Source organism: Jaculus jaculus, chromosome 6 (genome assembly GCF_020740685.1).
Source record: "Jaculus jaculus isolate mJacJac1 chromosome 6, mJacJac1.mat.Y.cur, whole genome shotgun sequence".
Lineage (NCBI taxonomy): Eukaryota > Metazoa > Chordata > Mammalia > Rodentia > Dipodidae > Jaculus > Jaculus jaculus.
Genome location: NC_059107.1, coordinates 112039612 through 112161947, shown reverse-complemented (window position 1 = coordinate 112161947; position 122336 = coordinate 112039612). Strand labels below are relative to the sequence as shown.

Genomic DNA, 122336 nt, shown 5'->3' with positions numbered 1-122336 from the left:
CAGCCCAGCTTTGCTCCTTCTAATCAAGGACTCTTTGCAGTGACTGCACAGCTAGCTACCTGGTGCCTTCTCTGCCCTTGTCTTTGTAGTAACATTTCTTTGTAATCTAATCATTTCCATCCCAAGTTCACTTCACTGTTTGCTGCTGTGTATGACAGACTAACTGGCCAAGATTCTCATTCTCTCTCTCTGCTTCGGGGTGGGGTGGGGGGGGAGGTACCAGTAGCTGGCAAATACTATGAAAATGTTTAAATTTCACAGAAAAACTCAATTATAGTATATGTAAGACAAAGACAGACCTGTTCACTAATAACAAAACTACTTGAGCTCCTATCAAAGATGTTCATAACCATAATACTGTATGTATAACTTCAACCTACATTAAAAAAATACACGTGAAACATCCAGTGTTCTTAATCCTTCCTTCTTCACCCCAATCCAACCACACCCCACCCCAAAAAGCTACAATATTACTGAAAGCATTTGTTCCTAAGTAATGATGCTTAACTTACAAAATTCTTTCACAAGTGGGAGAAGGGTGGTTTAATGTAGATATTCAAACAATACTAGAGAAAAATCCATCTTTCATTAATTCTTGCAATTACTTCATGAGTCTGGTTTATGTAGGTTAAATTATGAAACCACATTGTGTAAAATAACACCTATTACAAAACCCATATTTATTTACTAGCACTGTTAAAACATTACACAAAACACATTCAAGTGGCAAGTAATTATAATGCAAGCCCTTGCATGGCAATCCAAATTTATTGAACTATGGATGCTAAGTTATACAAAATTGCACCACTTTAATTAAGGCTTTTAGTTTACATTTGGCCACCTCAAAGTAGTTGTAACATCAGGTTGGTCAATTTAGATACTGTGGCTCCCTGTTGGATAGACACACAATCTTTACATCCAAACATTAATGCATACGAAGCAACAAGGCATTGTTAAATAAAACAGCAATAATTACTGCAAATTAGGCCTTGTGACCAATTACACACATGATTAAAATTACTTCCCACATTCACATCCACAGTACTCGTCCACCATTTAACATCTCAACCAAAACGTTACACATGTGAAACAATCACTAACAGGCAAAAATACTAAACCTGTATATTTGGTATTGCAATACACTTATGCATGAGCAAGCAATGGATTCACAGTGAGAATCTACAGCTGCAGAAGCCTGAAAATGATTTACAAAAATTGTTAAATCATTAAAAAATTGTTTGAAAATATACACTTCTTGTTGTAGACCCCCACTGTACACACAACTATAAACATTGTTCCCTATTGTAAACAAAAAAGGAAACATATAATAAGGAGATTTGAAAAGTCTGGACATTTCCTTCCCAACAGATATTAAAGGCAATGTCTTTAATCTAAGACATTTTACTGAAAGGACTATCGTATTTTAAAGACAAAATCACTGTCTCCACAGGTTTTTGAAAAATTAAAAAAACTATATAGCTGTGTTAATCAAAGCGCTTATTTTGTACAATACAATGATAATGACCTTGAATTTTTTTTTTAAAAAAAACTTACAATAAGCTACAAGTATCAAAGAAGCGAAGTTATCTGGAGTAGTCTATATAGGAGCTCTTTGGACTTTCTTTTATTATGCTAAAATAGTGGTGCTTTTAGGATTTACATATTGTACTCTCCAATACAAAGTATGGGGTGTGTTAAAGTATACAGTACACCATTTTCATACATGTACAACATTGGTGGATGAAGAATGTCTCTTAGCAGTAATACTGGATGTAGCCTCTGGTTTTACCAGCTGCATACTCTAGGGCTATTATATAAGTAAAAATCTCTCTTGTGATACTGGAAAGTGATTAGAATGTGCAAACTGATATAGTAGCTTTCATCCGCCTCTTAAAGGTACCACCACAGGAAAGTCCATTTAAGATGTTGGTAGGTTAACAAAGTTGGAATGCTGGCACTGTTGAATTGGGCAACAGTTCTTCAGACCTGCCAGATGGAGAAAAAAAATAAATTAACTCAAACCTAAAGAAAGATCAAAAGGAAACAGGATGACAGCAAAGTGCTAATCCTTTTGTTTGCAATCCTGGAATTACATAAGTACAGAATGCATGTCAAACCAAGGCTTCTGGTATCTACCAGAAAATTAAGACTCTGGGGCTGGGGAGATGGTTCAGTGGTTAAAAGTACTGGCTGGGCTACTGGGAGTTTTTGGATCCCCAGCACCTACTTAAGCTGGACACACAGTGGCGCATGAGTCTATGATCCCAACATGACTATGGCAATAGGAGGAGTCGAGAGAATCCCAAAGCAAACAGGCCAGCTAGTCTGGCCTTTACAAGGGCAAAAACCAAGAGAGATTGTCTCAAACGAGGAGGAAGGAGAGGACTGACAACCTGAGTTTGTCCCCTGACCTCCAACTCCACGTGTGCTATGATGCGAGTGCATGCACACACACAAACTTAAAAATTAAAACATGGCTTCCTCATTCTTGTGAGGGAATGAAGAGCTGATACAGTGATTTATTTCAAGAGAATTCTTGAATGGAATTTCAAAGGGGAAAGTGTGGGGGGAGGAGGGAGGGAATTAACATGGAACATATTTTTATAATCATGGAAAATGCTAATAAAAATTTTAAAAAATGTAATAGTTGTACAGTCAAAAAAGATAATTCTTTAATAGCATTATAGTCATGTTAATATATTTCTTTTTAAAAATATATTTTTCAAGCAGAGAAAGATAGGAAAGGGGGAGAAGGATGGAGGGAAACAGGGAGAGAGAAAATGGGCACACCAGGGTCTCCAGCCACTGGTAACAAACTCCAGATGCATGTGCCACTGGCTTTATGTGTGTACTAGGGAACTGAACCCTGGTCATTAGGCTGTGCAAGCAAGTGCCTTAACCACTGAGGTATATCTCCAACCCCTCATATTATTTCTTCATTCCATATTTATAAAAATTCCATCAACTTTTAGCTGTTAAAGTGGGTGGGGCCTAATTATATTTTTTAATCTTAAAAAAAACACCATTTATAAGCTAGGCATGGTGATGCACGCCTTTAATCCCAACACTCAGGAGGCAGAAGTAGGAGGATCACTGTGAGTTTGAGGCCACCCTGGGACTAACTAGTGAATTCCAGGTCAGTCTGGGCTAGAGTGAGACTCTACCTTCAAAACCAAAACACACGTATTTTTAAAATTAAAAAAATGTATACTTAGCCAGACATGATGGCACATGCCTTTAATCCCAGCACTCGGGAGGCAGAGGTAGGTGGATCGCCATAAGTTCAAGGGCACCCTGAGCATACACAGTGAATTCCAGGTCAGCCTCAGCTAGAGAGAGACCCTACCTTATAAAACAACACCAACAACAAAAGGGATAAAAATAAAAAAAGAAAGTACAGTTGTCATGACAGGGTACCCTTTAATGAAGTTGAGAGATTGAAAGTTAGAAGCAACATACCTGGCTCAGAGCTACAATGAATTTCTATATTAAAGCAGCTGACATGATGACTTTTTGCGAGCCTTCCCAGGCACTGGAGTTTTTCTGTTAATTTGCCGCACTAGGTCATAAAAGATCTGCAAACATATTAGTTTTTTTTTTTTTTTTTAGTATACAGGAGGCAACCCCCCCCCCCTCACCAACCCACCCCTGAAATGGAATAAAGAAGCAAAAGGAAATTTCCATGGACAGAAATGAACTACCACAAAGCAAATATTCTACTAAAGAATGAATCTAGAAGCAGGAGTTTTTACAAGTGCCCAGTTGTTTTTTGTTTTCTTTGAGAGGGCTAAGATTGTTCTTCTCAAGTAAGTACTTCGTTGAAGGAGCTGCAGAATTTTTTAGTTCAGTTAGAACTTACTATCATATGAAGAAACTTTTACTTTCTCCTAAATTTCTTATTATGCCTTCACTCAAGTCTAACATGATCTTAAGCCCCTTCCAAATTCATTATATATAAAATCCTTCATATACTTTGTAAGTTAATCTGTCTTCCCCATAATGACCTTTTATTTTTCCTTTTTCATGATACATTCCACTATACCAGCATTTAAGAAACTTAAAGGAATTTAAGAAACTGAAATAGCACTGTTACTTATATGCATATTTAACAAGGTGTTTTTCTGTGCCTGTAAGACCATCATATCACCCTGAATACAAATTAACCTGGAGTCATATTGACACATTATTTTCCCATTAATGTAAAGTGCTATATTCTGGGCTGGAGAGATGGCTTAGTGGCTCAGGTACTTGCCTACAAAGACAAAGAACCCAGGTTTGATTCCCCAGGACCCATGTAAACCAGATCCACAAGGTGGTGCATGTGTCTGGAGGCCCTGGCATGCTCAATTTCTCTCTCTCAAATAAATAAATAAAAAATTTTAAAATGCTATATTCCATAGAAAGAGCTATTGTAAGTATATGTGATCTTACCTCATTAACATTTATTTTTGATTTTGCAGAAGATTCTAAGAATGCACAGTTGTTCCACTGTCTTGCTAGATTCTGACCTTGTTCCTTTCCTACAACTCTTTCATCTTCCAAGTCACATTTATTACCAACCAGAATCATTGGAACCTAAAAAGACATTTGTGAGGGTAAAAGTAAATGTAAGTACACTATACAATTTCAAGCATGATTTCTTTTTTTAAAATTTTTTAAAATTTTTATTTATTTGTTTGAGAGCGACAGACAGACAGACAGACACAGAGAAAGAATGGGCATGCCAGTGCCTCCAGCCATTGCAAACAAACTCTAGACACATACGCCCTCTTGTGCATCTGGCTAATGTGGGTCCTGGGGAATCGAGCCTCGAACCAGGGTCCTTAAGCTTCACAGGCACTTAACCACTAAGCCATTTCTTTCTTTTCTTTTTTTTTAAATTTATTTATTTGCAAGGAGGGGGAGGACACGTTAGGGCTTCTACCCACCACAAACGAACTTCAGACATATGTGCCACCTTATGCAGCTGGCTTATGTGAATCAAGCCTAAGTCTTTAGGCTTAGCAGGCAAGTGCCTTCACTGCTAAGCCATCTCTCCAGCCCTAAAATAACATTTCTAAGAGTCAATCAAAACATTACTTTTCCTTTGATATCAGAGAAATATACAAATAATGCATATTAAAATTTTCTAGGGAGCTGGAGAGATTATTCAGCGGTTAAGGCATTTGCCTGCAAATTTTAATAACCTGGGTTCGATTCCCCAGTACCCACATAAAGCCAGATTGGTGCATGCATCTGGAGTTTTTTTGCAGTGACTAGAGGGCCCTGGCACACCCATACATACTTACTCTCTTCCTGTATCCCTGCTTGCAAATAAATAAAAAATTTGAAAAAATTTTCCAATAAAATTTGAAAGCCTTTACAATGTTAATTTGGAATGCTTAATAGTACATACTTTCAGATCTATTAGCTCTATTACCTTACACTCTCATGGAGATGCCAAGTGATGCCTCCAAAGGGAAGTAAAGAGAAAGGTTAAAAATTATATGTTGCATGTAATGGGCACAACCTGGTCAAATCTAAATACAAATAGGAAACTTTTAGCAGGATGTGGTGGCTCACACCTGTAACCCCAGCAATTAGGATAGAATTCCAGGCCAGCTGGGTTTGCATATTCACCATCTTACAACAAAACATGACCTTTGGGGCTGGAGAGATGGTTCAGTGGGTAAGGCCTGTTATACTTAATGGCCTGGATTAGATTCTCCAGTTCCCACGTAAAGCCAGATGCACAGAGTGGTGCATGCATCTGGAGTTCATTTGTAGCAGCTGGAGGGCATGGCACACCCATTATCTGTGTGTGTGTGTCTCTCTCTGCTTGCAAATAATAAAATGACCTTTAAAAAAGGAACTAAAAAAAGTTACCATGAAAAGCCAGTATTACAACATTTAAAAATTATTAAGGATACAAATCAACTTCATGTTTCTTTTTGGTTCCTGATATGCACTTATCAAAAAGGGAACTCCAGGGCTGGAGAAATGGTTCAGTGGTTAAGGTGCTTGCCTGCAAAGCCTAAGGACCCAGGTGTGATTCCCTAGTATCCACGTAAAGCTAGATACACAAAATGGCACATGCATCTGAAGTTCATTTGCAGTAGCTACAGGCCCTGGTGGCACCCACTATCTCTGTATGCAAATAAATAAACCTCTCGGTCTTGTATTGCTACTTTCTCACACTTCATATGCTATGATAAATTAACTAATAAGCAAGGATGCTTTTTAACAACACCATGTTTTTGGATGAGATGCTTGTAATAAAAAACACTAGGGGGTTGGAGAGATGGCTTAGTGGTTAAGCACTTGCCTGTGAAGCCTAAGGACCCCAGTTTGAGTCTTGATTCCCCAGGACCCACGTTAGCCAGATGTACAAGAGGGTGCACACATCTGGAGTTCGTTTGCAGTGGCTGGAGACCCGGGCGTGCCCATTCTCTCTCTCTCTCTCTCTATGCCTCTTTCTCTCTCTCTGTTGCTCTCAAATAAGTGAATTAAAAAAAAAAACAAAAACAAAACACTAGGGAAAAGTGGCTATTCTACCAAACCATCAGTGACCATTCAGAAATCAGTTTTAAGTAGTTTTTGAAAAGAAAGTATAAAAAGGAAAACAGTTCATTATTAAAAATAAATACTTCCTCAATGCAACTGACAGAAAAGATATAGATTGTAGATCTCCCCCAATTTCCTGTTTCAGAGTGTGGAAAATACCAAAGGTCTCTCAGTAGTTGCTGTAATTAAGCTGTACTGCAGTAGTTTTTCAAGGGTGGTGCTTAGAGCAGCTGTGTATCAACAACACCTAGAAACTTGTTAGACATACAAATTCCTTTATGGTTTTCCGAGGCAGGGTCTCACTCTAGCTCAGGCTGACCTGGAATACCCTCTGTAGTCTCAGCGTGGCCTCAAACTCACAGCACTCTTCCTACCTCTGCCTCCTGAATGCTGGCATTAAAGGCGTGCACTTGGGAGGCAGAGATAGAAGAGTTCGAGGCCACCCTACCTCGAAAAACAAAACAAACACACACACACACAAATCCTTTCTCTATCACAATTGCTGGATATTTGTTCATGTATGTGTCTAATTCTTTCTTTAATATTTTATTTTTCTTTATTTATTTGACAGAAAAAGTGGGATAGAGAGAATGGGTGCTCCAGGGTCTCTAGCCATTGCACACCAACTCCAGATGTGTGTGCCCTCTTGTGCATCTGGCTAATGTGGGTGCTGGGGAATCAAACTTGGGTCCTTTGGCTTTGCAGGCAAACTCCTCCTACCTCTGCCTCCAAAGTGCTAGGATTAAAGGCGTACGCCACCATGCCCGGCTTGTGTATAATTCTTAAGACTTGCTGGACACAGTGGATCACACCTATAATCTCAATACTTGAGAGGCTAAGGCAGGAGAGTCAACCCAAGTTCTATACTGTGAACTGGAGGACAGCCTGCATTACATGAGATTGTCTTAAAAAAAAAAAAAGAAGAAAGAAAAAATGGAAAGGGCGGAACATTTAATTTCCCTAAGAGGAAAGGAAGTAACTTCTCACTTTCCATATGACATACACTTGAAAACAAATATTAAAGGTATTCTTCTGGCTTTCAAAAAAGCTTCTGGGGTTGGAGAGATGGCTTAGCAGTTAAGGTGCTTGCCTGCAAAGCCTAAGGGCCCACATTTGATTCCCCAATACCCAAGTAAGCCAGATACACAAGGTGGCACATGCATCTAGTTTGTTTATAGTGGCTAGAGGCCCTAGGGCACCCTCTCTCTCCCACCCTCTTGATCTGCCTCTTTCTCAAATAAATAAAACATTTTTAAAAAGCTTCTGAAAAAGAAAGCAACCCCCTTCCCACTATGCCAACCTTGGGTAAGTCTCTATCTCAAAAACAAACAAACAAAAACAAAAACAAAAACCCCAAAACAAAACAAAACAACCAAACATGAATACTATCATAATTAGGGGCTTAAAATAACATGTACATTTATTATAAAGTCAGCTTACATCATCGGTGTCTTTAACTCGAAGTATCTGTTCTCTCAGATCTTGTAAGTCATTAAATGTGGACTGTGCTGTGATGGAGTAGACTAAAGCAAAGCCTTGTCCATTTTTCATGTACAAATCTCTCATCGCTGTGAACTGCTCCTAGAGTAGGAAGATTAAAAAACAAGTGTTTTGACATGGTTTGACAATTTTCAAAGTCTTTAATTATAGCCTAATGACGAAAACTACAGTATTATGAGCATTTCTTAGAAGTCATGTCAAGATTTTACTTGGAAAAACTGGCCATTTCAAGAAATAGCTTTCTTTACTTAAAACTAATATATTTAACAAATATTCAAGTAACACAGAAATACTCCAAAAGTTACTTAAAAGCAACATAGTTATATATCCTAGGGGTGGAAGATGTCTCAGTGGATCCAGTGGACAAGTAGTGCAGTTTGTATCCCTAGTACCTACAGATGCTGGGTAAGTGTGGTGGCCTGCACTTAATCCCAGCAATTAGGCAGCAGAGACAAAATTCCTGGGACAAACTGACTAGCTAGATTAGACAAGTGGGTGAGTCCCCGGTTCAAGCCATAAGATACTCTGCCTCAGTAAAATAAAGAGAATAATCAAGAAAGACACCTGACATCAATCCTCTGACCTCTACATGCACACCCATGTACACACATCCATACATGTGCACCCCATGTGACTATAAACAAACAAAACAAAATAACCACAAAGTGCTGAATACCCTAGTCTTAGTCCCAAGTTAGAAGAGCTCACAATACTATCATTCTTTGGGGTCCATCAGCATGCTAACCCATCTTACCATTTTCCCACACTTCTTCTGTGTACAGCATCTGTGAGAAAGAACAGTGTCTGGCACACAGCAGGCACTAAAATATTAACTGATGTAAACCATACAACCAGAATCTTCCCTTTACTTTTGGATACCTACAAATCTAATTGGCTGCTATGGTTTGGATATATATATCTTTAGTATTCCTCAAGGTTTTATGTGTCAAAATTCCCATTGTGAAGCATCTACAGAATAGAAATTTAATTCTATGATGTTAGGAGGTGAGGCCTTTGTAGTGATTCAAGTCACTAGGGTGGAAGTCCAGGCTTGAATCTTGATGGCTTTATGAAGCCGAGGGAGACACATAGATACGCATGCAGCTGTCTCTTGCTATGTGATGCTTTGTGAGCCCCACCTGTGAGGAAGAAGTCATCACCAGATTTGGTTTCTTGCACCTACAGAATTGTGAGCCATATCAGTTTTTTAATTTTAGCCCAATTTAGGTATTTCATTACCATAACAAAAGAGCTAACAGACTGATTTCAAAGTATTTTCAAGGAGGAAAGATACTAATCATATCATTCACACAATGGTGGATATGATCAAAATACATGATATAAATGTACAAAATTGTCATGAAAACCTATTTTACAATCACTGAGGTACAAATGTATGTCCAAGTACTCTCATTATTATTATTATTTTCCTTTGAGGTAGGGTCTCATTCTATCCCAGGCTGACCTGGAATTCACTATGTAGTCTCAGGGTAGCCTCAAACTCATGGTGATCCTCCTAACCTCTGCCTCCCAAGTGCTGGGATTAAAGGCACATGTGCCACCATGCCCAGCTTCAATATTATCTGATATACATACGATGGTAGTTTGATTCAGGTGTCCCCCATAAACATAGGTGTTCTAAATGCTAGGTTCCCAGCTGATGGAGATTTGGGAATTAACACCTGCTGGAGGCAATGTATTGTTGGGGGTGAGTTTATGAGCATTATAGTTTTCCCATGACAGTGTTTAGCACATTCTCCTGTTCCTGTTGTCTACCTGATGTTGGCCAGGAGTTGATGTCCACCCTCTGCTCCTGCCATTGTTTCCCCTGCCATCATGGAGCTTCTACATGAGTCTGTAAGCCAAAATAAACTTTTTCCCCCACAAGCTGCTCTTGGTCAGGTGATTTATGCCAGCAATGCAAACATGACTGCAACAGTAATGTCAGTATTGAGGAGGGGTGTCATTTGCTGCTAGACACCTGACTGTGTGGCTCTGGCCTTTTGAAGCTGATTTTCAAGAGGAATGTGGAAGGATTTGAAACCTTGGCCTAAGAGACACCTTGCAGTGCTGTAAGTAAAGCTTGATGGATTATTCTGGTCAGAGTCGCAAGACCTGAATGTGTTAAGAACTATGGGCTGTGGGGTTTGGCTTATAAAGATGAAAAGGAGGTTTGTCTGGACTGGGCTAGAAGCAGTTTGTGTGAGAAGCTAGCTGTTAGTCTCATGTCCTGAGAACTTATGCAGGGTTGCAGTGTATAGAAACAGACTGGTGTGTGCGGAGGGATATGGCATAGAAAGACATCTTTGTGTTGAATCTGCTGCCCATTCAGCTGCAATTGTATGCGAGGTTACAACTAGTGAGGCTGGGTCAGATGACCTGCATAGGGAAAATAGAAAAAATGCAGTCTTTGAAGGGGTGTGAATGCTGAAGGCGTGTCCCATTCTTCAAAGTCTGTTTTATTCCCCCCTCTGAATTAACAAACTGGCATTAATCTGGTATTATGGAGTATAAGAAATGCAGGTAAGAGAGGGCCACTGAGTTTGCAACATGGGTCTTGTGTTTTGGAAATGGCCACAGGCAGTGTGAAGCAGGTTTGCGTGGAGACCCAATGGAGCTGTGAGGCTGGACCGTGGGTTGAAGTGGGGACCCAATGGATGTACATGCATCTGGAGTTAGTTTGCAGCAGTTAGAGGCCATGCTTATTATCTCTGTCTCCCTATTTGCAAATAAAAAAAAAAACACAAGTAATATTTTTAAATAAACTTGGTTAGTATTTCCTGCAATAGCATTTATAAAATTGGCACTATACATACCGTTCCTGCAGTATCCAAGATTTCAAGCATACATTGTTGTGCATCTACTTCAACTTGCTGAGGAGAAAGTTAAAATATATTTTTATCTTTCATGCAAACCAACTCAAATATGTACAGAAGCAAACATTAGAAAGAGATTATGACAACTTTATAGGACAATATTAGATAAAACTTTAATAAAACAAGAGGAAAAACAACTCAGTTATCAAGCCCTCACCATACCAACCAAGCAAGCTGTTTCTTCATTCTTGACACTGAAAACATGTAAGTAGCACATGAACAGACAGTGACTACTGATAACCCCCACAGACCTGCAAGGTTGTGAACCCATTAACATTTTGACACAAAGGCCACACCTCTATCCCAAACTCTAGTAGATGCAAAATGATATGCTGTCAAGTTAACCAGATGCAGTCATAATACAATTCTCTTAGCACTTAGTTCTGGAACATAAATGACTTCAAAATAGTTTAAATATAAAACCAGCAACGGTTCCAACAGGATCAGGAATGACTTTTGTCTATCACCTTTCCTATACTTTAGATGTGCATTCTTTTCTCTAGATGACCATTTTCTCACTATACCAGGACACAATTTCTAGTGGCAATGAAGCAGTGCTATGGTTATACAAGAAATTATGTATTCATCTAAGGGGCATTTCCTAGGACGGTTATTTCTAGTTAGATGTGGAAGAAAAAAAAATCTGCCTCATAGCTGGGACGCAGGGAGGTGTTTCCCATTTGTGGTAGCCTGTGGACACAGGTAGAAGCATGAACAGTGGGGGCCAGGTTGGCTATACATAAAGCTAGGGAGATTAACTACCAAATGAGAAATGTCCACACACTGATACTTCCTGTGGGTATTAAGCAGGAAGGTTAACATATGTTCTGTATGCCTATATCTGGGTTAAAAAAAAAAAGCAGGGAGCTACAGAGCAATGAGTCATTCTAATGGGCAAAGGGTGGGAACATGATGGGGCTGCTACTTGAAGTGGTTTTTTTTAACTTGTTTGTCACATTACAACTCTGAGATCAAGACAAACTTAAATTTCTATGGTATGAGTGCAGAAGTGTTTATGGTTCTTAAACTGGAAGACATCCAAGGCCAGGAAATAAAGTTTGAATTTTTTTCTACTTCATTGACTAAATTAATTATCTTTTCAGTCTACTCTTAAAACATCCAATTATAAAAGTAAACTTCAATGTTCACATTTGTATTAACATCAAAATGCCTTTTAAAAGTAATGTATACCTTTCTGTAAGAATCTTCTATTGTAGGATCATATTTTTCAACAAAAATTCCTTGAACAAACTGTACAGTCTGGAAAAAAATTAGAAAGAGAAAACTAAATCTGTAAGTTTAAAGTTACAGTTGACTCTCTGTACTGTGGGTTCCATATTATCAGGTTCAACCAACTAAAGATGAAGACCAGACTGCATTTGCTCTGTGCATGTACAGACTTCCTTGTCATTAACTGAACTATATACAGTGTACCCTGAACTATATAGTAACCCTGAACTGATCTTGTCCCTACCTTCCAAGTGTTGGGATTATAGGCATGCATCACCAAGCCCTGGTTTATGCAGTTCTGGAGATCAAATCCAAGGCATTCTGTATGCCAGGCAAGCATTTTACCCACTGGGCTTTATGAGCATCTATATATTGTATTAGGTACTGTTAACTTTAATACAAACATATACACATCTCCTCATTACTGTAGACAAAGAAACAGAGACTCATGCCTTCTTATATACACTTCTCAGCTTGAATTAAGTATGGTCAAGTTTTGTGCTAGGTGGCTACTCCAAGTGACCAAGTAACATGGTTTTTATATCTTTAGAAAGAAAGCGAAATCTATGCTTATTTTGTTTCGAGATAGGGTTTCATTTAGGCAAGACTGGCCTTGAATTTACTATATAAGCTCAACTTGCCTCCTGCCTGCGGTGCCTTGGGTATTAGAATTATAGACATATGCCACCATGCCCCTACTTAATTGATGCTCTTTGGGGGCCTTATTGAATTCCAAAATATTTAAAGTGATTTCTGCCTAAGTCTTTTAGCATTCCCCAGCCTACACCATACCAACCAAGCTATTTCTTCATTCTTGATCTACCAATTCTTGATACTGAAAATGTCTATTAAAATGAAGGGGCTGGAAGGTTGGCTTAGCAGTTAAGGTTCATGCCTGCAAAGCCTAAGGACCCAGGTTTGATTCACCAGGTCCCATGTAAGCCAGATGCAAATGGAGGCACATGTGTGTGGAGTTTGTTTGCTGTGGCAAGAGGTCCTGGTGTGCCCTTTCTCCCTCTCTGTCTCTAATAACTAATTAAAAAAAAAAAGTTAAAATAGCTGGGCATGGTGGCTCACGCCTTTAATCGCAGCACTTGGGAGGCAGAGGTGGGAGAATCACTGTGAGTTCGAGGCCACCTTCAGACTACATAGTGAGTTCCAGGTCAGCCTGGGCTAGAATGAGACCCAACCTCAGAAAAAACAAACAAACAAACAAACAAACAAAAAAAGTTAAAATGAAGAAAGTACATGAACACACAGTGGCTACCAGTACCTCCTTCAAGACCTGCACTGTTCTGAACCCATCAACATTTTGACATGGAGAAAGGAGGAAGACAAAAGGAAAGGAACAAAACAATAGAGGAAGGACTGTAGAGAAAGAGGAGGGTTCTCGGTGGAAGGGGGTTGGAGTAGGCAGTAAGTTCATATATTAAAGTTCTCAAAAAATTAAATTGTAAGCCAGGTGTGGTGGCACATGCCTTTAAACCCAGCACTTGGAAGGCAGAGGTAGGAGGATCACCATGAGTTCAAGGCCACCTTGAGAATAAAGAGTGAATTCCAGGTCAGCCTGGGCTAGAGTGAGACCCTACCTTGAAAAACAAAAACAAACAAACAAATAAATCAATAAATCAGGCAGGGCATAGTTTGCATATGCCTTCAATCCCAGCAGTAGGGAGACAGAGATAGAAGGATCACGCTAAGTTTGAGGCCATCCTGAGACTACATAGTGAATTCAAGGTCAGCCAGGGCTAGAGCAAGATCCTGCCTTGACAAATCAAAATAAATAAAACAAAAGAATTTAAATTGAATCAAAAACTAAAATAAAGGTTGTAAAGAAGTTTGATAGTCAAAGATAACATATGAAAAAGAAGCTTATTTATTTATTTATTAGTGACAGACAGAAGGAGGCAGAAAGAGAAAGAGAGAGAATGGATGCTCCAGGGCTTCCAGCCATTGCAAACGAACTCCATACGCATGCACCCCCTTGTACATCTGGCTAATGTGGGTCCTGGGGGGAATCGAGCATTGAACCGGGGTCCTTAGGCTTCACAGGCAAGCACTTAACCACTAAGCCATCTCTCCAGCCCACTTTTTTTTTCTTTTGAAACAGGGTCTCATGTATCTCAAACAGGCTTCAAATTCCTTATGTAGCTGAGGACTGGAAGAATTTCTGATCCTCCTGCCTCCACTTCCCAAGCTACAATTACAGGTATGTGCCACAGTGCCCAGCTTATGTGGTGCTGGAAACTGAATTCAATGCTTTGGTATGCTAGGCAAGTGCTCTACTAAATGGAGCTGTATCTGTACCTTCAAGTTTTACATTTTCTAACACAACAGACACAGTGTAAATCTAGTCACAAGAAAACAAACAAAATTCATTCTTGTCTGGCCCTAAGATGCAAATATGCATATATTTATGTATCTTTTCACTCTGCAAAGTCTAAACTATATTCTGTTAACCTTAAACATGATCCATCCAGATACTTATTAAAAAGTGATAATGATATATTTCTAGAGGTATTATGGGATATTTCACCTTAATAAGCAGAGACAAAACTTACTAGACCTGGGTATGGTAGAAGATCCCTATAGTATTAGTACTTGGGAGGTAGTGGCAGGAGGATTGCCACAGTTTGAGGCCAGCCTGGTTACATAGTGAGAACCTATTTTAAAACAAAACAGAGACCCTCTCCTTAAAACAGCAGCAGCAGCAACATGGGGATGTAGCTCTGTTGGTATAGTCCAATTCCCAGCACTGCATAAAATCCAGCATAGTGGTACATGCCTGTAATCCCAGCACTTGGGAGGTGAAAGCAGGAGGATCACAAGCTCATAATCATCCTTGGCTACATAATGAATTTGAAGTCAACCTGGACTACATGAGAGTGAGCCAGTCTCTATCTTTCTTCCTCTCTTCTAATCCCTCCTCCCTCCCACTAACTAACTAACCACTTTAATAACAAAAGAACACCTTAGGGTAAACAAAAAGTTAAGAATAAGTGAGACTGACTTACCAGTGCTGACTTCCCAACACCTCCTGAGCCAAGGACGACTAGCTTATATTCACGCATGATGCAAACTGGTTACAAAGTAGTACCTTGTTAAAGAAAGACAAAATATGTAAGTAAACCCTCAGTATTTATGCTTCTTCTAATCAGATTTATTAAAAGTCATCACTAGAGTACTGGGCGGTTAAGGTGCTTGCTGAGAAGCCTAGGACCGAGGTTTGTTTCCCCAATATCCATGTAAAGCCAGATGCACAGGGTGCCCCATGTGCCTGGAATTTGTTTGCAGTAGTTAGAGGCTCTTGGGTGCCCAGTCTCTCTCCCCAAATAAGTAAATACAATATAGAGTGCTCCTGTTCCTGTTGTCCACCTGATGTTGAGCAGGAAATGATGTCAACCCTCTGCTCATACCATTGTTTTCCTCTGCCATCTGGAGCTTCCCAGATGGCAGAGCCTGTAAGCCAAAATAAACCTCTTTATTTTCCCAACAAGCTGCTCTTCATTGGGTGATTTCTATAACCAATGTGAACCTGACTGCAACAGTAAAGTGGTACTAAGAGTGGGATTGCTGCTAGGCACCTGACTGTTTGGCTTTGGCTTTCTGGAGCTAATTTTCAAGAGGGATGTGGAAGAATTTGAAACCTTGGCCTAAGAGACATCTTGCAGTGCTGTAAGTACAGCTTGATGGACTATTCTGGTCAGAGTTGCAAGACCTGAATACAGTAAGAAATATGTACTGTGAGGTTTGGGCTTATGATGGTGAAAAGCAGCTTTGTCTGGACTAGGCTAGAAGCAGTTTGCATGAGAGGCTTGCTGTTATGGCCATGTCCTGAGAATCTGTGCAGGGTTGCATTGTGTAGAAACAGACTGGTATGAGCAGAGGGTTACAGCACAGAAATGAAATCTCTGGGCTGAAACTTCTGCCTGTTCAGCTGCAATTATATGAGAGATTACAACTTTTGAGACTGGGTCAGCTGACCTGCATTGGGGCAACAAGAAGGCAGACTGTTTTGAAGGGGCTTGAATGTTCAAGGAGTGTCCTGTTCTTTAAAGTCTGCTTTATTCTTCCTTGGATTAACAAATGGGCACCCCTAGTATTATGGAGTATAAGAAATGCAAGCAAGAGAGGGTCATTGAGTTTGCAACGCGGTCTTGTGATTTGGAAGTGGCCATGGGCAGTGTGAAGCAGGTTTGCTGGATGCCTGCATGGAGACCCGATGGAGCTGAGAAGATCAACTGTGGCTTGCAGTGGAGACCCAGTGGAGATGCCAGGGCCATGAGATGGCTGCTAAGGAAAGCTGCTGGCTCCAATGAAGTTTTCTAGGACTGTGAGTAGCCTAGGACTTACTGCTGGTCAAAATTATCGAACTTGGAGATTTGTTACTGGCTAGAGTTGTTGGACTTGAAGCTACAGAGTTTAATGTTTGCCCTGGTTGTTTTAAATCTTGTATTCATTATTTCTTTGCTATGCCCAAATGTCATCTTTTGCAGTACACATGTTTATTCTGTGCCACTATGGGTTTTGGGGAGAATTTTTGTATTATGGTTCAGTTAAAAGACCTTGGATTATGGGGATGTTTGAACATCATTAGTACTGATAAAAAATGTGGGGACTTTGAAAGATGGACTGAATGTATTGCATTTTACATCATGGATGGTTAAGAGTTTATGGGGGCCAGGGGTGGAATGTGGTGGTTTGATTCTGTTGTCTCCCTCAAAAACTTACGTGTTTGGAAGGCTAGGCTCCCAGCTGATGGTGATTTGAGAATTAATGCCTCCTGGAGGTGGTGTATTGTTGGGGCCAGGCTTATGGCATGGCCAGTTTCCCCATGTCAGTGTTAGGCACTCTCTCCTGTTCCTGTTATCCACCTGATGTTGGCCAGGAGGTGGTGTTCACCATCTGCTTATGCTATTGTTTTTCCCTGCCATCATGGAGCTTCCCCCTTGAGCCTGTAAGTCAAAATAAACCTTCCCCCCCATCCACAAGCTGTTCTTGGTTGGGTGATTTCTACCAGCAATGTGAACCTGACTGCATTTGTTTCTTTCATGCTGTTTAACAGCAGAGTTAAGTAGTTACAACAGGCAATCTAGTCTCCAAAGTCTAAAATATTTATTATCTGGCTATCTATCCATGAAGAGTTGGCAGAGAGGCATGAGATCATCTTTGTACATTCCTGAGGTGGGTGCAGGGGTGTGGATAAAGAACCTGAAAATGGTTTGGGATTCTGGAACCAGAGGTACAACTGAAGGCTTTGAGGTTCTAGACTGAAAACGAGGGTATCAAGAGAAAATAAACCCAGAAACAACTCAGAGTCAGAGTTATTATATGAAAGTTCAGTATACTAAGAAAAAAACCCATATTCTAACATTTTCCAGGATGGGAGATTATAGAAGAATAGAAAGCTCTTACATTCTTAGAAAAAACTAAATAGTCAGTAGCCATACCATCACAGTGGCCACCACTATTTAACAGCCAAGAAATGATAGTTCTTTCATGATAACACTTCCAAAATTTAAACAAATTTAGCCAAACAAAAATAATCTACTTCAGGGCTGGAGAGATGGCTTAGCGGTTAAGCACTTGCCTGTGAAGCCTAAGGACCCCGGTTCGAGGCTCGGTTCCCCAGGTCCCACGTTAGCCAGATGCACAAGGGGGCGCACACATCTGGAGTTCGTTTGCAGAGGCTGGAAGCCCTGGCGCGCCCATTCTCTCTCTCCCTCTATCTGTCTTTCTCTCTGTGTCTGTCGCTCTCAAATAAATAAATAAATAATTGAAAAAAAAATAATCTACTTCAGTAAAACTGTTTCTGCAAGCTAACCAATTAATGATAACTCCTTATTTCTGAAAAATCAGCCAACCAAGAACAGCCACTTCATAAAAACAGGACCTGTATGCCAACCACTCAACAGCTGTCTCACCTGAGTGCTTCTTCAGTTGATGTTAACTCACTGTTGCCTCTAATTCCTCCAAACTATAAGAATGGCTGTCTGCTCTGCCCGGGGGAGGCAGTTATCTAACCAGGACAGCTTTTTGCTTAGTAACTTTGTGTTTTCTGTTGCATATATTTAATATTACTCCTCATACTTTCAGGTGCATTTGATACTATTTCAAAAAGGTGAACTCAACAGCTCCTCAGGCCCAACTTTGTTTTTCAAATTGCAGCAAATTTTGATGGCAACTCCAATCTAACCCCCTGAGCTCACATTGTTCAATTATTATCATAGAATTTGCAACCAAGTAGGTGTTTGTAGAATGCAACTGGCCTTTTGGATTTTGACTTGGAGCTGTACCATTTGATAGGTATTTTGCCATTAATTTGATTCTTTAGCAATTTGACTTCTGTTTATCAAAGTGCAAAGTTTGTCTCAGTGTTTGGTTTTGACTGGGTCTATCTTTCCGTAACAGGTGATGCTCCAGAAGGAATGGCTAGAGCACAGACCCCTTAAAATCCAATCAACTCACATGGCCCACTAAAGGCTGGTGAGCAACAAAATCTGAACCAACGCAGGCAAAGATGAATGTTGAAACCACCTGGGGTCAACTATGAACCTTTGATGATAGTAATCATTGATTAATTATAGATCGTAATCACTGATCAATTATAATCATTTCATTTGGTCCAGAATTTAGGACCTTTGGGAATTTAAGATACTTGTTGCAGTCAGGTTCACAATGGTGGCAGACAACACCTGACCAAGAATAGCTTGTGGTAAAGAAAGGTTTACTTTGGCTTACAGACTTGAGGGGAAGCTCTATGATGGCAGGGGAAAACCTGGACATCATCTCCTGGCCAACATCAGATGGACAACTGTAACAGGACTTCATGCCAAACACTAGCAAGGGGAAGATGGCTGTAATACCTGTAAATCGCCCCCAACAATACACTGCCTCTAGGAGGCTTTAATTCCCAAGTTGCTATCAGCTGGGGGGTCTAGCATTCAGAACACCTAAGTTTATGGAGGACACCTGAATCTAACCACCACAATACCTATATTCTGAAACACCGTAACACAGCTATGCCAACTTAATTATGTACCTCTTTTTTTTTTAATTTTTATTTATTTATTTGAGAGCGACAAACAGAGAGAGAAAGACAGATAGAGGGAGAGAGAGAGAATGGGCGCGCCAGGGCTTCCAGCCTCTGCAAACGAACTCCAGACGCGTGCGCCCCCTTGTGCATCTGGCTAATGTGGGACCTGGGGAACCGAGCCTCGAACCAGGGTCCTTAGGCTTCACAGGCAAGCGCTTAACCGCTACGCCATCTCTCCAGCCCATTAATTATGTACCTCTTAATATATGGAAAGTAGTTAAAAGCAGCAGGATAGGAGATCAGGAGCTGTAAATAATACAGAATATCTTAAAAGCTGACCTTTAGAAAACAAGAACCTACTCAGAAAATACTCTATTTCAGAAATCTTTCTTAGTGGTAGACTGGTGACAAAAGAGACTGCTATGTTGGCCAGACTGGCCTTGAACTCATGATCCTACCATCTCAAGCTAAGTGGTGAGGAATGGGCTCCCACCCTTTGCTAGTACTATATACACATATATTTAAATTTTATTTATTTGCAAGGGAAGAGAGAAGGGGGAATATGAATGAGAATCAATGGGCACTACAGCATCTCCAGCTGTTGTAAATGAACTCTAGATGCACGTGTCACTTTGTGCATTTGGCTTTACATGGGTACTAGGCAATCAAACCTAGGTTATTAGGCTTTGCAGGCAAGTGTCTTAACTGCCGAGCCATCTCTTCAGCTCCTATATTTCTGTTTATAAAAAATACTTCTTGTGTATCTGGCCTTACATGGGCTCTGCGGAATCAAACCTGGGTCCTTAGGCTTTGCAGGATAGCGCCTTAATCACTGAGCAATCTCCAGCCCAGACCTATATATTTTTTTTCTTTTAAAAATATTTTATTTATTTGAGAGGGGGGGTAGGGGGGGAGGGAGGGAGGGGGTGAGGGAGGGAGGGAGGGAGAGAATGGGCATGCAAGGGCCTCTAGCCACTACAAACAACTCCAGATGCATAAGCCACTTTGTGTATCTGACTCATATGGGTACTAGTGAATCAAACCTGGGTCCTTAGGCTTCACAGGCAAATGCCTTAATTGCTATGCCATCTCTCCAGCCCCTATTTCTTTTTTTGTTTTAGTATTTTTTTTTGGGGGGGGGGAGAGGCAGGGGAGAGAGACTATGTACATCAAGGCCTCTAGCCACTGCAATCAAACTCCAGGTGCATGCTCTACACCTTGTGCATCTGGCTTACGTGCATACTGGGAAATTGAACCTGGGTCTTTAGGCTTCACAGCAAGCCAATACTGTTAAGCAAACACTCCAGCCCCTGAGACCTATATTTCTCAATGAGATAGTTGGGACCTTTTCTTTCCCCCCTCCTTTATTCATGAGTATTTGTTATTAGAATGAGTCAGGTTCATCTATACTATTGTACAAATAATTTACTTTCTTATAAAAAATAAAACCTGTACAATATAAAAAATGTGAAAAGTTTTTTTTATTGGCAAGTTATACACATCTGCACAGTGCATGCCTGTAATCTTAGCCTCAGTAGAAAGCTGAAGATGAGGTCGGTCTGTCTCAAAGAATCCCACTCCCCCTCCTAAGTGAGTGAGTAAAGAGGGTGTGTGTGTGAATGTATATACACCATGACATTAAAGCTTAATAATCCAAGTTCAATTCCCCAGTACCCATGTAGAGCCAGATGCACAAAGTGGCACATGCATATGAAGTTTGTTGAGAAAATAATAAAAACAACAACATATTTGTATCTGGGCATGGTGGTACACCCCTTTAATCCTAGCACTCAAGTGGCAGAGGTAGGAGGATTACTATGAGTTTAAGGCCATCTTGAAACTACATAGTAAATTCCAGGTCATCCTGGGCTACAGAAAGACCCTACCTTGAAAAACCAAAAACACTTTGTGTGTACATGTTTGACAGAATGAATATGAATGAGCATGCCAGGACTTTTAGCTGCTGCAAACAAACTCCAGACCAATGTGTCACTTTGCATGTCAGGCTTTATGTGGGTAATGGGGAATGAATCAAACTTGGGCCTGCAAGCTTTGCAAGCAAGCACTTTTTACCTCTCAGCCATCTCTACAGTCCCTGCATAATACAAGTTTCTGAAGACCTGAATATAACAGTCTGCTCATGCATATGCTGCCCACAAGTGGGAAATCCATTAATATTACTGCATACTCAACCACGGAAAGCAAAGCTACAAAGTTGTGTACTTTCTTCTTTCTGGCACAGCAGCTCAGTATTCTCCAAGACATTTCATTTAATAAATCCTCTACTCTTATTACATTAGGACACAGGGTCAACTTATTTTCTTCAACTATCATCCCCATTAAGAGCTTTGTTATGTAAGAGATTATATACATAATCTTTATACATATAAGGATTAAGATTGGGAAGAAGTATAAAGTAAAATGGGGCCTCAGAGGAAAAGCCTACATTTCAAACATGCAAAAAAAAAAAACAAAACAAAAAAAAAAAAACACGTAAAACCAGAAAACTACAGACTAAGAAACCACAAGTCACCAGACAATACCATAAAAACATTAATGAGGAACTGGAAAGACAGCACAGTGGGTAAAGTGCTTGCCATCAAGTATCATATTTGGAGTGTTGGCATGTGTGTATGCATGTATGTAGTGTGTATGCATGTGTGTGTACATCTTACATGCAGGTGCTTAGCTGTGTGTGGAGGCCAAATGTTGATGTTCAGTGTCCTCCTCAGTCACTTTCTACCTTAGTTTTTGAGACAGGGTCTCTGCCAGTGAGCCCTCAGTATCTGTCTGTCTCTGTCTCCTCAGCCCTGGGATTAAAGGAATGTATAACCATGCCCAGCATTTTACCTGAATGCTTAAAAAATAACATAAAGCAATCCTGTATTTTAAGATGAAACCAAGTAACAGCCTAACAGGTAATTTTAGAGACTTTTTGTTTTATTTATTAAATTTTTTGTTGATTTTTGTTTATTTGAGAGCAACAGACAGGAGGAGGGAGGGAGGGAGGGATAGAGAAAGGGAGGGAAAGAAAGGGCACACCAGGGCCTCCAGCCACTGCAAATGAGCTCCAGATGCATGCACCACCTTGTGCATCTGGCTTATGTGGGTCCTGAGATCCTTTGGTTTTGCAGGCAGACGCCTTAACCACTAAGCCTTCTCTCTAGCCCCCAAAGTAGTATCTTAAAGATGATTACCATGTTCCTTTTCACTTCTAGAAAATTTAAATTATTCAATTATCAGAAGGACCTAGCATTAACCTGTCTGACATAAAAATGGAATCCAGAACTCAGCAGATTTAAAAGTTATGTTCCAGTGGGGGGGGGGGAAAATGACCAAATTAATCCTCCAAATAAAACTTGCTTAGCCAGGTACAGTGGCTCACACTTACAGTCCCAACCCTTGGGAAGCTGAAGCAAGAGCATCTTCATGAGTTAGAGGCCAGTCTGGGACATATACTAAGACTCTGCCTCCAAAAAATAACAAAACAAAAAAACTCTTAGCCAGGTGTGGGCGTGCATGCCTTTAATCCCAGCACTGGGGAGGTAGAGGTAGGAGGATCCCTCTGAGTTCAAGGACACCCTGAGACTACATAGTGAATCCCAGAGGTCAGCCTGAGCTAGAGTGAGACTCTACCTAGAAAAACAAAAAGCTTTTAAGATGCCCAGCACTCAGGAGGCTGAGAGGCAGGAGGACTGGGTGAGTCCAAGGCCAGCATGAGTTACAGAGTGAGAATCTGACTCAAAAAATAGAGCACAAATCAAGGTGAAATGGTTGAGTTATTTTATCTATTCTGACCATTTTATTTATTTATTTATTTATTTATTTATTTATTTATTTTTCATTCATTCACAAGCAGAGAGAAAGAGACACACAGTCAGTCAGAGAAGGCACACAGACAGAATAAGCTTAATAGGGACTCCAGCTGCTGCAAATGAACTCCAGATGCATGCACTACTTTGTGCATGCACCTGGCTTTAACACGGGTACTGGAGAATCAAACCCTGATAATTAATTTGGCTTTGTAGATAAGCTCCTTAACACTTTAAGTAGGAAAAAAAATTCTCTTGGCATTTTCATGGCTTATTACTAGAAAATAAAGCATAGTCAAGAGTGTCAATTCTTTTTTAAAAAATATTTTATTTTTACTTATCTATGTGAGAAAGAAAGGGAGAGAGAGAATGGGCGCACCAGGACCTCCAGCCACCACAAATGAATTCCAGACACTTGTGTCTCCTTGTGCATCTGCTTATATGGGTCCTAGGGAATCAAACCTTGGTCCTTTGACTTTGCAGGCAAATGCCTTAATCACTAAGTCATCTCTCCAGCTCCCCAGCCCCCACCAATTCTTGCACTGAAATATCCAGTAATAAAATATGACTTGCAAACTTCCGAGAGTATAGTAACTACAGCGTAACAATTTATCAGCAACCCAACAAACAACCAGTTTCTTAAAAGATACCTTGGTTGAGGGTTGGAGAGATGGCTTAACAGTTAAGGTGCTTGCCTACAAACTCAGGTTTGATTCACCAGTACCCACATAAGCCAGATGCACAAGGTTGTGCATACATCTGGAGTTTGTTTGAAGTGGTTAGAAGCCTTGGTGTGCCCACTTACTCTATCTGCCTCTTTTTCTCTCAGAAGTTAAGATTACTTGGCTGAGATGAACTCCCCAGTGACCAATAAATAAAAATTAATAAAAATTCAGGGGCTGGAGAGATGGCTTAGCAGTTAAGGTGCTTGCCTGTGAAGCCTAGGGATCCAGGTTTGAATCCCCCCCCCCCATGCTTGAATTTCAATGAGCAGAGGAAGCTATCAGACTTTGTCTGAGATAGTCTCATGTAGCCAAACTGTTGATGTTCTGGATCACCTACCACAGCTGGGATCACTGGCACAAACCCCCACAACCTGAGTCAAGTACCTGTTAATTCTGCTTCCAACAATCCCACCAGGGGTCATACTTTATGTCCTAATGTGGCCTATGATAAAAGTGGCAAGAGTTTTAAGTTATACATGTCTATTAAAGAGAGAAAGTGGCATTCTGTCCTTTATATAACATGAACACATACAAAAGCCAATTCTAACGAAGGAATGAGATACTTCTTTAGACAAACAATCTATAATACAATGACCAAAGCTTAATCACTGCAAGGAAAAAGGAGACATTTTCAGACAGGTTTGTACTACTGAGTATATTTAAATAAAACATCATTGAATAGATTGCAATTTTCTTTCTTTTCTGCACGTAAGTGTGAGTCTGGGTGCATGGTGTATAAATTTGGAGGCCCAAGGACAAACTCAGATGTCATACTCAGGAATGCCACCCATCTCCCTTGAGACAGTGTCACTTCTTGGCATTGATCTCACCAATTAGGCTAACTGGTCAGCAAGTCCCAGGGATCCTTCTGTCTCTGCACAAAGGTCTATGCTACCAAACCTATTACGTTTTAAGAGTTCTGGGAAGCTGGGTGTGGTGGCACATGCCTTTATACCTAGAACTTGGGAGGCAGAGGTAGCAGGATTGCCATGAGTTCGAGGCCACTGTGAGACTATGTAGTGAATTCCAGGTCAGTCTGAGCTAGAGTGAAACTCTACCTTGAAAAACCAAAATAAGCAGAGTGCTGGGGACTGCACTTACATTCTCATGCTTGTGAAGCAAATATTTTACTGAGTTATCACCTCAGCCTAGATTGTATAATTCCTAAATAAAAATTTTTAGTAGCAACACTTTTAGTAAAGCCACTAAAACATGTCATATACAAACATGTCTTTAAAAGGAAACAAAATGAATGCACTTCATTTGAACATTAACAAATGTCTATCCATCAGAAACTTAAATGAAAGCCAAGTGCCCTAGTGTTCAACCCAAACTGACAAAATAACCACCTCTTACCTAGTATACTTCCTTGGAAAGTGCACTAATACATCAAAATGCAAAGGAGATGGCTACAACAACAGAGTTTGTCAAAAAAGAAAAATATCATGGTACGTACAAAATATGATCATGGTAAGAGTTCAAGCAGACACTAGGAACAGATTTATGGAGATAGTGGCATCAAGAAAAATGACACCAAGATGTAAAAGGAAATAAAATGTGGTAACCTGAACTGGAGCAGAAAGCAGTCTGGATCACAGCAAATAAACAGTAAAGGAAACCTGCAAGATTCTACAGTCAAGACAAGAAATCTCTGGGACTACCCTAAGGGCTTGGACTCATTTAGTAGGCAAATATACTAAACATGTTAGTTTATAAAACTACAGGTACTTTTAAATTAACAAAAGGAGGGCTGAAGAGATGGTTTAGCAGTTAAAATGCTTGCCCGGGAAGCCCAAGAACCTAGATTCAACTCCCCAGAACCCATGTAAGCCAGATGCACAAGGTGGTGCATGCATCTGGAGTTAGTTTTCAGTGGCTGGAGGCCCTGGTATGCCCATTCTTTTTCTCTAATAATTAAAAATCAAGTATTTTTAAAAAATTAACAAAAGGAATTCCAATAATAGTACTAATTAGTAGCAGTAGTAGGCAACTGAATAACCTAACTAGGGATGATAAGCATTTTTATTAAATTAAGATTAATATGCAGTTTAAAACAGGCTTGCAACAAAAACCTATTTAAGAGGGTAAAAACCAAAATTAAGTTGACAGAAGATACTAAGAAAATGATCCAAGGGACAGTTAGGAAAACTGGCAATTTCAATTTTATTTACCAGTCCTATCTGGGCAAGAAGTGCCTACAATGTGCACTGCAGATACCAAATGCACACACATTAGGCTATTTTCATGACAGGAAGTTAACTTTGAAACCACAGCAACTGATACATGTTCTAAAGGCCACTAAGGTTTTATTTAGTTATATCACGACTACAGAACATGACACCTGGGGTACTTGCCCAAGACCCCTCTCTCCCCCTCCCTCCTTTTCTCTCTCTCTCTCACACACACACATATAGAGGCAGGCAAAAATGTGGCTTTTTGAAAAAATTCTTTAGAAAATTACCTTGGATTTGCCCAAATGCATCTGTGGTGGTTTGAACCAGATGTCTTTATAAACTCATGTTTTCAATGCTTGGCTCCCAAGTGGTGGCAGTTTGGGAAATGGAGCTTTGTTGGAGGGCGTGTTACTGGGGGCAAGCTTAGGAATGTTTTATAACCAGCTATAATATTGCGAGAGCTCTGCTCACTCCCTTGTTGCTATTTTCCACCTGCTGCAGCAGAAGTGATGTCCAGTCTGTGCTTGTGCTGTTTTCCCCTGCCATCATGGAGCTTCCTCACAAGGCTGTAAACCAAAATAAGCCCTTTCCTTTTATTAGCTCTTTTGGTCTGGTGTTTTGTTCCGACAATGTGTAGGTTAACTATAACAGTATTAAAACAAAGTGAGGGCTGGAGGGATGGCTTACCAGTTAAGGTGCTTGCCTATAAAGCCGAAGGTCTCAGATTCATTTCCCAGTACCCATGCAAAGCCAGATGCACAAAGTGACGCATGCATTTGTTTGCATTGGCTAGAGGCCCTAGTGCACCCATTCTCTCTCTGGTGGTCTCACTCTACTTGCAAATCAATTAAAAACAAGCAAAGTGAGTTAGGGCTCAAATATCCTGTAACCTAGGACCCATGAGCAACATTCACTGCTACAGAGCTAATACTTAACGCAATGCCCAGAATATAGCTTTGTTACATGAAACAAAACCAGTGCTGGTGCCCTCTAAGGCTCAGAAAATATTGTGGGAGAGGGAGTGGAAAGAATGTAGGAACAACAACAAAAGTAACTTAGGAGTGCTTTCAAACACTGTCTTCCAGACACAAGTGCATAGGAGGCCATTACAACCTCAGAGCTATTGCTACCACCTGCACAAGACCTGCATAACAAAGGGCCCACCAACATTCTCCGCCCACCCAGCTAGGGTCTCCTCGCTCTAGCCCAGGCTGACCTGGAATTCACTAGGTAGTCTCAGGGAACCACCTACCTCTGCCTCCTGAGTGCTGTGACTAAAGGCTAGACGTGCGCCACCATGCCCATAAACATTTGTCATGGATGATGGAGAACAAAACCAAAAACCAAGACATCCAAATAGGAGAGGAACTACTAGCTGGAAAGAAGAGTTTCAGTGAAAGGGGAATGAAGAAAGGGAAAAAGAAGGTAATGAGGGGGTTGTGCTCAAAATACACCATATACATACATTATATACAGGTATAAAAACTGTCAATAAAAAAAGTGAAAAACAAAACAATAACAGTAGCACTGACCTCAAGCAGAACTAAAGCCAAACCCCATTTGCTACTATATTTTTTTCCTGTGGTACCAGAGATCAAATCCAGGGCCTGTTGCATCCTAGTTACTACTCTACTACTGGATGACTATCTAGTCTTTGCAATTTGTTTCTTTTTTAAGTAGTTTTACTTGGAACATAGTCATGCTCATTTGATGTGTGTATATATGGGCTAACATGGCAAAGTAGAATTGAATGGCTATGATAAAAACTGGATGTCAACAAAGCCTATATAGCATTATCCTTTCCTTTACAGAAAGTTCTCCAGACACATGCTCTTTAGGTTAGAAAATGTGCCCATTAGGGGATGGAGAGATGGCTTAGTGATTAAGGCACTTGCCTACAAAGCCAAAGGACTTCGGTTTGATTCCCCAGGACCCACATAAGCCAGAGGCTCAAGGTGGTGCAGGCATCTAGAGTTCATTTGCAGTGGCTGGAAGCCCTGGTGTGACCATTTTCTCTTTCTCAGATAAGTAAAATGAATAAATAAATAAAAAAAGAAAAGAAAAAGTACATGTGCCCATTAATACAGCAAATGGATAACTAAAAATCTCAAAATATTAATGGCTATCTATATGTACTGAGAGCATTAAGTATACCTTTGAGAATAGTCTAGACTTAAAGAGACTCAAAGGGAGAGCAGTTCTTAATTAGCAATGTCCACTGTGATTTAGGGCAATGAGAAAGAGTTGTAACTTTCTAGATGGTAAGATTCTATTGCTGAAGACTCCACATGGTTGGGATGCAAGTCAACCAGAAATCAAGGTAGAACTGAGTTGAAAACCTCCTCCGGATGGACCAGCTGACAAAAAGCTGGAAAATGCTATGCTGCATGCAGCCCTGTGGGAGAGAGAAGTCATTAACAGCAGTGGACATTGTTTGTTTCCCAAGATCTCCATACAGAAGATTCTTCAGTAATATAAGTAAGTACTCATGCTTTAAACTCTCCTAAGTCATGGGGGTGGGTAATCTCCAAGGGAATGACTTTTGCTGTGGGGAAAGAAGGCAACCCAGTTCTCTGTGCAGAATTTAATCCTGCTATCAAAGGTACTCAATGTTTGTCAAACAAGTAGCAAAATCAGATAACTGTCTATCAAACACAATGACATCCCCACTAGTGAAAATATGCACACATATATATTTAAGCACTAAATCTCATTTTGGGAACCAGTGGGGCACAGATATAAGTCAGAAATGAGGCAATCAAGTACTAATATTTATTAGAATTCAAACCAAGATTTCCATGAATGGATAAACACTACCTCCAACAAGGACCAGCACATTTAGTGAAACAGAAATTTTTACTGTTCAACATTAAGTTGAATTCAGAAATACTCATGCCTTCCACGAGAACAGGAACAAATGGCTATAAAATATTTCATTTACCATTACTTCGTAACAAAGATTAAATGATATGCTTAATATGACTGTCTTCAAAAACATGAGCCATGCGAATGTTTGCTTTTAGAATGTAGATTTACAACTTGCACAATTATACTACATATTCCAAAACAAACTTCAAGATAAGATATTCCTAACAGAAGTCGGGCTTGGTGGCACATGCCTTTAATCCAAGCACTGGGGAGGCAGGTAGGAGGATCACCATGAATTTGAGGCCACCCTGAGACAACATAGTGAATTTCAGGTCAGTCTGAGCTAGAGTGAGACCCTATCTCAAAAAAAAAAAAAAAAAAAAAAGATATTCCTAGGAGATAAATCCCAGTAAACCTGACAAAAGTACGGGGGGGGGGGGGGGGCGCAAAACAAGGCTCAGAGTCCATTGCGGAAGAGGCAAAGGATGGGGACTACTCCTTACATACAACTGTTGGGACAGAATCTGGCCTTGATATCCAAGACCTTGCAGTGCCTAGCAATACCCACACAAGACCCTCATAATAAGAGAAAAAGATGATATCAACTAATGGAGAGCAGAGTTATGAAGGGGAAAGTAGCGGAGGGGAGGGGAATATCATGGGTTGTTTTAAGAAGTTGTCAATAAAAAAATGTATTTTTAAAAAACTATGGGGTGGGGGAAATGGAAACACAAGTAATTTCCATTTTTCCCCCCTGGTATGTTAATACTTCCATCTAATCAACAACTCATGTGAGGTGCCTACTGCTCACAATGGCTTGTATAGCAAATGCTATATGAAGTTTTTGTTTAATTTAATAGTCCCTTCTTTTATATACTTCAGATTATTCAAAGATGTTTAATATCAAGTAAAATAAAGCCTCCTTAGAAAAGTACGCTATACTTCATTGGAAATCATACTTACCTCCACCTTTGGCTTTCACACAATGTATGCCCAGTTACTTAAAAAAAAAGGTAGGGGGAGGTGAAAACATGGCTCAGCAGATAAAAGCATTTGTTAACAAAGCCTGCTGACTCAGATGTAAAAGCCAGATGCACAAAGTGGCACATGCATCTTGAATCTGTTTGCAGTGGCAAGAGGCCCTGGTATGCTCATATTCTCCCCTTTTCAAATAAATATATTCAAGGGGGGGAAGGCTTTGAGACATGCATGCATGTCCTGGTAATGCAAGCCTGAAATAACCCTTTCCTCCCATAAGCTGCTTCTGGTCTATGTTTGCCCAATAATGTCAAGGTAGCTGCAATTGTATATCCACCAAATGGATAAAGATAATGAAAAGCTTGAGTGTTAATTAGGCTGCTAGAATAAGAGCAGATGGGGGGAAAACAGGAAAAGTGGGTAACACTTCCTGAAAACAATTCTGAGTTTCAAAGTAGCTCCTTCAGCCATTTACTTCTTGTCACTTTTCCATCATGGATTTTTAGATAGAGTGTATGGTAGTCTCAGTGTATCCATTCCTAGCCTAACCTTCTACTGCTTTCTTACTGTATAATTAAATACATTATACAATTCTTAGAAACTATCTGCTAGGAAACAATGGTATTTTATGTGTTCAAAGACTTACTAAAATCTGTTTGAAGTTTTCAACTTTATTTATTTGCGAGCAGACAGATGGGAAAGGCAGGGTAAGGGGAGAGGGAAGAGGGAGTGAGCAATGAGTATTGGGGCACATACCAGGGCTTCTTGCAAATGTACTCCACATTCATGTGCTACTTTGTGCATCTGGCTTTACCCATGTACTAGGGACTCAAACCTGGGTCTGCAGGCTTTACAAAAGCAAGTGCCTTTAACCACTAAGTTATCTCCTCAGCCCAGTTTTCAATTAAACATTTTAAAAAACACCAAGAACCAATACACACAGATTTCATTTTTTTCTAAAGACTTAAATGGACTTCATAACAATAGTATTAGAAGGGTCTTTTCTAGCCCTAAAAAGTCGTATTAGCAGTACATTGTATCCTGTGTCAATTTAAAATAGTTTCTTGGCAGACTGTTTCTACGTAAATTGCTTCAAAGTAACATTTTAAGATCCTAAGGTCTAGCTGGGCTGGTGGCACACTTTAATCCCAGCACTCAGGAGGCTGAGGTCGATCACCTTGAGTTGGAAGCCAGCCTGGACTGCACAGAGTTCAAAGTCAACCATGGCTACAGTGAGACACTGCCTTCATTACCACACCTGGTCAAAATTCTTAATTTTTAACATACTAGAGAGTTGATTCTTATATTTGATTTGACAACACCTGACCTGGTATAAATTTCTTCAACCTCACCTGGACACTGAGTCTCTTCATACATTTTATTTATCCCATCTAGAATGAATTCATGTTTCACATTAGTAGGTTGTTTGTTATCACTCTTTTTTTTTTTTTTTGGTTTTTCGAGGTGGGGTTTCACTCTGGTCCAGGCTGACCTGGAATTAACTCTGTCATCTCAGGGTGGCCTTGAACTCATGGCAATCCTCCTACCTCTGCCTCCCAAGTGCTGGAATTAAAGGCGTACGCCACCACGCCCGGCTTGTTATCACTCTTATGAAAATCAAAATAATCTCACCACAAAAATCATGAGTTCTGGGTTGGAGAGATGGCTTAGTGGTTAAGCGCTTTGCCTGTGAAGTCTAAGAACCCCAGTTCGAAGCCCGATTCCCCAGGACCCACGTTAGCCAGATGCACAAGGGAGCACACGCATCTGGAGTTCGTTTGCAGTGGCTGGAGGCCCTGGTGTACCCATTCTCTCTATCTCCCTCTTTCTCTCTCTGTCTGTTGCTCTCAAATAATAAAAATAATTTTTTTAAAAAAGAGGGACTCGTTTAAAAAAAAAATCATGAGTTCTAAAATACAAGGTTATAGGTAAAAGTCTACAGTCCTTGAATCCAAACATCTACTAGAGCAGAAATTTTCTTGAACTTCTCTGTACTGCACTTACCATGGCCTCATTGTTAATCTAAGATGTGTATACCTTTTAATATTGTGCACATTTTTCCTGTCTTTTCTAACAAAGCTTAGAGCTGTCACTTTTTCTGACTATATACACACTTCTGAATTATTCATTTGGGTATTTTTTGGGGGGTATTTTAAACTATTTATATGTCTTAGTGACTTAATTTTGTCTTTGTTAACAACTTTGTGTGCATAATTACTTAAATTTAATCATGACAAAACTAACAATTAGCTCTCCAGAATATGTAGCCAGATGAACCAATCCTTGATAGGTACCCTAAACAAAAATTGAAGAGATAGCTGGTGTGGTAGCTCATACCCCAATCCCAGCACTTCCAAGGTTGAGGTCGGAGGATCAAGGTAAATTTGAGGACAGCATGGGCTGCAGAGTAAATTCCAGGTTAGCCTGGGATAGAGTGAAACCCTGCTTAAAAAGGGGGGAAGGGGGCTAGAGAGACAGCTTAGTGGTTAAGGCACTAGCCTGCAAAGCCAAACGACCCAGGTTTGATTCCCAGTACCCACATAAGCCAGATGCACAAGGTGGCGCATATACATATCTAGGGTTCATTTGCAGTGGCCGGAGGCCCTGGTGCACCCATCTCTCCACACCCTCTCAGATAAATAAATGAATAAAATATTTCTTAAAAAGAAGTTATCACTGGGCACAGACATAACAGTTTTGAAAGTCAGTGTAAGAAGTAGCTTATGATGGGACTCAGTAAGGACAGCCATTTCATCATAAGGATCCTTTCTACATAAAAAAAAAAAAATTCCCTGGCCAAAGTTTCATGGCCAGAGGGGCAGAGAGAAAAGGTTGGGGGGGGGGACACAGAAGGAGAAAGAAGGGACAAATGAACTAAAAGACAACTAAGACAATGTTATCATCAACCACTAAACCACAAATATTTAAGACTACAGGATGAAAGTGTGGTGGCTCTTGCCAATAATTCCAGTGTTCTGGAGGCTGAAGCAAGAAGACTAACAAATTTGAGGACACCTTATGCTACATACAGAGTTCCAAACCAGATTGGGCTTTTTGAGTGAGACCCTGCTTCAAATCAAAACCAAACAAATGAAAAAAGCAAAGCAGTAACAGCCCCCCCCCCCCCTGCTACTATCCCTGTAACCCCAGCACTTAGTAGACAGAAGGAGAAGGATGGAAAGTTGTAGGTTAGCTTGGGCTGGATAGGTTACACAGTGAGACTCTGTCTCAATATAATTTCTCACATTTACCCTTATGCCCCAAAGAATCAGCTAGTATAGTGAAATAAATATATGTGAAGGTTTAAAGTACACCTGGGTCTGTTGGGGGCCAAAAATAGAAAAATTACTCTGAATTCCAAAGGCTTTTTAGTAACAAAATGTCAAAGGCAAGCCTGACTGAATATAGGAGTTCAATACCCAGATCTCAAGTAAAAAGCCTGGAGGTGTGACAGGCTTCTGTAATCCCAGCACACCAATGTGAAGGGGAGACAGGACTATTTGCAGCAAACTCAGAATGAAAGAAGACCCGCCTCAAAAGAGGTGGAAGAGTAAGTAAGGAATGTCACTTAAGAAAGCTGTCCTCTGACATCTACTCCTGTGCCACGGCAGGCATGTGACAAACACAAAATTTTAATAACTTTAAGGCCACTGTCTCTAGCTGGTAGATAATAAAAATTTATCCTAGACTTAGACTCCTCTGGCCGAAAATATCTATCACTTGCCAGGCAGGTGTAGTGGTGCACACCTTTAATCCCAGCAGAGGTTGAAGGATCACCCAGAGTTCAAGTCCAGCCTGGGCTAGAGAGAGACTCTACCCTGGGGGGGGGGGGGGAGAGAGCAAGTATTAATTAAGCACCTTAAGTGATTTTCAGGAGTTTATCATTTTTGTTGAACCAGAACTGCAAAGAGTGGTCGTGATAGCCCCATTCATTAGAACAAAAACCTCTTTCTTTTTGTTTTTTCAAGGTAGGGTTTTTGCGTTAGCTCAGACTGACCTGGAATTCACTATGCAGTCTCAGTGTGGCCTCAAACTCACAGCAATCCTACTTCTGTTTCCTGAGTGCTGGTATTACATACAGGCATGCACCACTACGCTTGGCAAGAACTTAAATCACTATCTTCTCTCTCCTGCGATTCTGCCTCTTCACGACCTATCATCAACATCATCACTTTTTTATGTGTGGTTTTTCCAGGTAGGGTCTCACTATAGCCCAGGCTGACCTGGAATGCACTATGTAGCCTCAGGGTGACCTCGAACTCAAGGCTATCCTTCTACCTCTGCCTTCAGAGTGCTGGGATTAAAGGCATGCACCATCTCGCCTAGCTAACATTATCACTTTCTTCTAAGCAGAAGCCAAGGGCAGTTGCACATGCCTACAATCCTAGCACTCAAGAAGCTGAGGCAGGACTGGCACAAAATGAAGGCTGCATACACAGTAAGGACCTGGCCAGCAAAGATAACACAGCAAAATAGTAACAACAACAAAAAGCCAGGGCTGGGCTGAGAGATGGCTTAGCAACTGAGGTGCTTACTTGCGAAACCTAAGAACCCAGGTTCAATTCCCCAGTAACCACATTAAGCCAGATGCTCAAGGTGGCGCATGCATCTGGAGTTCTACTGCAGTGGCTAGAGGACCTACTTTGCCCATTCTCTCTCCCTCTCCAATAAATAAATAGCAAAAATCTTTTTTAAATAGCTGAAAAGAAATTTCCCTCAATTTTTTCAGCTCATAACTAAAACTGCATAAATAGCTACTGATAACTTGTGACTAATTTGGATGTCTGGAACATAAAACATGATCTCAATGCATCTCTTAATTCACAATGGTTAGAACAGCTGAATAGTTATTTAGTACTAGAGCTTCCCTTTAATATTCCTTCCTCACTATAGGCAAAAGTTCTATCATGCTTAATCCCTATGGCTACTCCAAATTAGCACACCAAATCTATTCTTTAACTCCTACTACTTTTCTCTTCCTCTGGTGTTCCTGTCTTTTAAAAAGGGTTTAAACTCAGTACTTCTTCCACCCACAAAATACACTCACTTTATTTCTAGGGAAAATAACTGGCACCAAATCTTCCACAAACTTGAACACAGTGGAACTACAATAGCATTCTTAGTGCTGCTGTAATCTGAAATGGATTCATTGATACAGACATAGCTCAGGCTAAAAATCCTTTGAAGCTTTACTTGTGACATTTAGTTTATAAAAATGTTTAAAAAGGATCACTACAATTGTTTTTAAGTAAACACAAGAAGAAACCACATTCTTGCAAAAGGCAAAAACAAAAAAAAAAACAAAAAAAAACCCCAAAAAACAGTATTTCTGGGTATTAAGGTAAACCCACCAAATTCTCAGATCAAAGACAGGACTAGAGCCCATCCTGGCAGTGCATGCCTTTAATCACAGCACTAAGAAAGCACAGGTAGGAAGATCACTAAGTTTGAGGCCAGGCTGGGCTAGGGCAAGCCCTTACCTCGAAAAACAAAAAACAAAAAAAAATAAGTAATTACCCAAATCTATGTGACCAAATGTGGAATGGACTGCTCACACTGCCAAGAAATTAAACCTAAGCACTCAACAATGACACATTAACAAGGGATTCAAAGAACAGCCCCTGGCACTTTGATTTTGTATTATCATGCACTAAGTCATTTGGAAAATACAGGTTCATAGTTATATAGATCAAGTAATGATCCACTTCATTAAACATTATTTTAAAAACGATCATTAACTTCATCAGAAATTATTCCCTCCAAATATTAGAAATCTGTCAGGAGCACAGTGAAGATAGAAGTTTTCCAAAATTCTCATCTTTGCTAAAAACCTAAAATTTTACAAATATCCATAGATATACTGTCACTATTCTCCTTAAAGCAACAAGGCTTGTTTGTTAAAGGGTCTTACCATATAGCCCAGGCTGGCCTCAACCGTGTTGCCCTTCTTCTACCTCAGCTTCCAAAATGCTGGGATTAAGATGTATACCTCGCCGGGCATGGTGGTGCATGTCTTTATTTCCAGCACTTGAAAGGCAGAGGTAGAAGCCCTGAGTTCAAGGCCAGCCTGAGACTACATAGTGAATTCCAGATCAGCCTGGGCTAGAGTGAGATGCTACCTTGAAAATTTTATTATTATATAAATGCGTCAACATTTGATCAGCTTTAAATATGGATTTGTCTAGCTCTAATTTTGAAAATAAGATCCAAGGAATTCTGAAATTCCATAGATATTTCAGGCATTTGCAGAGGCAAGGCTTTTTGGTAGTAATAGCAACGTATTTTTTGCCCTTTGCACTGTATTGACATTTGTGCCTATGGAGCAAAAACTGTGGTGGTTAAAACTTACAGAACCAGATTAGTGCACCAAAGTGTATTCTTCACTGCCCTGCACTCATAATTTAAGAGAGCAAGCAAGCTCCAGCAAATGCCTTTGAGGAAGTGGCTGACCAATTTTTCAATTAAATCTCCACTCTTGTGCACATCTTTTAAAATGCATTGTGACAAAGTAGGAAGTATGCTTAAAACATTTCGACTACATACTGAAACACAATGGTTGACGTGCACCACCGTGCCAGGCGAGGTATACGTCATAATCCCAGCATTTTGAAGCTGAGGCAGAGGGCAACACGTTTGAGGCCAGCCTGGGTTACATAGTAAGACCCTTTAACAAACAAGTATCTGCTCAAATTCACAATTTTACTCTTTGTGTTTATTCATAACTTTGTGAGGATCTTAAGCAATGCTACAGAGGAATAAAACTTCAGAGAATAATACTGCATTAGTATTTTTGTTTATTTGTTTGTAAGTGCCAAGATTAAAAGTGTGTACTACCACACCTTGCACTCTTTAGATTGGAGAAAGAGGCTGATAGAGAGTGAGTGGGCATAACAGGGTCTCTAGCCACAGCAAATGAACTTCAGACACTTGCGCCACCTTGTGCATCTGACTTATGTGGGTCCTGGTGAATAGAACCTGGGTCCTTTGGCTTGGCAGGCAAGTACCTTAACCACTAAGTCATCTCTCCAGTCCTAGAATTTTTTTCTTCTTTTTGGTTCTTTATCTTTCTGTAACCCTAACCTACTTTAACAACAACTACAAAAAATTAAAGGCCAAACATTTGAAAAGTAGCCAGTCTTAATACAATGTCTATATAATATCACAACTAAATAATTTTAAGAACAGCAAAAAGACATAACAGACACACATATATCTGTTTTTCTTTTTCTTTTCCCAATGCTAGGATAACAGGTATGCACTGCCACCATATCCAGCTTGTGTAGTATTGGACAGCCAATCCAGGGCCCTGTGTCAGTGTTCTGTAACTGGCTACATGCCTAGTCTCTACCCCTTTTTATCTGTACAGTAGACTTCAAGATGTGGAGAGACTCCTAAATTTTGTTACTGTTACTGAGAATTAGCTTAAAAATCATAGAAATATCCAGGCATGGTGGCACATGCCTTTAATCTCAGCACTCAGGAGGTAGAGAGAGGCAGGAGGATTGCTGTGAATTCCAGGCCAGTCTGGATCAGAGTGAGACCCAAAGGAAGAAAAACAAAACACAACAAACAAACAAAAATAAAAAGCACTAGGGGCTGGAGAGATGGCTTAGTGGTAAGGCACTTGCTTGCAAAGCCAAAGGACCCCCAGGACCCATGCGCCTGAAGTTCATTTGCAGTAGTTGGAGGCCCTGGCACACCCATTCTCTCTTTCTCTCCCTATGGACCCCATAGGAAAAAAACAAAACAAAACAAAAAAAAAAACCAAACACCAAAAACCCCGGAACAAAAATTCATAAAAATGAAAGCTACCGATACATTAGAATAATTTACTAGTATTCCAGGGCTGGAGAGATGGCTCAGCAGTTAAGGCACTTGCCTGCAAAGTCTAAGAACCCAGGTTCCATTCCCCAGTACCTACATAAAGCCAGATACATTAGATGGCATGTGCATCTGAAGTTAATTTGCAGTGGCTGGAGGTCCTGGTGCACCCATTCTCTTTTTCTCTCAAATAAATAAGTGTTTTTTAAAAAGAGTAATTTGCTAGCATCCCAGTACTGAAAACAAGGTAGTCAGAGCTGTACCAACATACATGTCACTTGAGGCTTAAAACTATCAAATGAAAATATTTACGTAGTCTGTTTTATTGACACCTTTAGTTCCATTAACTGAAAGCTTAGAAAGACCTCTAATTTACGGTAAAGTAACACTGATGGGCTGAAGATGTAGCTCAGTAATAGAACACTTTAACAGTGCAAGGAACTGGGTTTGATCTCTACATTATAAGTAGTAATATTAAATATCTCTATCACACTTTTCAAGGCTCAGAGTCCATTGTGGAAAAGGTGGCGGAAAGAATGTAAGAGCCAAAGGAAGGGTAGGACTCCTTACAGCGTTCTCCTCTAGACACAAAATGGCCTGGGTATCCATGACCTCATAGTGTCTGACACTACCTACACAAGACCATCATAACAGAAGGAAAAGATGATGACATCAAAATAAAAGAGAGACTGACTGAGAGGGGAGGGAAGAAATTACCATGGGATATTGTTTACAATTATGGAAGTTGACAATAAAAATAGTTTTTAAAAAACAGCATCATATGAAAAAAGACAGGAAAAAATAAATAATATTATCCGTCAAAATATATTCTAATGTGAGAAGGGTAAGTTTTCGAAGATACAGATAATTAGAACTTAATTTTACCTAATATTTTCTACTTCCTCTCCAGGTTTCACCTGAAATTGCCTTTAAAGAAATAAAACATTGTCTTATTGGGCTGGAGAGATGGCTTAGCCGTTAAGGCTTTTGCCTGCAAAGCCAAAGGATCTCAGTTTGATTCTCCAAGACCCATGTAAGACAGGTGTACAAGGTGGCACATGCATCTGGAATTTGTTTGCAGTGTTTAGAGGCCTTGGTATGCCCATTCTCTCTCCCTCTCTCTCAACTAACTAACTAAATAAAATATACTAAAAAAAAATTGTCTCTTTTATCTTTTTCCCCCTTCCCATAAGGCAAAGAAGAAAACCACAGGAAGCAGAGGTAATCCACTAATGAAACAATCAATTCTGTGCATATTTTGAAAACAAATCACCTGAAGATTTTTTTTTTTTTAAATTTCAGAAAGATTTTAAGCTTTAGGAGAATGAAGAGAAAGGGACTTAAGTCTAGAACATAAGAGAAGGAAGCAAAGTGAAGCTCTTGCCCAGGGAGGCAAGAGGGGTTCAGAAAATAAATTTTTGAGACAGAGTCCCATGTAGCCCAGGCCAGCCTTGAATTCCTGACCCTCTTGCCAACCCTCTCCCCAGTGCTAGGATTACAAGCATGTGCCAACAAGCCCAGTTCAAAAAATATTTTGTAATTATTTATAAATATTACTGAAATAAACTTGAGAAATCTACTGAAATCCTCTTTCAAGCACATGTCTTTAACCACGGAGCCATCTCTCTAGCCCTCACTGTGCTCTTTCAACAGACAGCTCCTCTTCAGCATCTTTGATCACTATCAGCAGAACAGTTAAAACCATTCAGTCCCCAGCCATTGGAGAGATCACCTAGGACGTTATCTCAGGAGATCTCAAGCCAGTTTAGATTTAAAAGGTGTCCTGAGGTACAAGCTTAGAACAAGAGTACAAGAATGAAACAGTAGTTAACTACAGGAGCAAGGCTTTTAGTAATGTAAAATTACTGAAGTAATACAGTGTAATATAAAAACTTAAATTCAGAATACTACACAATTACTCTATGGTTAGAGAGTGGTTATTTTAAATCTGTAAGTCAGTATGTTTTTAATCAATTTTAAGCCCAGTGATATCCCAGAATACTACCCAGTCTATAATAAAAATGAGGTGGCAATTCTCCAATTTGTGTTGCATATAAATATTTTTACTTTAAATGATTTAAATGTTATTTGAAAACCTGGTACCTTCCCCCCTACACTTCCACTTTTCCTCTTTTATAATAAGAGTCTTTGGGAAATTAATCAATTCCTACATATCCTTAATTTAAACCCTAATAGAGCAGTGGTATGAGGAGGGAGAAGTGACATTCTTCTATTTGGGGAAGAGAGATGGTTAATTTTAAAAGACAGTATTTTAAAACAGCACTAAAGTTCCTGAGTAACTCTTTAAAAAATAGAACGGGCGCTAAATGGATTGGTCTTAAACTCTAGTGTTCAAGTGGATTCAAACAAAGTACATTATATAGGAAGTCAATTCTACAACAAATGGACAAATTCATTCTATTCTTTTAGCTGTGCTTCCATTACATTCATGAAATTTCCAAAGAACTAATTAGGACTCAAGTCCTTAACGAATAATCAGACCCTTCTAACACCAATGCAAAATATCTATGAACACTGAAACAATTAGCTTTCAGCACAAAATGGTACAGTACTTCACACCCACACAAAAAGACAGGCTTAATTTGTTCTAAAATGTTCAACTTGAAAAAGTTATCAGTGTAAGCTTTAGCTTAGTCTGACAGATTAGTGTCCTCAAAGATAAAAGTAGGAAAACAGGAAACACCCCAAACCTAACTGATGTAATCACTTTTAAAAGCCTTAGAAAGTCTGAAGGAGAGTGAACCCAATGACTTGGGCAAGACAAGCAAGTACTTTACTATTGAGCCACATGCCCAGTGAGAAGCATTGTGACACCACTGCTGTTAAAGAACCAGGGCTGGAGAGAGGGCTCAGTGAAGGAGCTTGCCTGCAAGCCTAAGGCCCAGGTTCCAAGTCCCCAGTACCCACATAAAGCCAGAAGCACAAGGTAGAACATGCATCTGGAGTTTGTTTGCAAGGGCTACAGGCCCTTGCGCACCCATTCTCTCTCTCTCAAAAATTTTTTAAAAAAGAGGTAGCCTTTGAATAGTTAGCTCATAAACACTAAACCATCCCTGTCCCAGTAAAAATCTACACAACTACAAACAACATCCACTCTCTTTAGTCTATCTTCATGAGATAACATGCAAACCAGTAAGTGCTCCTTCATAACTACATTGTGGCTGTAAACTATACTATGAGGGGGCAGGCAGGTGAAATAAACCAACATCTCTAATTATCAGATCCAATTTTAGATTTTCACTCTCAAGTATTTATCAAGCACCCAAATAAAAAACAAAGAAAGTTAAACTTAAGCTTTTCATCGAAATCTTAAAACTTGACATTTAAAGTATTTACAATTAGGGCTGGAGAGGTGCCTTGGTGGTTAAGGTGCTCGTCTGGGAAGCCTAAGGACCCAGGTTCCATTCCCGAGTACCCATACAAGCCAGATGCACAAGGTGGTGCATGTGACTGGGGTTGGTTTGCAGTAGCTAGCGGCCCTGGAGTGTCCACTCTCTTTCTACCTCCATCCCTCTTTCACAAATAAACAAACACAATTATATCAATCTCTCAAACCTTCCTATTATTTAAAAATTTATTTATTATTTATTTGAGAGAAAAGAGGGAGAAAATGGGTGCACCAGGGCATATACCAACTGCAAACCAACTCCAGATGTATGTGCCACCTTGCGCATCTGGCCTATCTGGGACCTGGGGAATGGAACCTGGGTCCTTTGGCTTTGCAGGCAAATGCCTTAACCGCTAAGCCATCTCTCCAGTCCTCAATTTTGAGTTATATAGATATACATGAAAAACTCCTCATACATGGATCAACTTTGCTGAGAGACAAGATGTCATTCTGTAGTTCATGGCAATCCTTGTGCCTCAACCTCTCAAAAGCCGGGATTACAGGCACCAAACACCATAATGACCCCAATTCTTTCTATGTATGTGTGTTGATTCTTTATTGCATCTCCTTACAGTCTCTTTGCTATGGAAGGCTCACTTTGCCTTTCTAGGCTAAGAGAAAAATACTGGAATTCCACTATGATTGACAAAAAAACGAAAATCAGTTTTCTAAGTAATGAAGCTATCAAAGGAACTGTGGAGGTAATTCTTTGAAAGATTATACTTTTTTTTTCAACTATCCTCTTTGAATGCTTACTACCATTAAATTCCAAACATTACCATGTGCCCAGGCAAAAGGTTAGCAACTGAGGAGGCAGTGCAATGCATCCCATCCCCCCATGGCGTTTACATTTAAGTTGACTTTAGAGTGCCTATGTACAAAGTACCATGGCAGTGACTTGAAGCACTCTAAAGAATGAACATATTTTGTCTTTGCAGTTGACAACTTAGTGGAACTGCTAAACATACACACATCATGGTAACAGAAGATAGGAAGTGACAGAAATAGATACAGAAAGAGATAACTTCAGTGGAGTTTGGGAGGAAGAGGAAAGACAGCAATCATCTCTATGCTCCCGACCACATACTAAAATGAAGCCAGTTTAGCACTGCCTCAATTCAGCTGTTATTTTCAGACTTGGCCACATCAAAACCAAACTGAAGGGCTGGAAAGATGGCTCAGTGTTTAAGGGACTTGCCTGCAAAGCCTAATGACCTGAATTTGATTCCCCAGTATCCACGTAAAGCCATATGCACAAAGTGTGCATGCATCTGGCGTGTGTTTGCAGCAGCTGGAGGCCTGGTGCGCCCATTCTGTCTGTCTTCTCTCTCTCTCTGCTTGCAAATAAAAAAATAAAATAAAACCCTAAATTGCTGTATGTGTTTCAACAACATACTTTGGGGTTTCCACAGATAAGTTTACTGAGCAATTTACTGTGAATGTCAACAAGAGTGTGCAAGTGAACACAATGTAATGCAGACATGTTAAGTATGGATGGACTCAAATCCTCAACCTCCACCATCAGAACCCCGGGAAGGAGCTATCCTATTGGTCATTCCATATTATTCAACTAAGGTGGTATAATGGGACTAACAATTTCTGTAAGATGTAGTTCACTATTAAAATGTCATATCTCTTCCAGATTGTCAATTAGACTGCTGTACCGTAAGTCAGCAGACCCAGTAACTGATTATCTGATCTATTCGAGGCTTCAGTTTCCTCCTCCATAAAATGACAAGGGTGGGACCGATGTTCTAAATAGTCTCTTCCGGCCTTAAAAAGTCCCATGACTCCATTATGACTTAATAAATACTATTTCAAAGAGTCAGCTTTTAAGAGTAGTAAGGACTTTAAACTAAATGAATGTCTTTAAGTTGCTTCTTTTTTAAGTCTAAACAGCATTCTAATTGCAAAAAGAGCTGAAAAATGAACTTACAAGTTAGAATCATTCTATTCATAGTGTTTATATGTTAGATATACACTATGTATCAATTTAAAACCAATAAAATAAATATCCAAGACTATTAATTTTAAAATATTAAAGTTACAATCTCCATTTTAATGTCAACTTACTTCTCCGTAAAAATATGGTTTCCTATTTCAGTAACAGAGAAGTACTTGTATTCCTACCAACAGGAATTACAGGACCAAAAATGTTTTCTTCACTATTAGAAAAGTGTGGGAGGGGGGGACAAGCGAAGGGGAAGCAAACCATCTGCTCAAACTCACAAGGAAGATCTTTTCTCCAAAAGGCATCTTAAAAAAAAAAAAAAAGAGCGAAAAGAAAAACGGGGGGGGGGGGTGACTTCACATATAAAAGACCCACGGGGCTTGATAAGTCAGTTTTAGAATGAGACAATATCGAGATGGCGAAAAAGAGAGGACAAACTTCCTGGATTTTCTCCCGGCAAGAGAAGCAGATTTATTTCCTCTTGCTGACGAAGGGAAAGGCCCCTTTAACAATTTTTTCTCCGCACGGTGGCTGCTGCCAGACTAGGTGGGGCTGGCTCGGCCGCCTTCCTCCGGCCACTTCCCGCAACAAATGGAGCAAGCCAGCCCCGATGGATGCGAGCGAGGCGGGCAAACTTTTCCCAGCCCGCCGTCAGCCCCGAGCCCGAGGGCGCCACGGAGTGCTCTCGCCCGCCGACGCTCCCGGGCCCGGCACGGGGCTGGGCGGCCGAGGGGAGAAAGCCGGGTCTTCGCCGAGGACAACTTTCTGGTTTCCGCTGGAACTTCCACCCACCCTAGGGAGGGAGCGGCGGGCGCGGGGCTCCGGGGCGGGGAAGACGGCGGTGGCCGCGGGCGGGCGGGGGGGTCCTCGGGCTCTCACTTCCTCCGCCATATTCCAGACATTTGACCCCTTCCGCAAAGCGCGCAGCTCCCCCGCGGTGGCGGCGGCGGGTCCGCGGAGCCGGTCCCGAGCTAGCCCGGCGTGGGGGGAGGGAGGGCGCCAGGCCTCCTCCGTCCGCTCCCGAAGCCACCTGCCGCGCGCCGCGCCGCGCCCGGCCGCCGTCGCCGCGGGGCCCCTGACCGGCCCGCGCCGCACCCCACCCCGCTCCCCTCAGCCGGCGTCCGGTCCCCGCCCCGCGCGGTCGCCGCCGTCCTTCCTCCCCCCCCCCCCGCCTCCGCGGACAAGCACACAACACGCTCCGCGAACCTCTCACGCTGTCACCGGGTCCCCGCAGCCAGCGTCGTCCCGCGCACCCTTCGGGTCACTGCTCCCGGCGCCACGGCGCTCCAGCCGCTGCCGCTCCGCCGCCGCCACCGCCGCCGCTCCGGCTGGTTTCCACGCCTGACTCTGGGCGAGGTTTGGCCGTGTCGCCTTGACGTCAGGCGTTCAGCCTCGCTCTCGCTTCCGCCCGCGGGCGGGGCGCGCGGGAGCGCAGCCCGGAAAGGGGCGTGGCCCGGGGCGTGGCCTGGCCCGGGGGCGGGGCCATCGCGCTGGGCTCCGGGCGGTGGGCCTGGCGCGGGCCTCCAGCCCGTCCCTCCCCCCACCTCCCAGCCCCGGGCGCACGCTCGGCCCACGCGGCCCCGAGGCGGCTGTGCACCCCGGGTGTTTCTCTGTAGTCTCTGCCGCTCCTTCTGCGTCGCCTCCGCAGGCCGGGCGGCTGTGGGGCAGAATCGCGGCGCACTCTTCCACTCCAGCAATGGGTAACGGGCAGCGCAGGGCTTAGAAACCTTAGAGGTGTCTGTGATTCTGTCGCCCAGGCACCCCCAAACTGTGCCGTTCAGGTCGTCCTTTGTGCTGGGGAAAGTAGCTGGAGAAGTCACTCAGCCTGCAGTTTCCACACAGCTTGTGGGCAGGAGCTCGGCCAGAGGGCACTCGGTCTTGAAATGGCCTTTCTTTTGAACAGTTTCTTTCATCCAGTAATGTCCAAACCCTGTGTCCAAATTACCCTGCAGTTCACAAATCCACGATGCCCAAGCAAGCTTGGACGCTGGACCTAAATGAACACTATAGAAATAAAATAAATGCTTCATCGAACTGCATGACTGGACACCAAAAAACACTGTGTCCAAACATTGCTTGTTCGAAAAGTCTTATGAAATTGTCTGGACTTACCATAACTGAAGAAATAATGAAATACCACTACCCTTATTATAATAAACTTGATCACAGCTCTGTTTTGAAGACATTTTGATGAGCAAATCCATTCGGAAAGCAACATTTAGGGGAAAGTAGAAGGTTATTGAAGACTAGCTTTCTCTCAGTTCATGTTTTAACTGGGACCAAGACAACTTATTCTTGAAATAATTTTTTACAAACTTTGGAAGGTAAATGGAAAGTAACTAATTTCACTCCCCCACTCCCTCCCCCACCCCACCCCCCCCACCCCCGCCCCAGGTAGGGTCCCTCTCTAGCTCAGGCTGATCTGAAATTCACTATGTAGTCTCAGGGTGGCCTCGAACTCAAGGCAATCCTTCTACCTGTGCTTCCCGAGTCCTGGGATTAAAGGCTTGTATCACCACACCCGGCACCCAGCCAGTTTTAAGTGGGTAACTGGAAAACTAAACCTGGGCTGGGAGACTTTACAAGTAAATACTTCTAGCTGTCGACCCACCTCCCTAACAAACTTTTTTTTAAGAAAAAAAAATATTTGCAAGGATTGAGAGAGAGAGGGAGAGCGAGCATGCAAGTGCACCCAGCAAGGGCTCTTGTCTCTGCAAAGGAACAGCAGATACATGCATCTAATCCCCCCCTTTTGGGGAGGGGTTCGAGGTAGTCCAGGCTGACCTTAAATTCACTATGTTGTCTCAGGGTGGCCTCAAACTCGTGGTGATCCTACTACCTCTGCCTCCCAAATGCTGGAACTACAGGCGTGTGCCACCACTCCTGGCTCTTTGTTTTGTTTTTCTTCCAGGTTGTTTTTTTTTTTTTTGTTTAGAGTATTAGAAAAAAAATTAGAGTATTAGATAATGTGTAGTGTATTTTAATTGAAAATACATGTATCATCTCACCAGGGGGGAGAACAATTATTACATTTATATTAAACTATTAGTGCTACACAGAATATCAAAATTTGAGCCCCTTGTCCTATTTCCTGACATCTTTACTGGGATACAGTCCCCTGGCAACTTGAATTCATCTTGTGTGCAAACTGAACTTGTTACTGTTGTTACCAAACCAGTTCTGTCTTCTTTTCCTTTGTTAATTCTATCACCCTCTTTTAAGCTACTGGGTCTTTGATTCTGACATTCCTCTCTGCCTCTTCTTGAACAATCTATCACTTGGTAAGTCAGTATTAGACAGTAATTGGACATCTTTCACTGTTTTTCCTTTCCCTTTCCACTAAGACCACACTTGCTTGTGTGGACACAACTTAACTCCTGGACTTTTGCAGCCTGGTAACTTCCAGTCTGTTTCTGCTGTGACCCATTTTACACATTGTTGCTAGATGAATTATCTTAAAGCCTACTTGGTGAATCACTCCCTTCCTGAAAAGGCCTTCCATTACTCTACAAAAACAAAGATATGTCTCACTTTCCCCTTTGATTGCAAACTGCCTTGCAGTCAGAGTGGACTATTCATCTTGTCACACTAGATAACTACCCCACTCTCTCCTGGTATAGGTGATTTCTTTGCTTGGAATGCCCTTCCCATCCCATTTAATCTGCAAATACCTCGTCCATTATTTAAGGTACATCTATTTCTTCTAAGAAACAGTATCTTTCTGATATTCCAACCTAAAGTGTACCCTTCTCTTTTTTAAAAAAAATTAATTTTGGGGGGCTGGAGAGATGGCTTAGCGGTTAAGCACTTGCCTGTAAAGCCTAAGGATGCCGGTTCAAGGCTCAATTCCCCAGGACCCACATTAGCCAGATGCACAAAGTGGCGCACGTGTCTGGAGTTTGTTTGCAGTGGCTGGAGGCCCTAGCGTGCCCATTCTCTCTCTATCTGCCTCTTTCTCTCTGTCTGTCTGTCACTCTCAAATAAATAAATAAATAAAAATAAACAAAAAAAATTTTCATTTTTTAAATTTATTAGCAAGGAGAGTAAGAGAGAGAGGGAGGGAGGGAGAGAATGGGTGCTCCAGGGGTTCTAGCTACTGCAAACTCCAGATGTATGTGCCACCTTGTGCATCTGGCTCATGTAGGTACTGGAGAATTGAAGCTGGGTCCTTAGGCTTCACAAGCAAGCACCTTAACCACTAAGCCATCTCTCCAGCCCTCAAAATAATTTTATTTCTTTATTTGCAGGCAGAGAGATAGAGAAGAGAGACAGACAGAGAGAGAATGGGCATATCAGGGCCTCTAGCCACTGCAAATAAACTCCAGATGCATGTGCTCCTTATGCATCTGGCTTACATGGGTCCTGGGGAATCAAACCTGGGTCCTTTGGCTTTGCAGGCAAGTGCCTTAACTGCTAACCCATCTCTACAGCCCCAAAATAATTTTTAAACCATTAAAAATGCAAAAATTGCCAGGCGTGGTGGCACATGCCTTTAATCCCAGCACTTGGAAGGCAGAGGTAGGAGGGTCACTATGAGTTTGAGGCTACCCTGAGACTACATAGTGAATTCCAGGTTAGCCTGAGCTAGAGTGAGACCCTAACTCAAAAAACCAAAACAAAAAAATTGCTTGTAAAGCCTGATGGCCTGGGTTCAATTCCCCAGTAGCCACATAAAGCTGCAGCTGGATGCACAAAATGGTGCATGCATTTGGAGTTTGTTTGTAGTGGCAGGAGGCCCTGGCACACCTATTATCTACTTCTTCTTGCAAATAAATAAATACATTTAAAAAAGTAAAAAAATTAGGGGTTGGGGACATGGCTTAGAGGTTAGGGTGCTTGCCTGAAAAGCCAAAGGAACCAAGTTCGATTCCCTGAGACTACATTTTGTTTATTTATTTGCAAGGACAGGGAGAGAGATAGAGGAGAGAGGGAGAGGGAGAGAGAGAGAGAGAAAGAGAGAGAGAGAGAGAGGGAGAGAGAGAGAGAATAGAAACACCAGGATCTCTTGCCACTGCACGTGAACTCCAGATGCATGTGCTGCTTTGTGCATCTGGCTTTATATGGGAATTAGGGGATTGAACCTAGGCTCACATGCTTAACATGCAAGTACCTTTAACTGCTGAGCCATCTCTCCAGCCCCTTCCTAACAGTTAATGATTATCAGCTTAAACAAGAATCATATCTATCTATCTTTCAATTAAGCTTGTTTATTGGTAGCATTAATGTGTATTGATCTCAATTATGTTATTTCATTCACAAATGAATAATATTGAACTGGGACCGTCTCAAGGCACTTTGTTACTGGCTTTCCATTGGTGTATATATGTATATGAATGAATATGAACATATGTATGGAGTGTATGTATGTAAATCCAATTCTGCATCTTTGCAGCAACTTTCATGGTTGGAATTGGTGGTTGAGAAGAGAAAGAAAGTGTTGTGGCACATGCCTTTAGTCCTGGCACTTGGGAGGCACTTGGGAGGTAGAAGGATTGCCATGAGTTTGAGGCTAACCTGATACTATATAGTGAATTCCAGGTCAGCCTGGGCTAGAGTGAGACCTACCTCAAATAGCCAAAAACAAGGAGAGAGGGAGAGAGAGATTGCTTATTGGCTACCAAAGGAAAACAAAACATAGTTGAAGTCCCAGTTAGTTTCATTCTGTTTTCTCAATTAAGATTGCATTACAAACTCTATGTAGTTATTTTATCACATCTATCACCTAAACATACAGAAAGCTATGTATATTACCCCACAGGTTTTATGATAGAGCAGCTCAGACCATTCTCTCCTCGGCTAGTTTGTGTACCTCCAAGATTTCTGTTTTGGGGAACCACATACTTATATATAAGAAAAATGAAGCAGCTTGGCATGTTTCCTACTCTGTGTAATAACTATAACAACTGCCTATTTGTCTCCAGATACATTTCAAATTGTTCTTGTACTCTGTTTCAGCAGTTGTGGGTTTGACCACCAAACCTGCCTACACCACATTAAATAAATCTAACAGTTCTATAATTTTCTCATTGCTGTTGTCAATGATGTAAGGAACAGATGATACTTAAAATTTTCCTCTGCTCACATCTTACCTGAGGGGAAAAAACCATAAAAATGAAAATGACATTTTGAGATTCATGAGAAAACCATTGCAGAAACCAGCTTCATGAACTATGCTGTCATGAAATTTTTGAAGGCAATTTGAAGAGCTTGGTCATGTTGCTAAGTAGAGGAGTGCTTGAGTCCTGTGTGTGAGGCTCCATATTTCATCCCCTATCACCACAAGTTGATGGAAAAACAATTTAAATTAAGAAAACCTTCAAAAACTACATGCAGGCTGCTGGAGAGATGGCTCAGCAGTTAAGGTACTTGCCTGCAAAACCTAATGGCCTGGGCTCAATTCCCCAGCACCCATGTTAAGCCATATGCACAAGATGGCACATGCATCTGGAGTTCATTTGCAGTGGCTAGAGGCCCTGTTGCAACCATTCTCTTTCTTTCTCTACTTGCAAATACATGAATAAATAAAAATATATTTTAAAAAGCAATATGTAAGTTCTTTCAGAATCTGGGTTGTCCCTAGCTGAAACAGATAACATGCAAAGGATGTTTAAAGAGTCAGACATCTCCTGGGACTTTATTGTTAAAATATTAATTACCTCCTAGGTCTCATTTTTTTCTCCTAAGTTCTATGTATGAGTCATATGTCTTAGTAATAATTACTAAGTTCCAAGAGATAGGTTTTAATGACCCATTATACAGATAAGGGAGCTGATGCTTGGGAAGACTCATTGTACAAGGCCATATCTAAACATGTCTCATGGTTGAAATTTGTATCCTACTTTATCTGCCTTCCTCTGGCATCCGGTGGCTCTATTTGTTCTTTTATGAATACTATTTTTCAGCCAGAGGATAAGCTTTCCTACTTTCTATTTTGCAAAATCTTAGTCATTCTTAAAGAGCCAAAGGTATCTCCTGTGAATTTCTCTCATAATTGCCTATCCCACTCACTTAGTGCTTACATACTGCCTAACTTGAATTGCTTTTGTTTTCTCTCCTTCCTGAGATTCTGGAGAAGTAAAACCATACCTCAAACTTCTTGTATGTACCATACTTGTGGGGGCAAATATAAGAAATTAATATAGTTTGGGGTGTCATGTTAATTAATTAATCTTTCTTAGATTTTCCAAAATGATCAGAGTGAATTTGTGACCTATGAAAATTATTTAATTGAGTTGTATTTTAGTTTTTCTTGTTTTTTCTTTTTAAATTTTTATTTATTTATTTGAGAGAGAAAGGAGAGAATGGTTGTACCAGTGTCAGGACCTCCAGCCCCTGCAAACAAACTCCAGACAGATGTACCATCTTAGGCATCTGGCTTACATGGGTACTGGGGAATCAAATCTGGATCCTTAGGCTTCATAGGTAAGCACCTTAACTGCTAAGCCATCTTTCTGGCCCTGTTGTTTTTTTGAGACAGGATCTTGTGTAGTTCAGGGTGTCTTCAAGCTTGTTATGCATTATGTATATGGCCAAGGCTGGCCTTGAAATCCTGATCCTCCTGCTTCCATTTTCCAAATGCTGAGATTATAGGTGTGCTTTACCATGTCCAGTTTAACTGAATTTTGTCTTGTTAACCTATAAAATATAGGGATTTAAAATATATTTTAAGAACTGGGGGATGCTCAGTGGTTAAAAGTGCTTGCTTTGCAAAGCCTGTTGGCCTGGGTTTGATTCCCCAGTCCTCACATAAAGCCAGATGCACAAAGTGGTACATGCTTCTGCAGTTTGTTTACAGTGGCAAGAGGCCCTGTGGTATCTGTTCATTCTTTCTCTCTCTGCTTGTATTCTCTCTCTGTCTCTTCTCCTTACAAATAAATAAATAAATAAAAATATTTTAAAATTTCTTCACAGTTTCGTTGATTCTACCTGCAAAATCATGCAAGTATGTCTCTATCTCTCCATTCCCTTTGATTGTTCCCCTTATGTTCTTTCACTTTTGTCGTCCTTGCTTGTCAGACAGTTTAAGTTTGCTTTAACCCAGAGCCCTATATGGTCATATCTCGGGGACCAGGCTGGCACTTGCTATCCATGCTCTAGTTGTAAGTTTTCATTTTTTAATTTAATTTTTTTTGAGGTAGGATCTTGTTCTAGTCCAGGCTGACCTGGAACTTACTCTGTAGTCAGGCTGGCGTCAAACTCACAGCGATCTTTCTACCTCTGCCTCTCGAAAGCTGGGATTAAAGAGTGCACCACTACATCTGGCTTAGTTGTAATTTTAAAAATAACTTTGTATTATAGAAAAAAAATAGCAGGGTATGTAATTTAGTTGGTGGAGTGCTTGATTAGTATGCAGGAGGCCCTAGGTTCCATCCTCAGCACCTTGTAAACTGGATGTGGTGACACCCAGGAACTGGAGATAGGAGGATCATTATTTCAAGGTCGTTCTTTTTTTTTTTTTTTTTTTTTTGAGGTAGGGTCTCGCTCTAGCCCAGACTAACCTGGAACTCATTATGTAACCTCAGGGTGTCCTCAAACTCACAGCTATCCTTCTACTTCTGCCTCCTGAGTGCTGGGATTAAAGGTGTGCACCACCACGCTGGGCTCAAGGTCATTCTTGACTACAAAGCAAGTTTGAAGCCAGCTTGGGTTATATGAAACAGTCCCAAAAGAAAGAAAATAGAGAGGCTGGAGTGATGGCTTAGCAGTTAAGGTGTTTGCCTGCAAAGCCAAAAGACCCAGGTTTGATTCTCCAGTACCCATGTAAATTAGAGGAACAGGGCAGCATATGCATTTGGAGTTCGTTTGCAGTGACTAGAAGCCGTGGCATGCTCATTCTTTATCTCTCAAATAAAGAAACAAGCAAAATGTTTAAAAGAGAGGGAGAAAGAGAAAAGAAAGAAGGAAGAAAGGAAGAATGAAAGAAAGGGGAAAAAAGAGCAGCTGAAGAGATGGCTCAGGAGTTAAAGGCTTGCAAAGCCCAGGTTTGATTCACATAAAGTATACACCCACATAAAGCCAGATGCTCAAAGTGACACATGTGTCTGGAGTTTGTAGTGGCAAAAGGCCCTGGCATGCCCATACTCACTCTTTCTTTCACTTTCTCTCTCTCAAATAAAAAAGGAATTTTAAAAAGGAAGAAAATAACTTGAACACAAATAAAATGTCTAATTAATCCATATTCTCATCAAGTCATTGTAATAGTTAACCTCATTTTGCTAATCTCATCTCTTTTTTTTTTTCTGGTTGGAGTAAAGAACATACAAGGCATCATTTTATTTCACTTATAAATAATTCAGTATGCAACTCTCACAGATAAGAACATTTGAGAAATATAACTACAAGCTGGGTATGGTGGCACCTGTCTATAGTCTTAACTACTTGGGAGGCTGAGGTAGGAGAATTGTGAGTTCAAGGCCATCCTGTGTCAAATACTAAGACAGCAACTACCTATCCAAACAAACAAAAAACATGACCACAATGCCATTACATCTAAAATCAATTAAAAAATCATTTATTAGCAAGGAGAAAAAGAGGGGATGGAGACTGGGTATTCCAGGGCCTCAGGCCACTGCAGATGATCTCCAGATGCATGTATATACTGTTCATCTGGCTTTATGTGGTACTGGGAAATCAAACCCAGATATTCCAGCCTTGCAAGCAATTGCCCATATGCACTGAGCAATCTCTTCACACTCCAAAATCCATTTTAAAAAATATTTTTATTTATTGGTAGGAGAGAAAGAGAGAATGAGTGTGCCAGGGCCTCCAGCCACTGCAAACTCCAGATGCATGCACCACTTTGTGCATCTGGCTTACATCGAACCTAGTTCTTTAGCTTTGCAGGAAAGTGCCTTAACCACTAAGCCATCTCTCCAGCCCCTATTTTAAAAAAATATTTTATTTATTTATTTGAGAGAGATAGAGAGAGAATAGGCACACCAGGCCTCTAGCCACTGCAAATGAACTCCAGGTGCATATGCCACATTGTCTATCTGGCTTTAAATGGGTACTGGGGAATCAAACCGGAGTCTTTTGGCTTTGCAGGCAAGTGCTTTATCTGCTAAGCCATCTCTCCAGCTTCCCAAATTATTTATTTTATTTTATTTATTTGAGAGAGAGAGAGGGAGACAAATAGACAGGGAGAGAGAGAGAAAGAATGGGCACGCCATGGCCTCCAACCACTGCAAACAAATTCCAGATGCATGTGCCCCCTTTTGCATCTAGCTTGTGGCGGGGGGGGGGGGACCTGGGGAGTTGAACCTGGGTCCTTTGGCTTTGTAGGCAAGTGCCTTAACCATTAAGCCATCTCTCCAGCCCCCAAATCATTTTTAATATACTGTAATATCCAGTCTATATTTACTATTTCCTGATTTCATCAAAGATGACTTTTTAAATTTTATTTTTATTTTATTTATTTGACAGATGGAGAGAAAGAGACAGAGAGAGAAAATGGGCATGCCAGGGCCTTTTGAAACTCCAGATGAACTCCAGATGCATGTGCCACTTTGTACATCTGGCTTATGTGGGTCCTGCGAAATCAAACCTGGTTCTTTGGCTTTGCAGGCAAGTGTCTTAATCACTAAGCCATCTCTCCAGCCCACAGATGACTTTTTTTTTTGTTTGTTTGTTTTTGTTTTTCAAGGTAGGGTCTCACTCTAGCTCAGGTTGACCTGGAATTCACTCTGCATTCTCAGGGTGGCCTCAAATTCATGGCAATCCTTCTATCTCTGCTTCCCGACTGCTGGGATTAAAGGCATGCACCACCACCCCTGGCTACTTATATATTTTTTGACAATGTGTCTTTTCATACGATCTGTGATAAAAATCTTACAGCAGTTACACTACATGTCCCTATCTATAGATTTAAGACTGAAAAAGTAAGGACTTCCTTTATGTATATACATACTTACAGTACACAGAGAAAAATATGCTATATAGAAAACTACTCTTCATTGATTTCTGAATCTAAATAAGTGTTTCTTTCAGTGCCCTGCTCTGGCTGACTTTGTTCATCTTTTTTTTTTTTCTTTTTAAAGATTCTATCCTTTTGCTTCTTTTTTAGACTGAAATTAACATAACTAATGTGTTTATACATTTCCTTCCTGTTTTACAGTAGACCTCAGAACCACAATTTTTTTTTTTTCTAGGATCCTTTTCCTCTTCTGTCTTTATCTAAATTCGCTAGTGGTTGCTATGTCTTTAATAAAAAATAAAAAAGTCATGTCATAAACCCATGTTAGCCAGTTAGTTTAAAGCATATTTGGCCATAAGAACTCTGCGGGGCAGGGGAGATACCTCAGGTCTCAGTGGTTAAAGGCACTTGTTTGTTAAGCCTGCCAGCCCAGGTTAGATTACCCAGCACACACGTAAAGCTGGATGCAAAGGGCTGCATGCATGCCATGCATGTGCCTATTTATGCACACACAAGGAGATAAAGACATTTAGCCAGGCCTATTAATCCCAGCGCTTGGGAGGCTGAGGTACGAGGATCACTGTGAATTCGAGGAGTCTACATAGTGAATTCCAGGTCAGCCTGGGCTAGAATGAGACCCTACCTGAAAAAACAAAACAAAACAAAACAAAAAATAAAATAAACAAAAAAGAAAGAAATTTTAAAAAGAATTCTATCTAGTTCATAGCCTGTCTCTACACTACCCAATCTGTGAGCATCCCTGCCTCCTACCACTGTGCTTTAGGATGTAACCCAAGATAACACATGAGACTTCCCTAGATGTTTACACAGTCATAATTGCTTCATAAGTGGAACATTCCACACCAAACAAGCAAAAGGCAAAAAGTAACTGGCCAGGGACTGGAAAGATGACTCAGCAGTTAAGGCACTTGCCTATAAAGTCTAATGACCCACGTTCCATTTCCCAGAACTCACATAAAGCCAGAAACACAAGGTGGTGCGTGAGTCTGGAGTTCATTTGCAGCTTCTGGAGGCTCTGGAATACCTATTCTTTCTATCCCTTTCTGCTTGCAAATAAAAAAATATATATATTTTAAAAAGTAACTGGCCAATAGCAAACCAGCGGACAGAGATTTGGGAATTAACACCTCCTGGAGGAGGTGTGTTTCTGGGGGCAGGCTTATGGGTGTTATAGCCAGCTTCCCCTTGCCAGTGTTTGGCACACTCTCCTGTTGCTAATTTTCACCTTATGTGGGTCAGGGGGTGATGTCCACCCTCTGTTCATGCCATTGTTTTCCCCTGCCATCATGGAGCTTCCATGAGTCTGTAAGCCAAAATAAACCCTTTTTTCCCAAAAGCTGCTCTTGATCAGGTGATTTCTGCCAGCAAAGCGAACCTAACTGCAACAGTAGATACACATTAACTAAGATATTTTAAAATATTTTTCTTAGCCGGGCGTGGTGGCGCATGCCTTTAATCCCAGCACTCAGGAGGCAGAGGTAGGAGGATTGCCATGAGTTCAAGGCCACCCTGAGACTTCATAGTGAATTCAGGTCAGCTTGGGCTACAGTGAAACCCTACCTCGAACCCCCCCCCAAAAAAAATCTCGGTTTGCTATTGGCCGGTTACTTTTTAAAATATATATATATATATTTATTTGCAAGCAGAAAGGGGTAGAGAGAATGGATATTCCAGGGCCACCAGAAGCTGCAATTTGTAGGTGCTGGGGAATTGAACCAGGATGTTAAGCTTTGCAAGCAAGTGCCTTAACCACTGAGCTATCTCTACAGCCCCAGGGATTGTGCAAAGGCATGCCAAGGCCATTTGCCACTACAAATGAACTTCATATGCATGTGCCACTCTATGTATCTGGCTTTACATGGGTACTGAGGATTTGAACCTGAGCAAGTGCCCTTAACCACTGAGCCATCTCTTCAGCCCTATGTTTTAAAAAATATTTTATTTATTTATTTGAGAGTTGGTGAGTATGGGCATGCCAGGCCTCTTGCCAATGCAAACAAACATCAGATACTTGAGCCACTTTATTTTGGCTTTTCATGGATACTGGGGAACTGAAACCAGGCTGGCACGCTTTGCAAGCAAGTACCTTTAGCTACTGAGCCATCTCCCCAGTCCACATATAGATTTGTTAGTGATGTGGTTCCCAAGGGTGACTTCTGAAATATGGCAGTGACAGTAACTCAGGGGATCCTGTTACTGATGGGTGACATGAAATTCTGATGAATTTGTGAAGTCTGATGGAAAGAATAAAGGAATTAGAATAAGTATAAAAGTAGCTTTCTATGGGTTTAGCGGTTAAGGCACTTGCCTGTGAAGCCAGAGGACCCAGGTTCTATTCCCCAGTATCCATGTCAGCCAGATGCACAAGGGGGCACATGTGTCTGGAGTTCATTTGCAGTGGTTAGAGGCCTGGCCCATTCTCTCTCTCTCTGTCTCCTAACTCTCTCTGCTTGCAAATAAATAAATAAACTAAAAACTGTAGCTTTCTATGTTTGCCAAATGAACTGTTTAAAGACAAATAGAAATAAAAATACTGATGATTTCTGAATATTCTGAAGGTTTAGATAGTTTTTCATTTCTTGAGGTGGGGCCTTGTTCTAGCCCAGGCTGACCTGGAATTAGCCTAATCTAAGCTGCAATTACAGGAGAATTTCCTCTAGGCTAGATCACAGTTTCCAGAAAGCAGACACTAAGTGTGTGTGTCTGAGGTGAGACTTCCACAATGGTAACAAAAAATGTCTCAATCAAGTCCTCGGAAGTATATGATCCATTAAGAATCATTTGTGTGAGAGACAAACACTAGAACTGTAGAGCTCCTGCTTGTTGAAAAAGAGAAACCAAGTAACACAGAGGAGTCAGTGTACCTGTCCTTTTACAAGTGAACCCCGTCCCCAAGGTGGCCGTGGTCACGAGCTCTGTTCTAAGACAAGGCAGTGTGCTCAGAACTCGCCTGTGTGTAGCGAACTGGACCCTGAAGAGTGTGGGTGACTTGCCTCCACAGACCGTGCTCCTCCTCTCAGACCTCATGCCCGAAACCAGAACTTCCTGTCACACTTGTTCCTGTCACCGGAGCTGGTGTCGCTTTTAGAGCTTCTGTACGTTCTGAAGTCACCCTTTGGATTTACTGCTGTCGCTGACGGGAAGCAGTGGCGGCTCTGCTCTCTCGATAGAGAGAGTGAGTCATGGTGACCCAAGGTTCCTATTGCCCAGAAAAATTCTTGCTCCCTTCTTTTCAGGTAACCTGAAATGGCACTGTTCAAGCAAGCCATTTCTGATTTGGCAAACAAAACTGCTACTGTCTTCAGAAACCTTCAGTTAACTGTGTGCCTTGCTACCTGAGCACCAGAGGAAGGACCGAATTTCCTCCCGCTTTTAATTAGTACAAGTTAGTGTGTCAGATAAGCTAATTGTCCCCTGGAAGGCCTAGAAAGACAAGCCAGGGAAGAAGACATACTGGATAAGCAAGTGTCAGAGCTCAGTGAGGACGTGGACGGCTGAGTAGAACTGGATCCTGGATAGAAGGAGAAGGCCTCGGCTATGGCTGCCTGTAGTGGTGAGTGGCAGTTTGCTGCAAGTACCAGACGCCAGGTGAGCTGCCTTAGGAGGAGTGGGAAGGTGTCAGAAAGATGCAGAGACATCTCAGAAAACCATGAGCAGCCAGGCGTCTCTCAGGAAAGAAGTCCTGAGACAAGGCACGCCCTGGCGCTGTGATGACAGCCCATGGAGGCCGGCGCCCCTATCCACACAGGGACCCGACTTGGCTCTTACTTCTCTGGTTTTGAGCTAGAGTGACAGTGAGGGTGTGGGTGCCCAGCTCAGATTACTGTATGCTGGTGGACATGTGTGAGGAGGGGAGCGGTCCAGGGGAAGTTCATGCAACACAAACAGGAACCTCCTTCTAAGCAGCCTAGTTTCAGAGAAGAGGCACCGATCCTGCAGCAGGCAGATCTTATCCGGTGAGCCTGGGGGTGGGGGGGGCACTGCTGGCAGGCGGGACTGCAGATTTGCTGGCTGTGAGTGTGTGCTGCTCAAATCCCAGCGAGGCCACTTCCTGGGCATGTATTCTGTGCGTCTGTTTGTTCCCCTCTAGGATGGTAACAACAATAGTGCCTGCCACATGAGACTAGTGAACTAAAACCAGTGAAGAGTATAAAACAGTGCCTAGTACATGGTCTGACCCTGATCAAAAGCTACTACTATCTGGCCTTTCGGTTATCGGAATATTTACTGATATCATCAAATGGCTCTTCCTTACTTACAGATAACCACTAGGGCTTTTATAACATGTAATTTTTAAAAAATTTAATTTTTATTTATTTATTTATTAGAGACAGAGGGAGAGAGAGAGAGAGAGAATGGGCATGCCAGGGCCTCTGGCCACTGCATACAAACTCCAGACACATCTGCCACCATATACATCTGGCTTAAGTGGGACCTAGAGAATTGAACCTGGGTCCTTAGGCTTTGCAGGCACATGCCTTAACCACTAAGCCATGTCTCCAGCCCTATGACATGTAATTTTATGAAAGGGAAGTGAAAGCAGTGAGAGACATTTTGCAATAAGATGCCTATTTAGTTATTGTGGTGGTTTGATTCAGGTGTCCCCCATAAACTTGTCTGTTCTGAATGCTAGGTCCCCAGCTGGTGGCAATTTGAGAATTGGAGCCTCCTGGAGGCAGTGTATTTTTGTGGGTGAACTTGTGGGTGTTATATCTAGTTTTCCCTTGCCAGTGTTTGGCACACTCTTCTGTTGCAGTTGTCCATCTGATATTGGCCAGGAGGTGATGTCCACCCTCTGCTCATGCCATCATTTTCCCCTGCCACCATGGAGCCTCCCCTCAAGTCAAAAAGTCAAAATAAATCCTTTCCTCCCACTAGCTGCTCTTGGTTAGGCATTTTGTGCCAGCAACTGAGATGGTGACTATAATAATTATCTTTGTTTTGTTGTTGCTGTTGTTTATTTTGTTTTTTTTAAGGTAGGGTCTCAGTCTAGCCCATGCTGACCTGGAACTCAGAGAAATACTTCTGTCTCAGCCTAAGTGCTGGGATTATAGGTGTAAAACTCTATATCCATCTTATTTAGTTATTTTAAGCATAAATATTGATGCAACCAATTAAAAAGTATGTGGATATAATTCTATTAGGAAACAAAATAGGGATGGGGATGAAGTTTAGTTGGTAGAGTGTTTGCCTGGCATGCATGAGACCCTGGGGTTGTTTCCTAGTGCCATATAAAACCAGACATGATGACACAGAGCTGTAATCCCAACACTCAGGAGGAGGAAGGAAGCAAGAGGATCAGAAGTTGAAGGTCACTTTGCTTACGTAATCAATTCTAGATCGGCTTAGGATACACTGAGACACTGTCAAAAGAAAAATTTAAACACAAACACACAAAACCACAAATTAGAGAAAAAGAAACATGAATACAACACCAAAGGAGTAATACATAAAAGAAAAAAATGATAAATTTGAAGACATCACTGTTTTTTTTTTTTTGAAGTAGGGTCTTACTCTAACCCTGACTGACCTAGAATTTGCTACGTAGTGTCAGGCTGGCCTCAAACTCACAGTAGTCCTCCTACCTCTGCCTCCCAAGTGCTGGGATTAAAGGTGTGTGCCACCATGACCAACTCTTTCCCTCTCTCTCCTCTCTCTCTCTTACACACACACACACATTATTTGAGAGGGAGAGAGAGAAAGGGACAGACAGGGAGAGAATGAGCATTCTAGGGCCTCTAGCTACTGCAGAGCAACTCAAAATGCATGTACCATCTTTTGTATCTGGTTTATGTGAGCACTGGGGAATTGAACCTGTGTCCTTTGGCTTTGCAGGCAAGTGCCTTAACTACTAAGCCATCTCTCAGCCCTGATTTTTTTTTCGCAATTTTTATTAACATTGTCCATGATTATAAAAAGTATCCCATGGTAATATCCTCCCCCCTCCCCGTTTTTATTTATTGAGGTAGGGTCTCACTCTTGTCCAGGCTGACCTGGAATTAACTATGTAGTCTCCGAGTGGCCTCGAACTCACGGTGATCCTCCTACCTCTGCCTCCCGAGTGCTGGGATTAAAGGCATGCACCACCATGCCTGGCTATCAGCCCTAATTTAAAAAAAACTATTTTTATCTATTTATTTGCAAGCAGAGAGAGACAGACAGAGAGAATGGACACGCCAGGGCCTTCAGATGCTGCAAAGGGACTCCAGACACATGTGCCACTTTGTGCATTTGGCTTTATGTGGGTTTTGGGGAATCAAACTCAGAAACTCAGGTTATTAGGCTTTTCAGATAAGTGCCTTAACTGCTGAGCCATCTCTCCAGACCTCACATCAAATATTTGATGGCTCCTAAATATTTATGTGTGTTGATTAGTACTGTTTTCAGCCTTCATGAAGAGAGGCTAATACAGAGACACATAGCTTGCAAAAGTGCTGAGAATAAATGACCATTTTGTGATCAGCCCTAAATGGGACATCTATATCACCCCTTCCAAGGCTCAGGGAACAATGCAGAGGAAGGGGTGTAAAGAATGTCAGTTCTAGAGGATGGGGAGGAGTGCTGTGGGATGCCATCTTTTGGACATGACGTGAACATGGTCATTATATACATGAACATAAAGCAGCTGTGAATTCCTGCACAAGATCGAGCCTGTTAACTTTCCATCATGGAGGAGGGAGAGGCTCATACGACCTTATCTCTTCTATAGGAGCTATAGGAAGTTCTTCAGTGACGTAGTCCATGCTCCAGTAAATAACTCTATACTCGTGTTTGTTCAAACAACCCTAATTTAACTCAGTCACCCCCCCCGCCAAAAAAAGTCACAAAAAATTTTAAACTTTTGCTCTGTAAAAGGTACAAAGAGGGCTGGAGAGATGGCTTAGCAGTTAAGTGCTTGCCTGTGAAGCTTAAGGACCCCGGTTCGAGGTTTGATTCCCCAGGACCCACATTAGCCAGATGCACAAGGTGCGTAAGCGTCTGGAGTTCATTTGCATTGGCTGGAGGCCCTGGCATGCCCATTCTCTCTCTTTCTCTTTCTGCCTCTTTCTCTCTCTGTCTGTCACTCTCAAATAAACAACAACAACAACAAAAAGGTACAAAAAAAGGAAAGAAAGACATACTACAGATTAAGAGAAAATATTTGCAAATCACATATGTGATGGACTTGTATCCAGGAAAAAAGAGCACCAAAATGCAATAATAAGACAAAACTTCTCATTAAAAAATGTGTGTGTGTGTGTGTGTGCATGCGCATGCACACACACACACACAATGGGCATAGGGTTATGGATGTGGCTTTGTGTCTCAGTGGTATAGTGTTTGCCTAGCATGCACAAGGCCCTGGGGTTTGATCTCTAGGAACACACATACCCTAAAATAAAAGCAGATTTGAAAGCTCTCTTACCACAAAAGGTGCTATATGAGTGGCTAGTGAACATGAAAAGATGCCTCACATCTCTGATTTAGAAAAGGCCAATTAAGAATTATATTGAAAATCAGGAACAAGACAAGGGTGTCCACTGTCCCCACGTCTATTTAATATAGTTTTGGAAGTCTTAGCCATAGCAATAAGGCAAGAGGCACACATAAAAGGGATACAAATTGGAAAGGAAGAAATCAAGTTATCATTATTTGCAGATGACATGATTCTATACATAAAGGACCCTAAAGACTCTACTAGCAAGCTGCTAGAGCTGATCAAAACCTACAGCAATGTAGCAGGATACAAAATAAATACACAGAAATCAGTAGCCTTCATATATGCTAACAACAAACACACAGAGGATGAAATCAGAGAATCACTCCCATTCACAATTGCATCAAAAAAAATAAAATACCTTGGAATAAACCTAACCAAGGAAGTAAAGAATCTCTACAATGAGAACTTTAAAACACTCAAGCGAGAAATTGCAGAAGACACTAGAAAGTGGAGAAACATCCCTTGTTCCTGGATTGGAAGAATCAATATCGTGAAAATGGCAATCTTACCTAAAGCAATCTACACATTTAATGCAATCCCTATCAAAATTCCAAAGGCTTTCTTCATGGAAATAGAAAAAACAATCCAAAAATTCATTTGGAATCACAAAAAACCTCGAATATCTAAAATAATACTGAGCAACAAAAAAGAGGCTGGTGGTATCACCATACCTGATTTTAACCTATACTACAGAGCCATAGTAACAAAAACAGCATGGTACTGGCACAAAAACAGACATGTAGATCAGTGGAACAGAATAGAGGACCCAGATGTAAGCCCAAGTAGCTATAGCCACCTGATATTCGATAAAAATGCCAAAAATACTCATTGGAGAAGAGACAGCCTCTTCAGCAAATGGTGTTTTGAAAACTGGATAAATATCTGCAGAAGGATGAAAATAGATTCTTCTCTCTCGCCATGCACAAGAATTAAGTCCAAATGGATTAAAGACCTTAACATCAGACCGGAAACTTTGAAACTGCTAGAGGAAAAAGTAGGGGAAACCCTTCAACATATTGGTCTTGGCAAAGACTTTCTGAATACAACCCCAATTGCTCAGGCAATAAAACCACAGATTAACCACTGGGACCTAATGAAATTACAAAGATTTTGCACCGCAAAGGACACAGTGAAAAAAGCAAAGAGGCAACCTACAGAATGGGAAAAAATCTTTGCCAGCTATATATCTGATAGAGGATTAATATCTAGGATATACAAAGAACTCAAAAAGTTAAATAATAAGGAATCAAACAAGCCAATCAAAAAATGGGCTATGGAGCTAAATAGAGAGTTCTCAAAGGAAGAAATACGAACGGCATATAAGCATCTAAAAAAATGTTCTACGTCACTAGTCATCAGGGAAATGCAGATTAAAACTACATTGAGATTCCATCTCACTCCTGTCAGATTGGCCACCATCATGAAAACAAATGATCATAAATGTTGGCGGGGATGTGGAAAAAAAGGAACCCTTCTGCACTGCTGGTGGGAATGCAATCTGGTCCAGCCATTGTGGAAAACAGTGTGGAGGTTCCTAAAACAGCTAGAGATTGATCTACCATATGACCCAGCTATAGCACTCCTAGGCATATATCCAAAGGACTCATCTCATTTCCTTAGAAGTACATGCTCAACCATGTTTATTGCTGCTCAATTTATAATAGCTGGGAAATGGAACCAGCCTAGATGTCTCTCAACAGATGAGTGGATAATGAAGATGTGGTACATTTATACAATGGAGTTCTACTCAGCGGTAAAGAAAAATGAAGTTATGAAATTTGCAGAAAAATGGATGGACCTGGAAAGTATTATACTAAGTGAGGTAACCCAGGCCCAGAAAGCCAAGTGCCACATGTTCTCTCTCATATGTGGATCCTAGCTACAGATGACTGGGCTTCTGTGTGAGAATGAAAATACTTAGTAGCAGAGGCCAGTAAGTTGAAAAGGAGACATAAAGGGTGGAGAAAGGAAGGGAGGAGGATACTTAATAGGTTGATATTGTATATATGTAATTACAATGATTGTAATGGGGAGGTAATATGATGGAGAATGGAATTTCAAATGGGAAAGTGTGGGGGTGGGGAGGGAGGGAATTACCATGGAATATATTTTATAATCATGGAAAATGTTAATAAAAATTAAAAAAAAAAAGAATTATATTGAGAGCCAGGTGTGGTGGTGCATGCCTTTAATCTCAGCACTCCGAGACAGAGGTAGGATGATCGCTGAGAGTTTGAGGTCACCCTGAGACTACATAGTTAATTCCAGGTCAGCCTGGGCTAGAGTGAGACCCCACCTCGGAAAAAAAAAAAATGGAGAGGGGCTGCTGAAGAGATGGCTTACTGGTTCTGGCACTTGCCTGTGAAGCCTACGGACAAGGGTTCTATTCCCCACATAAGGTAGATGCATAATGTGGCACATGAGTCTGGAGTTTATTTGCAGTGGCTAGAGGCCCTGGTGTACCCATTCTCTCTCTCTTTGTTTTCTTCTCTCTCTTAAATAAATAAAGTAATATATATTTTTAAAACAAGCAAATCCCCAAAGGCTGGAGATGATGTTTAGTAATAGATGATTTTCTTTTGCAAGTCTGTTGCTTAAAAGAAAATTAAACATAAATTTAGCACATGGCCTAGTAAACTCATAACTTAGATTTGCCCAAAAGAAAAAATGAAAATATATAATTGCACAAAAACTTGTATAAATGCTCATAAGGTCATATATAATGGCTGAAAAAAAAAAAAAAAACGTGGACACAGGGGCTGGAGAGATTGCTCAGCATGTAAGGTGCTTGCCTGCAAAGACTAACAACTTGGGTTCGATTCCCCTGTGCCCACATAAAGCCACATGCACAATGTGGCACATGCATTTGAAGTTTGTTTACAATGTGCTAGAGGCCCTAGTATGCACATTCTCATGCACTCTTTCTGTCTGTCTGCTTACAAATTTAAAAAGCAGCCGGGCGTGGTGGCGCACGCCTTTAATCCCAGCACTCGGGAGGCAGAGGTAGGAGGATCGCCGTAAGTTCAAGGCCACCCTGAGACTCCATAGTGAATTCCAGGTCAGCCTGGGCTAGAGTGAGACCCTACCACAAAAAACCCCCCAAAAAAAAAAATTAAAAAAACATATATTTATTTATTTATTTTATTTATTTATTTATTTTTTTTGGTTTTTCGAGTTAGGGTCTCACTCTGGCTCAGGCTGACCTGGAATTCACTATGTAGTCTCAGGGTGGCCTCGAACTCTCGGCGATCCTCCTACCTCTGCCTCCCGAGTGCTGGGATTAAAGGCGTGCGCCACCACGCCCGGCTAGAAAACATATATTTAAAAAGAAGCACAATCCAAATGTTCATTGACTAAATGCAATGTGATATTACACAATACAATACTATTCAACAATAAAAAGAAACAAATTATATCTATCTATCTTCTATCTTTTTAAAAAACATTTTATTTTTATTTATTTGACAGAGAGAGAGAGAGAGAGAGGGAGAGAGAATGGGTGCACCAGGGCCTCCAGCTATTACAGATGAACTCCAGATGCGAGCACCACCTTATGTATCTGGCTAATGTGGGTGCTGGGAAATCGAACTTGGGTCTTTTGGCTTTGCAGGCAAATGCCTTAACCACTAAGCCATCCTTCCAGCCCACTATCTTCTATCTTTATATACACATATTTATAGACCATAGGTGAACCTCAAAAATAGTACAAAAAATAAAAGACACAAAGACTGTCTTATGTGATCCTATTTATTATATTAAATTTCTAGAAAAGGTAAAATCCATAGAAACAGAAAGTAAAACTGTATTGCCTGGGGTTGGGGCTGACTGCACATGGGAGTAAGAAAAATGGGGCCAGGGTTGACAGAATGCTTGAAAACTGGACTGTAATCCAAGCATGCCTGAATTTCCAGTATTTAGGAGGTAGAGGAAGGAGTTCTAGGCCAGCCTTGTCTAAAGAGTAGGTTGGAGTCTAGCTCTAGTTACAGGAGACCCTGTCTCAAAAAATAAAAACAAAAAACCTAACTGAAACCACACCACACTAAAAAATCCAAAAACAAAACCAAAATACAGTAACAACAACAAAGAATCCTGAATTGTAGTAATGGTTACAAAATTGCATAAGTCTACTGACATCATTGAAATGCACACTTAATGGGTGAAATTTATAATATGTAAATTATGTTTTAATGAAACTTCCATATTTCAGTCAATTTGTCTTAGCTACCAATAAAAACTATAGCCAGAAATAAGTAAGAAGGAAGAAATCTTTCTCAGTTCAACACTACTTGCTAAACCATTTTTTGGACTGGGCATTCATAATTTTAAAATATTTTATATTTATTATTTATTTGAGAGAGAGAGAGAGAGAGAAGCAGAATGGGTGTGCCAGGGCCTCCAGCTGCTGCAAACGAGTTCTAGATGCATGCACCACCTTGTGCATCTGGCTCACGTGGAGCCTGAGGAATTGAACCTAGGTCCTTAGGTTTCACAGGCAAGTGCCTTAACTGCTAAGCCATCTCTCCAGCCCCATACTTCTTTTTTAAAATACATTTTATTTATTTACTTGAGAGAGAGAAAGAATGGGTGCACCAATGCCTCCAGCCACTGAAAATGAACTCCAGATGCATGTGCCCCCTTGTGCATCTGGTTTACATGGGTCCTGGAGTTGAACCGGGGTCCTCTGGCTTTGCAGGCAAATGCCTTAACCACTAAACAAACTCTTCAGCCACCCATACTTCTTTTATGAGACAGGGTCTCACTGTGAGCCTAGACTGACCTCAAACTCTGAATCCTCCTGTCTTAGTCTCCCAAGTACTAGGATTACACTGTATACATCTTTCCCTACCCTTTGCCCAGCTTTTGTGTTTCTATCTTAGCTCAGATCTCCTCCTATTTCCCCTACTGATTCACCCTGGACAGGTTTTGTTTTAATCTCCTCTGTCTGGGATCAAGCCCAGGGCCTTCATTGTACCTCTGCACTGCGCCCTGAGCCTGACAGTCACTTTGTTAGCATTGATACATGACATATAAACAATAGAGTAAAAGGGAATTCCACACTGAGAGTTCAGGTAGAGGATCTTTATGAACTGTGTATATTAGTTATACCTGTTTATTTACACTTATTTGTGTATGTGTGTGCACTTCCAAGTGCACACACCACAGCACACATGTGGAGGTCAGAGGACAACTTCAAGGCGTCTGTGTTCTACTTTCTTTGAGACAAATTTCTTGCTCCTGTAAATGAATTGCTAGACTTCAAATAAACACCTATGTAGCTGGCCCATGAGCTCATGGAAGCACACTGGGGTCCCGGATGCGTTTGAGACTTTGCATCCATCTCTACATGGGTGCTGAGGAATCGGACCTAGGCTATAAGGCTTTGCAGGCAACTGCCTTTAACCGCTGAGCCATCTGCCCAGCCCCATCCTATTCTTATCTGTTATTGCACAGATCCAAGCCTACTGGAATAAGAGTAACCCGTTTCCTTAGAAGATTTGTCAGTACTGAATTCTGTAGCTGTGTGCTAATAGCCAGGAGTTTCTTTGTCTTCCTTCTCTGTGTTGCACTGTCTTAACCTTGACAAAAAGAAAACAATGCTCAGGTTAAGTGCCACATCAAAATGTCTTCTGGGGCTGGATAGATGGCTTAGCAGCTAAAGAGCTTGCCTGTGAAGCCTAAGGACCCAGGTTCTCTTCCTTAGTACGTACCCACATAAACCAGCTGCACAAGGTGGCACATGTGTCTGGAGTTTGTTTGCAATGGCTGGAGGCCCTGGTGTGCCCATTCTCTCTGTCTGTTTCTCTTCTCTCTATCTCTCTCTGCTTGCAAATAACTAGTTTTTTTTTTTTGTTGTTGTTTGTTTTTTTGGTTTTTTTGAGGTAGGGTCTCACTCTGGTCCAGGCTGACCTGGAATTAACTATGTAGTCTCAGGGTGGCCTCGAACTCTCAGCAATCCTCCTACCTCTGCTTCCCAAGTGCTGGGTTAAAGGCGTGCGCCACCACACCCGGCTGTAAATAGTTTTTTTTAAGTCATCTGTTTCTGAAAATGAAACAAAAACATTCACTTGATACATACTTCCCATGTCAAAATTATTGCATCCTTCTCAACAGAGACATTTGGAGGCATGCTTGGTTTTTGCCCACATATTAACAAAAGACAGTGGGAAGGAACAACACGCATTTGTTTACATATCCATTCATTTACCCGTCTATCCATCCACCCACCTACCCACCCATCCACATATTCAGTAATGATTTTTTTTTAAATTTTATTTATTTATTTGAGAGCGACAGACACAGAGAGACAGATAGAGGGAGAGAGAGAGAGTGGGCGCGCCAGGGCTTCCAGCCTCTGCAAATGAACTCCAGATGCGTGCGCCCCCTTGTGCATCTGGCTAACGTGGGACCTGGGGAACTGAGCCTCGAACCAGGGTCCTTAGGCTTCACAGGCAAGCGCTTAACCGCTAAGCCATCTCTCCAGCCCCAGTAATGATTTCTTGAGGACTCACTCTGAACCGTACACTAAACTAGGTGTGAAAGATGCAACAATGATAAGAAAGACAAGGGCTCCACTCTCTCAGAACTTAATGTCTTTTTTTCCAGTGACAAACAGGCCATTTAGTGGAGACAGTCTTCTTTGTGGGCTTTCTTGTGTTTGCCTCCACTTCTTTCAGGCTGCACTGGTGACCCCTCAGGTGACATGGAGACACACGGTAGGTCTGAGAGTAGAAACACTGAGCTCTCAGGCTCTCATGGTGAGCTGGATTCACTGTCCATGGTCAGTTTGTTAAGTTGCAAAGGGACGAGCTTAGAAGCAGCTCCTTCCATTTTGGCAGCTGTGTCTGCGCCATTGCCAGTGGGGTCTCCAGCACCTCTGCAAATTGAATAGAAGTTAAAGGCAAGTTTTAAGTTTTTGGATGAAAAAGTACACCCAGCAGTTGCTTAGAAACACATCAGTTCTGAATGCAGATAATTGTCCCAAGAAACAAGAATTATTTCTTAAATAGTTCATATTTCTGAGATTAAATCAAGATTGCTTTTCCAGTCTTGCAGAATTTTCAGTTTGGTGGTATGTGGTAGGTAGGCAGGGACATTATTAAATAACAGTGCTTTCAGAAAGGGAAATTAAAAATAATGTGTCTAGTTGAGCCTCTATAGAGAAAAGAAGACAGTGAGTAATTAGCCAATCTGTAACAAGGACCAAAAGATACACCTCCAACCATTACTTTTGAACAAAACAATAAAATGGATAAAAATGGAACAGTACTTGAGATCATTTGAGTTAAAATGTCCCAAAGCACCTTATTTGCTGTGGAGCTTGTCTAGCCTAAACCAAACTTACATTCAGTAGAATCCAAAGTGCCTTGATTGACATAATTTGCAGGATGTCACATAATGCCATCTAGTTGACTGTGTCTGTCATGAGACTGCTGAGATAGTTCCTTTCTTCCTGTCTGTGTGGAGAGTCTTTCCACTAAAAGAGTGTCCTGTGAGGTTAAGGGTGGCAATTATAAGGCAGCTATGCACATGCCTAGAGGACCACTGCTTCTGTGTTACCTCTGGTCCCAGGAATGGATGGCTTCAGGATCTTTACCAGCTCTGCATCCCAGGTCCCACTACCAGTCAGCTGTAGCAAACACAAGAAGAATCCTCTTGGTATCACTGGATTAGTGAATCAAGATGGGTGCAAGGACTTCAGTGGTTATGGTGAAATGCAAGTACAATACTTGGAAAGGAAGAGCCCGACTTCCCCAATAGTAAGGGATTATTTTTATTTATATTTTTTATTTATCTTACTTTATTATTTAAAAAATATCTTAATTTATTTATTTGAGAAAGCAAATGATGAATGGGCATGCCAGGGCACCTTGCTGCTGCAAACTAAACTCCAGTGCCACTTTGTGCATCTGGTTTTCCATGGGTACTGGGGAATTAAATCCAGGCCAGCAGGCTTTGTAGGGAAGCTCCTTTAACCACAGAGCCATCTCCCCAGACCATGTTTTATTTTATATTTTGAAGTAGAGTCTCACTCTAGTGCAGGCTGACCTAGAACTCATTCATTCAGCCAGATCAGGCTGGCCTTGCACTCACAGCAATATTCCTATCTCCTATTATTAGTATGAGAAGAGTTTGGATTGGCAAAAGATAAGTCTGGGAGTGACCAGGGCTGGAGTCTGTGGGGCATGGTCAGGGAGACAGCCCAAAGGCAAGTAGGAGATAGGAGAAAAAGTTAACCTTGGCTGGTTTTACAGTTGCCTGGGGTCGTGAGACTGCCATTCAGAGTTTCTTACTGCTATCCTGAAGGGTTTGATGGAGAATGAGTCAGAATGGGCTAACCAAGAGTGAGTGAGTCACTTGCCACTTTCAGCATTACCTGGACTTTTTTGGAAGTCGTCCACTAAATACTGGTTAGGGCAGCCTAACTCTGTCTTCCTTGTGACAGCTGACAATATCTTGCTTGTGGCAAATCTGGGTTGTGTCCAACAACCCTGACCTGATCATTTCTAATGAAATAGGAAATAAAGCTCTGAGTGACCTCAGAAGTTGTGAGGTTTGTGGCTTTATAGTGAATGGCTTGAAGTCATGTGTGTGGTCAGCTAAATCTGGAAACTTCCACTTAAAATTCTCTGCTAAAATAATTTAACAATGGGAGTACATTTTTGTTGTTGTTGTTGTTGTTTTGAGGTAGAGTCTCACTCTGGTCCAGGCTGACCTGGAATTAACTATGGAGTCTCAGGGTGGCCTTGAACTCATGGTGATCCTCCCACCTCTGCCTCCTGAGTGCTGGGATTAAAGGCGTGCGCCACCACGCCCGACTTGAGAGCACTTTTTTTCTGTTATTGTTGTTTATTTGTTTTTTGAGGTCAGATCTCTGTATAGCTGAGGCTGACCTGGAAGTCACTCTGTAGTCTCAGGCTGGCCTTGAACTCATAACAATCCTCCTACCCTGGCCTCCCAAGTGCTGGGATTAAAGGCATGTGCCACCAGCCCAGAGGGAGTACCTTTTTGTCAGCCTATTTCATAGAAGGACAAGGTCTACAAGACAACCTTGTGAATAGCCACTTTCTCATTTATGATGTGGCTCTGGGAAAATCTTGTTATTTTTTTATTTCCTTGTTTGTAAAGTGGGATAATTTTTAATTGCATTTTATTGGTGTGTATATTAATTGTACAAAATAATGACTTTCATTCTGATATTTTAATATATGTATATAACATACTTTAATCATATTCACTCTTACTTATCTCCCTGTATCCATTCCTCTTCCTTTTCTTTAACAGTCTCCCTTCTGTTTTCATGAATTCTTCCCAAATTCCAAATGTGAGAGAAAACATGTGATATTTATCTCTCTGATCTGGCCACCTGCCTTTAACAGGATGACTTTCAGTTCCATCCATTTCCCTGCAAATGACATAATTTTATTTTTTATGGCTGATCATATATATGATTTATATATCTTTATTCATTCATCTGTTGATGTATACCTAGTCTGATTCTGTGATTTGGCAATTGTAAGGATGATTCTTTTATTAAAAAAGGAAAATGAGGGTTCAGAGTGTAGCTTAGTGGTAAATCACTTGCATAGTATGTTTGAGGCCCTGGGTTCTACCCCCAATACTGTAAGACAACAACAAATAAATCAACAAAAAAGAAAAGTGGCAGCAAAATTCACTGACTGTAGCAGTTACCTTTTCATTGTTGGGGAAAAATGCTTTTCCAGAAGTAGCTTATGGGAAGAAGCTGTTTTTTTTAATTTTATAGTGTCTAGGGCAAGTCTCATTATGACAGGGAAAGCATAGCATGAGCAAGGCAGCAAGGGAAAGGAGTAATATGAGTGAGCTAGTTTGAACACCCAGTGAGCTGGACTAATAAACAGCAAAGTCTGCTCCCAGTGACACATCTCCTCCAGCAAGTCTCCACCTCCCAAATACTGTACCACTTTCCTAAATTACTACCAGCTTGGGATCAAGTATTCAAACCACATGAGCCTATGGAGGACATTTCATTCAATTGGTCACATTTTGACCTTGGCCCTTACAGACTCACAACTACCTCATGATGTAAAATGCATGCAGTCCAACTGTAAAAGTCCCCATAGTCTCCACTAGTCCCTGAGCTGTTCAAAAGTCTAAAGTTCAAAGTCTCTTCTGAGACTCAAGACCGCTCTCTTAATTATGAGCCTGTAAAATCAAAACTTTTAATACAATAATGTTACAGAGTAAACATTACTATTTCAAAAAAATGAAGAATTGAGCATAGTAAGGAAGAATTGGACCAGTGAAAGATAGTAAACAAGCAAGAAAAACATCAAATTCTGCAGGCCTGGCATCTGGAATTGTGATGACTATGAAATCTCTTTGCTCCGAACTCCAACTCTTCAGCCTTGGATGCTTCCTTTCTGGGTAGGTCCACCAAAACCAGAGTGAACAGCTTTCCTTGGTGTCCATCCCATAGTTCTGGTACCTCCAAAATCCTGGGGTCTCACTGTAATTCATGGTTCATCATCACAGTTTCATGCCATGGCCTTATGGGGTCTCCGTGCAGTAACTGCACCCTGCTTTTCTGTGAATGCACTCCATGATTCTATTTCCTGTACTTGTCATATTCCTAAAACCAGTACAGGTGGACGAGGCTGCCAACATTTGTTAATTCAGGGTATACAAAAATAAAACTGATTTTTAGAAGCAGGAAACTTCTTCAGCATTCTTCCTTCAGGCCTCCTCCTTTCAAGAGAATCAGCACTCCTCCTATTATCCCAATGCAGTGCTGCTGGCCCACATTCAATGGTAATAATCTCTCAAACAATTGTGGTTGAAGCTTGTGATCTCTGCACCCAAGATCTGAACCTACCCACATTTCTCCTGCCAAACACACCAGTCCACTTCTTTTAAACTCAACTTTCCTTGAGTTCTTATGACTGGGCAGAACATAGCTAGGATGTTACATGTACTGCCTCTAGCTCAGGTCTGGCAAAGTCCTTTTCTCTTCTGAAATATCATAAGCCAAGCCTCCATAGTCCGCTGTCTCTGCATTTAGGTCTTTCAAACTCTCACCAGAATGGTCCATTAAGCTCTGTTTATAGCACTGCAAGGTTTATCTTAGTCCAAAGTTCCAAAAGACTTCCATATTCCTCCCACAAACCATTCCAAAAGACTCAAAAACATCTGGTCAGGTTTGTTGCAGCAATGGCCATACTTCTTGATAGGAATTTTCTGTAGCAGTTACTTTCTTGTTGTGGGGACAAAATGCATGACCAGAAGCTGATCATGGGACGAAAGTGCTTGTTTCCACTTACAGTTTCAAGGGGAAGTTTCATCATGGCAGGGAAAGCTGACATGAGCAAGACAGCAGGGGGAGGAAGTAGTCCCAGTGAGCTAGCTGAACACCTAGTGGGCTGCACTGATAACCCTCAGGGTCTGTCCCCCGTAACACATCTCCTCCAATAAGGCTTGGCCTCCCAAGGGCTCCACAACTTTCCCAACCACCAGCAGGGGACAGAGGATTTAAAACACATGAGTCTATGAGAGACATTTCATTCAAACCACCGCATTGAAAGGTTGGTGCTGGGGAGTAATCAACGACACAGTGCACATTATGTCTTTTTCCCATTGACAAGCACCTAGAATGACTCCATTACTTGGCTACTGTGAAGACAATTAATTTATTTTTTTTTTAAAGAAAAATGGGGGCTGGGGGTGGAGCTTAGTGATAAAGCACTTGCTTAACCCATGAGATCCCCTGAATTGAAAAGATAAATTAAGGGAGTTCATTGAATATATACTATGTGTGAGGTATTGAAGGTTGCTTCTGAGAAGCAATTAAAGGTGAAGAGAGTACACTGTCCTCAAGAAACCCATAACTTAACCAAGAAGAATAAACCCGAGTAGAGAAAAGAGCACTATGAGGCCGATAAGATGGGGAGTGTCAGAGGATGGATCCCTGGCCACTTACAGGCATCTGATTTATTGGAATTGGAAAGGTGGAGGGTGAAGGCTGGTACAGGTGTTTTCAACTTTGTTAATGCAGAAATAAAAGACTGTACCATGTGCTTTACTCCCTGTGCATTAACCATAAAGAAAAAGAAATAAAAATAAAGCTGGGTGTGGTGCTATACACCTTTAGTTTCAGCACTTATGAGACTGAGGTAGGATTGCTGTGAGTTCGAGGATAGCTTGGGCTATAGAAGTGAGTTCCAGATCAGCCTGGACTACAGTGAGACCTTTCCTCAAACACAAAAAGAGAAAACCTCAAAAACAACCAAGGGCTTGGGGGTATAGCTCAGTGCTAGTGCCCTTGCCTAGTGTACTTAAAGCCGTTGGTTTGACCCTCCACACCACAGAAACACCAAAGCAGTAAGAGGCTAAATAGTTTAGAATAAATACAAGGCTGTGGTCTCTATTTTAAAAGTATAACAAGCTCAGCCACCACACGTGAGCCATGGGAAAAGTAAAAGTCCTGTGGATATAAGCCAGAGGCTTGGGAAGCAGCCATAGCCTAAGAACACAATGCAGTAGGACGTGGTGGTGCGTACCTTTAGTCTCAGCTCCTGGGAGGCCGAGGTGGAGGAGTGCCTTGAGTTCGAGGCCAGCCTGAGACAACATAGTGAATTCCAGACCAGCCTGGGCTAGAGTGAGACCCTACCTCAAAAACAAAACAAAAAACAAGCAAGCAAGCAAACCAAAAACCAACACATGTCTGAAATCTTCAAATCAAGCTGTCCTTCAGAACAGAGGTGCCCTTGTGCAACCTTCACCTTTGTTACTTTGGAAAACATTTACCCTTTTGACTCCAAGCTGAGAGAAGCATTTGAGAGTTTCATAGCGACAAGCTAAAAATAAGGCAATCTTCTGTAGGCTTCCTCTTTTCAATACAAAACTGATTTAAATGAAAATGAAACTCTGGTCAGTTTTTGTTTTCTCCTTCTTCCTGAGGTTGACTTGTACTTTATTTCTTTATTTTGAGATAGGGTCTTGAACTCACCATGTAGCTCCAACTGACCTCACACTCTTGATCCTCCTGCTTCACCTTCCTGACTGCTAGGATTACAGGCACGAGCCACCATGTCCAACAGCATGTTTTATTTTATTTATTTTGTTTTCTTCAAGGCAGGATCTCACTCTAGTCCAGGCTGACCTGGACATCACTCTGAAGTCTCAGGCTGGCCTTGAACTCATGGTGATCTTCTTACCTCAGCTTCCCAAATTGTGAGATTAAAGGCATATACCACCATGGATGACCATTTTAGTTAATTAATTAATTAATTAATTTGTTTATTTGAGAAAGAGTATGAGTGTGTCAGGGCCTCTTGCTGCTGTGAATGAACTCCAGATACCTGTGTCACTTTGTGCATCTGGCTTTACGTGGGTACTGGGGAATATCGAACCAGGGCCTTTAGGCTTTACAAGCAAATGCCAGCACCACTGAGCCAACTATCCAGCTCCTTGTTTTTTTTTTTTTTTTTTTTTTTTTTTTTTTTTTTTAGGTAGGATCTCACTGTAGACCCAGGCTGACCTGAAACTCACTCTATGGTCCCATGATGGCCTCAAATTATCATCAAGCCTCCTATCTATGTTCTGTCTCCTGAGTGCTTGGATCAAAGATGTGTGCTACTATACCTGGCTTTGTGTGTGTGTGTGTGTGTGTGTGTGTGTCCGTGCGCATGTGCGTGCACACGTGCAGGATCTTGCTATATAATGCTAGCTGGCCTGGAATTTGAAATACAACCTAGGCTGTTCTTGAACTCATGATCTTTCTGCCTTCACCTCTCAAATGCTGGATTGTTGGCATGTAACACCCTACTTGGTTGCTTAAAATTTTTGAGGCTGGAAAAAGATGGTTCCACAGTTAAAGGAATTTTTTTTTGGCAAAGCCTGCTGGCTCAGGTTCGATTCCCCAGTACTCATGTAAAGCCAAATACACAAAGTGGTGCATATGTCTAAATTTTGAATGCAGTGACAGGAGGACCTGGTATGCCCATTTGTTCTCTGTCTCTCTCTCAAATAAATAAAAATATTTTAAGTTCTTAATTTTGAAAAGCAATTTGAATGAAATATCAATGTTATTACTGCTTTCCATTTCTACTTGATTTAATTTGTTTCAGTATACTTAAGGTGAGTTAAAACTAAATATAAGTATTACAAATATGGTAGTTCCATGTTTGAGGAAAATAAGAAGAGAGGTAGAGAAAGACTTCCTTCCTAATTGATATCTTTTCTTATAGCTATCCTTTCTGTTCTAGAAAACAAGGGATTCAGTAAAGAATAAAATGGGCTGGGGGGGTGCTGGAGAGATGGCTCAGCACTAAAGGTGATTGCTTGTAAAGCCTAGTTCAATCAATTCCCATGTAGAATGTTGCAGTATTGTTTACAGGGTCTGTTTCACTCAGCTTGGAAAGTCAGACACATATATTGGAAAATTTGCAATTCCATCTACATTGGTTCACAGGACACACAGCACATTACCCAAGAACCTACAGTGATGATAAGAACACCTATATTCATTATGAATTTGACTATGTGTTGTAATTTTATTTATTTTGTGTCTGATACACAGCTGTTTCACACCTAAAAAATAAAAAGGTGTGTGTCACCATGCCTGGATTTATTTATTTATTTTTTGAAACAGGTTCTCTCATTGGCCTAAAGCTCACCCAAGTAGGCTAGACTGGCTGGCCAGTTAGCCCCAGAGATCCATCCTCCCATCTCCATTTCCCAGCCCTGGGATTACAGGCATAGATCACCATACCTGGCATTTTTTATGTGGATTCTGGGGGATCAAACTCAGGTCCTCACAAGTGTAAGGCAGCTACTTTATTGATTGCTATCCTCCCAGCCCCTATATCAACCTTTCTGCTTTATACCACTTAATTAATTAATTTTTGAAGAGGGAGAGAGAGAGAGAGTATGGGGCCATACCAGGGCTTCCTGACACTGCAAATAAACTCCAGATGCATGTGCTACTTTGTGTGTCTGGCTTCATGTGGGTACTGGGGAATCCAATCTGGGCTGGCAGGCTTTGCAAGCAAGCACTTTTAACTTGAACCATCTTCCAGCCCCTGTACTGTCATTTCTATTGCCTTAGAAGAGTTCATTGCTTTTCTAACTTATGGGAAACTTTGTCTTTATTTTAGAGCAATCTAGTTCAAATACATAATTGTGGTTAAGAGAGAAGAACTGACATAAAACCCAAGAAACAGAATCAGAATCAGAAACACAGGAGGTGGGTGGTAAACTAGTCTGGCTGTGGTCGGATTTTTTTTTTCCATCTTAAGATGAGCCATTACAGATCCTGCTCTGTGCCCCATTTTCTTTTGTCTTTTGTTCCATAGTCTTCAGGGAGTGAATCTTGTGTCTGTTCCTTCCTCAGGGTCACTTGCTCTTGGTGCTGTGTGATCTCATTTGTGCTTGAGAATCTGAGGGGTCGCAGGTTGTCTCTCTTAGGGGCACCTCACCCAAGCAATAGTTTACATAAATTACCCTACACTATGCAGTGACTTAATATTATTTATTTATTTGAGAGAAAGAGAGAGAGAGGCAGATAGAGACAAATAGAGAATGGGTCTCCAGCCACTGCAAACAATGGCATGTGGCTTTACGTGAGCGCTGGGGAATTGAACCTGGGTCCTTTGGCTTTGCAGACAAGCACCTTCTCTCCAGCCCTCCACAGTCACTTAAATAGCAGGCTGGCACTGAGGCTAGAGCTGGTGATTCTAACAGGAGAGACACCCTTGCTTTCTATATATGCCGTCACAGCGCATTTCATGTCCCATTCTCCACATTCACAAGCTGGCAGACTCCCTTCCCACTTCCTATTGAAGTGATGCATTCTACTTTGGGTGGTTAGAGTTTGTAGGCAAGGGCCTTCACTGCTGAGTTCCAGAGAATTGTTCTTTAACACAGGCTGGCTTGAAACTGATACTCTCCTACCTCAGTCTCCTGAGTGCTAGAATAATAGGTTTGTGCCACCACACATGGCAACTGTCTTTTTTTTTTTTTTTTGGTTTTTCGAGGCAGGGTCTCACTCTGGTCCAGGCTGACCTGGAATTAACTCTGTCATCTCAGGGTGGCCTTGAGCTCATGGCAATCCTCCTATCTCTGCCTCCCAAGTGTTGGGATTAAAGGCATGCGCCACCACGCCCGGCAACTGTCATTTTTAATAGAAACATTCTTTTTAAAAATATTTTATTTATTAGAGTGAGAGAGAGGGAGAGAATGGGCTCATCAGGGCTTCCAGCCACTGCAGACAAACTCCAGAGGCAGGCACCACCTTGTGCACCTGGTTTTTGTGGGTTCTGGGGAATCAAATGTAGATCCTTAGGATTCACAAGCAAGTGCCTTATCCTCTAAGCCATCTCTTCAGCCTGAAACATTTTTAAAATTTTTATTTACTTGAGAGAGCGAGAGAGAAAGGGGGGGGGGCGGAGAGAATGGGCACACCGGGATCTCCAGCCACTGCAAATGAACTGCAGATGCATGTGCCACCTTGTGCATCTGGCTTACGTGGGTTCTGGGAAATGAACTGAGGTCCTTTGGTTTTGCAGGCAAATGCCTTAACCGCTAAGCCATATTTCCAGCCACATTTTTTTTTTTTTTTGGTTTTTTTTTTGAGGTAGGGTCTCACTCTGTCCAGGCTGGCCTGGAATTAACTATGTAGTCTCAGGGTGGCCTTGAACTCTCAGCGATCCTCCTACCTCTGCCTCCCTAGTGATGGGATTAAAAGTGTGCGCCACCAAGCCTGGCTCCAGCTACATTTTTAAAATTTAAATTTTATTTTTATTTACTAAAGAGAGAAAGAGAGGCAGACACACACACACACACACACACACACACACACAGAGTGGGTGCACCAGGGCCTTCAGCCTCTGGAAACAAACTCCAGATACATGTGCCATACTGTGCCTCTGGCTTACATGGGTCCTGGTGAATGGAACCTGGATCCTTTGGCTTTGCAGGTAAATGCCTTAACCACTAAGCCATCTCTTCAGCCCCTGAAACATTCTTTTAATTTGATATTAGTGGCTAACTTTTTGCTTTAGTTGAAGCCCCTTTTCTTTCCACCTTCCCCCTTAATGCTCATCTTTTCCCTTCCTCTTTCCTTCCTTTACTTTTTCTTTTCTTCCTTCTTCCCCTTCCTTCCTTGTTTCCATCTTCATCTTTACTATCTTTTTCTTCATTTTTATTTTTATTGATTTATTTGTTATTATTTCAGAGACAGAGGAAGAGACAGAGAGAAAGAGAATGGGTGCACCAAGGCCTTCAGCCACTACAAACGAACTCCAGATACATGTGCCATATTGTGCATTTGGCTTACATGGGTCTGTGGGAATTGAACTGAGGTCCTTAGGCTTTGTAGGAAAACGCCTTAACTGCTAAGCCATCTCCCCAGCCTCCATTTTTTTTTTTTTTTTTTTTTTAGTTTTAATTATTTATTGGAGAGAGACATACAGGAGAGAAAATAGGCATTCCAGGGCCTCTTGCTGCTGCAAACAAACTCCAGAGGCACACACTGTTTTGTGTACCTGGCTTTACAAGGGTAGTAGGCAATTGAACCCAGGCCAGCAGGATTTGCCAGCAAGTACTTTTATCTGCTGAGCTGTCTCCCAAGCTCCATCTTTTCCTTCTCTTTCATTTGTGGGATTAATATCTTTTATGAAAATAAAGCTAACAAAGAAATTGCATAAAGTTCTCAGATGCTTAAATATTGTCCCTTAAAAATGTGACTAACCCTGAATCGTATCACTTCTAAACTAAAAAGTTAAATTTAAGGTGGGCATGGTGGCTCGCACCTTTAATTCTAGCACTTGAGAGACTGGGGTAGGAGTCACAGAGTCACACTTGAGTTGTGGGTGAGCCTGGGCTAGAGTAAGACCCTGCCTCAAAAAACAAAGAGGGCTAGAGAGATGACTAGTGGTTAAGTGCTTTCCTGTGAAGCCTAAGGACCCCGGTTTGAGGCTTGATTCCCTAGGACCTAAATTAGTCAAATGCACAAGGAGGCGCATACATCTGGAGTTCGTTTGTAGTGACTGGAGGCTCTGGTACATCCATTCTCTCTTTTTCTCTCTCTGCCTCTTTCTCTCTCTGCCTGTCACTCTCAAATAAATAAATAAAAATAAACAAATAAAAAAATAAAATAAACCAAAGAGATTGAGAGAGAGAGAGAGAGAGAGAGAGAGAGAGAGAGAGAGAGACAGAGAGACAGAGAGACAGAGAGAGACACACACAGAGAGAGAAAAGAAGTCATGTTTAGATTAAATTATTTGGTTTCTAAGACAAAGACAATGGCAATAGCCTGTTTACCAAATGTCCAGAGGACGAATCAGAGGGTAAGATATCCTCCCCCCCACATTGCTCACTTGATAAATGGTTAGCAATTTTTGTGGTGAATACTCTAGGGCATGCTATTTAAAACAGACCTTATTTAAAGCTCTTTTGTGCAAAGTGGGTCATTTTACACTTGCCAACATTCAGAGACAATGTTCCGTACAACATTTATGACTTTTAAAGTTGGAAATTAAATTCACTCCAGCAAGTAGTGTGCTGACCAGTTTCTTATTTCAAATCTCTTAAAACATTTATAGATGTGAAAGAAACACATCTTTACAGGGTTTCGCTTCTGTGCCAGGAGTCTTTCTTTGAGGCGATACCCCAAAGATGGACTGCACAGCTGCTCTCCCCTCAAATGACCAGCAAGTTACTAAATCTCCTTGCATCTTAATTTTATCATCTGTAAAATGGACAGAATGCCAGGACCTAGTTCACAAGTAGCTGTGAGGATTGGTGAGATAATAAAGTAAAATATTTAGTGCACTGTCTGCTTCTGAATCAGCATTTTATAAACATCAAGCTTACTATTTGTTGTAGCCGTCTTCACTTACCTTCAGTCCTTATTATTTTACCTCAGTGCTATTATGTCTGCATCTGTTTGCCTGAGGAGTGAATCCATGTATTAGTTACCTATCTTATTGCTGTGACCAAATACCTGGCAAGATGTACGTAAGTAAGGAAAACTATTTTTTGGCTTCTAGTTTTGGAGAGGATACAGTCCATTGCGGCAGCAGGAATGAGAGGCAGGTGGTCACATTGCTTCCGTAGCCAGGAAGTAGAGAGAGATAAACACTGCCAGTCAACATACTTTCTCCTTTTAAGTTTTTTATTTTTATTTATTTATTTATTTAAGAGAAAGAGAGAGGGAGAGAGAATGGGGCCTCCAGCCACTGCCAACCAACTCCAGAGGCATGCACCACAACATGCATCTGGCTTATGTGGGTTCTGGGGAATCGAACTTGGGCGCTTAGGCTTCTCAGGCAAGTGCTTTAACCACTAAACCATCTTTCCAACCCCACTTTCTCCTTTTTATTAAAAAAAAATTATTCTCTCTGGAAACACTCTCACAGACACAACCCAGAAGTGTGATTCCAGTCCAGTTGACAACCAAGATTAGCCAGGATAGACATAGCTAGTAAATTTTACTGACTCTGAGTCATGGATCTTTCCTCACCAGCTGATGTGTAACCTTATGTACCTACTTAGCTCCAAAGCCTGTGTACTACACTATCTGAATTCTTTCTCTGCATGTAGACTACAAATCACTATAGGATATTTCTACATGGTTTTTGACTTTTAGCATAAATCAGAAAATGTCAATTTATCATATACTACAAAAACCCACAGGAAAATCAGTAACCCTTTACAAATTTTACTTCATAAGATAAAGGCAACTAAAGTATCAATTGAACTGGACATGGTGGCTCACTCACGCTTTTAATTCCAGCACTGGGAGGTTGAGGTAGGAGGATCCCTGTGAGTTTGAGGCCAGCCTGAAACTGCATAGAGTTTGATTCCCCAGTACCCATGTAAAGCCAGATACACAAAGTAGTACATGTATCTGGAGTTTGTTTTTTAGTGACTAGAGGCCCTGGCAAGTCTATTCTCTCTGTGTCTGCTGGTCACAGTGGCACACACCTTGAATCCCAGCACTTGGGAGGCTGAAGTAGGAGGATTGATGTGAGCTGGAAATCATCTTGAGATTACATAGTGAATTCCAGGTCACCCTGCACTAAAGTGAGATCCTACCTCGAAAAATGAAAACAGAAACAAACAAAAAAAAATTAAAGGTGATCAAATATTAATTGATGAAGTTTAGCTGAAGAAGGAAAATAAGTAGGAAAAAAGGAAAAGTGAAGGTGAAAAGCATACACACACACACACACCATGGTTTATTTTAAATCTGAGGTGGATTCAGACCAAAGTCTTACCCCATTGATATCATTCAAAATTATTATTTTTAAAGCCTTAAAATATCTACTTATTTGTGTGTGTGTGTGTGTGTGTGTGTGTGAGAGAGAGAGAGAGAGAGAGAGAGAGAGAGAGAGAGAGAGAGTGAGTGCATGGGTGCACGAGGCTGGCCTCTTAACACTGCAAATGAACTCCAGATGCATGTATCATTTTGTGCATCTGGCCTTCTGTGGGTACTGGAGAATTGGACCTGGGTTGGCTGGCTTTGCAAGCAAGTGCCTTTAATGGTGAAGCTATCTTCCAAGCCCTCAGACTTATTTTGAAGATCACGGATTGTGGAGAATTGAAGTGAATGTAGCTAAGATCTATTCACATGTTCTCATTGCAGCATTACTCAGTAGCTATGATGGGTATGGATGCAGTCTAGGTATCCATCTTGAATGGATAAATCAAGAAACTATGAGAAAATATGAAACACATACACAGCAGAACGTGGTCCAGCCTCCAAAAACGAAGACAATCTTTTGCCACAATGTAGATGAAACTGGAAATCATTTTTGCCTAGTGCATAAGCCAGACATTGAGAGAATTCTGTACGACAGGATCTCACATATGAAATGTAAAAAGGTCAAACCTGTCAGGCATGGTGTTACATGCCTGTAATCATAGGACTTGGGAGGTTGAGGTAGAACAATCAGAAATCAAGAGCCAGCCTGGGCTGCATACCCTGCCTGGGGAAAAAAAAAGCCAATAATCCAAAACTAAAGCAATAAAGAAGTCAAAGTAACAATAGTAGAGGATAGCTACTACTAGAGGTGGATGGAGGACAGTCGATAGGGATGCGGATCAGAGATGCAGAATTTCACTTGAGTGATAGGTTAGCAGTATCTTAGACAGGATGGCGATTATAACAAATAATGATGCACTGTACTTTAATTAATAAGAGAATTATTTAGATATTTTTAGCAACCTTATGTTTGAGGCAACTGAGACATAAAGAGACTAAAGGGATTGGCCAAAACAGCACATCTAATTATAATCAGAGGAGGGACTAGAACCTGACCTCTTAATGATTACCCTAAGTTTTAAAAGAAGTTGCATGTGATCAGTGTACTGTACAACAAATGATGGAACGTGAGTACCCGTGGACAGAGTTTGGGATTCCAGTCAAACAGCACTTATAGTAAAGTGAGATACACATTTGATGACAGCTACAATCACAGAGCCGCACGATAACAAGGTGCCGGGCTCCCCCGGCAGGCAGCGCTGAGGAAGGGCCAGGCCCGCTGGTTCCTCCCAAGGGGTTGAGGAGGAGGAGTGTGGAGGGAACACACCACCCAGCCGGGAGTCTCCTGGAAGCAGGAACTCACTTTGTTGTTACAGGCGGTTGCCTATATAGTGTTGAGAACGAGGGTGGGGATTCTAAGATGGGGGAGAGGTAAGGGCCAATAGTCAACCTCCACTTTTGAAATGATTGGTTCTAAGCGCATGAGAATTCCAACTGCTATGCGGAAGTAACAGGCCAGAGGCCATTAGGCGTCTTGCTGAGTCCTAGCTGGCCAGAGGCGGGTCGCCAAACTTTAGCTGGCTCAGGAAGCTCCACTAGGCCTCACATCCGGGCCTTTCAAGGCCCAACAACAAGGCACAAATGCTAAGTGCTTCAATGGGACAAGTGTCATTGTCATTTTTTTTGTTCTATAACTAAGCCAAGAGAGGGCAAAACAAATTGAAGAAGCGCAGGAAGTGGCGTCTCGGAACCTCTTTTAAGGTTCTTGAATCTGTTACACAGAAAATGCCTGTGGGAATAAGGGGCAGCTGTGTTTTTCTGGTTATAAATAAATGAGAGGTTGAGAAATGGTTTTGGTGGAAGAAGGTAGATACTGTACACCTCCTTCCCTGAGAAGGGAGGAATTGGCTAGCATTCACTTTCTACATGGAATTCATGCTTGGATCAGGAAAGTTCAGCTATCAGAATCTAGTCCTTAGCAGATAATACCCAAGGCAACACCCAGAGCTGAGTGCTGCAGTTGCTGACTCCTGTTTGCCATTGTTACTGTGTTCTCATGGCTAATACTGCACACTGATATAGGAGGGCAAAGTATGCCTGGTTCGTGGAGAACCCCTACCCTCTGGCAAGTGAGGAGATGGGCCACATAATAACTCCCTTGGTGTTTGGAGAAACTCCTAGACTTCTAAGTTGTCCTTCTTTTGCTCCCAGTAGGGAAGAGTGAGAGTTCTTTTACTAGGCTTCTTTAGGGCAATTTTCAAATATGTGATGGAAGGAGTTGTTGGTGCAGAGATATTTTTCCACAACACATGGTTGTGGTTCTTGTCAGATATTCATCTGGTACATTCCCTAAAGCAGGAAATCTTTCATTTTTAATTGGTAGAGATCAGTTTAATCAGAGTACTTTTCTGATACTTAGATGGTCCCTGTTGGGGGAATTTTGGTCCATTCAGATATCAAAGATAGAAAAGAAAACTGTGCCAAGAGAAGGAAGCACAAATGCAAGAAGAAGTAAGAGTCTTATTTCTTTGAGACAGGATTTCACGTATCCAAGGCTGGCCCAGAACTCCCAATGTGGCCCAGGTTCACCTTGGACTCTTGTCATCCTGCCTCCACTTCCCAAGTACTAGGATTACCAGTGTGTACAACCATGCCCAGTTTATAGGGTGCTGGGGATCATACTCAAGGCTTTGTGCATGGTAGGCAAGCACTCTACCAACCAAGCAACATGGCCAGACTGCAAAAGAGGTAAGCTTCTAATGACAAACCTCATATGTGCCCTAAAAGTCTTTCCAGGACTCCCCCTGTCCTTTCTTTTTTAAAAAATATGTTTTTAGGAAACCTTGTAGGTTTCTCTGATCAAAAGCTCATTGTGGATGGTAGCCCCATGCTGGTACTGGGAGTTACAGGTCAGTGCCCACTAAGAAAATGAGGAAAAAGATAACTAATATATAAGAGTTAGAAGAGAGAGAGAGAGAGAGAGAGAGAGAGAGAGAGAGGGAGGGAGGGAGGGAGGGAGGGAGGGAGGAAGGGAAGATGTAGAAGATGTAGGTTAGACTTGATCCTACCCTCTCCAGTGTCTTGTAGTTCAGGTGTTTCCTGTAAGGGCCTGGTGAAGGTTCAGCCATTTGGTCTGCCTTTTAGGAAGTAGAATTTTATGGTACCATTGCTGTTTGGGTCTAAATTAGTGTTTCCTACCCCTTTGATGCCCTCCCCTCCCTCCCCATCCATCCTAGTATCTAGTCCATGAGATGCTTGCTGGGTATTTAAGGTATCTTGGGTAGATTCAGGTTAGGTGCTGTACATGAGTGAGACTATGTGGCGATTTTTTTCCTGTGATTGGCTAAGTATACTGAGAATGATCTGTTCCAGGTTCAACCATTTTCCCTCAAATTTCTTTGTGTCATTTTTTATTACTGCTGTATAGAATTCCATTGTGTAGATATACCACATCTTAGTTATCCATTCTTCTAGTGTTGGACATCTGGATTGATTCCAGCTCTTAGCTATTATGAATTGAGCCACTACAAACATGGTTGAGCAAATCTCTCTGGCCTGTGGTTTGAAGGTTTTAGGGTAGATGCCCAGTAAGGGAATAACTGGGTCTGTTGGTATCTCTATAGTCAGCTTTTTCTGGAGTCTCCATATTGCTTTCCAAAGTGGTTGCACCATCCTACATTCCCACCAAGAGTGGATGAGTGTTCCTACTTCTCCACATCCTCATCAGCATTTATCTTCGTTTGATTTTTTGATGTTTGTTATCCTTATTGGGGTAAGGTGGAATCTCATAGTTGTTTTAATTTGCATTTCTCTGATGATTAGGGATGATGAACATTTTATTAAGTGTGTGTTTGCCATTTGTGTTTCTTCCTCTGTGAACTGCCTGTTTAGCTCTTTGCCCCATTTTGTGAGTGGGGTGTAATGACAGATTTCTGTCAGAGTACTTGATGACCCACCAAAGGTTAGTGGTAAGACCCTATTGCTGAAGACACCATATGCAGATGACATGTAAAATGGAATGGTATGGTTGGAAGCCAGGAGAGAGTCAGTCCCCAGACAGTCAGTGTGTCTAGTGCCAGAAGGTGCTACATGGGCAACTAGGGGAAATGACCAATATCTGTCCAAGCAACTCATGGTCTAACTTAATTAGCAACAAATAACCTGTTGTGATGCCCACACAAGTGCAATAGTGGCACACAGCCATGGTGGGGAACCAACTGCTCTTGATTTGGCTAACTGATCCCCTCAGTGGTACAGGACTCATAGCTGGAGCTGGGAAACAAGTCAGAACCATACCCAAACATAAGCCCACTCTCCAATATCAAGCTACCATCAATCATGGGCTACAAGAGGGCCTACACCTAATAAACTCTCTATAAAAAAAAGTAAGGGTTATCTCGTTTGTCCTGGTGCGAACTTACTCTTCATTGGAGAATCTGCAGATAGATTTTTCAGATGGATGCAAATCCTAAGGAGAGAGCCACCCCATCATACCTCAAAAGGGCCCCTGCTGAAACTAAGGAAAATTGGCGAAAAAAGCAAAGGTGCTGTTTTCCTGATGCACCGGATACCAGCACAAAGGGGAAGGAGACCAACACAGAGAAAAATCAATTCCTACCAAATCAGAGAGCCAGAGCCTCAGAAGCCCCCAACACTTCATCACTGAAGCAGACCAAAAATGAACCCAACATAGCTCAGGGAAATTTTGTGGAAGAGGTGGATGGAAAGAATGTCAGAGCCACATGTTGGGTCATGATATGCAGAGACATTTATCGTACCAATAATTGTGGGGTAACTCCACAATGCACGACCCATTTACATCAACAAGGAGGGGCCAATGAGGAGGGGGTAGGTCACGGATGAGCCTAATAATGAACCAAACTGACTGTATTTGCTGAATAGAAAACTAATAAAAAATTTAAAAAAATATGTTTTTATTTATTTGAGAAAGAGTGAGTGAGAGAGACAGATGCAGACAGAGAATGGGAGCATCAGGGCCTTTAAGCCACTGCAAATGAACTCCAGATGTGTGTGCCCACCTAGCGCATCTGCTTTTATGTGGGTACAGGTAAACTGAATTTGGGTCCTTAGTCTTTGCAGACAAGCACCTTAACCACTGAGCAATCTGTCAGCCCTCACGTCCCCCCCCCCCCCCGGCTCCACTGTCCTTTCTTTTTGTTTCTCTCCCTACTGCATGTCAACAACACTGATATTTAAGTCTGAAGTCCTAGGAGTGCCTCACTCCCAGAGGATGACTGCATCAACCACTCATACATGGGAGAGCCATTCAGACATCTTTGCAGAGGCAGGACTAGGACTACACTGGACAGTGGACGTGCTTCTTAAAGTGTCCATGGTTCCACCTGGGCCTGGGTTCAGGTCAGCTGCTGCTGTGCTGTATGTGACGCTTCCGTGCCTTGCTGCTCTGGTGTCGTCATTGGCATTGGCAGTTCTGTTCTTTGACTGGTCTGTCTTCTTCATCTGGGTCACCAGCCAGTGCAGGAGGCTCTAAGTGGGAGGCGTGGAAGGTGGAGTATGTATTCAATCTAGATGGCATTAGTCGGGCCTGGTGGCAAGCGTAGTTTTCCACAGCTGTCCTTATTCTCCCAGCTACCTGTTTATTTCTGTTGCTCAGGTGGTCATTTTGTTTTTATTGACGTTGGAAGGATCTTATTTTCACTGGGAATCAGAAAAGGTATAGATACTGATTTTTAATTTTTTTTTACACATCTATGATTTTTATTTGGTTTTTGACATTTTCACACTTACGAGTTATGTTTTGATCATATGTACACCACATTGCCCTTCCTTGACCCCTCAGGATCATGTACTGCACTAGTGGCTATGCCCCAGGAGAGAATGACTTCCTCTGGCAACCTTTAATTGTCATTAGCTCATTAGGGAGGGAAGCAGCCCTCTGACCGCCTCCCCTATCTATAACAGGATGATGACTGTTCAGGTCTTGTGTAGGTAACCACATCTGGTGTGAGGTCACGAGTGCAATGGCCTTGTCATGTCTGGACACAGAGTTCCACAGCACTCCTTCCCCTCCTCCAGCACATACATTCCTTCTGTCCCATCTTCCACGATGCGTATGTCTCATTTAGGGCCAAGCACTCATCCGTCACTTATTTTCAGGGTTGGACCAGTTAATGCTGACTGCTTCCCACTTCAGGTGGTCATTTTGACTGTCCCTGCTGTGGTCCTCTGTGCTCTGCCACCTCCAGCAACGCTGTTGGCCAACTCTCTTGCTCTTCTGGCTCTGTAGTTAGAAGACAGATTCATAGGGCTGAGGAGATGGCTCAGTGACAAAGCAAAGGTTTGAAATAGTTTTCTGACTTCATATCTGGTATAGCATGTGTTTGTGTGCTCAAAATTGCCAAGATGCATATATAAACTTTCTAGGCAATTTCTACATCTGTTAATGAAGATCCTGATAGTTAAGTGTCTCAGTAGGATGTAGCTTAAAACATTTCCTTGGGGGCTGGAGAGATGGCTCAGTGATTGAGTCACTTGCCTGCAAAGCCTAAGTACCTGGGTTCAATTTCCCAGTACCCATGTAAAGCCAGATGCACAATGTGGCACATGCTTTTGGAGTTTGTTTGTAGTGGCTAGAGGCACTGGTGTGCCCACTTTCTTGTTCTCTCTAGCTGCATCTTTCTCCTTCTCTCTCTCCATCAAATAAATAAAATATTTTCTAAAAAATTATTTTTTGGAGCTGGGCGTGGTGGCGCATGCCTTTAATCCCAGCACTCGGTAGGCAGAGGTAGGAGGATTGCTGTGAGTTCGAGGTCACCCTGAGACTCCATAGTGAATTCCAGGTCAGCCTGGGCTCGAGTGAGACCCTACCTTGAAAAACCAAAAAAAAATTTTTTTTTTGGAGACAGGGTCTCATAGAGCATTGGTTGGCTTCAAACTGAGGTTGGCCTTAAACTCACAGTAGTAATCTTCTTGCCTCTACTTCCCAAATGCTAGGTTTACAAGAATGCATCATCACACCAGGCTTAGAATATATCTTTTTGTTGTTGTTGTTATTGTTTGTTTGTTTTCAAGGTAGGGTATCACTCTACCCTAGGCTGACATGGAACTTTATAGTTCTAGGTTGGCCTTAAACTCACAGTGATCCTCCTACCTCTGTCTCCTGATTAAAGGCGTGTGCCACCACATCTAGCAGAATATATCTGAAAAAAAAATTTTTTTTTGTTTATTTATTTGAGAGCGACAGACAGAGAGAGAAAGGTGGTGGGGGAGAGAGAGAGAGAGAGAGGGAGAGAGAATGGGCACACCAGGGCTTCCAGCCACTGCAAACAAACTCCAGATGCGTGCCCCCCTTGTGCATCTGGCTAACGTGGGTCCTGGGGAATCGAGCCTCGAACCGGGGTCCTTGGGCTTCACAGGCAAGCGCTTAACCACTAAGCCATCTCTCCAGCCCGAACATATCTTTTTATTGAAAGATAGTCGTACCCTCAAATTTGCACTACCCAAAAGTGTATTTGTGTGTTTGTTTTTTGTGTTTTTCAAGGTAGGGTCTTGCTGTAGTCCAGGCTGGCTTGGAATTCACTATATAGTCTGTGGGGTGAGGGTGGGCCTTGAACTCTTGGCAATCCTATTCTGCCTCCCAAATGCTGGGATTAAAGGTATGAACCACCACATCCAGCATTGTTTGTTTGTTTTTGACAGAGGTCTCGCTCTATTCCAGGTTGTGCTTGAAATTACTCTGTGGCTCCAGGCTGGCCTTGAACTCATAGCAATCCTTCTATCTCAGCCTCCCAAGTGCTGAGACTAAAGTTATAGGCCACCATGTTGGGATTCTAAAGGTATATTTAAAAAGTTAGAATTATTTTAATTTTTCTTAATTGCACAGATTTGAAGAGGTCTTAAAAAATAATTCCAGTGCCAGGCGTGGTGGCACACGCCTTTAATCCCAGCACTTGGGAGGCAGAAGTAGAAGGATCACCATGAGTTCGAGGCTATATATATTTTTATTATTATTTTTTTTTGGTTTTTTGAGGTAGGGTCTCACTGTGGCCCAGGATGACTTGGAACTCACTATGTAGTCTCAGGGTGGCCTCAAACTCACAGTGATCCTACTTCTGCCTCCCAAGTGCTGGGATTAAAGGCATGTGGCACCACGCCCAGTTTAAGAAATTTTTTTTAATTAATTAAAAAAAGAAAGAGGGCTGGAGAGATGGCTTAGTGGTTAAGCGCTTATCTGTGAAGCCTAAGGACCCCGGTTCGAGGCTTGACTCTCCAGGACCCACATTAGCCAGATGCACAAGGGGACGCTCATGTCTGGAGTTCGTTTGCAGTGGCTAGAGGCCTTGGTGTGCCCATTCTCTCTCTCTCTCTCTCTCTCTCTGCCTATTTCTCTCTCTGTAACTCTCAAATAAATAAATAAAATGAACAAAAAAATTAAAAAAAAAGAAAGAAAATCTCAAGGAACTGGTTGGTAGCTCATTTCCATATTAAGGCTGGCCTTGAACTTGTGGCAGTCTTTTTTTTTTTTTTTTTTTTTGCCTCAGCTTCCCAAGTGCTGAGATTATAGCATTGAGTCACCACACCCACTCTCCCTGTTTTCTTTAATCCATACACTGGCCTGTTGTTGTGATCCAACATTATTTGTCATATGCAACGAACATTTTTTAACTCAGGCCTTCCTGGATGACATCCATAAATCACAGCTTTCAGCAGATTCCTAAACTATGAAAGGTGCTAAAATCGTGGACCAGTCCTGCCAGGCATCTAATTTTATCTCCAGACAGAATTTTTACATGGTCTCTGGTGAGGTACAGGAACCACAGGGACTCTTTTGTGATTAAAACAGAGTCCTGAATTAGGGGTCCATGGTTCTGTGACTAGAATGGAGAGATCCATTAACCCAACGATGACAAAAAGCTGCATATTTATTTTTATATTCTTTGCTTGAAATTTAGTGTTTTCTTTCATTACTAGTGTAGGCCACAAACTCCAAAAGAACTAATATTACCTATGAATCTATGTTTAGTAGAAATCACAGGCATTTTACTTTTACATGACACTCATTACTGATGTCTCAAAATATCATTTATTCCTCTTTCTACTTTAAGATCATGGTAATTATTAGACCTACTGTGACATCTTCTAACTGAATGTCTTAATAAAGAAGCGCATATTATAACACAAAATTCAAAAGATATTTTGAAAGCTGTATTTCAATATAATTGATTTGCTATCTCAAGTGTCTTATTTTGTAGATGTAAAATCATTTCTTCTGAAACAGGCCCACCAGCCAGCCAAAAGGGTATCTGATACACACTGAGTTAAGAATCCCTGACAAGTTGGTGGGAAGATGTGGGCCAAGGGGCCTCTGGACAAGTAGTTAGAGTCTTCTGAGAGAGTGCGCATTTTTTTCCCAGGTTTCAACAAGCATGGCTGATCCTTTGTCTAATGGTTCTGAGTCAGAACTCTTAGAACAAAGAAAACTAACCAGCTCATAGCTGGGGATGGGAACAGGTCTTAGGAGCCCACAGGGAATGGTGCATCTAACCACATTATGTCCATTAGCCCAGGGTTAGTTGGGTTGCTGTGTTTCTATGGACCATGCCAAGCTGACTCCATCTGACTGCTGCATGAGGTTACCTATGTTGCCAAGTACTTTGGTACTTTGTTTTAGGAGGCTATATTAATTTAAGATTGCCACTTAAGTCATCCATAAAGATGTGTACAGGAGCACCTGGCTTTATCCTTTGTCCTTTAAAACTTAATGTGGCTCTAACACTGTATTCAGAAACTGGTTGTGACCTGGGACTGCTATCTTGAGATTATCATTCCATTATATAGGTGATCACATCTATTTAAAAATATGTAACCTTAGCCGGGCGTGGTGGCGCACGCCTTTAATCCCAGCACTCGGGAGGCAGAGGTAGGAGGATCGCTGTGAGTTCGAGACCACCCTGAGACTCCATAGTGAATTCCAGGCCAGCCTGGGCTACAGTGAGACCCTACCTTGAAAAACAAACAAACAAACAAGAATATATATATATATATATATAACCTTAAAATAGGAATAATTAAGCCCAGTGTGGTGACACATGCCTTTATTCCTAGCACTTGGGAGGCAGAGGCAGGAGGATCACCATGAGTTCAAGGTCACCCTGAGACTACATAGTGAATTCCAGGTCAGCCTGAGCTAGAGTGAGAACCTACCTGAAAAAACTAAACAAAACAAAAATCCCTAAAAACACCACATATATATATATATATATATATATATATATATATATATATATATATACAGTGTTTCCATATATATGGAAAAAAATATATGGAAAAGTATGTGTATCAGTTAGGATGAAATCACTTGCATAAAACTCCAAATCACAGTAGCTTAAACAAGATAGGTATTTACTTTCTCTCATGTAGTGATAGTCTGGATTAAGAAGTCCAGGAGTAGCACTATAGCTCTGCAATGACACTGAACATGAACCAAAATAATTAATTAGTTTCCTGTTCTATCCTTAGTAAGTGGCATGTAGTCTCTAAGTTGCCTTGTGATTTAGTATGGCTAACAGCATTTATCATCACTTCTGAATTCCAAGGAACAGGAAGGAGGCAACAGAAGGGTTAAAGAATTATTGCCTGTGCTTAATGGCAGTTGTCAATAAAACGTTCAAAGGGGCCTGGCATGATGGCACACTCCTTCAATCCTAGCACTCGTGAGGCAAAGGTAGGAGGGTAGCTGTGAGTTTGAGGCCACCCTGAAACTATGTAGTGAATTCTAGGTCAGTCTGGGCTAGAAAGAGACCCTACCTCAAAAAACAAACAAACAAGAGAAAAACCAACAACAAAACAAACTTTTTATTGACAACTTCCATAAATATAAACAATATACCATGATAATAGTCTCTTCCTACCACCCTTCCTTATCTGCCTCCCAAATTCCCCCGCCATTGAATCCCTTCTTCTTTACAACTTAGTCTCTCTTCTTCTTTTTTCTTTTTCTTTTTCCTTTTCCTTTTTTTTTTTTGAGGTAGGGTCTCACTCTAGCCCAGGCTGATCTGGAATTCACTATGTAGTCTCAGAGTAGCTTCGAACTCTCGGTGATCCTCCTACCTCTGCCTCTTGAGTGCTGGGATTAAAGGCGTGTGCCACCATGCCTGGCTTCTCTTCTATTTTGATGTCATCATTTTCCCCTTCCTATTATGCAGGTCTTGTGTAGGTGGCATCAGCAACTGTGAGGTCATGAATGTCCAGTGCACTTTGGGTCTGGAAGATAGTATTGTTAGCACTCCTCCCCTTCCTTTGGCTCTTCCAGTCTTTTTGTCACCTCTTCTGCAATGGCCCCTGGACCTTGAAGGATGTGATAGAATTGCACCAATTAATACTAAACACTCCACTGTCACTTCTCAGCAGTTTGATGAGTTTTGAGTCACCCTAGTTATCACTGCCATCTGAAAAGAGAAGCTTCTCTAACCAAAAGTAAGGGTAACATTATCTGGACAAGAACATAAGTATTTGGAGGGCAGTTTGGTGGACATAATGGATCCATTTAGCCAAACACCAGAAGTAGTTCTACCCTAAGGGCTTATGACTTCCCCAGCCACAGGCTTTTGACTAGATTTTCAGTACCAGACATGAATTCCCTCTTGTGGAGCAGACCTCAAATCTAATCAGAGAGCAGTTGGTTTCCCCCATAATAGACCTACCACCATTGTACCAGTTGGTACACTTGGCATGACTGGCTAGCCATAGAGCTTGTAGGGTCCACTGCTGGTTAACTCTGTTGATGACTTTTCTTCCTCAACAGGCTACATAAGTTTTGGCAGCATCCTGACAGCTAGCCAAGAGGGAGGAGGTGGCCAAGTCAGCTCCAGCTTGATTTGTCGGTGTCCTCCAGCCCAAACATGTGGAGACTTCAACAATAGGATCTTACCTTCTTGTTCTGGTGGGCAACCAAGAGCCTTGGCAATGGCCTGTAATATTTTAGGGACATCATGGCCTGGAATGGATCACTGGAAGGTATCAATCCCAGCACTGAAAATTTTCTTTTTAAATTTAAAAACATTATTTATGTATTTGAAAATGACAGACAGAGAAAGAGACAGATAGAGAGAGAGAGAGAGAATGGGTTTACCAGGGCCTTCAGGCACTGCAAACAAACTCCAGATGCATGTGCCCCCTTGTGCATCTGGCTAACGTGGGTCCTGGGGAATCGAGCCTCGAACCGGAGTCCTTAGGCTTCACAGGCAAGTGCTTAACCAGTAAGCCATCTCTCCAGCCCTTCTTTTTATTTTTCTATTTCAGGGAGAGCAAGAGTGAGTAAGCAAGAGAGCAAGAGAGCATTGTTGTGCCAGGGCCTCAGGCACTGTAATAAAACTCCAGATGCTTGTGCCACCTACCAAGCATGGGTGACCTTGCGCTTACCTCACCTTTGCGCATCTGGTTTACCTTGGATCTGCAGAGTGGAACATGGGTCTTTAGGCTTTACAGGCAAGTGCCTTAACTGCTAAGCCATCTCTGCCATCCTGAAAATGTTCTAGTAACAATCTATGGCTTCTGGGTACAACATTATCCACATCCACAAGATACTTCTACTCAAACTCTTTCTTTTTAAAAGTACATTGTTAGCTAGTGAAGAATCAGGTTTCCATATAGCTTATTCATTCATACATCTTCATTTTTCTAATATTTTATTTATTTCTTTCTTTATTTTTGTAAATGGGGCTGGGAAGAGAGGGAGAGAGTTAAAATAGGCTCATCAGGGCCTCTTGCCACTGTATGTAAATTTCATATGCCACTTTGTACACCTGGCTTTATTTGGGTATTGGGAAATCAAACTCTGTTAGGCTTTTGCAAGCAAGTGCCTTTATCCACTGAGCAATATCTCTAGCCCTTTGTCTTAAATTTTGATTAACCTCCTCCTATCCTTTCTTTCTCCCATCCTCTCTCCTTTTGACCATTCCCTCTCCCAGTATTCTGCTCTTTATTTACATATTTACTATACCTTCCCCTTAAATCACACCCTGTCTTCCCTCCCTCATAGCCCCTTTCTCACTTCCTAGTCTCTAGTACTATCTAAAAGAATGACTCTTTCAGGTGAATTATCTTTCTAGTACCTTCTCAGTAGGACCCATTCAACACTTCTGCTTATATGTCTTTAGCCTGAATTTAACCCTATTTACTCTTAAGGGAGAATAGGAAATGCATTCTCAGAATTAGGTGCATTGCTGATGAAGTTGGGGATCTATTTTTTTTAAAATATTTTTTATTTTTAGTTATTTATTTGAGAGAAAGAGAGAGAGAGAGAGAGAGAGAGAGAGAGGCAAATAGATATAGAGAGAGGATGAGTGTGCCAGAGCCTCCAACAACTGCAAAACAAACTCCAGATGCATGTGTCACCCTGTGCATCTGGATTACGTGGGTATTGGGGAATCAAATACGTGAGTATTGGGGGTCCTTAAGCTTCACAGGTAAGTGCCATAACTGCTAAGCCATCTCTCCAGCCTGGGGTTTATTTTTAAAGAGGAAAAGGAGAAAGTGGAGCTGGGGAGAAGGCTCAATGGTTAAAGCTTGCTGGCAAAGCCTGCTGGCCAGGGTTTAATTCTCTTAAAGCCAGATGCAAAAAGAGGCACATTTGTCTGGCATTCATTTGCAGCAGCAAGAGGCTCTGGTGCACCGATGCATATGCCTACACATGCACAAACGCAAACAAACAAAAATTGTAAAAAAAAAAAAAAGAAAAGGAAAGAAAAAAAAAAGAAAGAAGGAAAGAAAGAAATAAAGGGGGAGAGTGAGTGTAACTTGTGACCCTGTTACAGTGTATACATGGTGATTTTCAATAAAGTGCATTCATACTTCAGAGATGCTCTTACTGGAGTAGCCCTAGGTCCTAGACTTGTCTCAGCCTTTTATCTACTACATTGCATGCAAATTATTCAACCTCTTTGAAGTAGAGTTCTTTCATTTTTAATGTGGATAATTCTTTTCCTTTCTGTTCTTTAGTTGTTATGACTTGTAACCAAGGCAATGTACGTGAAACCATTTTTAAGACTACATTTGCATAAATGCAAAGTCATTTTGCTTTCCTATAATGCGTGGGAGATATAATCAGTGGAGGGTCTGGTCAGTTGACTTCCCGTTAAACCAAAACACTTAAAACCCTAAGCCAAGAAACAACCTCCAGCTTTACATGGCTTATCACCTTTGAATAATGTATTTTCTAAGTTCAGATGGAAAGTGAATTACTGTGTCACCAGACTATTAAGATATGTTAGCTATGTGCACTATAATTGTGACATGGATATCATGTCTCATGGTCAATGTCTTAAGTGGAAGTCTTGGCCACACTGAAAGGACAGAAGCAACCATAGCTAGTGAAAACAGAAAGAACTGTCCTTTAGGATTTGTAATGGCTTACAAAATTTGAGGACAGGGAGCTGAAGAACTACCCCCACCCCAAGGTTGCTTTTCCCTGGATAACTTCCCAAACCCCATAGCTTTGCATGGTTCTTGCCATCATTAAGAAATCACCTGTTGGGCCGGAGAGATGGCTCAGTTGTTAAGATACTTGCCTGCAAAGCCTAACCACCCAGGTTTGATTTCCCAGTACCCACGTAAAGTCAGATGCAGAAATTCTCTCTCTCTCTTTCTGCTTATAAATAAATAAATACAATTTTAAAAAAAGTCACCTATTTAATCAGGAGTCTTTGCTTAAGGTTTGGGCTCCAGAAACACTGCAGTAGCTTCTATCAGATAGATACAACCCATCCCCACCATCAAACAGATGCCTTCCATTCTTTCTCAGAGACTTAACTCCATTCCAGGACAAGACCCATTTGAGAGTAGCAGATGGATAGAACCTCAATCAACCTGAACTCTAGCTCCAAGTGAGTCCAAGAAGTTGAGCTTTGGGGCTGGGGAGATGGCATCGTGAATAAAGTGCTTGCCAAGCCAGGAGTGATGCCTTTAATCCCAGCAGTTAGGGTAGGTAGGAGAATCATCATGAGTTTGAGGTCAGCCAGGGCTACTGAGTGAGTTCTAGGTTAGCCTGGGCTAGGGCAAGACCCTGCCTCAAAAATTTTAAATAGGGTTGGAGACATGGCTCAAAGATTAAGGTGCTTGCCTGAAAAGCCTCACAACCTGAATTTGATTCTCCAGTATTCATGAAGTCAAGTCAGATACACAAAGTGGCACATGCATCTGGAGTCTGTTTGCAGTGGCTGGAGGTACTGGTGCGATCATTCTCTCTCTCTTTTTTTTTTTTTTTTTTTTTTTTTTTGGTTTTTCGAGGTAGGGTCTCACTCTAGCCCAGGCTGACCTGGAATTAACTATGTAGTCTCAGGGTGGCCTCGAACTCGCGGCGATCCTCCTACCTCTGCCTCCCGAGTGCTGGGATTAAAGGCGTGCGCCACCATGCCTGGCTTGATTCTCTTTATCCATTTCTCTTCTATCTCTGCTTGCAAATAAATAAAAAATAATTTAAAAAATAAAATCAAGAAAGAAAGGAAGGAAGGGAGAAAGAAAGTCTTTGCCACAAAACTGAGTAACTGAGTTCAGATCCCAATGTGAAAAACTGGAAGCTGTGGGGGATTTCATTAGTCTCTGCTTGCCTAAGGCAAGAAGGGAGATGAGACCAGAGAATTTCCCAGAAGCTCCCAAACTGAGTGGTGAATAGCAATGAGAGACCCTGCCCACACTCACACAGGTAAACATGCACGCATACAATGAATAAATAATTTTTCAAAACGTAATAGATCTTTTGTCTCATGACTTCTGCTAGAAATGTGTTGAGGTAGGTATTGTGTGTGTCAATGCGTCAGTCCACAGCGTCTGCCAGGATGATTGTGAAGTGTACCTATGAAGTGCAAAGTGCATTTTAAGGTTCAAGAACACTGCCAACAGGTCTTAGAGATGAAGTGTTTCCAATATAGTAAAATGTAATCAGGGTAGAGGAAATTTATTTAACTCAAATATGGATTGACTGGAGTCAGAAAATATAGGGCTCATGTACTTGTTTGTAGCCCTCTTTCTAAAAACCTGCTTTTTGGGCTGGGGTGTGGCTCAGTGGTAGAGGACTGATACATTGGCATTAGCTTGCCAAGTAAGGCACATGGTTGTTTCATTAAAGATATTATTTGCTTACATACATAGATTTCTGTTTACTTCCATTGATTAGGGCCAGAATAACTTACTCATTTTGACATGTTTACACATCGTAATGAAAGCACAATAATTAAAGTTCAGTGTGTGCAAAGAGATGAGCTAATGAAATTTTATTGACTAGGAGACTTCTCAGAATTCATCTTTCCACTTGAACAGCTTAGCTAATAACATACAAAGTGGTAAAAAAAATAAGCATGGGTTCTAGTCACAGAAAAATAATCACACTTGTCAATGATCTAAAAAGTACTGCGCACATTAAAACATATGTATTAGAGTGAGAAGATAGGTTTGTTGTGTCTGACCTATTTCTGAAAAGGGCAGACTCCCAACCTGATAATACAGAGCTTCCTTTAACAGTCGAACCATGCATGATGTCATACTGATTGGTGCACTGGGGAAACAGATAAAGATGGTCAGTGGGTGGGAGACTGATAAACCCTGCTAATGGAGAAAGGAGTGGGACAGGGAGGACTGAAGGGCCATGGGCCAGTGACATAGCCCTCTTTCTGAAAGCTGCATTTTTGGCTGAGATGTGGCTTAGTGATCTCTCCCATTTGCCTAGCATATGTGAAGCCCTGGATGAGAGTTCCATGTGCCATAGAGAAGTAAAACTGATCTTGTTTTTCCCTGAAACAATAATTCTCAATATATTTTTAAAAATCCTTTAAATTCAGGCTGGAGAGATGGCTTAGTAGTTAAGGTACTTGCCTGTAAAGCCAAAGGACCTAGGTTTGATTCCCCAGGACCCATATATAAGCCAGATGCACAAGGTGATGCATGCATCTAGAGTTCATCTGCATGTGGCTAGAGGCCCTGGCACACCCATTCTCTCTACCTCCCTCTTTCTCTTTTCTCTCTCTCTTTCAAATAAAGTAATAAAAATCATTAAAAAAATCCTTTAAACTCTTAGAAATAATTGTGACCCCCAAAGAGCTCTGGTTTATATCATTATATGTATATATGTACATACTTGTTAAAATACTTATCACAAAGGAGATTAAAACTAAAATGTTAAAACTGAGAAATTTATAACTTTGTTTTGAATAACAGTTACGAGCCTATTGCATGTTAATATAAAGATTAGTTACAAGTTGAACTCATATCAGTGAATTTTTGTAATCCATAACACTAAAGAAGCGTCTGGCCAGGGTGAGAGTAGCGCTAATGTGCTTTCTGCCACCTCTTCTGCAACGTTCCCTGAGCCCTGCCAGGTGCCACAGAGATGTCTCATCCGGTGCTGAGCACTCAATTGACACCTCTCATCGCCTTGATGACTCTTCAGTCTCCCCAGTAGTTGCTGCCATCTGCAAAAGGAAGCTTCTCTAACCAAAAGTGAGAATAGCAATCGTTTATGGGCATAAACATAAACCTTTGGTGGGTATAATGTATCCATTTAGCCTAAGAACACTGGTAGCTCTCCCCCACCCCTATGACCTTCCGAGCCATAGACTTGGTTTTTGGTGTTAGGCAAGAATGTCCTCCCATGGAGTGGGCCTGGGAGCTAACCAAGACAGCAGTTGGTCATCCCCATCACTGACACGCCACTACTGTACTGATGGACACATCTTGCCAGGCTGACCATCTGCGTAGCTCACAGGGTTCATTGCTGGTTAAGACTGTAGATGAGCTGGTTGCAGTGGTACACACCAGTAAGAACTTGCAATAAAGGGGCTGGAGAGATGGATTAGCGGTTAAGGTGTTTGCCTACAAAACCAAAGGACCTTGGTTCAATCCCCCAGGACCTATGTCAGATGCACAAGGGGCACATGCATCTGGAGTTCGTTTGCAGTGGCTGGAGGCCCTGGCACACCCGTTGTCTCTCTCTCTCTCTCAAATAAATAAATAAAAAATAAAATTAAAAAAAGAGAGAGAGAAATTGCTGAAAAGGCAGAGGCAAGGGAACAACAACAAAACCTGCTGGTGATTTTCTCCCCAAACAGCAAACTTCTTGCCGGTACTGCGACAGCTAGCCAGCAGGGAGGAGACTCTCAACTCACTGCCATCTTGATTTTCTCAGTTTGACCTCCAAACTCTCCATCTTCCTGCTTCCATCTCTCAGGTGCTGGTATACAGGCAAAAGCTACCATGCTTAGTGTGCCAGTTTTCACTATGGAGCGCCCTTCACTGGTCATTGGGGAAATTTTGGTTTCCTCCTATGGAACGACCCAAAGTTGTCACATTGTGTGACACCGCGCGAAGGAACCACGCTGCTCATGCTGCGCGGGAAAGTCGCGAGCATCGAGCAGCTGTCCAGCGTGGCGGGGGGAATCTAAATTTTCTACAATTCTGATTTCACTTGAACTTTGAATGCCAGCATTGACAGCCACATACTGTTCTGTTGTTTTCCTTCAAGTGACAGGCTCACTTTGTTCCCTTTTCGAGCAAAAGACTGGGAAATTCCCACATCTGAATCATCCTTAGTTTTCTGTCCATTGTTCTTTTAAATAAAATGATGACTCATGAACAAAAGTGGCTAGTTCAGTTTTAAACTCAAACAATTGCACAAATGCTTTTTTTGTAGAGATACCTGAATTCCTTTCCTCATCACTCTGACAAAAAGCTGGCAAAGGGGCACTTCATGTTTCCAGTCTTGGGACTGTTAAAATGTGCTCTCTTTCTTTCTCTCTCCTACCTCACAATAAAACTCTGCTCCCTGAAAAAAAAAAAAAAAAAAGAGAGAGAGAGAAAGAAAGAAAATGAAAAAAGCTAGCAAAACCACTTCAAAGAGTAGGGTAGTTAATGTTGGTTATCAGTTTTATTGGATTAAGAAATACCTAAGATGGGCTGGAGAGATGGTTTAGAAGTTAAAGCCCTTGCCTGCAAAGCCCAAGGACCCAGGTTTGATTCCCCAGTACCCACATAAGCCAGATGCTCAAGGTGGCACATGTGTCTGGAGTTAATATGTAGTACTAGAGGCCCTGGTGTACCCATTCACACTCTCTCTCTGTCTGCCTTTCTTTCTCTGTCTCTTATAAATAAAAAATAACATATTTAAAAAAATATAAAAAAAGAATGAGGGTGTTACTATGTGCTGTGGGCTGAGGTGTTGGACTGAATCAAGGGAAAAAAGGCAAAGGCCCACTGAGTTTCATTGTTCTTCTTGCTTTGCTTCTGGGTCTTCAAGCATGGGAGTGAGCAGCGATCACATTCTCCCACTGATGGAGCCACTGGCCACTATGCCTTCCCCACCATGATGGACTGTACTCTCTCAGATCATGAGCCAAGATAATCCTTCCTCCCTTCACTTGTTTCCTATTTTTCTTTTTTTTTAATTAATTAATTTATTTATTTGAGAGCGACAGACACAGAGAGAAAGACAGATAGAGGGAGAGAGAGAGAATGGGCGCACCAGGGCTTCCAGCCTCTGCAAACGAACTCCAGACGTGTGCGCCCCCTTGTGCATCTGGCTAACGTGGGACCTGGGGAACCGAGCCTCGAACCGGGGTCCTTAGGCTTCACAGGCAAGCGCTTAACTGCTAAGCCATCTCTCCAGCCCCTATTTTTCATTTTAAAAATTAATTTATTTATTTGAAAGAGAAAGAGAGAATGGCTGCACCAGGGCCTCTGGCCACTGCAAACTCCAGATGCATGCACCACTTTTTGCATCCTGCTTTAAAGGGGTACTGGGACTCCATCCTAGGTCTTTAAGCTTTGCAGGCAAGTGCCTCAACCTTTGAGCCATCTCTCCAGCCCTTGTATAGTTTAAAAAATTATTCTTAATTAATTAATTAATTAATTTTTGAGATAAGGAACTCACTTTATAGTTCCAGGCTGGCCTTGAATTCACAGCAATCCTCTATCTCTGCCTCCCAAGTGCTGGAAGCGCTACCACACCTCACCTTACTTGTTTTGTTTCTTTTTTCTTTGTCTCTGTTTCCATTTCCTCTCTACTTCTCCTTCCTTCTTTCCTTCTTCTCTTCCTCCCTCCCCCCTCTCTGTTTCTTTCTTTCACTTTGAGGCAAGCTCTCTTGTAGCCCAGGCTGGTCTTGAATTCACTTATGTAGCTGAGGATGACCTTGAACTCCTGATCCTCCCGCCTCCACCTCCAGAGTACTAGGATTACAGACCTGTACCACCATACTAGGTTTATGTAGTGCTAGTGATTGAATCCAATGCTTCCTGCATGCTACACAAACACTTTACCAACTGAACCATATCCCCAACACTTAGGTTGTTTCTCGTCAGGTATTTGATCACAGTGACAAGAAAATTAATTAACCCAAAGAGGAAGGATTTGTTTTGCTCATATTTCAGTGGTATTTTTTTTTTGGGGGGGTATTTTTATTTACTTATTTGACAGTGACAGACAGAAAGAGAAAGAGGGAGGGAGGGAGGGAGGGAGGGAGAGAGAGAGAGAGAGAGAGAGAGAGAGAGAGAGAGAGAATGGGCACGCCAGGGCCTCCAGCCACTGCAAATGAACTCTAGATGCATGTGCCCCCTTGTGCATCTGGCTAACGTGGGTCCTGGGGAACTGAGCCTCCAACCAGGGTCCTTAGGCTTCATAGGCAAGCACTTAACCAATAAGTCATCTCTCCAGCCCGTCAGTGGGTTTTTTTGATTTGGCTGGCTGACTGGGGAGTCTCAGCAATCCTCCTGTCTTTGTCCTGCTCAGTGCTGGGGTTATAGGCCTGCGTGACTATGCCCATCTTTTTACATGGGTACTGAGCTTGAAACTCAGCTCCTCATGCTTGTGTAGCAAGGACTGTTTCTCAGTGAGCCATTGAACATCAGGTACCTCCGAGGAAGTAGTGCCCAACCATGACTAACTGGGCTCATTGAGGCTGGTTAGGGACAGGAAGAAAATCACTGGTCTTTGTGCAAACGTTACCTTTACAATGGGGATGGGCCCAAGTTCTCTTGTACTGTAGTTTCTAGCTCGTTGGGGCAGGGTAAATAAGACAGAGTGGGAATCTGCCAGGAATCTGCATCGGAGAGAGGAGGAGCTAGCAGGGTAAAGAGCCTTGTGCCTCCTGCACATCCACACTACACATGCACCACACTGGCCTGAAGATCAAGGACTCAGGATACCACGAACCCATTTCGAGGATTATTTTCATGCTAGACCTTCTCAGTTCTACCTGAACTGTAGGTGTCAAGAAGCCGTATCAGGGATTCCACCAGGGACTGACTGATGTTGTGTGTGCAACCTTTGGGAAAGCTTCTTGGAGACTTACTAAATTCATGAAGTGTGTGTATGCTCACAGTAACATTAGGAGAATCTCACAGTCTTACGTTTTCTCCTGTGCATTTTAGAAACACAGAACTTTTTTCTTGAATGTGAAGAATGGTTCACAGCTCTGTGGTTAGAATTTACTTTGGCAAGTGAGATTTCACGCTGCAGACTCCTACTTGAAATGGAAGGTCTCTTGTGTGAAGCATAAGGAGAATTTGGTTTGGCAAACAATGTTTCTGAGTTATCACTGGGAGGGCCCTGCTTGTGTTGACTAAAGAAAGCATTTGATATTTCAGAAGCCTTCTTATCACAGTCTTTTCTTTGGCCTAGTGTTTCTTTCTCTCCTCCTCCTCCTCCTCCTCCCCCTCCCCCACCCCTCCTCCTCTTCCTCCTCTTCTTCTTCTTCTTTTTAACCTTGTTGAGGTTGATTCTTTCTTTCTTTTTTTTTTTTCAAAGTGGGGTCTTGCTCTCTAGCCCAGGCTGACCTGGAGCTCACTATGTAGTCTCAGAGTGGCCTTGAATTCACAGCTATACTCCTATCTCTGCCTCCCAGTGCTGGGAGTAAAGGCAGGCGCCACCACCTGGCATTTCCTCCTTTTTTTTGTGCTTAATATCTCAAGGTGACTAGAGTATGTTTTGCCCACACATTTTACTTACATTTTATTATGTGCTTGTTTGGTGTATGTGTGAGTGCAGGCATGTACCCGCTACAGTGGCAGTCAGGAGCTCCTCGTCTTCTTCCTCCTTTAAACGGGGTCCCTCATTTACCTCTCTGCTCATAAGCTTCTGAGAAATTCTCCTCTTTACTTCTTTTTTTCTTCTTTTCAAGTTTTATATTTATTTATTTTCAAGGCAGGGTCTCACTGTATTCCAGACTGATCTGGAACTCACTCTGTAGGCCCAGGCTGGCTTTGAACTCACAATGATCCTCCTACCTCTGCTTCAAGTACTGGGATTAAAGGCATGCTACACCACCCACGCCTGGCAGCTTCCAGATTTTTTTTAAAAAAAATTAAAATATTTTATTTATTTGAGAGAGAGAGAGAGAGAGAGAGAGAACAGAGAATAGGCATGTCAGGGCCTCCAGCCACTGCAAACAAACTCCAGATTCATGCGCCATGTGTATCTGACTTATGTGGGTCCTGGGGAATTGAACCTGGATCCTTTGGCTTTGCAGGTAAGTGCCTTAACCGCTAAGTCATTTCTCCAGCTCAGCTTCCAGCTTTTTACTTAGGGTCTAGGAATCTGAACTTGGGTACTCACTTTATCAACTGAGCCATCTCCCAAGACTGCACACCTTTATTTAGTTGGATGCACTTACAGCTATTTCTTTTCCATAGCAAAAAAACTTATTTTTTTCTAAGTACTTCAAAAATGAGGCTTCTTTCATTTTGCAGGACAATCAAATTTAGTCTTTAATCTCATGGTTTTCTATATAAATAATATAGGATCATTTTGATCATTTACACAATTTTATCCCAGTACTTATGAGGCTGAGGTAGAAGACTCTCTGTGAGTTTGAGGTCAGATTGGGGCTATCGAGTGAATTCCAGGTCAGCCTCAGCTGAAGTGAGACCTTGCCTTAAGAAATAAAGAGAAGCCGGGCGTGGTGGCGCACACCTTTAATCCCAGCACTTGGGAGGCAGAGGTAGGAGGATTGCCGTGAGTTTGAGGCCACCCTGAGACTCCATAGTGAATTCCAGGTCAGCCTGGGCCAGAGACCCTACTTACAAAAAAAAGAAAGAAAGAAAGAAAGAAAGAAAGAAAGAAAGAAAGAAAGAAAGAAAGAAACAAAAACTCTGGGTATGAGCCGGGCATGGTGGCACACGCCTTTAATTCTAGCAATTGATTGGGAGGCAGAGGTAAGGGAATCGCCATGAGTTCAAGGCTACCCTGAGACTACAGAGTGAATTCCAGGTCAGCCTGAGCTAGAGTGAGACTGTACCTCAAATAAAAAAGTCTGGGTATGGTTGTATATACATTCTTGTGTTGCCTTCACTATAGAATCTCTCATGAGTCCTCATTCTATCAAATGGATTCCTTATGGTATTTCTTGTGACTGGTATGATAACTAGATGCTGTCCCTTCAGTACTTCTCTTATGGCATGCCTCAACACCATTTTTGTAATGTGGTCCAAAGTTTATTTACTTTAATCCCTCAATATAGGTTTTAATTTCCCCAACCTGTTTTGTGTTCTGTCTGTCTGTCTATCTGTCTATCTATCTATCTATCTATGCATATATATATAAAATATAAAATATATATATAATTGATGACCTCCATACACTCCCCCCCACACATATACATATATGCCCTGAACATAATCCCCTGCCACCACCCTCCTATCTCAGTTTTGAGATATGTATTTCTGGTTTATGAAATAATGTAACCAAAGCATCTCAAACATTGTCACAAGGAGAAGGTGCCCAGAACCAAAGCCTCCCTGAGTCTTGTTGAGTTTTTGAGATCAGTGCCACTTCATGAACTGTGTTGCTTCCCAAAGTTCCACTAACTTTACTTCATAATGTTGAGCAGGCAACTGTCCTTTGTGAGGAGCACAGTTACCAGAAAGGTCACAGTCCTTGCAAGGCTTAAGCTAAAAGTGAAAGCAAATAAAAACTGTAAGTGAGCCCATGAAAAAGAATGAGAAAAACATTTACAAAATAGATCCTACAACACACTAGGAAAGGGCTGTATAACATCGCCTTTTGGTTTCTATAACAGAATACTGTTTGGTTGACCAGCTGGCCAACCAGCCTCTAAAGGCTTCATATCCTGTTTTCCAATTACAGGAGTACAAATTAATGCATCTGCAGTGTTGAGCAATGACATTTTGGGTCATTTAACTAACTCCTTTACACAGGTTACCCTCCTATATCAGCACCATAAAACCGAGACTGACGGCGGCAGCGTTTATGGTCTGTGCTCTGTGTGGCCTTGTAAGCTGGTGTGCTATGAGCTCATTCTGTCCGGTTGCCCAGCACCTCTAATGAAGCTGAAAGGCTGAAGAAAAATGAATTGAACATTTAGTAAATGGACAAAGCAACGTGGTGATAGGTTTACTCTGACAAAACGAGATGATAGCCAGGATGATAAATCATCCAAGGCCATAAAACTGCAGAATCTTTCCATCTTGGAAAGCCACCTCATGGATAGTGTGAACTATCCTTACACTTAACTTAAATCATCTTGAAAGATGATCGCTCAAGTTGTTAAATTTTTGTGTTGCTACTATTGTAACAGATGAATAAACACGTCTCTATGCTCTGCCATTGCTGAGGCCAGCATGTCGACATCTTTCTCCTTTGTTTTCAGCACTTACGAGGTTGGATTGTATAGGAATAACTGTGTACTTGGTCATTAAAATTTTTTTTTTCAAAATTACTTTTTTGTATTAGAGACAGAGAGAGGAAGAAAGAGAGAGAAAGAGATAGATAGAATGGGTGTGCCAGGTCCTTTAGCCACTGCAAACAAACTCCAGATGCAGGTGCCACCTTGTGCATCTGGCTTTACCTAGAGAATTGAACCTGGGTCCTTAGGCTTAGCAGGCAAGCACCTTTACTGCTAAGCTATCTCTCCAGCCCTAAATTTTTTAATATTTATTTTTATTTATTTATTTAAGAGAGATAGAGAGAGTTTGGGTAGTCCAGGGCCTCTAGCTACTGCAAACAAACTCCAGATCCATGCTTATGTGGATCCTGGGGTCCTTTAGCTTTGCAGGCAAGTGCCTTAACCACTAAGACATCTCTCTAGCCCTTAGCCATTTTTTTTCTGAAAGGATGATGCTTTCTTAGGGAGGATTGTTCAGTGGCTAAATGTGCTTGCTTGCAAAGCCTGCCTGCCTGGGTTTAACTCCTCAACATCCATGTAAACCAGACTTAAAACATGGTGCAAGGGTCTGTGTTCATTTGCAGTGGCAAGGCTGTGTATACACACACACACACACACACACAAACACACACACACTTTCCCTTTGTTATTAAACTTTGGATAACTGAAGAAATCTAAAATCTAAACCTTCCTCTTTCTAGAAAAAAATATATGATCTGGTTGCTTGCTCAGCACTAAATGAAACTTCTCCATCATACTCCCTAAGGTTCAGGATGAGGAGGAGTGCTTGGAACACTATGTTCTAGATGCCAAGTGGCTGCTATATTCATGACCTCACAGAAGCTATTGTTACCTACATGAGGCCTTCACAATATTAGGCCATGAGTATGTCATCATGAGCTGGGCACTCAGGAGGCAGAAGCAGAAGGATCACTCTGAATTCAAGACCATCCTGGGATGACAGAGTGGGTTCCAGCTTAGCATGGGTTAGAGTGAGACCCTACCTCCAAAAATTCCCAAACTGAACCAAACAAAAAAAACTAACATGTTGTCATGGATGCAAAAAAAGAGAGACTATTTAGAACGAAGCAGGGATTCAGTGGAAGGCAGATAGGAGATGGGGAATAAAAAATAATGGGGGGCTGGAGAGATGGTTCAGTGGTTAAGGGGCTTGTGTGCAAAACCTAACTATGTAAGTTCAGTTCCCAGTACCCATGTAAAGCCAGATACACAAAGTGGTGCATGCATCTGTAGTTTGTTTGCTTACAGTGGCTAGAGGCCCTGGTGGCCCATTTTCTCTTTGTATTTTACTCTTTCTCTGCTTGCAAATAAATAAAAATAAGAAAGAGTTGGAGATATGGTTTAATGGTTAAGGCACTTGCCTGCAAAACCAAAGGCCGTAGGTTTGATTCCCTAGGACCCATGTAAGCCAGATGCACAAGGTGGTGAATGCAAATGAAGTTCTTTTGCAGTGGCTGGAGGCCCTGGTATGCCTGTTCTCTCTTTCTCTAGCTATCTCTCTCTCTCTTTCAAATAAATAAAAACAAAAACAAAAAAACTTTAACAATAAAAATAAATGGGAGATTATTTTCAAAATACATTATGTACATGTGTAAAAATTATCAATAAAAATGGCAAAATAGCTGGGTGTGGTGGCTCATACCTTTAATCTTAGCACTTGGGAAGCAGAGCTAGAAGGATCACAGTGAGTTCTAGGCCAATCTGGGACTACATAATGAGTTCTAGGCTAGCCTGGGCTAAAGCAAGACCCAACCACAAAACAAACAAATGAACCCAAAAAACAAACCTGCCTTGGGCTGGTGAGATGGCTCAGTGTTAGGGTGCATGCATCTGGAATTTGTAGCAGTTGAAGTTACTGGTACACCCCTTCTCTCTGTCTCTCTTCTCTCAATCTCTCTCTGTTTTCAAAGACATAAATTAAAAATACTTTTTTAACTATTAAAGTAACAGAATTCAAAATAAAAAGAATTTTAAAGTGAAAATGAAAGTATACTATCAAACCTCGTGGCTAATGGATAAGGCTATTTTATGGATGGAAGAAGTCATATTGACAAGTGACATAAAATTTGGGTTTTGGGGCTGGAGAGATGGCTTAGCGGTTAAGCGCTTGCCTGTGAAGCCTAAGGACCCTGGTTTGAGGCTCAGTTCCCCAGGTCCCATGTTAGCCAGATGCACAAGGGGGCGCATGCGTCTGGAGTTCGTTTGCAGCGGCTGGAGGCCCTGGCGCGCCCATTCTTTCTCTTCTCTCCCTATCTGCCTCTTTCTGTCTCTGTCACTATCAAATAAATAAATAAAAATAAACAACAACAAAATTTGGGTTTTGGTTGTGCCATGTACTTTAGGTGTGTGTGAAACATCCCCAGGTGCAGTCGTATGTAGCGTCGATGGCAGAATGGATTCTACAACTCGAGATGTACCTCTTATTCTCAGATGCATCATTATGGATTATTATTTTAGAGTAAACGGTATAATTATCTTGTGAATGAACGTAACACTGTAGCACACGGGGGATGGGTGGGAGGGGGAGCATTAGAAGCATTAAATTGCCAAATATTCACATCGATGCAACTTTTAATACCATTCAGGTGATGATGGGAGGCTATAGATATAAGTAAAACAGTTCTTTTAAAAAGTGCCTTTTGCCGGGCATGGTGGTGCATGCCTTTAATCCCAGCACTTGGGAGGCAGAGGTCAGAGGAGCGCCATGAGTTCGAGGCTACCCTGATACTTCATAGTGAATTCCAGGTCAGTCTGGGCTAGAGCAAGACCCTACCTCAAAAACAAACAAACAAACAGCAAAAAAAAAAAAGTGGCTTTTGATGTCTGAGGGGTTTGGTAAACAAATGCAGAGAAGTGAGAACTTAAATAATTTCCTCTAGAAATATTGTGTGTTTTTAGGAGTAAAGTGAGATTTAAGGGAAGAGTCTGGCTCAGCAGACAGGAAAAAGGAAGAGGAAGAGGAGGAGGGGAAGAAGAAGAGGAGTCCTTAAGCATCTCAGGCAAGCAAGAGCCCGAACTGCTAAACCATCTCTCCAGACCCCTAAAATAAATAATTTAACATTGCAGAAGGTGTGTGAAGGCCTGGGTTGGAACCCTACTACTGAGCAAACCAACCCAAATCCCAGAACTTGAAACATCAGTAAATCTAAGGATAGGCAAGGTGGGGGGCTGGGGGTAGAAAGTTACTTAGAACTAGGTGAGAAGACCAACTTTAGTTTCTTGGGTAGAAAGGAGCTATAAAAGAGATTTGTTGCTTTACTGAGCTCATGGACAAGCTTTGTTTGTTTTCACTTTTTGTATTTGACCTTGAGTGTTTAAAAGAATGGCTACAAAGCCTTTAAAAACCAAAAGTCATCTTACTACAAAGGAAATTTTTATGCAGTACCTTTAATGTTGAGTTAAAATTGATCTAAATTACAGAAAGCAGGCTTTTTCTTGATGGCTTCAATATAAATGAGTTACTTTAGTTCCCCAATTCATCTTTTGATTATATATATATAAATATACATATATTATTATATATGTCATATATATACATCTATTGTCATATATTGTCATATATATACATATATACATATATATACATGTATATGAATATTTGAGGTAGGGTCTCACTATAGCCCAGGATGACCTGGAATTCACTATGGAGTCTCAGGCTGGTCTCGAACTCATGGCGATCCTCTGCCTCCCAAGTGCTGGGATTAAAGGCATGCACCACCACACCTGGCTATAGTTTTTAATTCTATCTTTTCCTTCAACTGTAGCTATTTTTAATCTATAAGTATGATATGAAGACTGATAATAAACTCCTGGAAAATGTAATTTGTAACACTTTACTTTTTCTTAGATATGATCATTAATATCATTGTGCATATCATGCTGACATACTTAGACATGTTTTCTCTTTGGTGTTTGTTATACAGATTTTATTGCATGTGTATTTGTGTATGGTGTGCATTATGTGTGTATGTGTAGGAACATGTGTGTGCACATGGAAGCCAGAGTACTCTGGGTGGTGGTCCTCAGATGCTGCATACCTTTTTCTCAAGACATAGTCTCTCATTGGCCTACAACTTGCCAAGTAAGCTAGACCGGCTGGCCAGTGGTTTCATGGGATGTGCCTGTCTCTACCTCCACTGCGCTGGGATTATCATATCACCAAGTCTGACACTATTTCTTTTCACTCTGTGGGTGCATGTTCATGTGTGTGAGTGAGGTGCCCCTGTGCTGTGGTGCTGTGTGGAGGTCAACTTCAGGTGTCAGTTCTCATCTTCCACTTTGTTTCAGGCAAGGTGCACCAGGCTAGATGGCTCATGAAATTCTCCTGTTCCTATTGCCCATTTGCTGTAGCCACAGTGGGATTCTATGTGCTAGCACTATAGCCTCTGGCTTTCCCATGGCTTCTGCAGATCCGAACTCAGATACTCGTGTGACTCACACTTTCTTCACTGAGCCATCTCCCCAGCCCCAGGCCTGGTATGTTTATGTGGGGGATTGAATTCAGGCCCTCATGCTTGTGAGGGAAGCATTTTATCAACTGAGCGATCGCCCCAGGCTCAGATTATTTTTTTGGGGGGTCGGTTATTTTGTTTTTTTTTTTTAAAATTTATTTATTTATTTATTTATTTGAGAGTGACAGACACAGAGAGAAAGACAGATAGAGGGAGAGAGAGAGAATGGGTGCGCCAGGGCTTCCAGCCTCTGCAAACGAACTCCAGACGCGTGCGCCCCCTTGTGCATCTGGTTAACGTGGGACCTGGGGAACCGAGCCTTGAACCGGGGTCCTTAGGCTTCACAGGCAAGCGCTTAACCGCTAAGCCATCTCTCCAGCCTGGGGTCGGTTATTTTGAAATGGGCTCTCCTGTAGCCCAGGTTGGCCTTGAACTACTGGTGCTCCTGACTTATTACAGGCATGAGCCACCATACCCTGCTCACCGTGTCTTTTGTTAATCAGTTCGATTACTTTAGCAATCTGGAAGCACTGCCTGAGTTATATACTATTCAAGCTGTCAATGTGATCAAAAGTTTAGGCATTTTTTAGTTTTGCTTGTGCAAATACAAATGCAAATCTTTTTTAAAAAAAGATGTCTCTCACACTGGCAAATCTTTATTTTTATTTATTAGAGAGCAAGAGAGGAGAGAGAGAGGATGGGTATTCCAGGGCCTCTAGCCACTGAAAACAAACTCCAGATGCATGTGCCATCATGTGCTTCTGGCTTATGTGGGATCTGGAGAATTGAACCTAGGTCCTTAGGCCTTGCAGGCATGTGCCTTAACTGCTAAGCCATACCTCCAGCCCTACAAATGCAAATCTTGTCCCTAAGAACCAAATGTGGAAGCAATGGCAGTGGATCAGTTTTTCAGGAGCCAACCACCTCCTTCCTTGCTGGTGGGAATTCATGGCCTGCACACAGTATTAGGCTTATGAGTCAAGGAATTGCATACTTCATTATAATAAAAGCATAGTCAACAGAAAACACTTAGTTCTTCAGCCAGTGACACTGGTTCTGGGAAGATATGTTGGCAAGAGAAGAAGAAAGAAAGCACTTAAGTGATGACGTGTATGAGCATCCGCAAGGATTTCTGATGAGACTGCATGCATTTTGGCCATAGATTGCTTGGGGATTCCCTGCAACATGCAGTGTGACAGTCACTTGTCTGCATTTTCAATGCTCTTGAAAAGGTCTTCAGAACTGAAGAGCACTTTGAAGAGCAGGGAAGGATGAGAACATCACATTTCTCAGATGCCAGTGAGTCACCCACATGACTGTGTGCTTGCCTTTTAATGTCACGTCTGAAGCTCTAGCCCAGCTGCTTCAGACACACTTGGAGCTGAGAACATGGGTGACTTTGGCGCAGTGGAGCTAATCCTAACATGTGTCCCATCTATTATGGAACAATAATTGCTTTTTTTTTTTTTTTTTGGTTTTTCAAGGTAGAGTCTCACTCTGGTCCAGGCTGACCTGTAATTAACTATGTAGTCTCAGGGTAGCCTCAAACTCACGGTGATCCTCCTATCTCTGCCTGCCGAGTGCTGGGATTAAAGGTGAATGCCACCTTGCCCGGCTGGAATGATAATTCTTGTTTTCCATGTGTATATGTGCATGCATATATGCGTGTGTGTTTGCGGATGTGAGGGCACATGTGTGGATGCCAGAGGTTGATGTTGGGTGTCTTCCTCTCTCTTCACCTTACTCACACAACATTTATGTGGGTGTTGAAGATCTGAAGTCAGGCCCTCATTTTTGCTCAGAAAAAAAAATAATATACTTATATGTATGCTATCATTTGCCTTCTAGTTCCCTTAAAGTGCCAAACAGCTATGTATTGATCTGCTAGAGTATACCTCCAAATAAAAGTTACTCTTCCATATCCACAGATCCCATATCCATGAATTCAATAGACTGTGATTTGAAAATATGTCAAAAATAATGAAACCTGCATTGAACATGTAGATTTTTTTTTCTTGGTTTTTCAACGTAGGGCCTCATTCTAGCCCATGCTGACCTAGAATTCACTAGGTAGTCTCAGGGTGGCCTTGAACTCACAACAATCCTCCTACCCCTGCCTCCCAAGTGCTGGGATTAAAGGCATGCGCCACCACTCCCAGCTAACATGTAGTTTTTTTTTTTTTTGCTATTATGCTATAAATGACAAAGTATTACAAGTATTTATATAACATTTACATCAAATTAGGTGTTATAGGGGCTGGAAAGATGGCTCAGCAGTTAAGGCACTTGACTGAATTAGATAGTATAAATACTCTATAGATGACTCAAAGTATGTAGGAAATCTACATATTATATGAGAATACTCGTCTATAGCCAGGAGTGGTGGTACACACCTGTCATCCCAGCACTAAGGTGGCTTAGGAAGGAGGATCCATAGTTTGAGGCCAGCTTAGGCTACATGGTACCCTATCTCGAAAATCCAAACTAAAACTAAACCAAACCAAATTACCCCACTCTCCCCCCTAAAAAAAATTCTCTGTTTTATATACCAAACATTTGTAAATTTTGTGTCTGTAGGGGTCTGGAGCTAGTCCCTTGAAGATGCTAATGGATGACTACATTTTATAATTCATTAGTGGGTGGAAGGGTGTGGCAGGAAAGAATTAAACTATCTTTCACACTTCAGCCTCTTCAGTTCTAATTACCTCAGACAGCAATCTATGTGACAATTGTGTGTGATAGGAAAGAAGAATTTGACTTTCAAATCAGAGACCTGAGTCTTCATTAATTACTGAACTAACCTTGTGGCATTAACCTTCCTGAGCCTCATTTAAAAAAAAAAAAATCATCATCATTCAGTTATTTAGTGTGTGTGCATGCTGGTGTTTGTGTGTATGAGTGCTGGCACGCACACTTGGTGGCGTATGTGTGAGGTCAGTGGACAGCTCTCAGTCAGCCCTCACCTTCAGCTTTCTTACAACAGTGCCACTTGTTATTCAGAGTCCCTTTTGCAAGCTTCCTGGAGCTTTTCCTCTTTCCTTCCCACCCTCTAGCTGCAAGTGCACTGGGTTAGAGAGTCCACCGCAGCTTCGGGCTTTTACGTGTGGACTAGGGATCCAAGGTCAGCGGGGGACTCAGCTCTACAGTAAGGGCTTCATCCGCTGAGCCATCTCCCGGGCCTCGATTTTTCCTTCTGGAAAACAATGCTAGATTATAACTACTTAAAATACTTTGTGAAAAATGCCTGGCACTCAATTAGTCCTCAGCACTTAACAGGTATTCTGAAAGTTCTTTTGGGTGCATGTGTAGCACTGGGAATTGAACTCAGAGCCCTGCTCTCGCTGGGCAAGTCCACTACCAGCCACCTACATTTTATGTACTTTAGAATCATGCACCATCTGAATTCACCAATTTTGTTTTTTGGGTTTTTTTTTTTTTTTTTTTTTTCAAGGCAGGGTCTTGCTCTAGACCACACTGACCTGGAACTCACTCTATAGCTCCAGGCTGGCCTCAAACTCACAGAGATCCTCCTACCTCAGCCTCCTGAGTGCTGGGATTTAGAAGCACGCACCACGCCCAGTTTGTATAGTTGATTTTTTAAAAATATTTTTTGTTTATTTTTATTTATTTGACAGTGACAGACAAAGAGGCAGATAGAGAGAGAGAGAGTGAGAGAATGGGTGTGCCAGGGCTTCCAGCCACTGCAAATGAACTCCAGATACGTGCGCCCCCTGTGCGTCTGGCTAACGTGGGTCCTGGGGAATTGAGCCTTGAACCTGGGTCCTTAGGCTTCATAGGCAAGCCCTTAACCGCTAAACCATCTCTCCATCCCCTAGTCGATTGATTGATTGATTGATTGTTGATTTTGGTTTTTCGAGGTAGGGTTTCACTCTAGCGCCAGCTAACCTGGTAGTCTCAGGGTAGCCTCGAACTCATGGAGATCTTTCTATCTCTGCCTCCCGAAGGCTGGGATTAAAGGCATGCTCCACCACGCCCAGCTATGTAGTTGATTTTTTTTTTTTTTGAAGTAGGGTCTCACTCTGGCCCAGGCTGACCTGGAATTCACTATGTAGTCTCGGGGTGGCCTTGAACTCATGGTGATCCTCCTACCTCTGCCTCCCGAGTACTGGGATTAAAAGCGTGCCCCACCATGCCCAGCTATGTAGTTGATTTTTTAAAAAAGTCATCAGGTGATGGCTGTTTGGTCCTCTTCTGAAGAGCCTGTGTCTAACCCTGCAGGGTGATGCCTTGTGACCAGCTGCTCACCTCTCATCACTTCCTGTAGTCTACTCTGGTCACAACAGGCTTAGCTGACGTCTGCTGAGCTCCATGAGGTCAGCCCACCGCCTGCCCCTCTTTGCTTGTTTCTAGGCCCTGTGCCTGGTCTGGCCCACCCCAGCTGTTTCCCATTCATACTCTGGTTTCCGAGCTCAGGAGAGGCTCAGGAATGTTCTTCCCAAGACAGCCCGTCGATGAGCATTCTTCACAGCTGGAAGTTATCTTGCCCTGTGTGAGTTTTCTGGAGTCCCTCATGTCTACAGATGTACTGATTCCGGACCTGTCCAGCTAGAGCTCAGAGAGGGTGTGGCAAAACCTGACTGAATTCCTGCTCCAGGCGGATAGAGGGGTCACCACCTCCACACTACTCAGGCAATAGGATTCCTCCTCTTTCCCCTGTCCTGTCTCCCATTCCCAATGAGAGAGGAAGCCTTCTCAGAGCAGATGTCTATTCATTCCCCCTCTCCACCACCCGGCTCCCCTGTCTCCACACCAGAGCACTGGGGGAGGTCAGGAGGTCAGCAGAACCTGGAGCCAGCTAACTAGGGTAAAATAATAGAGAACACCAAGAGTGCCACATAGGAAATAGAGCCTAGGAGTTTCTGACAGAAAGCAAGATTGCCTGGACGTTCACGTTGAGTCAACAGAGCTGTTCTTCCACTGCCTGATGTGACTTTGTGCCTCTGAGGATGTCTTCCAGTGGCTTTGCACAGTGCCTGGAGTTTCAGGGCCCTGGCCCAACTTCCTCTTCCCAGTGAATGCAGGGTGTGGTACAATATTTTCCAGAGTTTCTGTGCAACATGAATCCCCTGAGATGCTTCCTAGGGAAAGGTTTCCATGGTTGAATAACACTGCGCTATGCTGCACACAGTTGCTCCTTCAAGAAGATTCCCAGAGCGATTGTGTTAAGAGCGTTCACTTGTAGAAGCTGTACTTTACCCAAAGTCTCTGTCAAGTAGCAATCAAAACCAGTAAAACTTATGCCTAATGGGGCTAGGGATGTAGCTCAAGGATAGAACACTTGTCTATAATGTTTACAAAGTCTTGGATTCAATCTCTGGCACCACAGAAAAATTAAATTAAAAAGGAAGCTAATAGATATGCTTAGATTTTTGCTGTGTATGGTGGTGAACACTCAGGAGGCAGAGACAAGAGGATCAAGAGTTCAAGGTCATCTTTGACTACCTAGTAAGTTTGAGGCCAGCCTGGGCTACATGAGACACTGTCTCAGAAAACCAAAACAAAGAGTTTGTGCTTAATGTACATACTGTTTTCTAAATCCATCACACCATGGGGCCTTTATCCTTGCTGGTCCCTCTGCCTGGAAAGTTCTTTCTTTCTTTCAATTTTTAAAAATTTATTTATTTAGGCCGGGCATGGTGGCGCACACCTTTAATCCCAGCACTCAGGAGGCAGAGGTAGGAGGATCGCCGTGAGTTCAAGGCCACCCTGAGACTACAGAGTTAATTCCAGGTCAGCCTGGACCAGAGTGAGACCCTACCTCGAAAAGCCAAAAAAAAAAAAAAAAAAAAAAAATTTATTTAGAAAGAGAATGGGCATGCCAGGGCCTCTAGCCATTGCAAATAAACTCCAGATGCACAGATGTGTGCACCACCATGTGCATCTGGGTTACGTGGGTACTTGGGAATTGAACTTGGGTCCTTTGGCTTTGCAGGCAAGTGCCTTAATCGCTAAGTCATCTCTCCAGCACTGGAAAGTTCTTTCTATGGATACTTACCTGACTTACTTTCTCAGTTTCTTCAGATTTCTGTTCAAGAGACATCTCTGACTAACCTATTTAAAAGGGCTTCTCCCTTTCTTCCAATACAATCTCTTCCTATTTAGCTCTTTTCCCTGTTTTATTTTATTATTTTGTCATAGCAGTTATAACTCCATGGCATTATGAATTCTGTATTATGTAATCAGCTTTTTAGTTTTTTGAGGTAGGGCCTCATTCTAGCTCGGGCTGACCTAGAATTCACTATGTAGTCGAAGGCTGGCCTCGAACTCACAGTGATTCTCCTGCCTCTGCCTCCCGAGTTCTGGTCTGCCTCCCGAGTGCTGGGATTAAAGGTGTGTACCACCATGCCCGGATTAATCAGTTTATTTTTGATATATCTGTGGTAACTAAAATAGTAGCTCCCTAAGGGTAAACATATATACATACATACATATATACATACATAATTCTATTTTTAAAAATTTTATTTTATTAATTTATTTGAGAGTGAGAGAGAGAAAGAGAGAGAGAGAGGGAGAATGGGCACACTAGGGCCTTTAGCTGCTGCATCACCTTGTGCATCTGGCTTACGTGGGCCCTGGGGAATCAAACGTGGGTCTATTGGCTTTGCAGGCAAACGCCTTAACTGCTATGCCATCCTTCCAGCCCCATTATTCTATTTTTTATAGTGCTTGGGATGGAATCCATGGTCTTGGGCATGGTACTCTACTACTGAACTAACCAGAGACAATGTTGTTTTTTTTTGTGTGTATATATGTGTTCACATGTGTGTGTGCTCACATGTATATGTGGAGGTCAGAGATTGAGGCTGGGTGTCATCCTCAATCCCTCTTCACCTTACTTACTGAGACAGGACCTCACATTTGAATTCAGGGCTCACCAATTCATCTTGTCCCCTGTCTCTGCCACCCGAGGAAACACAGGGGGCCAGCACACTCACCCATGTTTACATGAGCGCTGGGGACCCGAATTCCAGTCCTCAAGTTTGCTTAGTAAGCACTTTTATCCGTAGAACCATCTTCCCAGCCCTCAGAGACATGGTTTTATTTGTTCTCTGATTTTGACTTAGATCCAGAATAGAGCCTGATACACAATTGGTCCATGACAAATAGTTGTTAAGTAAATGAGGGGATGGCAGAGAAGAGCAAGGAATTTTGTGGTGTCACCCTGTAACTCTGTTTTTTTCCTCTTACAGTGTGACCTTGGGCAAATGCCTTTATCACCTGGACTTGTCATTTCTTCCTTTTTTTAAAAAAATATTTTATTTTTAGTTATTTATTTGAAAGAGGGAGGGAGGAAGACAGAGAGAGAGAGAGAGAGAGAATGGGCATGCCAGGGCCTCTACCCACTGCAAATGAACTCCAGACACATGTGCCATCTTGTGAATTTGGCTTTATATGGGTCTTGGGGAATGAAACCTCAGTCCTTTGGCTTTGCAGGAAAGCACCTTAACTGCTAAGCCATCTCTCCAACCTTGGACTCCTCATTTCTTTTTCTTTCTTTCTTTTCTTTTCTCTTCTTTCTCTTTCTTTCTTTCTTTCTTTCTTTCTTTCTTTCTTTCTTTCTTTCTTTCTTTCTTTCTTTCTTTCTTTTTTTTTTTTTTTTGTATTTCAAGGAAGGGTCTCACTCTAGCCCAGGCTGACCTGGTATTCATTGTGGAGTCTCAGGGTGGCATTGAACTCACGGCAATCCCCCTACCTCTGCCTCCTGAGTGGTGGGTTTAAAGGCATGTGCTACCACATCTGGCACTCTTTTTTTTTTTTTTTGTTTCTTTGAGGTAGGGTCTCACTCTGGTCCAATTGACCTGGAATTAACTATGTAGTCTCAAGGTGGCATCAAACTCACAGTGATCCTCCTACCTCTGCCTCCCAAGTGCTGGGATTAAAGGCGTGTGCCACCAGTGACTTGATGTACATTGTAAATTGTCAGGGGCTAAGCTAATGTGTTTGTTTATATATTGTTAAATATATACATATTATGTAAGTAATAAGTGTATTATCACAGATATAATGCAAATAGAAGAAAAGGGAGGTCGAACTATGGTGAGATCATCAGTTGGATATGTGAACACTAGTTTTTCATTTTTATTTTTTGGTTTTAACTAGTTGTTTTTTTTTTTAAATATTATTTATTTATTTACTTGTGAGTGTGGATGGGCGCCTGCATGCCACGATGAGTGTGGAGGTCAGAGGGATTATCTTGGAGTGTTTTTCCTTTCATTCCATTTTCTTTTTTTAAAAAAATATTTTATTTTTATTAATTTATTTATTAGAGACAGAGAAAGGGAGAGAGAGAGAGAGACAGAGGGACAGAGAGTGAGAATGGGCACATCAGGGCCTCTAGCCACTGCAAACAAACTCCAGACGCATGCACCACCATGTGCATCTGGCTTATGTGGGACCTGGAGAATCGAACCTGGGTCCTTGGGCTTCACAGGCATGCCCCTTAACCACTAAGCCATCTCTCCAGCTCCCTCATTCCACTTTCTTTTGAGGCAGTCTCTCATTGTTTTGCTGCTGCTGCTGCTACTGCTGCTGCTTGTGGGGTTCCAGATTCTCCTGGCTCTGCCTCCCATGACCACGTTCATGTTCAGATTACAGACATGCACACCCTTGTATCAGGCTTTACGTGAGTGCTGAGGAGGATCAAACTCAGGTTGGCTAGCTTGCAAACAACTGGACAGGGTGTTTTGATGGAGGGAGGAGGGACAGAGTATGCAAAAGCAGAAGAGATCATGTGACCTGAAGAAGAAAGACCCCCTCACCATTGTCTTCCATTGGAGCACCTGGGAGAAGTCCCTGGGAGGGAAAGATTCAGGAGCAGAAGTGTGGGCACAGTCCAGTGGGTCTTGCGTTTTGGATGCTCCTGTGTCTCTGGCACTTTGGCTTTTAAAACAAGTTGATTTCCTCCATATGACAGGCTTATGTAGAAAGTGTTGTGTAGGCTTCATTTATCATTTGTTTTATTTTCATTTGTCCCTGAGACAGAGAGTTTCAATACTGTACTGTACCCAAGACCACACAGGGAATGAGAGTTCAGGCCTCATGCTGACCTGATTGAGGCTGTTCCTCACCCTATGTGGAGGTGGTGATGTCAGAGTAAAACAAGGTTAACCAGGGACACCTGCTAGCCTCTTCCTTAACTCCCTGGAAAGTCTGAGCTACAAATCTCCAGGAGTGCTGCTAACCTTGCGGATGCATGGAACCAGCCACTGGGGTGCTTCTAACCTTGCTGATGCGTGGATCCAGCCACTGGGATATTACTAACCTTGTTTATGTGTGGAACCAGCCACTGGGGTGCTACTAACATTGCTGATGTGTGGAACAAGTCACTGGGGAGCTACTAACCTTGCTGATGTGTGGAACCAGCCACTGGGGAGCTACTAACCTTGTGGATGCGTGGAAACAGCCACTGGGGTACTCTTTATAGGATGGGTCAGAGAAGGAGGGTGGAAGGTAGGAAGTTAGGACAAAGTTTGATTTCTCCTTTGTTACTTAAGAAAATGTGCATATATTTAAAAAATGGAGGCTGGAGAGATGGCTTAGCAGGTAAGGCACTTGCCTGCAAAACCAAAGGACCAAAGCTCAATTCCCCAGTACCCACATAAGCCAGATACACAAGGTGGCACATTCATCTTGAGTTTGTTTGCAGTGGATGGGGACCCTGGTGTGCACATTCTCTCTCTGTGTCTGTCTCAAATAAATAAATAAAAATAAATTAAAAAATGGAAGTTAATGTTTGGGGTGCAGGTCACTGAGAAAGTAAGTTGGAGCTGAGTTGGAAGCCTTCTCTCTATTAACTAGCAGTCAGGATGCTAGAAAGAGCTATGCAGAGCTGCACAGATGGCTTAGTGGTTAAGGTCTTTGCCTGAAAATCCTAATGACTCCAGTTCAAGTCTCTGGTACCCACGTAAAACCAGATGCACAAATGGGCATATGCATCTGGTGTTCTTTTGCAGTGGCTGGAGGCCCTGGCGTGCCCATTCTCTCTCTGTCTATTTTCTATCTTTCTCTGCTTGCAAGTACATAAATAAACAAACTTTAAAACAAAAGATCTATTCAGCATGCAGCCTTTGGAGGAGAAAAGTCATCAACTGTTTAAACAGCAGTGGGCCCTGCAAGCTTTACATCTGACCAAATGTACCAACTGGTGCAATGGTGACATGTCTGTTTTGGGGGAAACCGGTTGCTCTCTGATTAGATTTGAGACCCACTGCATTGGAGGAACTTCATGCTTGGCACTGAAAACCTAGTCAAAGCCTATGGTTCATAAGCCCTAAGGAGGAAACTACTACAATTGTCTAGATAAATGGATATATGACGACCACCAAATTGCCCTCTGAACATTTACATTTATGCCCGTGTATTAATGTTACCCTCACTTTTAGTTAGAGAAGCTTCTCTATTCAGATGGCGGTGACCACTGAGGTGACTCAAAAATGGACAAAGTGCTGAGAAGAAGGGACAGTGTGGACTGTTCAGCATTAAGGGAGACATCTCTAACATGCCCACCAAGGCCCAGGGACCATTGCAGAAGAGGCCTGCAGAAAGAACGTGGCAGCTGAAGGAAGAGGAGGACTTCTTACAATGTTGTCATCCAAACACAAGATGTCCCCTTGATATTCATGACCTCACAGTGGCTGCACAATAGGAGGGAAAAAAATGATGGCATCAAAACAGTATGGTAGCACATGTCTTTAACCCCAGCACTCAGGAGGATCACTGTGAGTTCAAGGCTAGCCTGAGACTACAGAGTGAGTTCCAGGTCAGCCTGGGCTAGAGTGAGACACTACCTTGAACCCCCTCCACCCAAAAAAGTCATCAAAATATAAAAGAGAAAGAGAGACTAGTTTGAAAGAAGAACGGATTCAGTGGAGGAGGATTTGGGGATGGGGGAAAAGCGAAGTATTGGGAAGGGATTATGATTATGGCATGTTGTCTCTATTTATGGAAGTTGTCAATAAAAAGTTTTTTAAAAAGGAAGTTGTTGAAGTTGGGGAGTACCAAGATTGCCCTTAGCCTTGTTTAATTGGATTACTTTCTGCTGCTAGGCCTTATTTCTTCTTTTATCTTTTTTTTCTATTTATTTTTAAATCATGTGTCAGTATTTTTATTTGCATGAACTAATTATCTGTGTGTCTCCATCTGAATCAATCTTAAAATTATAAATGACTTGAGTAACAAGTCTGAGATTTAAATCAGTGGAATGAGCTCCAAGGTTCTTCTCTGTTACCAATGTTTGTGTAATGAGGATTTAAATCAATTTTGAAAACCTTCAATTTATTTGGGTATTAAATTCAATAAAGGCCTCCCACTGTTCTTGTAGTTAAGTCCTGATGCGTGAAAGCCACCTCCTCTAAAGAAGCTGGGAATGTTGCCCATAAAATTGGGGATCATGCTCGAAAATGACATCTTGACAACTTTAGAACATGGGACAGTTGAAATATCTTAGATAAAATGAACGTGATGAGCTGGGCTTGGTAGGTGTGCGTATAATCTCAGCACTTAGGAGGCTGAAGCAGGAGATTTGCAATCTTAAGGTCAGTCTGGACTACAAAGTGAATTCAAGACCACCATTGGCCACATAACAAATTCTGTCACAAAGCAAGAACAAAAACAAAAAC

The 122336-nt window shown here is 41.8% G+C and overlaps 1 protein-coding gene across 1 annotated transcript; it reads right to left on the bottom strand.

Annotated features, from left to right (window-relative positions):
• Positions 1–734: 734 nt before the first annotated feature.
• On the bottom strand, positions 735–44253 carry Rap1b (RAP1B, member of RAS oncogene family). Its single transcript, XM_045153193.1, has 8 exons — positions 44130–44253; positions 15164–15246; positions 12111–12179; positions 10860–10916; positions 7984–8124; positions 4432–4575; positions 3460–3575; positions 735–1986 (listed from the first exon to the last, which is right to left on the bottom strand). The coding sequence occupies exons 2-7, from the start codon at positions 15218–15220 to the stop codon at positions 3489–3491; spliced, it is 555 nt and encodes a 184-aa protein (XP_045009128.1). The 5' UTR covers positions 15221–15246; positions 44130–44253; the 3' UTR covers positions 735–1986; positions 3460–3488.
• Positions 44254–122336: the final 78083 nt, after the last annotated feature.

Excerpts from the sequence above, each read along its gene's own strand:
- Rap1b (XM_045153193.1), bottom strand. The coding sequence starts at position 15,220 with ATGCGTGAATATAAGCTAGTCGTCCTTGGCTCAGGAGGTGTTGGGAAG. Across the intron at positions 12,180-15,163 it reads GTGTTGGGAAGTCAGCACTG|ACTGTACAGTTTGTTCAAGG; the intron begins GTAAGTCAGTCT and ends ATTTTTTTCCAG. Across the intron at positions 3,576-4,431 it reads CAAAAATAAATGTTAATGAG|ATCTTTTATGACCTAGTGCG; the intron begins GTAAGATCACAT and ends ATATGTTTGCAG.